Source organism: Abramis brama (assembly GCF_963993115.1).
Source record: "Abramis brama genome assembly, chromosome: 20".
NCBI lineage: Eukaryota > Metazoa > Chordata > Actinopteri > Cypriniformes > Leuciscidae > Abramis > Abramis brama.
The window spans coordinates 11074548-11218726 of NC_139982.1; the positions used below are offsets into that span (position 1 = coordinate 11074548).

The 144179-nt window shown below is 40.7% G+C and overlaps 8 protein-coding genes across 12 annotated transcripts; 4 read left to right on the forward strand and 4 right to left on the reverse strand.

The window, feature by feature from the left end:
- Positions 1-2328: 2328 nt before the first annotated feature.
- On the forward strand, positions 2329-8657 carry snx20 (sorting nexin 20). Of its 2 annotated transcripts, none has more exons than XM_084094464.1 (4): positions 2329-2476; positions 3531-3657; positions 3767-3918; positions 6336-8657. In XM_084094464.1, the coding sequence occupies exons 2-4, from the start codon at positions 3555-3557 to the stop codon at positions 7002-7004; spliced, it is 924 nt and encodes a 307-aa protein (XP_083950590.1). In that variant the 5' UTR covers positions 2329-2476; positions 3531-3554; the 3' UTR covers positions 7005-8657. The 2 variants fall into 2 exon arrangements, with proteins under 2 accessions (XP_083950590.1, XP_083950589.1); XM_084094463.1 differs by having other exon boundaries at positions 2336-2476; positions 3764-3918.
- Positions 8658-10784: 2127 nt separating this feature from the next.
- Positions 10785-13703, forward strand: mphosph6 (M-phase phosphoprotein 6). Its single transcript, XM_084094465.1, has 5 exons — positions 10785-10989; positions 11208-11320; positions 12763-12853; positions 13132-13241; positions 13337-13703. Exons 1-5 carry the CDS (start codon positions 10939-10941, stop codon positions 13476-13478), a joined length of 507 nt encoding a protein of 168 aa, XP_083950591.1. The 5' UTR covers positions 10785-10938; the 3' UTR covers positions 13479-13703.
- A 6199-nt stretch (positions 13704-19902) lies between these two features.
- LOC311071417 (solute carrier organic anion transporter family member 1C1-like) lies at positions 19903-30966 on the forward strand (the record flags this gene model as incomplete). The annotated part of the gene is made up of 14 exons (XM_084095822.1): positions 19903-20010; positions 20188-20329; positions 20530-20662; positions 21078-21184; positions 21279-21431; positions 21518-21616; positions 28554-28757; positions 29144-29308; positions 29396-29591; positions 29747-29912; positions 30013-30197; positions 30325-30389; positions 30535-30652; positions 30727-30966. 14 exons carry the CDS (start codon positions 19903-19905, stop codon positions 30896-30898), a joined length of 2013 nt encoding a protein of 670 aa, XP_083951948.1. The 3' UTR covers positions 30899-30966.
- A 1809-nt stretch (positions 30967-32775) lies between these two features.
- Positions 32776-55526, reverse strand: hsd17b2 (hydroxysteroid (17-beta) dehydrogenase 2). The gene is made up of 5 exons (XM_084094944.1): positions 55169-55526; positions 54329-54541; positions 37528-37713; positions 36642-36779; positions 32776-33449 (listed from the first exon to the last, which is right to left on the reverse strand). Exons 1-5 carry the CDS (start codon positions 55431-55433, stop codon positions 33109-33111), a joined length of 1143 nt encoding a protein of 380 aa, XP_083951070.1. The 5' UTR covers positions 55434-55526; the 3' UTR covers positions 32776-33108.
- Positions 45649-51122, reverse strand: LOC311070855 (uncharacterized protein). Its single transcript, XM_084094945.1, has 2 exons — positions 49167-51122; positions 45649-45870 (listed from the first exon to the last, which is right to left on the reverse strand). Exons 1-2 carry the CDS (start codon positions 50289-50291, stop codon positions 45868-45870), a joined length of 1128 nt encoding a protein of 375 aa, XP_083951071.1. The 5' UTR covers positions 50292-51122; the 3' UTR covers positions 45649-45867.
- A 1524-nt stretch (positions 55527-57050) lies between the features above and the next one.
- Positions 57051-74224, reverse strand: gpia (glucose-6-phosphate isomerase a). Its single transcript, XM_084095285.1, has 18 exons — positions 73930-74224; positions 70145-70235; positions 69374-69442; positions 68252-68371; positions 67920-68003; positions 67516-67662; positions 67311-67382; positions 67186-67230; positions 67038-67091; positions 66831-66891; positions 66013-66056; positions 63780-63932; positions 63560-63689; positions 63381-63457; positions 63119-63247; positions 58063-58138; positions 57893-57959; positions 57051-57465 (listed from the first exon to the last, which is right to left on the reverse strand). Exons 1-18 carry the CDS (start codon positions 74046-74048, stop codon positions 57342-57344), a joined length of 1662 nt encoding a protein of 553 aa, XP_083951411.1. The 5' UTR covers positions 74049-74224; the 3' UTR covers positions 57051-57341.
- Positions 74225-77023: 2799 nt separating this feature from the next.
- Positions 77024-93564, reverse strand: lsm14aa (LSM14A mRNA processing body assembly factor a). 4 transcript variants are annotated; one of them, XM_084095448.1, is made up of 11 exons: positions 93304-93557; positions 92072-92235; positions 89841-89982; positions 89023-89136; positions 85128-85304; positions 83503-83583; positions 82622-82801; positions 80998-81160; positions 80865-80903; positions 80540-80765; positions 77024-79191 (listed from the first exon to the last, which is right to left on the reverse strand). In XM_084095448.1, the coding sequence occupies exons 1-11, from the start codon at positions 93422-93424 to the stop codon at positions 79168-79170; spliced, it is 1431 nt and encodes a 476-aa protein (XP_083951574.1). In that variant the 5' UTR covers positions 93425-93557; the 3' UTR covers positions 77024-79167. The 4 variants fall into 4 exon arrangements, with proteins under 4 accessions (XP_083951574.1, XP_083951576.1, XP_083951575.1 ...); XM_084095450.1 differs by lacking the exon at positions 89023-89136 and having other exon boundaries at positions 93304-93564; XM_084095449.1 differs by lacking the exon at positions 83503-83583.
- A 24132-nt stretch (positions 93565-117696) lies between these two features.
- LOC311071515 (NACHT, LRR and PYD domains-containing protein 3-like) lies at positions 117697-141966 on the forward strand. The gene is made up of 16 exons (XM_084095893.1): positions 117697-117834; positions 118356-118486; positions 118709-118816; positions 118916-119032; positions 121838-121954; positions 122583-122678; positions 122774-122845; positions 125494-125531; positions 125640-127434; positions 127949-128122; positions 128405-128578; positions 138735-138908; positions 139063-139236; positions 139333-139506; positions 139912-140085; positions 140245-141966. Exons 2-16 carry the CDS (start codon positions 118443-118445, stop codon positions 140363-140365), a joined length of 3552 nt encoding a protein of 1183 aa, XP_083952019.1. The 5' UTR covers positions 117697-117834; positions 118356-118442; the 3' UTR covers positions 140366-141966.
- The last annotated feature ends 2213 nt before the right edge of the window (positions 141967-144179 follow it).

Below are 144179 nucleotides of genomic sequence, written 5' to 3' on the forward strand. Positions count from 1 at the left end.
AAAGCTATACATCATCCTCCTGTCATTTTTTGAAGCCAAATATTAATCAGTTTTCCTGGCATGAACTGTGTGACCTAAAATGGTCCAGCTATGATATTTTCTGTGACCTGCGCCAGCTGGACCGATATACACATATTTATTTTCAGGGACATATATGTCCATGCCTGAAGCAGACAGCACATGTTAATGCAACAAAGCATCAAAATTCATTAATGCTGTGAAGAAAAATCGTATCAGCGTGACACATTGGCATATAGTCATGTATATCAGCTCAGATCATAAATTAGCTGCACATTCATTTAACCTTGAAGAGACTTTTAAGTGTGTTTGTTTGCCCATGCACTCGGACTGCATATCTAATTGAATTTTTAGTGAACAATAGCTAAGTTTAAGCCAAAAAGAAGTTTATTATAAATAAATAATAATTCAGTATAATGAAACTATTGTTTAAGTGTCTCAATACTTGTATGAAAACTGTACATTTCAAATGACACGTCTGATTAGCATCCCATCTCCAGTGAACCTCTGAGAGCCACAATGACGCAGTTTAACTTCTCCCAGCTGGACCGCGCTGATCCCAGGCCACCCCGGACGAACAAAACACGACTTATGCTGCGAACAATACAATATGTATGTATCAAAACTAATAAATAGATACCAAGGCTCAGCCTGGCACGTCAGACACAATGGGGTGTATTAAAATAACTGGCTTGATGTCATTGTTCTCCAGCAGTGTGGGGTTTATGTGTTTATGCCTGTATGAATGAGACGGGCTGGAGATCACAGAGCTGTCCTTGTCCCATACAGTGATGAGCCTTTCAGACGCCCGTCCAGCCTCACAATCTGCCCTGTATCGCACACACTCGTCGAGACACAACCCTGATCTGAGGGAAAACAACCTTTCAAAAACATCCATCACGCAAACCCAAAATACAGTACGTGGCTTTCTGGAAACTAAAGTCACGCTTAACAACAATAACACACAATCCTACAAGAGTGTGTCTTCGAAATAATCTCACTTTTTGGTGATGTTTGGTAGATGTGTGTGCAGATTTAAGGCCAGTTCACACCAAGCACAATCGCTATAACAATAAAGTTTTAAAAATCATTTTAACTCTAAAGATGTTCACACCAATAACGATAACTGTAACGGTAATTATTTGTTAGTGTCCACACCAAAGACAGTGACTGTCTGTTCATTCGAACTGTTATACGTTTTGTTAGATAAAATGTGGTTGTTTTTCACAGTCATCACAGGGAATAATACGGCATATGCAAATGAGCCCCGCCTCCACTCACTCACTCAGCTCAGAGATCCACTGGTTGACGATCACACGTTGATCTGATTGGTTACAAGGTAGTTTGTGACGTCAGAAACACCAGCGATTTCAAAGCGTGTTTTTGAGACTGTCTTTGGTTCACTGCAGTTTTAAGGAGGAAATACTCAGCAATGCTGTCGACTTATGAATTTAAGGCAAACCATGTGCAAAATAATATTTAAAACACCACATAGACATATAAACAACATTAAAAACTTGATTTTCATCACAGGGGGACTTTAACATTATGTGTACCACTCAATGCACAAAATTGATACACATCATCCAAAAAAGTGTATTTATGAGTCAAACCGCTTCAAAAATAACCTTTGACCACAAATGCAAATTCTTTTGTTTCTAAATAGTATGTATTCATTTTTTGAATTAGCTTTTATTTTAAAGTATATTTAGTTTTAGTAATTTTGTCATTTGTATTTTTTTCCAACATCTAATTTTTTTTTAATCTTTATTTCTGCTGTAGTTTTGGTAATTTTAGTACTTCACCTTCAAACTTATTTTATTCCAGCCATGAGGCAACATTTTGTTGAAAGTAAAGTTTTTCATCTGTTTTTATTTTTATCTTAAATGTGCTTTATTTCAATTTGTAACAAGTTGTAATAGTTTTAGACACAGTTAGCAGAAACACCACTCTTGCATGAAAAGTATTTTAGTAGGAAATGGCTTTTAAATCCATAATGTTAACTTGCACTTGCTAATTTATATGCATTCTGTGAATAACATAGACCATCACCGTCCAGAACAGCCTGCCATTTACTTGACCATAGTTTAACTGAACAGCACCATCTATTGGACAAATACATAATACATACAAAGATCCACTCACTGGTTGCTCTGCTGGTGGTGTAACAGTGTGGGAAAGATGTAACATTAGGTTCCTTATTTAAATGTTACCAGACACATATCGGTCACTAGACTTCTGCACGGCTGAGTGTAGATTAACTGCATGAACACCAATGATAATGTGTTCAACACTGAAAAATGACACTCCCTCTTTCAGGTTTCACTTCCTCAAGAAAAAGGTTCAGCTTCATTCTTTTACATGAACAACAGAAAGAGAAAACATGAAAATGATCACTTCTGGAAACACAACAAAGCACTTTTAGCGTTAGCTGATTACTGGAACTCTGTTTGCACAGGTGGGTCAATATTTTCTCTTTATTTTCAGTGTTTTGTGCTGTAGATGATAAACCACATGACCAGAGCAATGTCAGATTCTCAATCGGTACATGTTCTGTAACCTGCACAACATCAGTGTTCTCAGCACGTGTGTGAGCCGTGAGGTTTATTAATAGGTGTATTTCCTGGGGAAGTGTGCCTTTACTTCCTCTGCATGCATGGGATATACATCTGATGTTGTGTCATTTTGGGATCCGATAACTTGTACTTTTTTTTTCATTACAATTTTTCTTCCATCAGAAAGAACCACTATAGAAGCTTTCGTGCATGTGTACGTGCAAAGCATCATGAATTGTTTTCCTTTATTCAGTTTTGTACGCTATTGTAAAATCTGCTAGTCTGCAGTGGTAAAGTCGGAAGGAGAAGTAACACACTTTCTACAGGAAATACTCAGTTCCACAATCATTCTTTTTTTCTTTTTTTTTTGCCTTACAAGAAGAGATTGGATGCTAAGATATGTCAATGGGGTAAGTTGAGCCACCACTGGACCTAGAGAGTTATGGATAAGTTTAGTTATGTAATCATTTCATAATTAAAGGTTCATCATTTAAAGCCACAACTGACAGTGATTGAGAGGGCCATACAGTAAAATTAAAAGTAGGCCTATTTATAATGCTAAAAAATGTTTTGCATATCAAAGTCAATTTGAAGACAGTACCAGATGAGTTAAAGTGTGATCCTGTAATATATATACAGTATACTGTAAAAAGGGTACTGCCTTAAATTTTAAGTACAATCAACATGGATGATTAAGTCATTTCAACTTAAACTACATTAAACTGACTGAGTAATTGAGTTGAATCTTATGTGTGTGTGTGTGTGTATATATATATATATATATATATATATATATATATATATATATATATGACAATGATTCATAAATTAAAATTTTTCATCATCCAAAAACCTTGTAGAGGTCAGAAATGGATCTGCCTCATCTTCCATGCTTATGTAATGTGAAATGATGACTCGATGTGAGTTGTGGTAATAACCTGTTAAATTCCTTTGCAGAAAGCTAAATTAGAGCACATTGTTATGGAGGAAGAACTAGAACCACATGACACCATGACAGCGACTGCTAAAGAAACAGTTTCGTCAGAGCAATCCTCACCACAGCAGGAGCCATTCTTCAATAAGGGTCAGTTTGAGTCGATCTGTGTTCAGTAACTGTGAGATAATGAGAGCAGCATCTGAGTGTGTGTGTTGTGGCATCAGAGCTGTGTTGATTTCATGTGTCCTGGCAGCAGAAGAGGCTGATGTGGGCTTCAGCGCCTCCTGTCTGACCACAGCAGAACTGCAGCAACACTGGAGAGCCGTGAAGCAGGAGTTCAGGAGCGTCAAGCTGCTCTTCGACATCCCCAGCGCCCGCATCAGAGAGCAGCCCGTCTCCAAACACGTGGTATATCAACGCTTATAATAACTATAAAATTAAATCGAACTTTAGTAGCTATTTTTGTAATTCCGACTTCATAATTTCCTTATTTTATATATAGCCTATATATTTTTATCGTAATGTAATAGCTTGCTCTGCTGCTTAAACGACTTTCTTTTTTGTCTGACGTCAGCAAGACCTCGTATTTTTAATGCTCCTCTTTTCCACGTTTCACTTAATAATCAAAGAAAGTGCTGCATTTTACATCCAAATTCATTTGTTTTGGAAAAAGGATGGTCAATATGAAAGCATTTCCGCCACAGAATAAAAAAAACAAAAACAAAAAACCTCTCGCAATTTCGACTTTTTTCCTGCAATTGCTGAATCTCACAATTCTTAGAAAAAAAGTCAGATTTGTGAGATATAAACTCTCAGTTTCGAGTTATAAAGTCAGAACTGAGTGACTATGAAAACATGGTCCTGGACTCAAGACTCAAGTCCGGTCCCAAGTGCTACAACACTGCCTTATGCCCAGTGGTGTAGTCTAGTTTTTTGTAGTGAGTATACTCTAATATAGCCCCCCCCGCCGCCGCCTACTCACCCATCCCAGAGCGTCACCCCATAAGCACCACCACACTCACTAATGCATACAGTATGCATCGACATGTAATTGAGAGCATTATGAAATACTAAGTGTTATCAACATGTCAATTTATTATAAGCAACACAAGACTTTAACAGCCAATGACATTTACAGCTGGGGAGACTGGACTGATTTTCTACTGTTTAGTGTTAATCACCATCTAACTCAGTCAGTTAAGAGCTACCTTTAGCCTTAGATGTTATATGAATATGGTCCCTGAAGCACAGGTTTTATCAGTTGACAATTTTCAACAAATTTTTTTTAAAAACATTATAGGCACAAATACAAATTTACTTTTAGAAATGGTGTTTTTGAAAAAAAAATTATTTTAAAATACCTTTTACTGTGCAATTTCTTTCTAATTAATTTGAGTTAGACCGAACTTTTATTTTGGTGGGTTGTAGACATTTGAGTTTCTGTGTGTTTTAATAAACTATTATTATTATTATTATTATTATTATTAGGCCTGTTGTATACTCTGTGCAATAGTAATATATTTCTGTTATAATTTCTTCAAGTTATACAGAACTTTTATTTTGACAGGTTGTCGTAAAGACATTTCAGTTTCTATGTGTATATGAAACGAATGAATGGCGATAGTTTTATCAAATGAAATGGTGAAATTCTCATCAAGTGACTCTCATAGCAGCTCTGCGATGAAATGCACATGTGTAGCTTACATCATGTCTCAATACAGTGAAACGCTGAAAACACCACGAGCGAGAGTCACGCGTGTGTGTGTGTAGTGGAGCACACACTGAGCGCTCATTCCCAGAGACGCGTAGAACAATTGCAGTCTCTTTTAGCTTTAATATTCATAGACACTAGTCCAAATCGAGATTTTATTCATTGTACAGCAGCTACTTTTGATTTATTCATTCAAAAATAGCCAAATTCCGTGACGTTCTGCTTTATATAGCACGTTCCATTTGTGACTGGATTCCGCGATTCGATCCGTCGCTTCGCAAACACAGATGGGATGAATTTATGAATGAAAGTGTGAAAGTTCTGACACAAAACGAAGTTGATACGTATCCTCACGCTTTTTTTAAGTGGGTATACGCAAATCCTTGGCCTTTTCTAGTGGGTATACGGCGTATACCTGCGTATCACGTAGACTACACCACTGCTTATGCCTGATACAGACTGTGCGATTGCAGCAATCCTATTAGATCATTACAAATCACACTGGGCTCTAATAAACTTGGGTGCGACATGTATGTATACTGTATGATGATGACACCTATTGAATCGTAGGCTATGACACAAGATAGTATAGAATAAATAAAACGTCACAAGCATGTGCTAGTGGTAAACAAATAGAGCAAGATGAATCGCACTTTAGCAAATGTGTTTTTTATGTGCGCTGAAAAAAGAGAATATGGTGCTGTCATGGTTCGGGAAAAAAGACTAACTTGGCAAGCCAATTTTGCAAATGGAGCTTCGGGAAAGTAGTTTTAAGCTTTAGCGCTGTGTCATGTTGATCAATACGCCATTTCATGTTGCATTTTGATTGCCTAGTAGCAGCAAACACACTGTGACATCATGCTAAATTTATGACACTGTCAGAAAATCATTGCAGACTATCTTTGGTCTTTGAACCTCTCTCACTGTACGACATAGAGCCAGTGTTCAGGAGCCACAGCCACAGAAATCACCACGACTGGTCATCTTTCATCTGGGACAGCCCAGAATCGTACAATGTGTATCAGGCATAAGGATCCAAAAATGTTTAGCTGTACATGTCTTTACAACCAGCAATGCTGTAGGTCTACGTTCACGGCTGATTTCTGTCCTTCAGGTGTACCAGATTGTGGTGATCCGCTCGGGAAGCTACGACTGTGAGCGTGTGGCCATCGAGAGGCGCTACTCGGACTTCCTCCACCTTCACCAGGAGCTCCTGCTGGACTTCAGTGAGGAAATGGAGGACATCGTGATGCCCAGGAAGAAAATGACGGGCAACTTCTCCGAGGAGAACATCGCAGAGCGGCGTGTGGCCCTCAGAGACTATCTCGCTCAGCTCTACTCCCTCCGGATTGTCCGGAAATCCCATGCGTTCCAGGCGTTCTTCACTCATCAGGAACTGAAAGCTGCATATAACCTCCTGCGCGGGGGCCGCTTTTCCCGAGCGCTCGAGGACCTCCAGGCGGCGCTAATACTTCAGGAGAAGATGTCTTCTCACAACCCTACTTTGGTGGTACCAACCTTGTGCGCGATACTGGTGTGCCAACGGGATCTAGAGGACTTGGACGCAGCATTTCAGACTGGCAGAAGAGCTCTTCCCACAGTGAGGCGCTACGAGCTCCGGCAGTATCACGGGCCCCTGCTGGAGGCTCTCGTTGATTTGGGCTACAGTCTTGAGTTGCCTGTGGCCCAGTTACAGGACGAGCTGACCAGAGTTCGAGACGTCCCACACGGACAGGCGTCACTGGTGTCCCTTAAAGAACTGGTGGTGCAAGAGTTTGTATAATCAGTGACAGCTGGAACTTAGTTGTGTTTATACTATACTATTAAACTATCCTTGTATCTCTGTAAAGCCGCTTTGGAACAATCTACATTGTTAAAAGCGCTATATAAATGAAGATGACTTGACTTTATAAACATTATTTGAACAAATCGCCTAATGAGTGTAAAGTCCCACAGACTTACATTGTAGGAAAGACTTGAGCCATATCCAGAGACCAGAATTTCATAGATACTTGGGGTGGGCTCTCTTGACTCGGGCCAGAAAGCAACAACCAAGATCACACTAGCAACCATCGAGCAATGCCCAAGCACCCACACAGAACACCCTAGCAACTGCATAGCAACAATGCGCTTTCTGTGTGCATACATGTTTTTACATTGTATTTAAGGTAACACTTTATTTTACAGTGTCCTTGTTATGTACTTACCATAGTAATAACTATAAATTATGCATAATTACATGCTATTAACCCTCAACCAAATCCTAATCCTACCCTAACCCTATAGTAAGTACATGTTGTTGCTTAATATTACTCAGTACTTAAATATATAATTACATTGTAACAATGACACCTTAAAATAAAGTGTAACCGCACTTAAATACCTGCATATAATTACATATGTAATTAATTTCTGTAATTACATCTATAATTACACTATTGACCCTCCCTTACACCTTTACCCACCCACAAGCCTACATACCACTAAACAGCACAGGTGTTTTTCAATACAACATCAACACAATAAGTACATTGTACTTATTTTTGATGCGAGTACATAGTAGTTAAAGACACCTAATATAAAGTGTGACTGCCCATATTTGAATTATTTCATATTTAAGTTTCTCTGCAAACCTTTTCCATTTATCTTGGATGACGGAGAAAATGAAAAGTCTGTGGTTTACTTTCACAAGTTAGTCTGAATTGCTTTGACCAATTGTGAACATTTCAATCCAGTGTTGTTATTGTTAACTAAAACTATTATAATTCATTTTCGCTAATTGAAATAAAGCTGAATTAAATTAAAATATACATATTAGACATTTTTTTTTTTTTTTTGAAAATTCTAAATGTTGCCAATGCAACTAACTGAAATAAAATAAGTGTAACTTAAAGCTACAATATGTAATTTTTCGTCGCCAGAGGTCGCATTCTCAAAACAATAACCAAGGCGAAGCTTGATGACGCTGTGAAGGAGAGTGGAGCGATGGGAGATGTTGTTTTCACCATCCAGAGATTTATGGTATATTTCGTATAATTTACGAATCATGTTCACGAATGAGGTAATAAATTCGTTTTTTTATTACCTATTCGTTTGATCACACTATTTTATGTCATCGTAATGAATTAGCTGCAAGGAACATGAAATGTAATGCTATATGAGCCTGTTACATATATGTGACTCTTTGTCAAATGATTTTGTGGGTTAATGCTGCAGTTTTACATGTTTAAAACAATCATACTAAAAGTAAATTTGAACGAAACCACAGTATTTGCAAGTAATGGTTAAATATTTTTGTGCAACACTGTAGCCTATTTAATTTCACTGCCATAGACTTGATACAAAGTGTTACTGAAGTACAAACAAAGTGCAATATAACTGTATCTGTAGAATATATATTTGCTTACCTGTCTATTAAAACACATGCGAGAGCAGAGTCTCTGTCAAGTCCAAGTTTGTTGCGAAGCTCTCTCCATCCTGAAAACACCACGCCGATGTTGATCCTTGCCTCACTTTATATACGTTAACGTTTTTTTCTTTTGGATTTTCTGCAATCGCAATCAATAATCGTGAACTGACTATTCAACAGATAATCAAATCACTCATCATGACTGAACGACACAACAGCGATGTGTGAGATACTATCATAGATCCTCATTAGCGGCTTACACATAGCAGCCCATTGAAATGCCCGCTAATGAGGAATCTATGTACATATATATATATATGGTTTCTACAAGCGGAAACCGAGGACAGCGCAGATATATGACGTCATTGATAGGCGACAATGACGAGGGACAATTATTTAAAACTAAAATGTCTCTGGATTTACAAATCCTTGGGAACTTTTGGGATAATGTAAGTACACAACTGCATGAAATATATCACACTGTGAAAGTGTTTTTTGAATATTTTATTTTGTTACGTACATATTGTACCTTTAATTACTGGGAAAAAAAACTAACTGAAAAATTAAAACTGAAATTAAAAAATAAAATATTGCAAAAATTATAACTAAAATTGAAATGAAAACTGAAAATAGCTATAAATATCAAAATATTAATAAATACTATAATAGTATATAAATAACACTAACATTACACTGTTTCAAGCTGATTTTGACCTCTCATATAGAAACGTTAAACCACAATAGGATAATTCTTAAAAAAACATATATTTTTTTAATAAATTCATTTGTTTTTGTATTTGATATATGTATACACTAACAACAACTCACACTGAGTGATTCACTCTGTATATGATTCTTGCTTTGGGAAAAAGAAGTCCTGGTGTAAAAATGCCGGACGGGCCCCCAAATAATCATTTGGACGTCAATATTAAAATGCGAATATGTTTTTGTGAGTCTTTCATGGAAGCATCAGATACTATGCTTGAGCACAATAACTAGTCTTATCTACTACTTACCGTAATTGTCATAAAGCTTTGAGAAGAGTCAAACAAACTTAATATAAAAAAAATACAGGTGTGCAAACAATATTTATCATTTTGTGACAGCATCTTTCACTTTAATCATTTAAATGAAATACTTCATACTGTCCCAGAACAACAAATATTATGCATATGTGACCATCTTACTTATTTCATCTCATTAAACTCCAGAAAGCAGTTTCTTTCTGATGCATGTGCATGTCACATGATTGGGGCGATCCCTTTACAGTCAGATATTTGCACCTCCCTCCTATCCAGACACCCTGGGGTCCGCTGGTCCCATTGTCCTTCTCCTCCAGGGCTTCTGTCACTCTGTGATGGAGGTTTTCCTATAAAAAACAGAATATTAATAAGGCTTAGATACACACAATATAATTGCCACATGTACCAACGTATTCAAGGTACCCAAAGGTACTTTAAAGAACACCATGGTATTACTACAGTACATCTCAAAAACATGGTGGCACTATGGTATTTTTTGATAGTGAGGTATATAAATAAAACAGCCCTGTGGTAAAAGTGGTAATGAGAAAAACGTCCTTAAACAGCCATTTTTATATCAGTATATTCATATTTGTATATATTATGATAGCTAGTTACGCAAAAAATACACTTATATCACTATAAATACAAAAATAATAGCTGAAATAATATAATTGATGCCTCTCTTTATGGAAACCCCACATTGCAACTATGTTGTTGTACAGAGCTTTATATGTCAACATTTAACGTTAACTGAACAACTGTGTTACACAAAGGCGATTTGTAAGCAAAAACGACGACTGTTTAACTTACCAAAACCGCATCAATAAATCCTCACTGTGGTGAAATATACAAGAATGTGTTTAGTGATACATTTTTAAAAGTAAAATCATGTGTTGCCAACTTGCCAAATAGCATTACTGGGGATAGAGCTCCTCAGACATGCGTAATCAATACATTCATATAAATTATGTCTAGTAAATATTTTTTAACTACATCTATTACAAATAATTGAGCTATTATTGAATTAAGAACGTTATTTTACTATTAGATCTGTATTACAAATCATTTAATAGCAAATGTTGTCGGTCGATCTGTGCTGCTGTGCGACTAATCGAGTCTGGCACGTTTTGCGACAGCGCGTGCGCAGACTTCATGCGGACTAGTATTTATTTTAGCGTCTTGTGCCGCATACAGTCATGATGCCCATGTAATACATAAATCAAAGAAAAACACTTTACGTCAATTCATTCACATTAAAACGTGCAGTTTAGCTCTTGTCTGAAATGGCGAACGATGGTGCAGCGAAACTGTCTAAAAATCTCCTGCGAATGAAGGTAAGAAGCCGTGACTCGCAGACATCAGAATCAGCTCTAATATATGATATCCAGAAAACAGAGTTATTCAGTGATGGGCATTTGATTGAACTTGTAATAAGATGTCTTCATGTTAAAGTTCGGTTTTGTTTTGAGTCTCGTGGCGTTGGTGAACGCAGTCACGTGGTCCAATGTGAACTTTTGTGTGTGTGTGTGTGTGTGTGTGTGTGTGCGTGTAGTTCATGCAGAGAGGCTTAGATGCAGAGGTGAAGAAGCAGCTGGATGAGGAGGAGAAGAGGATCATCAGTGATGATCACTGGTTCCTGGACCTTCCTGAGCTCAAGGCCAAAGAGTGAGACCTGACTGACATCTCTCATACATCTCACTCATACACTGACATCTCTCATACATCTCACTCATACACTGACCTCTCACTCATACACTGACCTCTCACTCATACACTGACCTCTCACTCATACACTGACCTCTCACTCATACACGGACCTCTCACTCATACACTGACCTCTCACTCATACACTGACCTCTCACTCATACACGGACCTCAGAAAAATATTTACACTCTTAAAGGGATAGTTCACCCCAAAAATTAAAATTTTGTCATCACTTACTCACCATCAAGTTGTTCTAAACGTGCATTAGTTTATTTCTTCTGCTGAACACAAAATATTATATTTTGAAGGAAGTCTGTAACCAAGTCAAGTCACCTTTATTTATATAGCGCTTTTTACAATACAGATTGTATCAAAGCAGCTTCACAGTGATAATATGAAAATAATACAACAAAGTTTGTTTCTAGAAGAAAATTGCGTCATCGTCCACCTTAAGTAAGGCAGATCAATAATATTGTTGAATATTAAATTCAAACTTCCATAGTATTGTTTTGTTTTGTTTTGTTTCCTACTATGAAGTCATGGCCACCATCAACTGTCTGGTTACCAAACATTCAGCAAAACATCATCTTTTGTGTTCAGCAGAAGAAAGAAACTCATTCAGGTTTGGAACAACATTTCCAAACATTTGGAACAACAGCATTTTCATTTTTGGGTGAACTATACCTTTAAGTCACATGAATGTCATTGTGTTACATAACAAATATCTATGAAAGCCCATTTGTGCCACATGAGAAAAGAAAAAACTCTATGCTTTGGTAAGTCATAATTATGAGAGTAAAAGTCAATATTATGAGATGCTAAGTCTTAGTTACGAGTTAAAAAATCGAAAGTTGTGACACAAGGTTATAATTATGATGTAAAAAGCCATGATTATCACAAGTTGAATTGTCATTATTATGACTTATTTTTATTATAATTTTTACTCAATATTTTTTCTTGTGTAGTGGAAATGGGCTTTCATAAACCAAGCCAAAATTAAGTTAGTGAAGATTTCTCTGTTCAAAATAAAGGCTACTTGTGTATGTGAGTGGAATATGTTGATAATTAATGTGATGAACTGCACCTGTGGTCACTATGTGAAGTTGAGAAGAACTGCCTTCATGTACAGTGAAAATCACCAAAGCATTCGCTGATAAAGAGTCTTTGCAAAAATGGCCTGTAGAAAAAACTTAGTTCTGAGAAAAACTTTGTAGATTACAAGGATTTTTTTTTGCGATGCACAATGACATTGTTAAATGAGACCAAAGCAACCAAATATCTTGTCCTACATATTTGATGTGTCATGCGTGATTTATTAAACTCTGCCTCTGAAATTGAATGAATCATATAATCGAGCTCTGTATCAGAATAAAAAATAACTAGCCACTTTTATTCTGACCAGAAACCACATCGTGGAGGAGAGAAGTTTCGTTCCCTGTGAGGATTTGGTTTATGGCAGGATGTCATTCAAAGGCTTCAATCCTGACGTTGAGGTACAAGTTTTGAAAACTTTTATAGACGTGCGAGTCCACAAGTTTCCTTCCATTTGCATCTTTCTAAATTGATGATAAACTCATTTATTTCATGTTGTATGCAAAAAATCTTGAATTTTTAACCGATAAATGTCTCAAATTTGGTTGTATTTGATTATCATCCAGGAATCTGAAATATGTATTCATTGTATCTATGTGATAATGTATGTAAAAAAAAATAATCTTATCTTAATTACATTGAACGTTCTTCATTTACCATGAAACTGAATCTTTTGTAGAAATTAATGTTGCTAATGAACGCACACAAAGAGGAGGAGGAGGATGAAGAGGAGGACGAGACTCTGAGCAGAATGGAGACCGATATCACAGACGAAGAGATGGCTAGGAGGTGCGAGAGGAAACATCTCAACCTGATGTCATACAGGAGATGTCTGTAATATTCAGAGCAGATTCAGATGTTGATTTATTTATTTTTTCTTTCAGATATGAAAGTTTGGTTGGGAGCATGAGAAAAAAGTTTGCCAAGAAACGAGATCGCTCCGCTATTGCTAAGACAGAAGAGGACGTCAACTGCAATGTTGCTGATTATCAACCTAAAAGAGCCTTCATGAAGCCTCAGGACTGAGACATTTTGTAAATGTTTTTTTAATTCAATGGACATTTTTAAAGATCTTCTTTTTTTTAAAAAAAAAAAAACCTATTTAGTGACAACAAATGCATTGTTAAAAGAGAATTTTTTTTATTTTTATGGAAAAGGTAGTAGTGTACAGATTTGTTTGAACATCCTAAGACGTGATTTATACATTTTTTCACAATTAAATGTACCATCCTAAAAGTTGTAAAAGCCTGACCTGGATGTGATGACCAGTTCTTTAAGCATTGCTGAGATCTCTGGTGCTGCCCTTAATAGTAGAAAATAACCATTAAGATGCAGTCACATTTGTGAAATTTTGGGGGAAAAAGGTCTATTTTCGAGTCACCTTTATTTATATTGTGCTTTTTACAATACAGATTGTTTCAAAGCAGCTTTACAGAGATAACAGGAAAATAATGCAACAAAGTTTGTTTCTGCTGGACAGCAGATCTAGAAGACCCATAGGACCCATGGCCCATAGGTGGCGCTATAGCACAAAAAAAATCATGTTTTTGCTTAAATCTCCTTAACCCTTTGACAAAATGTATATCTCCAATTTAATTTCCGATATGCAAATTTTTCCGCCATTTTGAATTTTGTCCAAAACCTACTTTTGTGAACTAGTAGAGTTTTTTTTTTTGGCCAATCGGAACCAAACCAGTGCAGAAATGTTCTCTGGAGTCTGAATATCAATATTTATCGAAAAAATAGTTGAAATTTCGATTCACGGTCACAAAGGGTCGCCAAAACGTTCGAAGTAGGCGGAGCCAGTTTTACTAAAATGGTTATAACTCGTGAAAGAAATGAGAGATTTTCACTAAACTTGGTACACGTGTATGAGTTCAATCTGGGGTCACAGTAAAAAAATCGCGACGATTGAACACTAGGTGGCGCTATAACATGAAAAAAACATGAAAAGGGCTATAACCACCTGACTGTTAGTCCGATTGACTTGAAAATTGAAAACATGGCCGCCATTGGCCAATGAAGTTGAGCACCTATTAGACAAGGTTAACGGAGGCCGATCGGAACGAAACTCGATGGGCATGTTCAACTCATGGCCCTAGAGATCTGTAAGAATTTTGAAAGAAATCGGCCACTAGTTGGCGCTAACAACTTTTATGGCTCTGTAATCACGTGGTGTTACACTCATCCACACAATATGCATATTTGATAGATCTGCTCATGCTGAACAACTTTGCCTCTAGAACCACTAATGTCAATCAAACCGTTCATTAAATATTTACGAATATGTTAAAAACCTACTTTTGCATTTTTCGCATGGCTATAATAGGGTCATATAGAAAATGGGCGTGGGAAAATGCACTCAAAAGCCTATAAATCCTAAACGAAAACTCAGAACTTCACAAAAATTGATGCGCATATGTGTCATAACATGCTAAAGAAGCATGGAAAATTTTATGGAGATCAGACCAAAGGTGGCGCTATAACTGTTAAAACGCTTTAAAACCATATATTTCCTATAGTAAATTGCCATCTTTTCCATCTATGATCATATAATTTTCATATAATAATGTTCAAAACCAATGCAGTACAATTCTCTGGACTCTCTAGATCAATAATTATCAGAAAAAGTTGAACTTCTTCATTTGGATGGCTATAATAGGGTCACATCAAAATGTAGCCTTGACCAATGTCCCCGAAAGCCTCCAGATCTTCTTAAAAACAAGTCAGAACATGATATGACTCTTAATAAGCATGAAAAATTTCAGACAGATCGGACAAAATTTGCCTCTATAACAGTTAAAAAGGTGAAAATGATATAACATGGCATATTAAGCCAAGAAGTGGTATTTTACTGCCCCCTGCTGTCATTTCATTAAACTACTCCCTAATATTGTTATATAATTCATATTTAGACTTTATGAAATCATTATTTTAACATTTACAATCACGTTTTGTCAAAACTCATCTATTGGAGTATTACTGTTGACAACTGTGTCACTGAGAAATGGAAATGGAAAACGAAAGTAAAACGGCATTTAAGCCACGCCCCCGAATACAAATTCACTCATAACTCGAAAACGGAAAGTCCTTGCGCGCTCAAATTTTGATGGTAAGGACCTCTCCAGGCTCTTGATTGAAACGTGTCGTCGCCAGAGGCGGACAGAGTACACAGCTTCATTACTTGAGTAAAAGTACAGATACCCCATGCTAAATTTTACTCAAGTACAAGTAAAAGTACTACAGTCAGATGTCTACTTAAGTAAAAGTATTAAAGTACTTGTTTTTAAAAGTACTTGAGTATCAAGAGTACAAGAGTACATTTTCTAAATATTGCATTACTACTGCCACAGTGCTTACATTGGTAAACACAGCAAACACTTGAAGCGAAAACTATCATCAACTTGTTCAGAAAATTGAAATAGTCTGGATGGTAGGAGAAGACTCATGAATATTCATTAGGGAAGTCATCCCTGATTGGTCTGATGACCTACCCCTAACCCCACCCCTAAACCTACCCGTCACTGGGGTTAAGACCAATCAGGGATGACTTCCCTAATGAATATTCATGAGTCTTCCCCTACCATCCTGGGCTGCGTCTTCATCCATTGTTTCGTCCATGGTTTCGTCTCTTATCTAAATCTGACCATGGAGTTGACTTTGGTGGAAAGCTGAAGGTGATTGCTGATAGGCTGTCCCAATCAGTGGCGTCTGCACAATCCAATCACATTTGAGAGGGAAACAACAAATTGAGGGTTTCCGAGATGTTTCTTTTTTCCTTTTTTATTTTATTTTTTATTTTTAGAAGAAGTAACGGGTACTCACAGTTATGGATAGAAATGTAGTGGAGTAAAGAGTACAATATTTGCCTCTCAAATGTACTTGAGTAAAGTCATGAGTACTCCCCAAAAATGATACTCGAGTAAAGTACAGATCCCTCAAAAGTACTGTACTCAAGTAAATGTACTCCGTTACTGTCCGGCTCTGGTCGTTGCGGGCCTCGGGAGCGTGCCCCCCGCGGATCGCTAGTCGGCGGGACCCCCGATTTTGAACGGCCGTAACTCCCGACCCAGACCACCCCGAACCTTGTGTGAGAGCTCGTTGGAAAGAGCCCGTCCTTGGCTAGCTTCGATTCAAATGTGGTGTAATTTGCCCTGGGCATTCCAGAGATAAAAGCCCCAAAAGATATGCATTTGAACGGTCATAACTCCCGGCCCCAATCGCCCAAAAACACCTTGATGGTCTCATTCAACAGGGCTCCTCAAGCACTATCTATGCTCTGAGTTTTAGAATTTTTCGCCTTCTGGTTCCCGAGATATAAGTGAAAAACCACATTCCCATTCATTAATTCATTCAATCACTTCAACTGTAAGATGGAAGCTGTAATACCACTGTCCACTAGAGGGAGCAGCAGGATTGCACATGACCTTTTCATTAGTCTTCAGTATTGGGAAACAAACAAATGCTTTAAAAAGCAATCTTTTTTTCTTTCTTTTTTTTTTCTTTCTTTTTTTATATTATTAGATCACAAAGGAATTCCTATAGACCAATAAATACATTTTCTCAATAACATATCCCAAAACATTAAAAACTGTGTGTGTGTGTGTGTGTGTGTGTGTGTGTGTGTGTGTGTGTGTGTGTGTGTGTGTGTGTGTGTGTGTGTGTAAGCATGCATTATTGACTTAACATGGAAAAACTGGTTTGCTTTAGTGCAGAAAACTGGTGAAAATCATGAGGTTTAAAGTGAAAGTGAGCCAATAAGTGGTCTTCTACTGCCCTCTGCTGGCCATTCTACTGATTAATGAAGTCTTTTCACATGTGCTCACATTCATATTTAGACTCTAAAAATCACTTATATAACAATAACTATTATAACACAATCATATTTTGTCAGTGTTTATCACTTCATTTGCACTGACACTTCACATAATTGCTAGTAATGTGGTAAATCATGGTAAATCACACTAGAAACATGGTAAATCATAGTAAATAATACTAGAATGTGGTGTATCAAGGTAAATCATGCTAGAATCCTGGCAAATCATTCTAGAACATGGTATATCATGGTAAATCATGCTAGAACATGGTAAATCATGGTAAACTATGCTAGAACAGGGTAAATCATGGTAAACCATGATAAATCATGATAAACTATGGTAAATCATGTTAGAATGTGGTATATCATGGTAAATCATGCTAGAACAGGGTAAATCATGGTAAACTATGATAAATCATGCTAAACAATGCTAAACCATGCTAGAATCACAGTAAACGATGGTAAATCATACTAGAATGTAGTATATCATGGTAAATCATGCTAGAATATGGTAAATCAAGGTAAACTTAGATAAAATCATGGTAAACTATGTAAATCATGCTAGAATCATAGTAAATAATACTAAAATATGGTAAATTGTTGTGGGAGGGGCCTATTTTACTAAAATGGCTATAACTCAAGAAGTAAATGAGATATCTTCACCAAACTCAGTACACATGTGTATGGGTTCAATTTGAGGTCACAGTAAACAAGTTTATGGAGATTAGACCATAGGTGGCGCTATAACTGTTAAAAAGCTTTAAAACCATATATTTCCCCTTGGTAAACTGCCTGTATTGGCTGTAAATGGTCTTTTCCATCTGTTATGTCAGTGGTTACATGCTTGCTAAATAAATCTTAATAACTTTTGATGCTTTTGTGCTTAAATGCCTTAAAGGCCTTAACTGCTTGAACCCCGATAAATGCTGCTTGTTACTTTTATATCTGTCTAAAGTAAATTGTCTTTCTGTAAATATATGGTGTTTTATATGTTTTGCCATATAAATACTCATAAAAAGACAAGAATAATGTCTAAATTAAAGTCATACTTTTTCAGACAAAAAGTGCAGACAAAAACGTTGTCAAAACGATCCCCATTCACACAGATCCACGAAAACGATTAGTAATGCTGTATTATTCATGCCATGCCTGTAGTTGGCGATGTCCCTTTGTAAAGAAACACTATGCTCCCATAGATAGAACATGTATTACGCATGCGCATGATGTCACTGTTTTCAAAAGTTTGCATTTTCAGACCCCCAAAATGCCAATGTTGTGTAAATGAACAGCCAAAACGTATAAAACGTTTTCTATTTTTAGTTTAAAACGGTGTCGTGTAAACGGCCTCTAACTTGGTTCACATTCTATCTGGTAGTATATAAATTGGTAGCATATTTAAACATTCCATTTGAGCACATTTTTTATTTTATTTTTTCCCTTAAGAATGCATTTTGTAACTTTTTTGGACCAGAAATTCCTTTTTGAATTTAAATAAAAGTAAACCCTCTCACTGACCAATATTGCATCCTAACAGTAACGCAGCATAAATGTATTCAAGATGCATTTATTACATTGTTATTACTCAGTATAAAGAATGTAAAGTGTCTCAGAAGTACATTTCGATGCATCTCAAAAACCTATTTTTGCAACACATATATAGACATTTAGTCAATTTCAGTTTGGTGAAAAGTGTTGAATTTTTGCTCTTTCAAAAAGGCTTCAACATGTAAACTTGTTAAAAACCTACTGTATGTGTCACACGGGGTCTGGAGAAGATGAAGACAGACGACATGATTATAAAATATCAACAAGGTTTATTAAACTAGAAGGCAGCAGGCATAGCAGTGTGCACTAACACAAATAATAACCGACAACTGAAGAGTGAACAAGGAAGAATTTAAATACACAGTGGTGACAAACTAAATGAGCAGCTGAGATGAGTGGTTAGTGTCCATGGAAACAGATGAGTGGTGGGAAACAAAGACAAAGAACATGTGACTGATGAAAACAAACTAGATGTCCATGAAAACTAAAACAAACTGAACATAACTGTAACAGCATGTAAATGTGATAGTTTTTGATTGAGCTACAATTGGGTTAAAGGAACACTCAGTGCAAGTTAAAGGTTAATAAAACTGTCTAATGAATTGTAGGTGTGAATATAAAAGACACTTTCAGAGATCCCGCTTTGGGCATACTTCAACTGCATATTCAGCTTCTTCCTCTCTAAGACACATATAGACATGTGAGTGTTTCAAAAGTGTAAATGAATAATATATTTTAATATTTGCATTTGATTAAAATGCATTTTGCCTTGGATCATCTCTGACATGATAGAAGTGGATGGATAGCCTACACATTTTTATATTTAAAAGAAACTGTAACATCAGGATCGAACGTATGACGTTAAGCAATGGTTCTCAACTGTATTTTTTTGTCTATTTTTTAAGAAAGGTAAAATAGTTTAGCCTGTCAACATTTTATTATTAGAATTTTATTTTATCTGTTTCAATAATGTTATTTTGTATTTTATTAATATTTTTATACTTATAATTGTTTTTTTTTGTTTTTTGTTTTCATTTTTCCACATACGAACACAACTTTGTTTACCTCTTCACTAAACCATTGTTCACCATGACAGAGGAGGGCAGCCCAGAGGGGTTCTTTGAGTCCAGACCAATGGAGTATTCAGACAGTAATAAGAAAACATCTCAGGCCAAATGCTGCTCCCCAAGCCTAAAGGCAAGAGACATTGTCTTTGACCATATACGTTTAACCGAGCAACAAGTGTAGAACCACTATTAGCTGATTATCTGTTTTAATAGTGGTGTATAATAGCTGTTATACTTTTGACAAAAAAAAAAAAAAAAAAGTGAAATCTTCTGCCTTAATCTTTTTTCTACCCTTGTGACCGGAAAGATCTTTATTGGTGTACTTGCCTTCTGTTATTTCTCCAAATCCATGACGGGGGCTTACACCACAAGCACCATCACTCAGATTGAGAGGCGGTTTGAGATCCCAAGTTCTACTGTTGGTATCATCAATGGCAGTTTTGAAATGGGTAAGTTGAGATGTGTCGAGCTGCACTGAGAAATGAGGGCCGAGGTTCACCCATTAGATGAGTACTTATAGCAGTGAGTCACACCACTAAGGCTGTAATGTGACTGAATTTCTGTTCATACTTTAAAAATGGGACAGTTGATTGTTTGTATGCTATGAAACAACAAATAACTTGTTGAATAAAGTCACATTTGCTTGCAGGTAATCTGTTGGTCATCACTGTGGTAAGTTACTTTGGCGCTAAGTTTCATAGGCCCAAGATCATTGGAGCAGGGGTCCTGTTGATGGGTATAGGGACACTGATAATGGCTTTACCTCACTTCATTATGGACCGGTGAGTAACGTTCATGGGTCAATGACAAATGAGGGTGTCTGATGAAGAAAAGTCCCTAGAATTTTACTCTTTGTATTCATGTTTAGTTTCATATGATTTTAGAACACTTTTATAACATTTTCATGAAAAGTTCAAATTTAATGACTCAACAAATTTGTATAAAGTCCAAGCATTAAGTAAAATGTTCCTTATCTGATATTTTAAGAGATTTGTTGATTATAAAAGATGTGTTTTCAAGTCATTGTATCTGTCAATTATTTTAATGTAATACTGAATAAATTAATTGTTGGCCATCACATAATTAGTATATTCATACTAAAATATTTAATAAAGATCCACCTCATAACGATAAGTATTCTTCAAGATCTGTATTTTAAATGCATTTACTATTTATGTGTCTGTTTGTTTCTGACAGGTACAAGTATGATACAGCTGCCGCCCACACTAATGATGCTGATAATTTCACAATGAGATCCACATGCTCATCTGACACCCAGAATACTGTTCAACAGCTTGTGTCCGGTAATGCATGGTTATATGTGGAAAAGCATGTGAGATATTTTAATTGTAAATTGCAGTAAAATACCCAACAGAGCACTCTATATGGGTTGAATAGGATGCCAAAAAGGGGAAGAGGAAAGCTCGCCCACATGGGTGATTGTGCTGTTGGGAAACATTATTCGTGGCATTGGGGAAGCCAGCATCGACCCTTTGGGAATGTCTTTCATAGATGATAATGCACACCCAGAAAACTCTGTTTTTTACATTGGTGAGAAAATTATTCTGTTTGTGTTTTTTTTTTTTTTTCTCAAACTGAAGTACCCTTGTCCCTTAGTCCATTTTTTTTTTCTGTAGGTTGCCTGCACACACTCAAAGTCATCGGGTCAATTTTCGGTTACTCGCTTGGATCTCTGTGTGCTATTATTTACGTGGACATTGGCTCAATAAGTAGAGGTGAGTTAAAATTGTTATAACTTAGAAGTCACTAACAAGAAAGTACCAAAAGGAAGTGCAGTATTACTCAGTTTGTTTTGATCTGTACCATGGTAGCACTGCCTCTTTGAAGTACCTTGAGGTACCATGACAAATACCATGGTACTGTATATGAATATGGTAATGGTCCAGGGTGGGGTCAGAGGGTCGGTAGGGTCTCAAGCTGGAAAACGTCTCGGTTAAGTATGTAACCCTCGTTCCCTGAGTAGGGAACGGAGATGTTACGTCAGTGACGACGAATGGGGTTTCGCTTAGAAAGCCTATCATCTTCGAGTATATAAAACGAGCCAATGGCAATGAAATGCCATGGGTCTGCGGAATTTGCATAGCATAACTCCGCCCCACCCTGTGGGTATATAAGGAAGTACGCCGGCAACATGCAGATATGTCTTCGCTGAGGAGCCGCGTTCCAGCGGTACAGCGGAAGTGGCAGGGAGACGTAACGTCTCCATTCCCTACTCAGGGAACGAGGGTTACATACGAGACGTTCCCTTTCATGGTCACTACGAGATACATCAGGGACGACGAATGGGGTTCCCAGTCTAATCACGCCACCTCTCGGCTGTCTTCCAGTGCCCTGCGTAAGTCTGAGCTCCTTGTCGTGAGACTGGCACGGACGAAGGAGTCCTACTTAACACAGGAATACCAAGGTACACTGGGAAGCATATCTCAATGGAAATATGCAATTATGCCCAGCCCGAAGGGGGGACTTGGAATACACATATGACCCCGAGGGGCTGCATATGGAGTATCACTGGGGTGTCCAGACACAGGTTAAATATTTCAACCCCAGGGGTGGCAAGGTGGCTTGCCGAGGGAAAGACACATGCTCAGAGAGGCTTACAGTGGAAATACACATGTGGGGGTCACCCAGAGGGGGAACCATGCACATGGAGGCACCTAGCCAAGTGCAAAAGCTGCCGGTGGCATAACTCTGGCGTTGATGTTGACAGTGCTGGAGGAGACTCAGGGCTTATTAGGCTCACCTGAGGAGAATATCGCACATATCCCATCCGTGGAGAGGAATGGCGAGCAAGCGAAGACACCTGAGCAGAATCTAGTACCGGCTGGTTGAAGCGAGTACATGAGAAGAAACTGGCTCCACTCGGAGATTGTAGAATCTCGCGAATGTGTTAGGTGTCGCCCAGCCTGCAGCTCTGCAGATGTCTGTTAGCGAGGCGCCATGTGCTAGAGCCCAAGAGGAAGCCACACTCCGGGTGGAGTGGGCCGTCACACCAAGGGGGCACGGTTGACCTTGCTGCTGGTATGCCAAAGCAATGGCGTCCACTATCCAGTGAGACAACCTTTGCTTGGAGAGAGCCTTTCCCTTCAGCTTCCCACCATGACAGACAAAGAGCTGGTCTGAGGTCCTGAAACACTGCGTTCTGTCTACGTAAGCGCGGAGGGTGCGTACTGGACAGAGCAGTGCCAAGGCTGGGTCTGCCTCCTCCAAGGGCAGCGCTTGCAGGTTCACCACCTGATCTCGAAAGGGAGTGGTGGGATCCTTGGGCACATATCCAGGCTGGGGTCTCAGGATCACGTGAGAGTTAGCCGGCCCGAATTCCAGGCATGCTTGGTCAACTGAAAATGCCTGCAGGTCCCCTACCCTCTTGATGGAGGCCAATGCAACCAGGAGCGCTGTCTTCATTGACAGGAACTTAAGCTCCACTGATTGTAGAGGCTCAAAGGGAGCACTCTGCAGGGCAGTTAGTACCACTGAGAGGTCCCAAGAGGGTACCAGAGGAGGGCGAGGAGGATTCAGTCTCCTCGCCCCTCTCAGGAACCTGATGATCAGGTCGTGCTTTCCAACGGACTTACCTTCAACTGCGTCATGATGTGCGGCAATGGCGGCAACATACACTTTCAGGGTGGAGGGAGACAGCCTTCGCTCCAACCCTTCTTGCAGGAAGGAAAGCACGACACTGATAGGGCATTTCGTGGGGTCTTGTTGTTTAGAAGAACACCAGTTGACGAAGAGGTTCCACTTCAACGCATAGGCATGTCTCGTGGACGATGCTCTAGCGAAAGTGATGGTAGCCACCACCGCTGGTGGTAGGGTACTCAAACCTGCCTCGTCCCGTCCAGGAGCCACACGTGGAGGCTCCAAAGATCAGGACGAGGGTGCCAAAGGGTGCCCCGTCCCTGAGAAAGCAGGTTCTTCCTCAGAGGGATTGGCCAGGGAGGTGCTGTCGCGAGGAGTACTAGTTCTGGGAACCAGGTGCGGTTGTGCCAATATGGGGCAACCAAAATGACCTCCTCGTCCTCCCTTGATTTTGCGCAAGGTCTGCGCAAGAAGGCTCACTGGGGGAAACGCATACTTGCGGAGGCCCCGCGGCCAGCTGTGCGCCAGTGCATCCGTGCCGAGCGTGCCCTCGGTCAGGGAATAAAACAGGTTGCAGTGGGACAAGTCGTGGGAGGCAAACAGATCTACCTGTGCATCCCCGAACTGATCCCAAATCAGCTGAACTGTCTGGGGATGGAGTCTCCATTCTCCAGGGAGAGGCCGAAGCCGAGACAGCTCGTCGGCCGCACGGTTCAGGTCTCCCGGGATATAAATGGCTCGAAGTGACCTCAGATGCTTCTGACTCCATATGAGGAGGTGGCGGGCGAGTTGTGACATACGGCGGGAGCGCAGACCACCTTGTCGGTTGATGTACGCTACTGTCGCGGTATTGTCTGATCGGACTAGTACGTGCTGACCCCTGAGCAATGCACGGAAGCGGTGCAGGGCGAGACGTACAGCCAGCAACTCGAGGCAATTGACATGCCAAAGGCGCTGGGGTCCTGTCCAGGAGCCCGCAGCCGTATGTCCATTGCACATGGCGCCCCAGCCCGTGGTGAAGGCATCTGTTGATACAACAACATGCCTGGAAACTCGTTCTAAGGGCACACCCGTAGAAAACTGAGGTTCGTCCACAGGGTGAAGGTCTGACGGCAGGTCGGAGTCACTGGGACTCGGAGCGTGCCGTGTTGCCATGCCCACCTCGGGACTCGATCGCGAAGCCAAAGCTGAAGCTGTCTCATATGAAGCAATCCGAGTGGCGTTACTGCGCTGCGGATGCCATATGCCCCAGGAGCCTCTGAAATAGTTTCAGTGAAACCATACTCTTTCCCTCGAACTGACGAGAGGCAAGTCAGCAGTGACTGCGCGTGTTCGCTCGTAAGCTGCGCGCACATGGCGACCGAGTCGATTTCCATACCGAGAAAAGAGATCCTCTGCACGGGGCAGAGTTTGTTCTTCTCCCAGTTGCCCCGAAGGCCCAGACGAGCTAGGTACCGGAGCACTAGGTCCCTGTGTTCGCAAACCTGGTCTCGAGAGTGAGCTAGGATCAGCCAGTCGTCGAGATAGTTCAGGATGCGAACCCTGTGTTCCCGTAGAGGAACAAGGGCTGCCTCGAAGACCTTCGTGAAGACGCGAGGAGACAGGGCTAGCTCAAAAGGGAGAACCGCGTACTGGTATGCCTGCCCCTCAAAAGCAAACCGTAGGAACGGTCTGTGTCAAGGAAGAATGGAGACATGGAAGTAGGCGTCCTTCAGGTCGATCGCTGCAAACCAATCCTGCGGACGCACGCATTCGAAAATGCGTTTGGCCGTGAGCATCTTGAACGGCATTCTGTGAAGGGAGCGGTTCAAGACGCGCAGGTCCAGGATTGGTCGTAACCCACCGGATTTCTTCGGTACAATGAAGTAGGGGCTGTAGAACCCGGACTTCATTTCGGCTGGAGGGACAGTCTCGATCGCACCCGCTCTCATGACAGGGGCATTGCCACCGACCATAGTGAAGCGGACTCCCCTGAAGCGGGGAGGAGACCGCGTGAACTGAATCGTGTAGCCGAGCCTGGTGGTCCTCGCGACCCAGCGGGACAGTCTGGGAAGCTCTAGCCAGGCTCCCAAGAACTGTTCCAGCGGGGTCATGCGGACCACAGACGTACCCTCGGTGGTGCAGCGAGGCAGAATGACCGGCCCAGGCGTGGGTGGCATAGTGGCCCGGTGCGGGGGCACAGTCATTAGCCGCTTCCTGCCAGAGGAGGCCAGGGGAGGACCAGCGTCCCACGGGGCGTGCTCTGGCAGGGGTCTGGCGACAGAGGGGGACAAGAGTGGTGAGGCTCGTGAGCGGCGCGCACTGTCATCCGAGAACTCTGTGTGCTCAGAGATGGGTGTGTCAGTTCTTTCTTTAACCGAAATAGGTTGCTGCCCGTCGTTGGATTCGGGAAACCAAGGATTCTCCCCCGGCCCTCCACCGGGGGAAGGAGCGGCCCTGCTACCGTCTCCTGGAAAGAACTGGATGCCATCTCTGAGCAGCCCGTCTCAGGAGTGCCGCTTTGCCTGGCGTTTAGCGGGGCGTGGGGCGGGAGAGGGCTGTGGCGCCTTCCTGCGGCTTCCTCCACGACGCGGCCCGGATGAAGGCTGCTGCTGGGGCCGTGCGGGAGGGGCGGGAGCCGCGGGAGGGCGCCCTCGGCGGCGAGCAGACTGAGGCACCTGTGCCGATGGCTGGGTGGAGGCAGCAGCGGGCCGTTGGGGCAGGACATGTTTTAAAGCCTCAGTCTGCTTCTGAGCAGTCGAGAACTGCTGGGCAAAGTCCTCGACTGCACCGCCGAAGAAGCCAGCCTGGGATATGGTGGTGTCGAGGAAACGGGTTCGCTCGGCCTCCCGCATATCGGCCAGGTTGAGCCACAGGTGTCGCTCCTGGACCACACATGTGGACATCACCTGACCCAGGGAGCGTGCGGTCACCTTCGTCGCACGGAGAGCAAGCTCGGTGGCTGCACGCAGCTCATCAAAGAGCCCTGGGTCAGTCCTCCCCTCGTGCATGTCCCTGAGCATCTGGGCCTGTTAGACCTGCAGAGTGGCCATGGCATGCAGTGAGGAGGCTGCCAGCCCCGCACAAGGGTGGAGGAGAACCTACAGGCCTTGGAGGGGTGCTTAGGCTCACCGCAGGAAGAAGCACTCTGCGGACATAGTTGCATGGCAACAGAGCGTTCAACCTGGGGAACCCCAGTGTACCCTTTGGCAGCCGCCTGATCGAGAGGAGGCAAGGCGGAGGAGGTCGCCGAGCGGGGTGGCTTCCAGGACCTCGTGACCTCCTCACGTCCGGGAAGAATGGCATTGGGGTTGCACACTGACGGGGATAAGCGGCCGCACCCAAAAACCAATCGTCCAGCCGCGAGTGCACTGGACCGGGTGGCGGAGACCACTCGAGGCCAATGGCCGCGGCTGCCCGGGAAAGCATGGCCGTCAGCTCGGGATCAGACTCGGACAATGCTGGCACAACCAAAGGCAGCACAGCCGAATTCTCACTTCCCGAGGACTCACGCCCACCTTGTGATACAGCTATCGACATCTCATCATCATCTGGAGCACCTGAAAGAGACCCGCGGCACGCCAACAGACTGTACCACGGGCTCAATCGGAGCGCTCTCGGGTTGCACTGTGCTAGAGGGGGGTGTAGAGCGTGGAATAGTCGGTGCTTTGTTCCACACCGTAACCCTCAGTTCACCCTGGCCGCCAGCCGAAGTACCAGCTCTTGCAGAGCTCGTAGATCGGGGTGCGGATGAGGGGATTCTCCCTCGAACGAGGTCATTGAGTCTCGAACGCAATAGCGCGATGGTCATGTTCCCGCAATGGGTGTCCCTGTCTCCTCATCCACAAACGCTGCCTTAGCGTGGTCAACGCCCAGACACGCAAGACAGCGATTGTACCCAACAGAATCAGATATGACGTGACCGCAACCGGAAGTGCACGGGCGAGGCATCTTTAAAAAGACGTGCCGCGTGCAATGCTCTTTTGTGAAAGGAGATTCTCCGCAAAGTGTTGAAGCGACCAGGGAGATGAACACACAAACACAGGCAAATCACTGCACAGATAAGCAGGGAATGTGCACTCGCTGGAACTCGCTGTCACACCAACACCTGGAGAGAGGCTCGTCTCGAAGAGAAATAGAGATGAACTCAGAATTGGCTGTGGAGTGAAGTGAATGAACTTGGCTCTGAAGCGAAAACATATCTGCATGTTGCCGGCGTACTTCCTTATATACCCACAGGGTGGGGCGGAGTTACGCTATGCAAATTCCGCAGACCCATGGCATTTCATTGCCATTGGCTCATTTTATATACTCGAAGATGATAGGCTTTCTAAGCGAAACCCCATTCGTTGTCACTGACGTAACTCGTAGTGACCACGAAAGGGAACAGGGGACTACCACAGAAGCACTGTCAGAGTAGAAGACCACCATGGCAGAACAGTTGAACACGAGATGAGGTGCAAGAGTGAGACGAGGTGCGAGACGAGGTGCAAGAGTGAACTCTGACCCGATGCTTGACGTATTGACGAACGCAGAAGCACAGAGGATAGAGCAAAACAAAACACAGGTCATGAATTGGAAGTCTAGGAGCTTGAGTTTGTTGCCCAGCCCTATTTGTTTGAACCACGAGAGGTGTCTATTCTCACCTAAGCTTACAATACTCCTACATCCTACGTCATGCGTCAGGTCAGAGTTCACTCTTCAGCCGGAACTAGACTCGTGGACTGTTGTTACCGGAAGCTAGAGATTATAGTTTATAAAGAAGAAAGTCATAAACACCTAGGATGGCTTGAGGTTGAGTTAGTAAATTATAAGATAATTTAAATTTTTGGGCGTACTAACAAATATTAAGAATATTTGGTCATGTCAAAGACGAGGAGAACCAGACAAAACAATGAAACCCACCATAGGTAACCAGCCGTGTGGGTGGTGCCACAGGGATCACCACTGTTTCAGGGAACATTTTTGTCAGCACACTGATAGGTGTGATAGAATATATGGAGTGGGCGAATAGTGAAATGAGGTGGTGAGCACGGTGGAGGTTTTAATATATATTCACATAAATTGTTTATTTGTATATTTTCTTCTCATTATCAGAGAGTGTGACCATCACCCCTCAGGACTCTCGCTGGGTTGGGGCCTGGTGGTTGGGTTATGTGGTTTCTGGGCTGTTGACTCTGCTTGCTGCTTTGCCTCTCTGGTTCCTGCCAAGAGCTTTACCTGAAAACCCCCAAACCTATGAGCTAGACAACCCCTCAAAACAACATAAACACACACCCAGCATTACAGAGATAGCTAAAGGTATGGTAACCTTACAGAGTGCACGTGTGTGTGTGTGTGTGTTCGTGTGTGTTCGTGTGTGTGTGTGTGTGTGTGTGTGTGTGTGTGTGTGTGTGTGTGTGTGTTTGTGTTTGTGTTTGTGTGTGTGTGTGTGTGTCATTATGGAGCTTGACACTGTCAGTTTCTTTTAATTATAAATATTGAAAAGGTGGCCAGGAGATCCTCCAGACAATCAATGTGAACAGATCACCGTAATACAGGTTTGGAAAAATATAAGTTTGCAGGAAACTAATGGAGCTTATTATTATAAATTATAACGTGTTATTTTGGTCTACTATGACAATGTAAAAATAAATAAATAAGTAAAAGAGAATGTTCTCAAAAATGCCTATTTGCTTGTTTTCTAGATTTTGGGCCGTCTCTGAAGCGTCTGCTCACCAACAAGATCTATCTCCTGTACCTGGTTTCCAATGTAGTGGCATTCAATGCCTTTGTCATAGTCAGAACATATACGCCAAAGTATTTGGAACAACAGTTTGGACAAAGTGCATCCAAGACCAACTTACTCATAGGTGACATCTGCCATGATTGCGAGATGTCCATGTTTTTTGTTTTTTTTACTGGCTGTTTAAACTGAGTGTGCTTATATATTTCTGTAGGAGTGATATCTATTCCGCCAGCGGCTCTGGGTATGTTCCTGAGTGGGTGGATAATGAAGAGGTTTAAACTGGATCTGCTGGGATCTGCAAGAATGTCGTTTTTCACTGCAATTGCTGCATTGTTTCTCACCATACCTTGCTTTGCTCTTAGCTGTGAAAATACAGATATCGCTGGGGTCACGGTGCCCTATCAAGGGTACTTTCATCTCTAGTCATACTCTTTGTATACATCTTATTGCATCATGGAAACTATACATTATCCATCAATTGAATCTATCCTTAATGAACTGCTTGCCCTATCTAGGGTCAAATAAATATGAAATATAATATAATCAGTTGTTTATGTGGCAGATCTGTAGAAGTTCAGAATATAAGCAGTGACGTACTCACTTCTTGCAATGCCGACTGTGGGTGTCCTGACTTCCAATGGGATCCAGTGTGTGGACAGAATGGAGTGACCTACATCTCTCCTTGTCACGCAGGCTGCAGTTCCAGTCATGGCACAGGACAGAATATGGTGAACAACTATCTTAAACTCTTGACCTCAAATTCATTATTACATGTGTTTGAGTGTCTTTTCTTTCTTTCTTTTTTTTTCATTTGCATGTCTTTGTCAGACATTCCACCACTGTACATGTGTCCAGAGCTGGGGAATGAGTGCTGGGAACTCCTCTGCAGTGCTTGGACGGTGTTCACGAGAGAACAGATGTACTTTAATGTTCTACATCTATCTGGCGCTGCAGTCTTTTGCCTTCTTTGTGTACTGTCTGGGCACTGTTCCCTTCTTCATCATCTCATTGAGGTTCTGTTTAATTACTTTACAACATATCTTGCAGTGATTAATCACAACTTTGTTTTATTCCACAATGGTATATATACCATATTTATATGGATGAAATTTGTATTAAATGTTGTATATATCCTTGCAGAATTGTGGATCCTGAGCTGAAGTCTCTCTCAATGGGCATGCTACTGTTAGTTTTAAGAGTTTTGGGTAAGTTCACATTTGGAGTGCCTAATTGTGTAATGTTTTGGTTTACTTAGAAGAAGTGTCCCAATAATTTAAATTAAATTACAGATGTTATTCACATTAAGGTCTGGCACAGCATTGTTTTTAATGTAATTTCACTCTTTTAAAGGTGGTATTCCTGCTCCCATTTACTTTGGGGCTCTTATTGACTCTACCTGTCTGAAATGGGGTCACAAGAAATGTGGTGGAAGAGGCACTTGCAGAATGTATGCCACTGAGACTTTTAGGTGAGCAAATCTGGCAGGAGTATTCTATGTAGCCCCAACTGATGCATGCTAAAATGTAATGTGACCCTCATTAGGTTCCTGTTTCTGGGACTGGTCAACTGTCTCCGGCTGTTAGGATATATCCTGTTATGGGTGGCCATCACACAGATTAACAGGAAAGTACAGAATGATAAACGGTTGTCCAAGGACAAAGAACTGCAGGTGACTGTGTTGTATGGTCCAGGACAGAACAATACTCTAAAATAATGTTCTGCATTATTAGGGGTTCAAGCACGAAGACCTTCTTTGCTTTCAATTATGAAATTATTCAAATAAAAACATTCAAATGATCTTACCTGGACTTACTTTTAAAGATTAGTAATAAAACATTTTCTCTTGACAACAGGGAAAGCTAGTATGTTTGCTTAGCATACCGTCAAAAACTACAATTTATGAGTTTAATATCATGTTTTGATATTATTTTTGATATAAAATCAAAATGACTTGAAATTACTTCTGTGGTTTCATGTGTGAGAATATATTATTTTATTAAATTCTATAATACAGGCTATGTTGATTAGCATTGCATTAATGGGTTAGTTCACCCAAAAATAAAAATTAGCCCATGATTTACTCACACATAATTAATATAAATGTCCTGGCTCCTCCAAGTTTTATGATGGCAGTGAATGGCTGGAAAAATTTAAAAACTCAAAAAAGTGCATCCATTCATGATAAAAAAAAATACTCCACATTGCTCCAGTGGGTTAATAAAGGCCTTCGGAAGCGAAGCCATGGATTTTTGAAAAATACCCATATTTATAACTTTATAATCTAAAATAACTAGCTTCCGTCAGACGATCGTACGCATACTAAGCAAATTGACTTGCAAAAGTAACCTGTGACACATGTATGATGTAGAATGTTGGAGTATCGTAAGCTTAGACGCCTCTCGTGGTTTAAACAAATAGGGCTGTGCACTTTTTTGGGCTTCAAATTTTCTCTAGCCATTCACTGCCATTATAAAGCTTGGAAGAGCCAGGACATTTTTTTAATATAACTCTGATTGTATTCATCTGAAAGAAGAATGTCATATACACCTAGGATGGCTTGAGGGTGAATAAATCAGGGGCTAATTTTCCTTTTTTGGTGAACTATCCCTTTAAAGACATACATCATTCTTATGAAAATACCTAAGATATCGCTATCATGTGTTTGTCTTCAGTCAAATGTCTCTATTTGCATGTTATTATATCCATATTGGCATTTCCTGAAACGTCATAAGTGAATCACTTCTATGAATCTCACTTGTGGACTTTCTGCACGAGGTATGAATCAGTGTGTACTGGGCTTCCAGTATGAATGAAACAGAATTGACATGAGAGTGTTTAGCGCTCCATATCGCTATAATCTCCCCATTTTGGGTAAAAATAGAAAAATAATACTAAAGTACTTTGTAACGTAGTTACTTGAGTAGTTTTTAAGCAAACTACTTATTTACTCTTACTTGAGTCATATTATTTTTCAGTACTTCTACTTGTACTCAAGTAAATTATTACTTAAGTAGCAATACTTTTACTTAAGTACAATTATTTAGTACTCTTTCCACCACTGTAAATTTGACTGCACTCCACACTAGACTTCGACCACTGATGGTGTAGTATTTGCTTGTAGGGGTGTAACGATGCCCTCATGTCACGATTTGATACATGTCACGATACTGAACTCCCGATACGATATTATTGCGATACTCCAAGACATATGATAAAAGATTAACAAAAAATGTACTGTTGATTAAAATGCTAAATTTGATGTTACACTGTGTGTGTAAATCAGGGTTCACCAATCTCGGTCCTGGAGGGCCGCTGTCCTGCAGAGTTTAGCTCCAACCCCAATTAAACACACCTGAACCAGCTAATCAAGGTCTCACTAGGCATACTAGAAACTTTCAAACAGGTGTGTTGGAGCTGGTTGGAGCTAAACTCTGCAGGACAGCGGCCCTCCAGGACCGAGATTGGTGAACCCTGGTGTAAATGAATAGGCTTGGACTTGGTGCTGAAACCCAATGCAAAGGACAATAGAAACACCGGAATAAAAATATTCAGGATTCTGAAGCTGAAAATAGAATTATTTCAGATGAATATGCTTGCACTCTGTCACTGACTAGATATATTTAAAATAATGTAGGCCACATTTTACTGGTAACAGAAGATATTTGGCATTATCAGGACCCACAAATATTCCCCTATTGCATTATTTTAGTAGTTTAATGTAGTACTGACACAAAAATGCTAAAAAACTTTTTTCATTTTTTCAAAATTTTCATTTTGGGTGAACTATCCACGATACATGTTGTATTGCGATATATTGTTACACCCCTATTTGCTTGCCTAAGTCCTTTACACAAATGAGGTCAGAAAGTCACTGTATGTAAATGTGAAGTGGGAAATTCACTTGTATCAGCAAACAGAATCAGTTCAAGAACCCCCAAGTTGTGCTGGTTGGGCATCACCAGTCATAAAGAGTGGTGAGAGGATCCAGTCGGACAGTGAGGTGGGACAGTGTCTATAGAGTAAGGGAAGAGCCCGCGCTGCGGCTCCTGGGTAATAGAAGTGTTTGGGTCTCGGGGACAGTATTGCATGCTTCAAATCCTCCAGAAACGGGCCTGTGTCTGATCTTGATGCTGAAGACATGTTGGCCAGCCGCTGCTGCATTGAGCGGATGTATTCTTCTCCGTAAGACGTCATCACTTCCTGAGACAAACCACTGAGGATGTCCTCCTGGACACTATTCCAATGCTCTCTGCTGCCGAAAATATCTGGGAAATGAGTTGATGAAAGTAGTTATTAAAGTAGTTCACTTCAGAATTAAAATTTTCTGACAATTTACTCTCCCCACATCATCCAAGAAGTTCATGTCTTTCTTTCTTCGGTCGAAAATAAATTAAGATTTTTGAGGAAAATATTCCAGGATATTTCTCCATATAGTGTCTTCAATGGGGTCCAACGGGTTGAAGGTCCGAATGCGAGTTTCAGTGCAGCTTCAAAGTCTCGACGCGATCCCAGCCGAGGAATAAGAGTCTTATCTAGCCAAACCATAGGCCATTTTATAACAAAAATAAAATGTATATACTTTTTAACCACAAATGCTCGTCTTGCACTAGTTTTGTGATGCGACACACATTACGTAATCACGTTGAAAGGTCTCGCGTGTTCCGGTTAAAAAATATAGGGTAGAGCGTAAAGAGTACCTGAAAACTATACTTGAGTAAAAGTACAGATACTTGCAGCGAAAATGACTCCATTACAAGTTGATAAGAGACTTATTCCTCGGCTGGGATCGTGTCGAGACTTTGAAGCTGCACTGAAACTCACATTTGGACATTTAACCCGTTGAACCCCATTGAAGACACTATATGGAGAAATATCCTGGAATATTTTCCTCAAAAATCTTAATTTATTTTCGACCGAAGAAAGAAAGACATGAACTTCTTGGATGATGTGGGGAGAGTAAATTATCAGAAAATTTTAATTCTGAAGTGAACTAGTACTTTAAAACTGCTTACAAAACCTGTCAATGTAAGTGGGTCAAATTTCACCCCAAAATGAAAAGAACTATCGATTTTTATATGCATTAAAATTCCCCAGGAAAAAAAGTAGCATTGAATGTGAATAAATACTGACAGAAGTTTAATTTATGGGTGAACTATAAAAGTCCCTTAAGTCCTCTGAGTGGTGTACACTTAAATGAGATTTTTTTTTTTTTTTTTTTTTTTTGCAAGGAAGATAACTATAACTACATTTTTAATAATCGTTCTGATTTTATGATAATAAGGAAGTCCACATGTCCGTCTGCTCTCTAATCGCTCTCGCGGTACTTTGATGTCATTCACTGATCGGTCTGTGCAGTGCCAGTTCAAGTCAAACAAGCCTACAGTGAGCCGATCAGCAGTAGGGGGCATGTCCACTCATGATGGAGGAGGTGAGAGGGTGAGCCAATCAGCAATAATGATTTAAAAAAAAAAAAATTGCAAGGAAGATAACTATAACTACCTTTTAATAATCGTTCTAATTTTACGATAATAAGGAAGTCCACACCACAGCTATAACAATAACGACACAGGGGAACGATATTGTTGGAATAACTTTTGGAATGATTTGTTTTTTCCAACTGATGAACAATAAAAACATTTTTACAGCCAACTTTATAGAGCATGACCATTTAAAGGTGCAGTATGGACACATTTTGTTTTAATCGGAATTAATTAATCCAAACGTAGTTTACATGAACGCCAAATAAAGTGATCAGGTTGATGTGCTTGTTTATATGTCACAAGCTTAATATTGGAATTCATTTTTGACATTTTTGCAGTAGGGGGCGTGCCACTCATGATGGGGAGGGGAGAGAATGAGCCAATCAGCAGTAGGGGGCGTGTCACTCATGATGGGGAGGGGAGAGAATGAGCCAATCAGCAGTAGGGGGCGTGTCACTCATGCTGGGAGAGGAGAGACAAGGCTTGTTCGAGTTGAACTGGCGCTGCACAGGCCGATCGGTTTATAATATCAAAGTACCCTGAGAGCAATTTTAAAAGAATACAGAGCCGTCTGCTCTCTAATTGCTCTCGCGGTTCTTTGATGTCATTCACTGATCGGTCTGTGCAGTGCCAGTTCAAGTCGAACAAGCCTACAGTGAGCCGATCAGCAGTAGGGGGCGTGTCATTCATGATGGGGAGGGGAGAGAATGAGCCAATTAGCAGTAGGGGGTGTGTCCACTCATGATGGGGAGGAGAGAGAGTGAGCCGATCAGCAGTAGGGGGCGTGCCATTCATAATGGGGAGGGGAGAGAATGAGCCAATCAGCAGTAGGGGGTGTGTCCACTCATGATGGGGGAGGAGAGAGAGTGAGCCGATCAGCAGTAGGAGGTGTGTCCACTCATGATGGGGGAGGAGAGTGAGCCAATCAGCAGTAGGGGGCGTGTCACTCATGATAGGGGAGGAGAGAGAGTGAGCCAATCAGCAGTAGGGGGCGTGTCCACTCATAATGGGGGAGGAGAGAGAGTGACCCAATCAGCAGTAGGGGGGGTGTCCATTCATGATGGGGAGGAGAGAGAGTGAGCCAATCAGCAGTAGGGGGGGTGTCCATTCATGATGGGGAGGAGAGAGAGTGAGCCAATCAGCAGTAGGGGGCGTGTCACTCGTGATGGGGAGGAGAAAGAGTGAGCAAGAGGGAGATTTGAAGAAAGACTGTAGAAAGAGAGATGGCTGAGAGACATTACAAAAGAGAAAAGCTCAGAGGAATATGACTGGAAGAAGAAGGGTTATGATCAGGAAAGAACTTTAGGACCCACGCTATTATTAGCAAAGCTTTCCAGCGCTAGAGAGACATAAGCGGGAAGGCTTAAAAACAGACGCAGAGGTTTCGTTGTTTCTGCTCCATATGTGAGTAACATTGGTTTTGATGTTTCACTGAACCAATGATGTTGTAGTAATATTAGATCTAGTAACAGGACAGTTTTGAGTATCATTGTTTGTCTGGAGCTGCTGTGCTGCTGGTGACTTACAACAAACTCTTTCTTGTAGATACTCTTGTGTACTGGATGTTCATTTTTTGATCTTCCTTTTTGTTCATTCATCATCTTCACTTCATTTTGCGTGAAGCATTATTTTGCTAATATAGTTATCTTTATAGTTATTGTTCATGGTGTGAATGGGCCACGAACAATAACTTTAACATTAGCTATAATTCTTCAAGAATAGTGAAGTCCACCACGGCTATAACGATACTGACACAGTGTAACAATATGGTTGGAATTCTGATGAACGATATAAAACACTGCCAGCCTATCAGAATCCAGTTGACTCCAGCTTAAGCATTTGATTTGAAGCAACAGATGACGTAAATATCATTCATAATTAACAGAATATGATTGATCGTTGATGTGGACGTTAATATAGTTCTCGTTATAGACTTTGTAGTTATGGTTCCTGGTGTGAACGGGCCTTAATTCTCACTTGTTTTGAAAGCTCCAGGTTGAATGATGATGACTCTGACTCCCCAGCGGTAGAGTTCTTGTCTAATCGCTCCATTGTACACGATCATCGCTGCCTTAGATGCCCCGTAGCCTGCAAACCCAGGAAGTGGAACTTCGCCTGAAAGAAACCAATGATGTGATTGATTTCAAAGCTTATTGGTGTTTTGACACCTTTAATTGGTTTAGACTAGGGCCTGTTCCTGGAGATCTACCTTTCAGTAAAAAGTTCAGCTCCAACCCTGATCAAACACAACTAAGGCCTAGTCCACACAGACACGGGTATTTTTAAAACCAGAGTTTTTCCTCCTGCGTTTAAAAAAAAAATCCCGTCCACACATGCTCGGTTTAAAAGAAATCTCCGCCTACATGAAAACACAAAAACACGCTATCACGCGCTGTCAAGAGCATGCCACACCAGTAGGCGGCGATCGTAAAGCAACGTTGGCCAATCAGAAGCCTGAATGAGAAGCAAAAACCCCGGTTTTACTGTCTACACGACAACACTGCAACCGGCGTTTCTGAAAATCCTCACCCTGGCAGGGGTTTTTCAAAAATGTTCGGTTTCAGTGACCTGATACTGCGTTTCCGTGTGGACGAACGGCCGAACCGCGTAAAAAAAGTCACGGTTATAAAAATACCTGTGTCCGTGTGGACAAGGCCTAAAGCAGCTAATGAAGATCTCCAGGAGCACTTGATAATTACACACAGGTGTGATGGATCAGGGTAGGATCTGGACTCTGCAGTTAGGTAGATCTCCAGGAACAGGATTTGGCAGCCCTGGTTTAGGCTAAATGTTTTGTCAGAAAATGTTGAATAGCGAGTTATTCAGTATTGCAAAAACCTTGCATGCTTATGAAACCGTTTACCTGCCAAACTGGATATGCTGATTATTCTTCCTTTTGATTGTCGTATCAGTGGCAGAAAGACTTGCGTTATCTCCACACTACCAATGAAATTCACATCTATGTGTCTTTTATACATTTTAATCGGCTGAATTTCTCCATCGCACACGTATCCCAGCACTCCTGCGTTGTTCACTAGTGCCCAGAGTCCTGCCCACAAGAAATGAGAAACACAAAATAATAATGCACTTGTCTCTATACATACTGTGTACTAAACTTTAAACAGTAACAACAGTTGGTAAAACTATTTGCTACTATGCTAGGGTGATGTCAGAGGTTGCCAGGGCATTGCTATGTGGTTGCTAACTTGAGTGGTTTGTTGCTATGCGGATATTTTGGGTGGTTGCTTTGCAACTTCTAAGGCTTTGAGATCTACTATGTGGTTTCTAAGGTGTTCTGTGGGGTTGCTATGCAGTCATTATGATATTTTAGGTGTTATTAGATTGTTGTTAAGTGGTTACCAGTGATCTAGGTTGTTGCTAAGTGGTTGCTATAGGGCAGGGGTGTCCAAACTCAGTCCTGGAGGGCCACTGTCCTGCAGAGTTTAGCTCTAGCCTGCCTCAACACACCCACCTGGAAGTTTCTAGAATGCCTAGTAAGACCTTGATTATTTGGTTCAGGTGTGTTTAATTGGGGTTGGAGCTAAACTCTGCAGGACAGTGCACAGTGGCCCTTCAGGAGCAGGATTGGACATCCCTGCTATATGGTGTTCTGGGTAGTTTCTAGAATGTAGCAAAGTGGTTGTTCTGGGTAGTTAGGATGCTGCTAAAAAGTTGCTTGGGTGTTCTTTGTGGTTGCTATATGGTTGGGACGACCTCTGCTGTTGGTTTTGGGAATTGCTGTTTGGTACCTTTGCCCACTACTTAACTCAATTGGCAGTCAATTGGAAACACCTGTGACCGTGCCTCAGCCGCTTCTTAAAGAGATCACCAACTGAGCTTCTGCAGTTAGGGCCTGCATTTCAACATTGTTTTACACTTTCAACCATGCATCTTGCTTTACACACTGATGTTGCTGATGGATACAGAAACACTGTTATTTCCTTTAATTGTTTTCATTCTATTATTTAGTGTTGCCTTATTTTTGTAATTAAATAAACATTACTTTTGAGCCTATAATTTGGTTTACGTGTGTCCCTTGTTTTTGTTGCTGTGTGGTTGCTATGCAGTTTTTAAGATGTTGTGGGTGGCTGCTATGCAGTTAATATGATATTCCAGGTGTTTTTATGATGTTAAGAGGTTACTAGGGTGTTTTGGGTGTTTTGGGTGATTGCTAGGATGTTGCATAGGGTTTTATGTGCCAATGCTATGCTGTTGCTTGAGTGTTCTGAGGTTACTATAGTTATTAGGAAAATGCTAAGTGGGTTCTGGGTAGTTACTATGTGGTTTCTATGGTGTTCTTGATTGTTTCTAAAATGTTGCTAAATGGTTACTAAGGTGTTCTAGTTGGTTGCTATGCCATTGGAAAGTGGTTGCTAGGGTGTTCTGAGTAGCTGCTATATGATAGCTATAGTGTTCAGGATAGTTGGATATTGCCTGAATGTTTGCTAAGTAGTCAGCTGCCAAGTTAGTGTTCTGGCTAGTTGTGTGGTTGTTAGAAAGTTCTAGATGGTTGATAGGATGTTGCTAAGTGGTTGCTGGGTGTTCCAGGTGGTTGTTATGCTGTTGCTAAGGTGTTCTTTAGGATTTATTTAGGATGTTTTGACTTCTGACTGGTTGCTATGTAGTTTCTAGGGCAGGGCTGGGCAACACTGGCCCTCGAGGTCCACTTTCCTGCAGAGTTTTGCTCCAACACTGATCAAACTTACCTGCCTGTAGCTTTCTAGTAAGAAGATATTGATTAGCTTGTTCAGGTGTGTTTGATTATAGGTAGAGCTAATGCTGTGTTCCATTAACCTCGGAGGAGGGATGTAAGAGCTGGGAATGACGTCACACCCGAGTCGACCGCGTTCCAGTACACAGGTTAGAAAACTAATATGGACGCATCCAGGCAAGCCTTTGTTGTGCTTGCTCTTTAGGAATACAAACACATAAAAAAAGCGGAATTTTGCACAGACATTGCCTAAGTATCATGTCCAAAGATAGAGGTTGGATAGTACTGAGTTTGAAACACAGACAAACAGAAGAGCTAATAAACAATATATTACTACTGTTTCACTACGGTTGATGCTCTGAGAAGCCATATTGGATTCTGAAGTCGGGGTTGTTGAAGTTTCCTCCAGTTTCCTAGTCGCAACATCGACTTGAGGAGGTATTCCAGTTTAAAGTTCTTACAGGGGACTAGGACTTTCCCACATCCGAGGACAAATGGAACGCACTATAAACTCAGGAAAATGGATCTTGAGGGCCAGTGCCCGACTGCATAAAGCACCTAAAGTTTTTCCCTTAAGGATGAGACTTAAAGCGTGATTTCCCCTCAGCTAAGGGAATGAAAGGGCATTTAATCCCTTAAAGGGATAGTTCGCCCAAAAATGATATTTAACCCACAGGGTTCCCATGGGGTCTTAAAAAGTCAAAAATTCTGAACTTCAAATTTAAGGCCTTAAAAAGTCTTAAAAACGGCCAGATTTTCATCCGCGGTCTTAAATTTCATTTAGTCAGGTCTTAAAAAGGGTTTACCCTCGTTTATTTCCAGAAACGCTGGCCGCAGAAAGTTATTACAAAGTAGCAAAAAAGTATCGAGTTGTAGCCTACAAAGCGGAGCTCTAGTGCAGGGTCTCCAACACGTCGCTCGCGGCCTTATTGGAGGTCGCAGTGCCAAGAGGTCGTTCACATATCGCGTCTTTTGCGCGCTCAAGTTCGTTCAAATGTAGGCGCGCGGTAAGCGTGCTCATAATAGAAGCAACGCGCTCGTTTTTTCCAGGCGCTGTCTGAAAGTTCAGTCAACAGGAATGATGGGGGTGCACCCAAACACTACGGGTGGTGTTCTCTTCTCCGTAAATAAATCTTGTAGCAGAGCTACAGCAAGCGTTTTTCGGTGGTGGGAAATCCATTAGCCACTAAAACTTTTTTGTCATTGTGGAGACTCAGGGCATGGGTGCATAGCAACGACAGACGCCACGGGAAAATCGGACCTAATTTTACTATTAATAATAAAAGATAAGCTAAAGTGTATTGTAAATGTCAGTAATTTATCTTTTTGGACTCATTCTTTTTATAAAAAAAATATATAAAGTCTGAAATATGTGAGGTTTATCTTTTTATAAAACCTTTTTTGTCAAACCTTTATTTTAACTTGTACATGTTAGTATATAACATGCAAGACACAAATATTCATTTTTAATGGAAATTTATTTGTTATTTGCTGGTTTTCGACATAAAACATGGTGAATTGATTTCATTGTGTATTATTTGTACTTTTTGAACAGGATTCTGTGATAACCATGATCATTTTTGTCACTATAATCATGAAATTAAATGTTCATGCCATTTCATCTCTAGTCATGATCAACTATGATCAACTAAAATCAACTAATTATGTGTTTTTTACAGTATAATATGCAAAGTACAATTTTCTATAAAAAAAATATTTGATTCTGTTCTTTTCTCTGGCACGCGTTGTTGGGTGTGGAAGGTTACTAATGTGATTTATCTGTAAATTAAATTAATGCTTTTTCAATTACTGAATTCATTGAAATAAAATTAATTCTTTGATTTGAATATTTATTTGGTAATGCGTCGTGTAGGTCTTAAATTTCAATCTTTATGGTCTTAAAATGTCTTAAAAAGGTCTTAAATTTGACTTACTGAAACCTGCAAGAACCCTGAACCCATGATTACTCACCCTCAAGCCGTTCGAGATGCATATGTCAATCTTTTTTCAGACGAACACATTTTCAGTTATTTTAGAAAATGTCTTAGATCTTTCAGTGGTTATAATGTGAAGCTATGGGGTCCACATCGTTCAAGTCCCAAAATGTGCATGCATCCTTCTCAAAAGTAATCCATCCGGCTCCAGGGGGATAAACGAAGGCCTTCTGAGGGTAATCTGTGCGGTTTTGTCATAAAAATATACGTATTTAAAACTTTATAAACGAAAATAACTGGCTTCCGGTGGCGGTCGACGTGCGTTCACGGAGATGGATGCTGGCGTATGACGTAGGACGTAGCGTAGGAAGCGTCGTGACGTAGAATGAACGTAGAGTTTTGTTTTGCTCTGCTCTCTGGCTGCGCTGTCACGTTCGTTCTACGTCACGACGCTTCCTACGCTACGTCCTACGTCATACGCCAGCATTTGATTATTTTAGGTTATTTTTTGCAACACCCTTAAAGGGATACTTCACCTCTGGAAAGATGAATGTGTATTTAAAATAGGTCATTTATGTAGAAGAAATGTGAAGAAATTTTTTTTAATTTGGAGCTTTCTAGACTGAGAAAAGCCAGAAAATTTATTTTTGGCTTATGTGGATGAAAGACAACAACTCCCAGAATGCACTTGCTTCGCTGCCCTAGGAGGCCACGCCTACCGGTAAGAGAGCGCAGTTGAAAACAAGGTTAGGCTACCAGTGAGTCTCCGTGACGAGTCTGCCTGGGATTTCGGGATCGCCCAAAATGTCCGGGATTCGGCTTTTGCGTTCTACAGTCGCCATTCATTGTTTACTGTGGCGAGCAGGACGAGGCTGACGGCCGCGGGAGAACGGCGTGAGGCCGGTGGCGTCATTACTGAGACGCGCCGGTCTCGCAACGGAGGTGCGGGAATTTTCTTAGCAATGTTAAAACGCACATCAACCGATCACTTGTTTAGCGTTCATGTAAACACTACATTCAGATTCACCGATCGGAATGAATTCAGTTAGATTGAAACAAGAGGTGTGCATGTAAACAATGAATGGCGACCTCAGAAAGCAAAAGCCGAATCCCGGACATTTTGAACGATCTCGCCCGCCGGACAAGTCCGGGAAAAGGAGGATGGTAACCCCTACTTACTCAGCTTTCTCCTACTTACTCAGCTTTCTCCTACTTACTCGGCTTTCTCCTACTACTCAGCTTTCTCCTACTATTCAGCTACTCCACAGAACAAGAGCCTGCTAGCTTAGCTTCCAAAGAAAGACGGCGGACTGTGTGTACATTCTGTGAGTGAGATCCCACCCTCTATGGGCGGGTTGAAAATATGCGGAACAACGCCTTCTACTGGCTGTAGTCTTTAGCCTCTGGCCAGAAAATCCTCCGATGACGCAAAATGACGATTTTTGCGTCATCGGAGGATTTTTTCCAGACAAAAAATACATAAATCTCTCCTCTCAGGGGGATATGAGGGTGGAAAGCATGGTAATTCGAAAATACTACAGGTTTTCTACTAATACAAAGCTTAATGCTAAATCCTGAAGTATCCCTTTAAGATTAAGGGAAACCTAAGGGCGTTCTTAAGGGAAAATTACACTTAAGGTGCATGGGCACAGAGCTGCCCACCCCTTTCTAGGGTATTCTGAATAGTTGTTATGTGGTGGCTGTGATGTTCTAGGTCAGGGTTACTCAACTCCGGCCCTCAAGGTTCACGTTCCTGCAGAGATTAGCTCCAAACCTGATCAAACTTACCTGCCTGAAACTTTCTAGTAATCCTGAAGACCTTGCTTCGATTGGTCAGGTGCAAATGTGCCACACACGTCCTGAAACGTGAATCCAAAGCATTTTAATCGGCTGCAGTATATGCCCACCCTCTCTGTGTGGTCGAATGAGACACACAAACCAAACTAAAAATTCGTTATGTTATGATTGTCAGCTGTGATTGAGTCTGCGGGAGTATGTGCGGGATCTTGATACCGCGGCTCTACTACTGCACAGACTCGGCCTCTGAACGGCTTAATCGGCAATGACCGTTAGGCAATATCGGAGCGGTTCTCAATAGCAAGCTAGCTTTTAAAGCATAAGATCCCACCCTCCCTTCAGAGCGTCTCCAAAGCCAAGCCTCCTCCAAAACACACGAACACACACAGCCAGAGCAGATTCAGCAAAGCGAAATAAGAGACGGCGTTAAATTACGTTATGTCTCAAAGCACATAACATTACAATAATGAACGTAAACAACTTAAATAACTCTTACTTGTGCCACCTGACTGCTGCAGATTCGTTTCGGCATTGATAGTGTTGCCATTGAAACGCATAAATCCTAGTCTGAACAGCTCAGAGTAGAACGTCATGGGTTGCCGTCTCTAAATGACGGTTATGAGATGCGTGAAAGCAGCATAAGCTCATTGTTTTGGTTCAGGAGGAACTGTCACTGCTGTTTGTTTGTGACTGACGTCTGTTTAACTCAGCATAGTCTTACTCTCGCGCTGATGACGTGTGATGTCTGCGTGAGCAAGTGTGCGGAGGGATGGAAATACATATGTTGACAGGCAGGTAAGACATCCAATCATTACATTCGGACCGAATGCAATGATTGGACGCATATTTTTTTGGTCCTGAGACTTCCACAGACAATATATGTATGCACTTTAATATTTAGTCCACTTCTGTTATTGACCCCACAGTTGCTTCTCAGATATGTTTCCAAGCGTCGGAGACAGGAAAAGGATCTCTCACATGACACAGATGTCACAAGAAGTGTCAGGGATATCAAGATGAGTTTGTGCAAGTCCATAAACGCATCTTTAATTCAGAAGTGTTTTTAATCGAGTGTCCTTGTTTTGTTTTTCTTTCAAGCAAACGCCGGACTTGGTGCATTTCTGCGTTTAAATTTTCTTCAGTGATGCCATAAAACTGTGCTATGGGTAATAGACACTTCTTGTCTAAGAATGACTTGTGTTGTGGGCTGAGAGCTGAGGCCCCCATCATCACATCGTCGGCATCTTTAGAGAAGCGTCTCGTCAATTCACTGACCAGTCTGTCAATAACTTGATAAAAGCAGTCGGTGCGCAGATCATCATCAGAGTTGTGAGCGCGGTGTATAGGAGGCCTCAACGATAAAGTCCTTCAGTCGCTGGCTTTGTTGTCGGGCTTCTCTCCTTTGTGGTGGTATGCTCCCCGATGCTAGGCCAACCTTGGCACACAGTTCATTTGCACGGTTTCGTATTTCGCTCCAATATTCCTCAGAGCGTTTTTCAGATAGTGCTGTGACGACAGATTGGATCAGATCACTTGCTGATGAGATGTCCAGATTGGGTGACTGCAGCAGGTCTGAAGCAAATTTGGTGACCCGGAAAATGTCCTCAAATAAAATGAGGCGCAAACAAACTGTTGGTCGATAAGCCCCTGCATTGCCCTGGCATCTGTTTTTTGCCTCGCATTTGTTTGTACTCGAATATCCTGCAAAGTGGCCAGAATGGCAGGGAGTGATTTTTTAATTGCCCACAATGCAGAGTGCTGACATGCCCAACGTGTTTCACTAAGTTTCTTCAACTCGACTGGCTGTTCAGATGGTTCAAGCTCCTTCTGTTTTTTCTTGAAAATGTAATGGACCACTTAACCAGAAAAAAAATTGTAGAGCATTTGTACAATCTCGAAAATCTCAGCAGCAGACTGGATATTCCGTACACAGTCCACTAGAACAAGATTAAGTCTATGTATGTATTTAATACACTGTAGAAGTGAATCCGCATCCAATCCATCAGCTGGCGTAAAGTTTAAAAACTCCTCCATAACATTCCCGGCATGCAGGTAGCGGACTACTACCAAAATCTGTTCTTTTTTGCTTATGTCTTTACTCTCGTCAACAATTAAGGCAAAATAAACAGCATCCTCCAATTCATCACTGATCTGTTTTCTTACCATATCAGCCATAATAGCGATGATCTCATTTTGCACTTCGTGGTGAGTATATTTTGCATTTGACGGATTTTCAGTCATCTTTTTAGCAACAGTTTGGTCAAACATGCTGATGACATTGAGGAGTTCGACAAAGTTTCCCCTGTTCGCTGAGTGCTCATCCTCTCTGTAGCCACGCTGAGCAATGCCTTGACATGCCGTATAGTGCAAACTCTCCACCACAGCCTTCATATAGTGCCGATTTTCTTCGACCACTTTAGAATGTCCCTTATCAATAAAGTTCAGTATTTTTGAGCCATCTTGCATCCTCTGTTTAAATTCACACTGTGATGAGGTTCAGTTCTTTATAGTTAGGGAAGGAAGAAGACAAGGGGTCGGCGTTGACTGGGACTCTCGTTTATTCACTCAAGTTGAAAACATAAACAAAAAGGTGCGCACATAGCGCGTTCACCGTGCAACAGCACAGCACAAACACAGTCAATAATTCAGAATATAAATCGTCAGCTTTTCTCTCGGTCGGCAGCAGCACACGAGGTCCCAGTCCCTCTCTCTCTCTCTCACTCTCTCCCGGTCGGGTTTATATCCGGTCTCTCCACGCCAATTACTGAAATCAGACACAGGTGTTCATCATCTGCACTTGACCTACTTACTCACCGCTCGCTTCCTTCCTCTCTCTCCCGCTACAGACTCCGCAGAACCACGCCCCCCTCGCCACATACCCCCACCGCCCGACTCAGGCCGGGGAGCCATCCGGCCTGCAGCCTCCCCCCCCTCCTCCTGGAGAGGAAGTCGGCCACAGCCATCTGTGCACCCGGCCTGTGGATCACCTGAAACTTAAAGGGTTGTAAAGCCAGATACCAACGGGTGATCCGCGCGTTGGTATCTTTCATGCGGTGGAGCCATTGCAGGGGAGCGTGGTCCGAACAGAGGGTGAACTCCCGCCCCGGGAGATAATACCGGAGGGTGAGAACGGCCCACCTGATGGCCAAACACTCCTTTTCTATGGTGCTGTACATCGTCTCTCTCTTCGAGAGCTTCCGACTGATGTACAGCACCGGCCGCTCTTCACCCTCCACCTCCTGGGACAGGACGGCACCCAACCCCCTGTCCGACGCATCTGTCTGTAGCATAAAAGGGAGAGAAAAGTTAGGAGCATGTAAGAGCGGTCCGCCACACAGAGCAGCCTTTATCTGGGTAAAAGCCTGCTGACACTGCTCGGACCACTGAACCGTATCTGGTGCTTCCTTTTTAGTTAGATCAGTCAGCGGGCTGGCGAGGTCCAAATAATTAGAAACAAACCGCCAGCCCCAGGAACTGCCTAACCTCCTTTTTGGTCTTGGGTCTTGGACACGTCGCAACTGCTGCAGTCTTATCAATTTAGGGACGCACCTGTCCATGACTCAAGTGGAAACCCAGATATCTGACTTCCACCCGCCCAATTGCACACTTCTTCGGATTGGCCGTGAGCCCAGCCCTTCTCAGCGTCTTCAGTACAGCGCGCAAATGCTGCATATGTCGCTGCCAATCACCACTATAGATGATGAAATCATCCAGATAATCAGCAACATATGCAGCGTGCGGCCGGAGAATTCTGTCCATCACACGCTGAAAAGTCGCTGGAGCCCCGAACAACCCGAACGGAAGAGTAACAAATTGGTGTAATCCGAACGGCGTTGTGAAAGCTGTTTTTTCTTTGGTCATGGGAGACAAGGGGATCTGCCAATAACCCTTAGTTAAATCCAGTGTTGAATAAAAACGAGCAGTACCCAGCCGATCAAGCAATTCGTCAACTCGGGGCATTGGATATGCGTCGAATTTCGACACAGCATTCACCTTTCTGTAATCCACACAGAACCGTACTGAGCCGTCCGTTTTAGGAACTAAAACTATCGGGCTCGCCCAGTCACTGTTGGATTCTTCTATCACTCCCATCTCTAGCATTGCTTCTAATTCGCTCTGAACCACTTTTTTCTTGTGTTCAGGCAAGCGATATGGCCAACTGCGAATTACCACGCCCGGCTCGGTCTCAACATGGTGCTGAATGAGATTCGTTCGACCAGGCAGGGGCGAGAACACATCAGCAAATTCTGCTTGTATTGTTTTTACATCAGTGAGCTGGCAGGGTGAGAGGTGGTCTCCCCCAGGGGCCAGAGTGAGAGATTGGGACTTTGAACTCACTTCTGGACCGAGATCCTCCTCTCCGCTCACTACCATCGCCAGCATCACTGATTCTGCCTCAGACCATTTTTTTAGCAGGTTGAGGTGATATATTTAATGTGCTCCGCCCCTATCTGTTCGAGCTACCTCATAGTTGAGATCCCCAACTCGCCGTGTGACCTCAAAGGGTCCTTGCCACTTCGCGAGTAACTTTGAACTTGAAGTAGGGAGTAATACAAGCACTTTCTCTCCCGGTGCAAATTGGCGCAGTCTAGCCCCCCTGTTGTACAGCCGACTCTGTTTGTCCTGTGCCTGTAACAAATTCTCCATAGATAGCCGCCCCAACGTGTGGAGTTTTGTTCTCAGATCCAGGACATACTGAATTTCGTTTTTACTATTAGAAGGTCCGTCCTCCCAAGTCTCTCTAAGGACATCCAACACCCCACGGGGCTGACGTCCATAGAGAAGCTCGAAGGGGGAAAACCCCGTGGAGGCTTGTGGGACCTCCCGTACAGCGAACAAGAGGGGTTCTAACCACTTATCCCAATTTTTGGCGTCTTCGTGTACGAACTTTCGAATCATGGTTTTTAACGTGCGGTTAAACCGTTCTACCAGTCCGTCTGTTTGTGGGTGATAGACGCTGGTTCGGATCGATTTAATGCCCAATAATTTGTAAAGTTCGCCAATAGTACGTGACATAAACGCCGTGCCTTGATCGGTGAGAATTTCTTTCGGAATTCCCACCCGGGAGATTAGTTGAAACAGTGCGCTCGCCACGCTTTTCGCGGAAATACTGCGGAGCGGCACTGCTTCAGGATACCGTGTTGCATAATCCACCAGGACTAAAGCAAAACGGTGTCCCCGCGCTGACCGTTCTAATGGCCCGATGAGGTCCATACCAATTCGTTCGAAGGGGACCTGCATTAATGGTAGGGGGCACAATGGTGCTTTTGGGTTGGCCGGTGGATTCACCAACTGACATTCACGACAAGACGCGCACCACCTGCGCACGTTCTCGTGAATGCCCGGCCAGAAAAATCGGGCCATGAGACGGTTAAGTGTAGCCGTTTGTCCTAAATGCCCGGCCATTGGATTACAATGAGCCGCCTGGAAAAGCATTTCCCGACGGCTTTTAGGAATCAATAACTGAGTTGTATCTTGTTTTGTCTGGGCGTCTTGGGTCACCCGATACAACTTATCTTTCAAAATTGCAAAATATGGATAGGAGAGCGGTTGTTCAGGGTGAAGAAGCTGACCGTCGATAGAGCGAACCTGATCAAATGCATTTTTCAGCGTTTCATCCTGGGACTGTTCCAGGGGAAAATCGTCATGCTCTGTGAGGATTGTTTGCTCTGGAGCACTCTGTTCCCCTGAGACAGACCCCAGAGGTTCCGGTTCAGCCTCTCCCAACTGAGCAACCGCTATTCTACTCTCATCTCTTTTCCCCCAAGAGGCATCCGCACATAAATACCCCAATAATTGATTAAACGCGGGCCAATTGGTCCCCAAAATTATCGGATGCCGGAGGTGCGGGTTAACTGCCACCTCTACACTATGCTTTTCTCCCCTAAATTGAATTTCCACAGGCAAAATAGGATAATTCACCACTTCCCCGTGCACACACCTCACCTTAACCATGCGGCTATTATCCAATGCCCTAGGTTGAATCAGGCTTTGATGTATGGAGGATTGGTTACATCCTGAATCCACCAAAGCCTGATAGGTACCCCCCTTGATACTCACTGGTATTTGGTACAGGCCAGCTTGATCGAGGGCAGCCTGTGGCGCGTCGGGGACCCGGATCATTGTCCCCACCTCCATCACTGGACACCGGTCGATGAAATGACCCGGATCCCCGCAACGCCAACAGGCCGGCCCAGACTTTACCGCCACCCTGGCGGCAGGAAGCGGGTCAAGTGATTGGCGTGGAGAGAGCGACGGAGCACTTTGGGTTGTGAACAGCCCAGGGGTCGAGCTCCCTCCCCTGGGAGGTGCCCTGGGCGCCACCGTTGGTTCCGTCGAAAAGCCCGTCCTCCACCTTGGTACTGGCTTCGGCTGGAACCCTCCACGCGTCCGGGGAAGTGGAATAGGCCTAGGAGAGAGAGAGCGAGAGGGGGGAGAGAGCGAGAGAGAGAGAGAAGCAGATGGAAGGGGTTCGCCGACCCCTGGGCACGCCACCATCTGGTCCTCCGCCAGCTGGATGGCCTGGTTCAGTGACGTTGGGCGGTGGCACTGGACCCACTGAGCAGTCTTCCTCGGCAGCCTAGCCACAAACTGCTCCAGTACCACACGATCGATGATTCCCTCGACGTCGCTTTGGTCGGCCATCAGCCATTTGCGGCAGGAGTCCCGGAGCTGCTGTGCCATGACGAAGGGTCGGCCGGACTCTTCCAGGGTCAGCGACCTGAACCTCTGTCGATGTTGTTCCGGAGTCCGACCGACCCGCTGGAGGATGGCACGCTTGAGGTCTTGGTAGACCAGGAGATTCTGGACTGGCAGTTGGTGTGCGGCTACCTGCGCCTCCCCGGACAGCAAAGGGATCAGCCGCATTGGCCAGTCCGTTTTGGGCCATCCCCGATCCTCCGCGGACCTCTCAAATAGATCCAGGAATGCCTCTGGATCATCTTGTGGACCCATTTTGTTGAGAGGCAGCGGTGATGACGTGTCTTTTGCTGGGGGGATGGCCCGAACCTCCCGGTCTACCCAGCTCCGGAACAGCTCGCGGTCTTCATGCTGGGATCGGAGGAGCGCCTCGAACCGCTTGTCTTGCTCCTCCTTGATCGCCAGCAGGTGTTGATGTTGTTCCTGGTGAAGACCGGCGAGCGACTGGATGATATCCGCAAATGGCGTGCCTGGCGGGGACTGCATGGCGGCGGCGTTCTTCTCCCTTCCCGGGTTTCGGCACCAGTGTGATGAGGTTCAGTTCTTTATAGTTAGGGAAGGAAGAAGACAAGGGGTCGGCGTTGACTGGGACTCTCGTTTATTCACTCAAGTTGAAAACATAAACAAAAAGGTGCGCACGTAGCGTGTTCACCGTGCAACAGCACAGCACAAACACAGTCAATAATTCAGAATATAAATCGTCAGCTTTTCTCTCGGTCGGCAGCAGCACACGAGGTCCCAGTCCCTCTCTCTCTCTCCCGGTCGGGTTTATATCCGGTCTCTCCACGCCAATTACTGAAATCAGACACAGGTGTTCATCATCTGCACTTGACCTACTTACTCACCGCTCGCTTCCTTCCTCTCTCTCCCGCTACAGACTCCGCAGAACCACGCCCCCCCTCGCCACACACACCATGCCTCCATTGAAAACTTAAAAATGCAGCACTAACATTATGTGCTTTAAAACTCTGCTGTGCTTTACGCCAGTTCTGGAATCCAGAAATTGTGAACGATGGCTCTAGACGGAAACCATGGCCAACCGCAGCTGCAAAATGTCTGCATGAAAAGCAAAATGCTGCATCCTTATCAACAGAATACTCCAGCCAGTCAAATTGGTCTGGAAGCTTCTTTGCTGGTTTCCAAACATCTGGGCTGGGTATTTACGGATAGGGCATCTTGGTCCTTCATCTGGTTTCTGGCTTAAATCCATAGGCCCGTTAACACTTGTCCTTGTGATGCTAATTTGAAATTTGGAACTTGCAGTTGGCTAGCTGCCGTCTCTGCATCCGCGGCAAACGCATCAGTGGACTGCTCCGTGTCAGACTCCGTGTCAGAGATGTTACAATTAACATCCGATTCTGAACCGTTGTCAACCTCGGGCTGAGGTAAATTTATGTTCTCATTTCCACTAACTAAATCAGAATTACGAGATCGCTTACTTGGCAGAAGGAATCGCTCCATCTTTTCTTAATAAAATTTGATTACATTATGAATGAAAAGCGCGGCAGCGTAGTTACAATTCACGTGACATGCCACGTCAGACGTTGCATATGAGTTACGCACGCGTAATGAGAAAAAAAAATTTCATTGTCTTAAATTATTTTCTTATTTATTAATTAGAATACTACGGAAGTGCGTGGTGAAGAAAAAAAACGTATCTCGTTATTTCGAGATAATATCTCGTTATTTCGACATAATGTGTGCGGCACGTGCAACAAGCAAGATGTGCATTTGTAAATCCAGTGCATCCAGTACATTGATTTTATTAATAAAATAGTGTTGACGTGTCACTGTGTCTTCTGTACAGTTCTGTCTCAGAAGATTACAGACTAGGCTACAGTTGATGTGTAGAGTTGTTGACGATCGCCATCTCCGTATGAACGCGCCTATAGAGAGAAATGCACACAATGGATTACAGAGAGTAGCCTATTTATTTTCGTTTTGAATTGTTTCATTTAAAGACATTTCAAGCTTTCTATAGATGGGCTATATTTCTCATGTCTGTGAGGCATACGCTGAGTTTCGGTTCATTTATGATGAGATGTGCTCCAGTTCACGAGCAATGCAAGTGACCGCGCCCGCGCCTCCATGTCATGATTATAGGGGACATTCTACCAGAAACGTACATTATCTGTCCTTGAATTGTTACAGGGAATAAAAAAGTATTTCATCCAAAAATTTCTAAAGCTGGCTCATAGTTGATTTCTGTGAGTTGTTCTGTAAAGGAATGTGTCATTCATTAGGTTCTCGGATATTTTTTTCCTTTATTAAAAACACTTTTTACAAATCCTGTCCTTGTCCTTGTCCTCAGCCAAATTGGAGCTACAGCTTTCATAGTTTTTTTATGCTAAACTGTTATTTAGGGGGGGAAAAAAACTCCATCAATAACAAGTTTAAGCTGTTATCATTCACATCAACTGATCAAAAACACGAAATTATATATAAATTCTACAAATACATTTTATTTTACAACTGTCCCCATGTTTTGGTCAGTCCTACATAAAACTCTACATAAAATGTGTGAAATACGCCTTTAAGGGTATCACTCAGAGGAAGTGACATAATTTGACCCAGATGAAGCTGACATTGATCAAGGCTGAATTCTGTCATTGAATTGTATGATTTTAAAGGGGACATATCATGCTAAATCCACTTTTTTAGCCCTTATATGCATTTTGTTGTATATTTGGAGTGTTTAGAAGTACAGAAAAGTTGAAATTATTCTCTTCAGGTGCTTCGTTGATATCTTTATATTCTGTTTTGGTCATATTTTTCAACCTGTTCCGATTTTTCTGTTCTCTATGACGTTTTTTGAACTATTACGTCACAGTATTTGCAGCGGAACTGCCAAATAAGGACATTGACTTCCGGCCCAACACTTCGAGCAATCCGCCATTTTTATTTCTCGCTGCAATTTTGTAGTCCAAGCTAAAGGATGCAGAAGTTACGAAGGGGTAAGTTAAAATGTTCGGTTGTTGGATGTAGTAACCCACACGCTTCATTACACCGTCTAATGTAGATGAACTGCCGCGCTTGTGAGCAGAGAGAGAGAGACCCGGTCGCGCGCGCGCACACTCTCTCTCTTCGGAGCCAGGCGAAAGTGTAAACAAGACTTCACCGTCTCCAAACTAGACGCTGTCTTGCTCTCTGTGATTGTGATTGTATGTGTATATGTATGTCTCAATAGATACAATTGACATGAATCAAAGAAAAACATATTGTACTATTTATCAAAATATACAATTACGACAAAGTATGTAGCAAATAGAGCTGAGAAAGTGGAGAACAGAGAAAACAGTGTTGAGGATACTTATTTATTGGGCAAGCTTGAAGATATGAGTTTTAAGTTGTTTTTTGAAGGTCCGGATGTTGTCGGTCGCACGAAGATTCGGGGGCAGCTTATTCCATAGCTTAGGGCCAACAACACTAAAAGCCCTACCGCCCACCGTAGAGAGTCTGACCCGGGGTACCACGAGTAGGTTTTCAGTGCTAGACCTAAGGGCCCGAGTTGGAACATATGGCTGTACCAAATCAACAAGGTATTTGGGTGCCGGGCCATGTAAGGCTTTATATACTAGGACTAATGTCTTCTATATTTGCTTCTTATTAATTAAATCCAGGCAATTGGTTGATGAAAAATTGATTAAAATTAAGATACAATTTATACAAACCGAAATTCACTTTAAAGAAAGGCTTTCTACAAACCAAAACTTAATGAAGTGGTCAAAATCATGTCTGTCGACCCACTCCATATATTGCATATACTTTTCATAATCAACATAGATGAAAAAAATAAATAATAATAATTACATTTAAAAAAAAAAAAAACCTAACAAATATGAAACTAAATGCGCTTATTTAATGGCTACAACACATACAGTAGGCCTACAGACTCTCTATTTGTACAAATTGCTGCACATTCATTTAATTCTGAATTTTGCACACATAAGTTGAGGCATTTTTTTTGTGCATAAAACATATCTGCAACATTTATCAAGTTCACGGATAATTGTGCATGCATGTATTAATCATTATGATACTAAAATCATAATAAAGTAGGCTACACTATGTACAAAAAATCAGATGAGCCCAGAATATGAACGCAACGCGTTTAATTACACATTATTAAGCATTTTCCTCCCATAGAAATCATTATAAGAATGCTTAATGTGGCTTAATGCAGATTAGATATGTCGAAATAACGAGATATGTCTAAATAACAACTTATTATGTCGAAATAACGACTTATTATTTCGAAATAACGACTTAATATCTCGAAATAGAAAGTTTTTTTTTTTTTGTTTGTTTCAGGGCTTCCATAGAACACAGCCTGAATATAAGTGATTCCAGAAATAATTTTTGGGGGTGCTATGGGGGTGCTTTGGTCTTTCTTGGGAGTGCTGAAGCACCTGCTAGCCGCTCCCTAGTGCCGCCCATGAGTATTAATAATGATTAAGAAATCATTAGAAAACACCAACAATAAGATCAGATGTCAACACCACATTTCCCAGTTCTGTTCTTACCTGCTTTTCCTGCTTGGTTCTTGATGGACTGATATGCCTGTGCGATCTGGCTGCTGTTGGTGATGTCTAACTGTAGGACGGTAAGGTTTGGAGATGCTGCTTTCTTTAGCTTCAAAGCTCCAGGACTGAGTTCATTCAGAACCCCTGCAAACACCCTCATCCCTGCACTGTCCAAAAACCTGGCCAGATCATGACCAAAACCCGAGTCACATCCTGTGCAACATACACAATCTCAATTCGTTACACATTCACACTTATAATATATCACGCCATATATTCCAATATTCCATGGCATTATGGGTAATAGTGGTTAGATGCCACATAGGCAATTCATGTTTGTTTATTATTCTAATCTATATGGAAACCAATCTGTGTTAAATGACAACAGTGAAGAATGCAACAAGAATGCAGCAGTGATTTATGGTTAACCATACTGAGTTCAAAGTGCACACACCGTATATAACAGTAATATAATCAGAATCTACATAATGAATAATGATCCAAAATTAAATCTAGATCCATTATGAGAATGAGATTTATTTTTTTATTTTACTGTATTGTTGTATTACGATAGTGGGAATTTGGGAGGAAATGTGTTTAATTGTCATAAAAACAATGTCAAAATGCAACAAAAAAAAAAACCCTTAATGGTCCTAGAAATAGGCTTCATTTCTTATTTCTAACATTTGATTTGATGGTGAATATATGATATATGATATGGTGTTCTTGTTCTTGAAAGACTTCATAAGATACACTACTCCACTATGCTGTGAATACATTAATACATGCTGACCTTCAGAATATATACAAATAAACAGAATTTAGGAGATGGTGTCTTACCTGTGATCAGTACCGCCTTGTCCAGGGTAGACAACATGACCTCTTCTCTCCCTACATAGTGGATCACACTACACAGCACACTCATAAGCCCCACTTTAAGAACACTTGAATGGACCCAACAGCTCAACATCACGCCGGAAACCACAAGCAGCGCCAACCACCTCACAGACCGGCCTTCAGCCACCCGCAGAAGCAGAAGCCCAACGCATATCATCATGAGTAGACCATATAGAAAGCCCAGGCAGTCTTCTACAACTCCCTCCATTTCTACACTAGAAGCAGCCAATGCTATCAGGAGATCTAGAAAGGCGCCTGTCAGATTACAACCTGTCTGTTGTGCTGAGCTGGTTTGATGAGTGTGTGAATCTTGTAAATCTTCAGGTTTATGCTTTATAGCACACAGAAATTGATCACGCCCCTTAACCAGTGCATTGCATGTGTTGGATATTTAGGCATGTCTAAACGTGATTCATCTCAAGAAACTTTCAAATAAATAAACAAATGTGCTTTTAACAACACGATTGAATGCATTTACTGATGAATTGCGAAATTGGCTCAAAGGTCTTCAGGCCTGACAATTTAAGGAAACAACCATCAAGCTTTAGTCTCCTGTTCATGTAATTCTAGATGAATTTTGCACACAAATACATAATTTTCCAGGTGAACAAAACAAAAACTAGAGTTTTGGTGATTTGGAAATGCGTTACTACTCCACTGAAGTAACCTGAGACTTAGTTTATACCTCAGCTCAGTATCTTTTGTCTGGAGCAACATTCCTGCGAAAATAGTCATGACTCTATTCATGATCTTTAGTCAGTTACTGCACATAGAATTACAGGTAAATTATTAGTTGCTAGCATTGTTCAATCAAAAATTCCTGCTCTAACCCAATTTCAAAATCTTGACCTTGATTTGACCTTAAAACGTCCACATTTATAAAAACGGTCTTTGACGTGGAAGAGTGCTTTGCGTGGCGTCAGGCTCCTACACTGTGAGCAGACTGTACGCTCTTTTGCTTGTGGCAGAGTCGGAGAACTGCAGTATTTGTAAATCAAAGCAATTCTTGCCACTCGCCGTTCTCGGGTAAAGGATTTGGATGTTGGCTGGTGCTCTTTTATTTTAATGCCATTAGGGGCGTTTACAAGACAGATCTGAAACCATTCAGCTGTGCACCATTTCACGATCATTTGCGATTGATAAAATTCACATCTGACTGGAAGAGAGAAAACATGCATACATTCGTTTTCTGAATCACACAAACTCGCATTTGATAAATTATCATAAGATCAAATGTAGGACTGTTTCTACACAACATTTTATAAGACCCCAGGACTAAAAAAAAAAGTCAAACCATCCTACTTGACAACATGCCAAGGTATAAAAAAAAATAATTAAATAAAAACCCACTCCTAAAAGCTAAGAATGCAAGCATGTTTTAGAGTGTAGTTTAATGTATACAGTAGCTGTAATGTTAGCAGGTTTGCTAATTCAGGGAGACATTTCTCTCACAAGATCTCAAGACATTGAGCTTTTTAAGTAATGTTTGATAAGTGTAAGGTTCCAGAACAAGGGCTGATGCCAGATTGGGCCAGATTGGCAGGGTAGGTGAAAAACTAAATGCATTTTACGCATTGTGTTGACGCAACATTACTAAATAATAGCAGTAAGTTACCTGATTTTCATGAAATGCAAATTAAATGTAGATCAACTTTCTTGCAACTAAAGAGAAATAAGAGGGAGTAGATGAATTCACTAAAACCGCTTACGAAAGCAATTCAATAGGTGCCGGATCTGGAACATGTGCAGGTCCATGTAAAGGACACTTCGCTGATCATCATCGAATACATTTTGCTGAACAAAGAGAACAAACTTCCAGGCAAAGTGACAAATAATACATTTATTGTGGTTTATTGGTCCAAAGGAGAACATGAATCCATCTAGCATGTGCAGTGCATACAGATACAGTCGTCTCATACTGGTCCACGGATACATGAATACAGTCAAATCTTACACAACACACACGAATCTCATGGCTTATAGATGACAGACATAAAGTGCTCATCCTCATAGTCTAGGCTTGCCGTCTGAACTATGCCAAGTGTCATAATTCACTAATCTCATTGGATGAGGGGGCCAGCAGAGGTGGGGTTAAAGCAGAGGAGTCAGGAAACATCTAAGAGCGGTTCTTCTTGAAGAAGCTGATGAGTCCATTGGTGGAGGAGTCGTGGGAACAGACCTCTGCGTCGTCCTGCAGCTCAGGCTCGATCTTCTTGGCCAGTTGCTTGCCGAGCTCCACACTGATGGGACAGATGAAATGTGTCATTCTCCATAAATGTACAGATGAATGAAACTTAACTTTTTCACACAATAAGTCTTTTTAAATAATTCACGGCATAAAGTTATAAATTGCTCCGCCTCTGAAGTGACTTTCCGAGCCCACTTCTTTGTTTGGCTCCATTCTGGTAGAGCGACAACATTTGACAAACCAATGGATTTCTTCCTGAAGGATAAAGTCCCATCCTACATTTTTCATAGTTGAACATGCCGTTTCACTCAGAAATACAATCACATTGTGGAAGTAAATTTGCTTGCAACGCTCTCTCGTTGACTTAAACAGCCACATTTTGTCAAAGCCCTTATTGGCTAATTTGTTGTTTCTATCAATTTTTATTAAATGAACTTGGCCCAAATTGATGTTGCAAAATACTTTTGCATTGGACTCACCCCCACTGATCATAGCTGTTGATATCCCACATCACACCTTGCACAAAGATCTTGTGTTCATACATGGCTGAAACACATGAACAAACACATCATATCACCCATGAGTGTAGGGTCTACAAAACACGCACGTTTACAAAAGGAAGTACTGGTATAACATGTTTGATACTCACCAACCAGCGCACCAAGCATGAAGGGTGAAAGTTTCTTAAAGATGATAGAGTTGCTTGGCTTGTTTCCTTGGAAAACCTACAAAAACCAATGTATAATTATACAAAAAAATATCGCATTTACTGGAGTAAAATCAAATTTTACTCTCCATTTCAGAGGCTTCAAAGAGTTAGGCTACATCCAAACATGCCTAATTCCCGACTATATAGTAGGCGAAAAAATATAAGAAAAGAGTAGTATGCCTGATGTCACAATTTCTCAAAACAGTAGGCAAAAAGTACTGAAGTGCGCATACAAAGGATACTTTATTGTCCCATAAGGTCATGGGAGAGGATTCGTAAATGTTGGGTAAGCGATGCAACTCACGTCATTGGTCACATGACCGTAAAGTAAGTACTTGTTCAAAAGAAGTACCAACGATTTTGGATGCAGCCTTAGTGGACAGGACAGTATGGAGCCACACTTATGGCAAGCCGTTTTAACTTTTATTAATTTCCAGGATATGAATTCTTGATATCAACAATTCAATTTTCACTAGTTCAAATTATAGTTATTGATATCAGGAATTAGATTTATACTAGTAACAATGGCAATTTTTGATAATCAACAATTACATTTTTACTAGTTAAAATTCTCATTCTAGATATCAAGAATTGAATTTAAACTAGTAAAAACTCTAATTCTTGATATCTGTAATTGTATTTTCACTAGTGAAATGTCACCATAGGCTGCCATTCAAATTCAATTGTTGATATCAAGAATTGATTTCTTACTAGTTGAAATTCCAAATACACATATCAGCTTTGTATTTCTTACTAGTAGAAATATAATTTGAAATCAATAATTACCGTACATTGTTACTAGTAGCAATTCAATTGTTGATATCAAGAATAGACATTTCAACTAGTAACAATTGAATTCTTGATATCAAAAATAAAAGTTTTTACTAGTATGAATTGTATTTCTGATATGTGAAATTGGAATTTCAACTAATAAGAAATCAATTCTTGATATCAACAACTGAATTTGAATGACAGCCTATGGTGACATTTCAGATATCAAGAATTATAGTTTTTACTAGTTGAAATTCAATTCTTTATATCTAGAATGAGCATTTTAACTAGTAAAAATGTAATTGTTGATATCAAAAATTGCCATTGTTACTAGTATAAATCTAATTCCTGATATCAATAACTATAATTTGAACTAGTGAAAATTTAATTATTGATATCAAGAATTCATATCCTGGAAATTAATAAAAAGTTAAAATGGCTTGCCATACACACTGCTGTTAACTGTCTGAAAAGTTATATTAGGTGTGTTTGAACAGGAAGAGTTCAAAAGTGTGTCCTGCTGGAGTGCTTCCAGGAACATGGTTGGCAAACACAAATTAAAGCAGTCTTGGCAAGCATTGTTTATTCAAATGAAAATCTACTGTATGCCCTTTGGACCATAACACACTTTTGGAACAGGGTTCCCACACCTTGGTTAACTTCAAATTCAAGGACCTTTCAAGGACTTTCCAGGTCCAATACCCTCAAACTCAAGGACTTAATGTGGGGACATATTTGTTATGTCCAACAACAAACGGTGAGGTACCATGGTAGTTTCATGCGTGCATGAACGTCATGGCAACGTACAACACAAAGTACCTCATGCGGGAAACACCAGGGTTTTTCCTGGCTCAAAGGAAAATAAAATCCTAATAATGTATTTTAATAATAAGATAATTAAATTTGTATTTTTTGTAGATCATCATATAGCCTAATGTGTTTCCCACATTATTTTTGTGGGTGGAGCTTGGTACCTCTAGGGGAGTCCGGTGGCATGCCCCCCCAGAAGAAAATTTTGTACATTTTAAAGATAAATTCATTAATCTGGTGCACTTTGAGTCACCCAAATCCACTGTTAAAAATAAATAATCCACCCGCAAACCGCCCATATTCTTTGATTTAGATATCTGCATCTGATCATCACATTACAATTATTCAAATTCTTAGTGTTAAGCATGGTAATATGGTAACATATCACACTGAAGTACGCTGATTTAAAATGAACATTTATTTAAAATAAAAGTTCTTCTTTTGGCAAAATTACATTTCCTTAATAGCCTAAACAGAGGCTTTACTCCCTTCAAACTTAAATTGTCAATGTTTCATTACATCACTGTTTGAAAACAATTCTTAAATTTGATCAATATATTCAATTAAAATAATAAGACACTAGGCTGTTACCAATCAAATTAAATAATTTACATTGAAAAATTATAACTGTATTAAATTAGATTATTTTAAATATTTTTGAATATACAAATAAGGAATGTTGAAAAGAATGATACTTTAAAACTAAACCGCCAGTAGGAGGCGGCAGGCGACCGTCTTAATGAGCGAGCAGGGGCGGCCTTAAGCATCTGGGGGCCCGTTTCAATAACTAATATGGGGCCCTGCCCACATAAAATGTAAACATGAGCAGAAAAAGCAAGGATTCTTGTTGGTTTGCATCGTATTATTTTATTACGCGCACTTTCAGCTTCATGAACAGGCACCACTGGCATATGTACGTTTCATTTCCTATTCAAATTATTTCCCTGCTCAAAAAAAACAACGTTTTAACCTTACGGAAAAAAGGCAAAGTATAAACACATAAACTACCGGTATTTATTTACTTCAGATCACCGTTCGCGGGGGCGGTAAACGTCGCCATGGTAACCGCGGCGCGACTCAAGTTCGACCAATCAGAGACGTCAGTGTTTTGCTTAGAATTATGGGTAGTGTAGTATTTCTCCAGAAGATCGCAAATAACAAGGTTGATTTTTATACTTTGTGGCTTTTATAGGAGCAGAAACTTTCGTTTCACAACCTCGTAGCTCGTGGTCAATCTAACTTGGATGGTTTAGGGGTGTCCAACCTTTTTTAGCTACTTTTTAAAAATGAAAGTGGCCGAGAGCTATATGCAATAATTAAATCTCTTAAATAATGTCTCATAACTCTCATATTAACAACTATGCTAACTGTTTTAGACCTAAACGAGTTATTGTAGGCCTATATATGTCACCCTTAATTGACATATAAAAAAAATTATTATACTGTACAAACACATAATTATTGTTGATTTTATAGTGCATCATAATAACTAGAGATAAAATGGTATGAAAATGTAATTTCATGATTATAGTGAACAAAATGAGCATGGTTATCACATAATCCTGTTCAAAAAGTACTAATACTACACAATAAAATCAATTCACCAAGTTTTATGTCGAAAACCAGCAAATAACAAATAAACTTACCATCAATATGCACTTTTTGTTTACATAAACATTAAAATAGTAACATTAAAAATGATGGCCAAATTTGAAAGGAGTGTCTTGCAACATGTTATCTACTAACGTACAAGTTCAAAAAAAGTTTTTATAAAAAGATAAACCTCGCATATTTCAGCCTTTAAATCATTTTTATAAAAAGAATGATTCAAAAAAGACAAAATACTGACATTTACACATAAGCTTATCTTTTATTATTAATAGTAAAATTCGGTCCGATTTTCCCGTGGCGTCTGTCGTTGCTATAGCCTACCATGCGCTCTCCACAACGACAGAGAAGTTTTAATAGCTAATGGATTTCCACCACCAAAAAACGCTTGCTGTAGCTCTGCTAGAAGAATTATTTACGGAGAAGAAAAAAACACCCGTAGTTTGGGTGCACCCCCATCCTTCATATTGACTCGTTGCGCCTGGAAAAAATGAGCGCGTCGCTTCAATTATTTGAAATAACGAACTTGAGCACGCAAAAGACGCGATATGTGAACGGCCCTTGGCGAGCTACCTCCAATCAGGCCACTACTCTCGGGAGCGACGTGTTGGAGACCAGTTATGTCTGAAAATAAATATCCTAGGGAGAAAATGAATGGGATTTTCCTGTTCTGTTGGGGGCCCCCTTGGAGGGCGGGGCCCGTTTCAATTGAAACGGGTGAAACATAGGTAAGGCCGCCTCTGTGAGCGAGTGATTGAGTCATTCATTCAAACGATTCGTTCAAACGGATGATTTATTCAGAATGAGGCAGTTTATGAATGGGTAATTGAATCTTTGACTCAACCGATTCGTTCAAAACACTGAATCATTCAGTAATGCAACAAGTGTTGCTGTGAGATGGTTCTGCTGTGATCTTTGGAACCATTTTCGCTGCTGAAACAGAACAAAAACAGTCATTGCGTCTAAAATGTAAGTGACTTAATTTTAACTATTTGTTTATTGATCTGTTATGAAATCAGTCTCGGTTTCAATCTTGATGGCATTCAGGAAAACAGCTCTCTGGTCGTGTGTAGCCTAGGCTATTGTTTCTTAACTATAATATGTTATAAATAACTGCGCGAGCCTCAACAGCGCAACTTTGTTACCGTCAGTACATTAGGTAGGCCTATATTATTATCAACTATAGGCTATCAATCGCCACTTACATTAAATGAAATAAAACAGAATCATCCTCACGTTTTCGGTGATTCCTTAGTTATTTTTTATTGTCGAGAGCCAGAGGCGGCACGAAATTTGACGGAGGCGGCCGCCTCATAATTCTCTATGCAGGAAAAACCCTGGTAACTAACGCGTAAATGCGCTTAACTAGTGTAAATCAAGCAAGCTAGTATGCATAGGCCATGAAGTGTTGGCGAAATAACACATTAGGGGAGCGGAGTGAATATGGAATTTTTTCCAGAAAACTTATTGCACAAAATAAATTCAAGCACTTTCAAGGACATGTCTCTATGTATGTTTATTTTCAAAAACTTTCCAGGGCCTTGAAAACATTTTTTTCAGATTCACAAACTTTCAAGGATTTCAAGGACCCGTGGGAACCCTGTTGGAAGCTCGTTTGTTACAGTGTGCCGCAGCTCCAGCACAGGTCTTCAACCTGTGCTCCTCTAGTAGGCTGGAGATAAACTTTGCAGGACAGTGGGTCTCCAGGAGCAAGGTTGAAGACCTCTGCTCTAAACATACTCTTTAGATACCGTCCAAAGAGTTATGCATCTATGGACACATGGTTTTCAAGTAAAGAATCACTCACTTTATGGGGCAAGAGTTCCTCCAGCGGATCCCCAGACATCCCAGCAGCCTGGAGCTCTTTCTTGGCCTCATCGGTGGTCTTTCCCCTCATCAGAGCCTCCGTCTGCGCCAGGAAGTTTGCCATCAGGATCTACCGGGTTCATAAAATGAAAGAGTGTGATGTAACGCTTAGACAAACACGGGCATCAGATGTTTTTTCATGTTATTTGAGCCAAAGGGAACCGGAAAACCAAGACTTAGAAACACATAGACCGTCTGCACACCTTATGATGCAGATTATCTCTGATAGGATGTTGACTCTGAGCAGGAATGAGGAAGTCAGCAGGAATCAAGCGAGTGCCTGCGGAGAGAAAGATATATCATGAGAAAAGCATCACAAATGGACATTAACATGTCAAGTAAACCAGGAACTAGTCTACGGGGGAGATTTAGGGTCACAGACCCTGGTGAATGAGCTGGTAGAAGGCGTGCTGCCCGTTGGTTCCCGGTTCTCCCCACACGATGGGTCCAGTGTGGTAATTCACACGAGTGCCAGACTTGGTGATGTACTTCCCGTTGGACTCCATATCTCCCTGAAAGATCATCAACAACTCAACAACGTGTCCTACTATCAGAAACAATGACATTCATGACATCATTTCCTGAAGCATCATCAGACCGACCTGTTGGAAGTAAGCAGCGAAGCGGTGCATGTACTGGTCATAGGGCAGCAGAGCATGTGTCTCGGCCTGGAAGAAGTTGACGTACCAGACGCCGAGCAGGGCAAGCAGGACCGGAGCGTTCTGCTCCAGAGGGGCCGAGCGGAAGTGGTTATCCTAGAAGGTAAATAGCACAGAGACGTTTCTCCCAGGAACACTTAAAGTGCCCCTGTTATACATTGTCAGATATTACATTTCATGTAGTGTGTAATATAACTGTATGTGAATGTAAAAGGTCTGTAAAGTTTGAAAGATCAAAGTGCAGATGAATGGAGTTAGTCTCCCAAAAGAAAGTGATGATTCTGAACTGCCTGAAACGAGTTTGTCAGTAATTCCAGTCTCACTTCCTGCATGAACCTACGTAGTTTTCTAACAAATTTGCATGATGCCCGCCTATGCTCTTCATTGGCTGCCAGTGAACATCTACTTTGACCCTCAAACACTGTAGTTGTTGCTCTGACTGAAAGAGTTTGGTTTGTGTTATCAAAGTCAAGACGACGAGACGATGCATTTTTCTATGGCGCCAAACCAAATCCACTTGTCATGAACTTGACAACTAACTTTATTTTATAAGGACAACACACATTAAAAAAACATTTCTGTAAATGTGCTAGTGTTAGCCAGCTGGCTTATTTTCAACTGTAGTCCTTTGGCAAGATGTTTTTGAAACCTTTAAAATAATAATAATAAAAACTAAAAAAAACTTGAATGACTTGTGCTGGAATTTATACAGTAAAACCAAGCAGCAACCTTCCGGTCTCTCTCTTGAATACAACACGGAAGTGACTTAAACTGCAATTCATCGCCGGGCCTCTAGAGACAGGCTCCAGAAGAGAGTCAATCCATAGACTTGCAATCCTTATTTTGCAACTTTACAGCAGATTTTTTTTTACAGCCTGGTGCAAAAGGTGGTTTTGGTCAATATAGCTAATTTTGCCCTTCATGACAACTGTGAAGGGGGTGAATTTTTTTTTTATAACTCATCCGTTTAAATTATTTTAAGCCTTAAAGTTCTGCATAATTAAGGGCGTGGCCACTTGAGCGACGTCACGTCACCTCAGATAATCCCGCCTTTTTGCCCACTTTTTGCCGCTCTTCAGAAACCTATGAGTGACATCACGGACACTACGTCCATATTTTTTACAGTCTATGGGTAAAACTGATGCATCATTACTGTTCCTATCACTGTGAGAACAAGCGCTGAGGAAGATCCGGAGCTGATATTCAGATATGATATTGGCCGTTTGGTTTACGACACGATCTGTAAACACAAGACCAATCACAACAGACTGGGCCATCCGACCAATCAGAGCAGAGTAGACCAATCACAACAGACTGGGACATCCGACCAATCAGAGCAGAGTAGACCAATCACAACAGACTGGGACATCCGACCAATCAGAGCAGAGTAGACCAATCACAACAGACTGGGACATCCGACCAATCAGAGCAGAGTAGACCAATCACAACAGACTGGGACATCCGACCAATCAGAGCAGAGTAGACCAATCACAACAGACTGGGCCATCCGACCAATCAGTGCAGAGTAGACCAATCACAACAGACTGGGCCATCCGACCAATAAAGAGCAGGCTCTCGAAAAGGAGGGGTTTAGAGAGACTGAATCCTTGATCAAACCGTTTCAGACACTGTGAGAAAAGAGCTGATTCTGCAATGTATATTATGAGAAAATTAAAGTGATTTTTGACCTTGGATGCATATAATCCTATTATAGGCCAGAGAAACAAGTGCGCAGCCATCTTTAGAATATTGTCTTTGAACTTCCGTTTTTGCGGTCGCTCTGTATATCTCTATAGCATCGCTGTCGAGGAGTAATTAGCTTTTGAAGTGGATTTACTTATTGTAAAGTTAACGAAAGGTTTTACGAGCATTGTAATGTTTAAAGCAGATGTCTTAAATGTCAGAAGATCGGGAATATTTTAAAACTTGCAGTTCATTCATAAATACGTACGATTGCTGAGGAAATACAAACCAGAAGACAAAAGACCACGAGCGCAGCGCTGAAAAGGGGCGGGGCTACATAAGGTCTATAGGAGACCTGCAAAACTAAATGAAGAACCTTCAGAACAGCACAAAAGGGGCACTTTAACTCTCAGATGCTCTGAGGTACACAGTGTGGAGTGTGCAGTGTAGAGTTATGTCTTCTTGTATACTGGCATTCTATAATTGTGCTTACCATCCAGTGAGCACCAGCTAGAAGTTGCTCAAAATTGTCGAAACCTACAAGATGACAATAAATAAAGTTACTGGAACATTTACAGAGACAAAAATGTAAACAATCTATTAGTGCAAGAAGCTGCACTAGAGGTCTTTCAAATTTGATTCAGGCAGAAGTTAGGCCAGAAACATACTCTACACAAGCACATAAACATGAACGTTTGACCAAAACGCAAAAGCGTGCTGCCCGTATATATATATACTTCTGGTGCATTCATACTTTAATGTGACATGGATAGCAAAACATTTTATTATTGGAACATAAACTATATCTGAGAAAATCTAAATATTTGGTGACAATTTTTCTCATTGCGAACACCAGAATGGAGTAATTAGTAATGCAAGTTAAAAGAAAAGTTTCAGTGTCAGAACTAGTTATTAACAAACCATAATTTTGGGAGTAGTTTTGATGAATCGCTCACAATAGAGCCAGGAACATGGATTAAGAAAGTAGACAGGGTCAATATTATGATTTAACGTTGACTTTAACCAGTTTAACTATGACAGTTATAGTGACAACACATATTTAACCAGTTTAACTATGACAGTAGTTGATCTGAAAGAACAAACTGACCACAGAAGAGTGGTTATGCTAATGTTATAGCGCCCCCTCTGGTGATGCAGAAAATGCAACACATACTTGAATTGCATTTTTTATTTTGTGTACAACACACCAACTAGCATCCAACTAGCAAAGCTATAAGTGGTTTTGTGTTCATATACACTTGCATACAGCATGTTTCAGGCCTTATGGGACTGTTCACACAGCAGACGTACCTATGTGCAGTGCGATGGACAAACCAATAGCCGACCACAGCGAGTAGCGTCCGCCAACCCACTAAAACATGAGCATTCAGCATCAGAAAACAGTCAATATGCCAATTCAAAAATATGGCAGAGTGTTTAAACATTACTAGCAAACATGCACTCAAGTCATTACATTCTCATGCAGTAATATATGCTTGGCAAGAAATCAATACTCACATCCCAAAACTCAAACATGTTGTTGGTGTCGATACCAAAGTCCTTGACTTTAGGCTGGCGAGGAAACAGGAAATGCATGCAAGTTTCTTACAGATAAATCAACTTTACTTTTAACACTGACACAACGGTGACATAATGCTGTACTTACTGCATTTGTGGAAAGAGCCACAAAATGTTTGGCCACAGCAGATTTCTGGAAATATACAAACACAGAATTAGACCAATGGAAACTTCCCATTTAGGACAGTTTCAGCGGTTTGTGAAGTTACTAACATCTATAGCGGTCTGGAGGAACCATTCTCTGGCCGTCTCAGCGTTAGTGATGGTCTCCTGGGTGGTGAATGTCTAAAGAGCAACACATATTAAGAAATTAACTTCAATTTGTTCACTTTGTATCACCAATTCTGCTGAACACGACAGTGCTGTACAAGACTGTCATTTACTGTTATTTCAGACTATAGTTTATGCCGGTTGTGACCTTGGAAGCGATGATGAAGAGGGTGGTCTCAGCGTTAAGCTGCGCGAGGGTCTTGGCCATGTGCGTCCCGTCAATGTTAGAGACGAACCAGACACTGGGTCCTCCTTTAGAGTACGGCTTCAGAGCTTCAGTCACCATCAGAGGACCCTGAACAAACAAACATGATTCCACACATTATATTGTTTATGATTACCAGACATGACTCAATGAGGCCTAGCCACTGGTTTAACAGAGAGAACATCTAACAAACATGTCTGCAATTTCAATCCAGAATCACAGGCTACACTCCATATGATAGCGTAACTTAACTATTATGGACAGATTTATTAAACTGCCCATCTAAGAGATAACCAAATCTCCATGTAAACATCCACTGGCTCTCGGGAAACTCATGGTAAACTCACCAAGTCAGAACCTCCAATGCCGATGTTCACTACATCAGTGATGGCTTTACCACTGAAGCCTTTCCACTCGCCACTGCGCACTTTCTGAAAATAATACACACATACACAATGACAATATTCAGGAGTTTTCAGCTGTCTTTGAAATGAATAATCATATTATATATATATATATATATATATATATATATATATATACACACACATATATATATATATGCGTGTGTGTGCACATTATTTATATTTATATATATATATTTGTATTTATTTATTCACTATGCATGCATGCATGCATACATACATACATGTTGTTGTTTACATGCAGGTTTACTCACATGGCAGAAGCTCTTCATCTGCTCCAGGACTCGGTTCACCTCCGGCATCACGTCTTTACCGTCCACCATGACGGGAGTGTTGGAACGGTTCCTCAGCGCGGTGTGGAGAACAGCACGACCCTACAAACAAACACACACAACTCAGCTTTAACAAACACACAATAGCAACGGTAACACATGAAGGAGATTTTATGCATGTTTATGACAACTGTCATTTTTTAATGCAAATATGACACTGTTTATAACAACTTGACATAAATCAATACATCATAACCTGTCATAAATATGTCATAAACATGACATAGCAGATTAATGATCAATTATCAATAATTAATTATCAAACTTGATAAACTACTTAATGTCATTAAATGACAAATTCAATTTGTACCACTGTAGTTGTAATAAAAAAATATTCATGACAGTTTATAATGGCCTCAAAACAGCCAATGTCAAAACCAACCACATGACAGTTTAATGTAATGTTAACCCATAAAGCTAAGTGGTTTCTTAAGTTTGATAATTAATCTGCTATGTCATGTTTATGACATATTTATGACAATTTATGTTGTCTTGGTAATCTCAAGTCGTCATTACCAAGACACTGACAGGTTATGATGTATTGGTTTATGTCAAGTTGTCATAAAGACGTCTCAAACAATGTCATATTTGCATTAAAAATGTCATAATTGAGCGAATGACACTTTATGACAGTTGTCATAAACATGCATAAAACCTGACATGCGTCATGTCATGATTATGAAGGTGTCATGTCAGTCTTATGCACACCCCTTCAAGTGTTACCGTAGCAACTATGCTCCCTTTGTAAATTGACATTAGTTTCTTGTTGCTGTTTCTTGTCAGTTATGTCTTTCTGAGGTGTTAATTGATATATAATTTATTTACCATAAGGCACAAAAGAGACAAAACATGCTGCAGTTTCAGAACAGCCAGTGAGATAAAGAGGAAAATTAGGGTTTTAACAACTTTCTGCTATGTGTCAATAGAAATTGAGACCCTATAAAATCAACATACAGGAGCAAATCATAGAAGTGCATCACAACTGGTCATTTCAAACCAAAACTGCTCAGTCTCAGTTAAATGTTTTTATTGAGATATTATCACCTCAGTGAAGTTGATCTTTTCTCCTGCAAACATCCTCTCTCTGGCGGCTTCAACGCCCACTGATCGTGCCTAATCATGATGAGACAGGGAAAGAGAACGGTTGAGGTGACTCATGACTTGTGCAAACTTACATACAAACAACCATAAAAACACCAATTGTGTATTGTGTCCTGCTGTGATTACTACGAGAAATCTGCAGTATCAGAGTGATTCAGTTTCGCAGTTGCTACTCTGATTGGCTGAAGAGGAAGTACAGAATCAGGTTAAAGTATACTTCCATTACAGCACAAAGTTTACTTCAGGTTTGACATGAACACTTGCATCATGTCCACACCGGACACGACAGCTGCGACAAAATCAGAAATACTTTAAAGTTTATAGTTTAAAAGAGTGCAAAGTCATTTTATCGCATATAACTTCTGAAGAGAAAGGCTGAATCTTTCTAGAGCGCATGTGTTCAGGCACGCTATCAAATGAAGTATACTTTTAAAGGTTATGCATTTCACTGTAATGTGTCCCGCTGACCAGTTCACTTCATACACAATCTATTTTCAGCAGCTTTTAGGACACATGTATTAAACCAATTAACATCTGGAGATGGACACACTCGAGGGCTTTAAAGAGCCTTAGCTAAAGTCTAAAGAGAGATTACAGTAACAGCTCAGATACTGCACAGCTTTTTAATAGCAACACCCTCTGCGATGACTTTGTGAAAATGCAGAGTGAAGAGGGTATTTGGGTCGATTGTGATGTGAAGACTGTAAACTGTACCATGTCGAAGAGCATTTTCAGGACTTCTTCACTGATGAGGTTCTTGGAGTAATCCAGCAGAAGGTCTCCATCATCTGTTGTCAGCTTCAGACTGCGCACAAGACGAGATCACACACGCAGTTAGGATATACAAAAGCTGGATCATTATTTGTTTAATTTTGCTTCACGCACAACATGGATAATGCAGAAACATCATTCAAGCCTGGTATACATTCGGGCAGCAGGATCTTAGTGGTGTTTAGACTGGGACAGTGAAATAAACAGATGAGGAAAGCTAAATGAGCCATTTGAGAAAATGTATTCGTCCCGGCAGCCACACAGCACTCTTATATTAAACAGCGACTCTCAAAGTGCAGCATGCCACATGACTCTGGATATGTAATTATACTAAAAAAAAAAAAAAAAATCATTTTTTCCCTCCCACCACAATATATATTCCTGATCTATCTCTTAACAAAACTGAATTATTGCAAACATAGTTTTGTCCAAAATACCACAGTGGTTTTCCACAGAAGCTTTCAAAATGTACTTTTGTCGGTGTTCATTCAGCTCCAGCACACACAGCTCAAACATCAATGCTGTTACATGAAACTGTAATATTGTATTTAAGATGTTTCTTTAAAATAAAAAAATAAAAAAATAACTAGCATTGTTAACAATAACTACTATCACTTTTTCCCGTAGGCTATTTAAATAAACAATATTGTTTACTTAAAATCATTTTATTATTGTCTGTTCATAGTTTTTTCCATTTTATTAATCCATGGGACAAGCAGTTTTGTATACGTGTTGACTTGTTTGCATCATTATGCAGTTGTAATCGAAATTATTCAACCCCCATTGCAAATCAGGTTTGTTGGCAAAATGTACAGACTTTCAGCTGTTTGCAATGAACAAATCAAACAAAAATTGAAATACCTCAACACAACAAATGTTTCAAGTGGTTTCCCCAAATTCACTTTAAAATTATTTAACCCCCTGAATAGAGTCCATCACAATGGCACAAATCTGCAAAACAGGTGTTGTCTTAAACACACCTGATGTAACTAATCAAGGGCTTCATTAGTTCAATAGTCACCAGGTGTGCTTGAGCTAGAACACATGAAATATCTGCACTGGCTAGGTTTGTTGAGCGGCACACGTTTGACTGCATGTTATAAATGTGACTCAAAAGTCAAAAGAATGGTCCAAAAGGTTAAGAGAAGATTTCATCGCCCTTCACAAACACAGAACAGGATACAGAAAGATAGCAAAAGGCACTAGATGTTCCTAGAGACACCGTTGGAAGCATAGTTCGCAAGTTCAAAGTTAAAGGAACAGTGGTTACACTACCTGGACGGGGCAGAAAAAGGAAGCTTTCGACGACTGAAACCAGATTTCTGAGAAGGCAGGTTCAGAAAAACCCTCGAGTGACTGCAAAAGACCTGCAGCAAGACCTGGTGGCAACAGGCTCTGAGGTTTCAGCTGCACATTAAGGAACCACTAAACGCATGCCAGAACTCCAAGACGTACCCCACTACTGACCCAAAAGCACAAGAAAAGTGCTCAAAATCATTTAAATAAGCCACAGAGGTTTTGGGATTCTGTTCTGTGGAGCAATGACACAAAACTGGAGCTTTTCGGCCCTCTGGATCAGCGGTAGCCTATGTCTGGGGGAAGAAGAATGAAGCATTTGCTGAAAGACTGTCTACAGTTCAGCATGATGATGGATCAGTGATGCTCTGCGGCTGCTTTACATCCTCGGGCACTGGAAACCTGCAGCGTGTGGAAGGCAAGATGGATTGATTAAAGTATCAGGAAATCCTAGAAGAAAACGTCATGCCGTCAGTGAGGAAGCTGAAGCTTGGACCTTCCAACGGGACAATGATCCCAAGCATACCTCATATTCCACCAAGGCTTGGTTTCAGAAGAAGACCTGGAAGATAAAGTGGCATCGCAGTCTCCTGACCTGAACCCCATATACAATCTTGGGTGAGATTTGAAGGCAGCGTTTGCAAAATGCAAACCCAAGAATATCACTGAACTGGAGGCCATTGCTCATGAGGAACGGGCTCAGATTCCTCAGAAACGCTGCCAGAAGCTGGTGTCTGGTTATACATCTCGTTTGCAGCAGGTCATAACAGCAAAAGGGTGTTTTAAGTACTAAAGATTCTTGCCATGAAGAGGTTGAATAATTTTGAGACTGCAGAAGTCATTAAAAGTTGCATTTTAAGTTGAATTTTGGGGAAACCGCTTGAAACATTTGAGTTATGTCAATTACTTTTGTTTGATTTGTTCACTGCAAACAGCTGAAAGTCTGTATATTTTGCCAATAAAACTGATTTGCAATGGGGGTTGAACAAAGGCTATAGATGTGTATATATATATATATATATATATATATGGAATCTTACATTAGTTCACTATAGGTTACCATACTCTATATTTTTGATTTATGGTAAGTGTTTGGGTCAAGGCTTTTAATGAGACTTATTTGTGTAATCAGGGTCTCAAAAAATTATCAAATTTGGTTTTCGGTTATCGGCTTTCAAATATAAAGAATTATAGTATCGGCCAAAATGTTCATATCAGTGCATCCCTACTAATTAACAGTTTTAATGCAGTAACAATAACTGATATTGCATAGCAGAGACTATGGCCATGGTATTTTTTGAATAAAGAGATTTTTTTAATTATACTTTTTATTTACTGATATTTTGTGCATTTACATGAAAAAGGTTATATAATTTGTGAGAAAATGAGAGTACGCCATGATTTGACCTTATTACGTCAGCAAAGCGTGACGCGCAAATTCGTGCTCATCTTCATCATCAGAACGGTCTAAGTTCAGTACATGGATTAATATCAGTAATAAATCTAAAATAGTTTAATATTCAATCGCAACACGCACTGATTCAGCCCTGCAGTGTGTGTGTGAGAGAGTGTGTGTGCAGGGAGTCACGTACTACATGCTACTATAGCGCCCTCTGTTGATCAACACCTATAAAACACTCTGCCCTGAGAATGAATGAATACTAATATAGACCTTTATGAATCAATACGTATGAAACTCTGAATTTAATCCATAATAGCTCAAAGTCTTATAGGAAAAGAGTATTGTGAACATGCAACAGAAGTATCGCAGTAGAGGATGTGAAACTACTTTACGAGATTGCATAAGCAGCGAAAGCACTAGAGAAATGCCTCGTGCATTTACAGAAATATAGTCATTCCAGAAACGAATACACGCTTCCACATAAGAGCCGTGTAACAAGTGCATGTACAGCTGAAACACACATGATCGAAGATCAATGACCTTGTTAACTTATGTGTGTGGCTGCTAACACGGCTAGGTTTATACTGATTTAAAGCACAGGTAAATAGTTAGGCCTAAGCATGCTATAATTGTATTAATATGAGAGTAAATGAAGGAAATAACGCAGGTGCCACAGCTCAGAGGGCGGACCCTGGAGCTCAGGACTATTGGCCTGATGTGGCAATAATAACCTTGCAACATCAACGTGGAAATCAAGGGTAACATGTAACGAACTCTCGTGATATGTGCACATATACACTAATATGTGCCCTGGTATTAGATCGCGAGAACATTAAGATGATATCTTACTAAAATAGTACATAAACTGTGTTATATAGGCTACAAGAGATTTGCTAATTTAGGCCTTCTAACCAAGATGATGCACGACACATGTGATGCTGGCAGACACGCTAGATGAGATGACACATCAGTGTGAACGTCTACCAGAGCTCGCGCGCGCATCGAGACGCGTTTGATGTGTGTGTTTCACCTGAACTTGTTGAATCTGTCAGGATCGGCCTCGAACATCTGCCTCATGTTGAGGTTTCCTGCGTTGGATTTGTACCATTGTTCCAGTTTGCGGTAGATCGGGTCGCTGTTGAGCCCCATGATGAAAAGATCCCGCTGTTTTTTCGGTCCAAAGATGCTAAAGTGAAATACAACCGTTCAAACACTCGTTCAGTGTACAGAGGCGTGAGGAGGAAGTCCAATGACAAATGCTGAGAGCCCCGCCCACTGTGACACTGACACACCCACAGTGACGACAGCGGATCCTACGTAGCCCCGCCCACTGCGACACGCCCACCGTGACGACAGCGGATCCTGCGTAGCCCCGCCCACTATGACACTGGCTGTGGTGGTGAGATGGTTATGTAATGCAGACAGACAGTATTTATTTAATTACACACTTTTTTGATACTGTGTGTGATGGTAGTAGGGTCATTCCTGGGATTCGCTAATACTTCAACTTTTTTTTTTTTTTTTACTACATTTAATTATTTTTCACAATACCCCACATCATTAGGCACATATCAAAGCTCCATCAAATCATATTTTCCAACCTCTGGCATTTAAATACATTTTATTATTTTCAGGTTTTATTTTAGAATTAAACCTTTTATTCTCAGCCCCGTAACGGACAACTTGTAAATAATTTCAAAAGGATTTTTCACGAAACTTGCTATAAAACAAACATATCAACTTGCTTGTGCATGACAGTTTAATAAATGTAACTAACATTCATGATAATTTTGGTATTTTTATGGGACTGAAGTTAAATATAGGCAGATTGTGTGTCTGTTGTCCCTTTATAAAAAAATAAATATAAAAAAATCAATGAAGATGTTTAACTAAAAGCATAATTGTATTGTGTTAGTCCTTCACATGTCAGGTAATCAGTAAATGCCTTCATCTGTACTCGTCTTCCCTGTTCCCCAATAATAGGCTATTAATGTGAGAAGGCTGAGAGTAGTGTGACGGGGTTGAAGACTATTTATCTCCTTGCACATTTATTTATGTATTTATGCAGGAATATGTGAATTTATCTGCATACATATTTATTGTTTTTGCAGGTTTCATGCTAGAAAAGGTTGGCATGAAACTATAGAAATGTTTTCCACTAAGTTTAAGTGTTTTTAAAAATGTTTTCTTTTTTATTATTACATCAGTGTACATTTTCTGGTTTGTCACCACAAGATGGAACCAGTCACAAAGTTTTGTGTAACTGGACTTGTAAGAATGCCAGCTTGTGTAACATTATTATTCTGTAAGTGCACAGCATTCTGACAGACTAGCCAATGTGAAAAAGTGCACTCAATTTTATTTAATGTGCACTTGTGTTCTTGAAATATTAAAGGTATATATATATATTTTTTTACTTTACTTGAAGATGATATGATAAAAGGCAATGTATCTGTAAAGAGGGAATATAACTGAACGTTACTAAAATAACAAACGGAAAAAAAAGACTTAAAAAAAAAACTTGGAAAAGACGAAAACAAAATGATATGGAAGCGTATTGCATTCACTTGAGGAAAAATAATCTACTCTGTTTTTCTGAATTAACAAGTTAATTATCTCAGAATTACGAGATAATTTTTCATGAATAAAAAGTTTTTGCTCTGTTTTTCTGAATTAATGACTTAATTATCTCGTAATTCTGAGATAATTAAGTCATTAATTCAGAAAAACAGAGCAAAAACTTTTTATTCATGAAAAATTATCTCGTAATTCTGAGATAATTAACTCGTTAATTCAGAAAAACAGAGTAGATTATTTTTCCTCAAGTGAATGCAATACGCTTCCGTAAAATGACAAAAAAATAAAATGAAAAATATAAAAATAATTCAAGATGTTCAAAACACTTAAAGGAGCCGTATGTAAGATTGTGGCCAAAACTGGTACTGCAATCACTTTCAAATTAGTGTAGAGCGGTGTATCCCCTCCCCCTCCCCCCTGACTTGAGGTTGCCAGATAGGCTGCAGGATCCAGCAGGAACGTAGGCTGCTATGTAGCTGTGGTAACTAGAGCTGAGCTGGCAACCCGGCTGCCGAAACACTACTGACTTCGTGATTGGTAGATAGGTGGAGGGTGGAGCATCAGGCCAAAACACAAGATAACAACATCAACATCAGTTGAGGGCTGCAACTTCACTTTTTAAATGACAATATCCTGGCCGTACTACTGTTGTCAGTGATATAAGTATTTGAAATGAACATGATTTCTTAATGTCTATCAGGGCCATTTTATGATTAATTGAAATACATTTCTTACATACAGATCCTTTAAGTATATTATTAAAGATGTACTTTGTAATGTCAAATTAACAGTTGTATAGAAGTGTTATTAAACATTCAGAATAAATAAAAAATGCTTGAAATAAATGTTATCTGAAATGATATATATATATATATATATATATATATATATATATATATATAAACATACACTTTATTTAGCTAGTTGGCAAGGCAACATTTCTTATTTGGTTTAGATTAACTTGAACTAAAATAGCTAAAACTAAAATAAACAATACAACAAAAAAAAAACCTATAGAGCCCCGATAAGGACAAGATTATATATTTTGATGCTTTTACTTTCTCAAGATTTGTGCTCCCGAGAAACTTCTGCTCGCTACTAACAAAAAGTAAAATGAAAAATATAAAAATAAACCAATTCAAAATTTTAAAGACTAAAAGAGTCCTAACATATGCTTCTAAAATAAGTTTTAAAGTACATTTTAAATGGTTTTAATTGTTGTGTAAATGTTGTGGGTTATTTGATATAACATTTAAAGTTAACATTTTAAATGCACTAAATTAATTGCAACTTCATTACAAATGTAATCACAAACATTACAAACTATGGTGTTGTTAGTTTACGTCAGTATACTTTAAACATGCTTCAAATACAACTGAAGTATTTCTATTCAACTCCCTGCATTTCCCTCGCCTACCGTTTCCACTTGAAATGAACATGCAATAAAGTGTCTTACATCACCACATTCAAACTATTTCCATAATAAGTAGCCGTTTTTAAAATAAGCAAAAGTATGGAGCGTAAAGAAGCAAACAAATCACACAACAGATATTAAACAGTTTATTCTTGCATCTAGTAAAAACCTCTTTACATGTGATATGAACAGACGCCATGCTGAGTTCAAGAGGAGAGTGTGTGTCGACCCTGATGGAAGGAGTGTGTTCATCAAGACATTTCCAGAAGAGTATTTGCCTCAAGCATTGCCTCAGATTAGCGGCCTGTGACAAGACCTGCATGCAGCAACTTCCCGTTTACACACGAGTGTTACTGTCCCGACACTGAACACACACACACACACACCAGGGATTTACACGAGTGTGAAACTGTAATACACAGTCACTAAAGGGGGGAAACAGAATTAACTGACTAATACTAGCTGAATCCTTTTAACCATTAACGTTCCTAATTATTGAAATTAAAATTATTGGAATTTTAGGACATGGACATGTTTCTGGGTAAAGGTGACCCTTGTTTGTGTGTTCATATTGATCAATTAAACATGTTTAGCTGCATTACTAAACCCTCCATCATGTCCTTGTGCTTTAGATGATTTACTCGTGCCAAACTCAAATCAAAAGTGTATTACTGGAGCCAAGCGTCTATTCTCTGAACTCAAGAGCTTGAAAAGTGCAAGATGATATTTCACACACGATCCAAAATTCAAAGTGTTTTGGGTCTTACAGACTTTAATATATAATCTGAAAACAAAATTTATTTCATCAACTTGCCCAAATATCCCAACAATTTAAACAAACATTTAACAAGACTGAACATTTTAGCAGTGATGTCATAACCATACGCCACACAGCCAGATCTGAAGAGAACGCATCATCAAAACTGGCCAATTAAAATATCAAATCTTCCAACTTTAGTGACAGAAATCCATAAAACTGCGAGGATAAGGTAAAGATGTCAGGGGCCAAACAAAGCAAATCAGGAAATGAAATAGTGACATCTCGAGTGCTCTACAGGTGTGGATATGACATCACGACGCGCACGTCAGGTGAAGGGCGAGGTTACGTGTCACTATGACATCATGCTAGTGCAGTCAGTGATTATAAACGCACAGTAGCTGAACAAGGAGAGATGGGAGAAGCATTAATACTACACAACATTCTGGCTTTCAGCGACACACGAGTGAATAACGTCTCCAGTAATCGTAAAGACTCGCCGCGAGCTCTAGGCTCAGGGTGGATATGTGGGTTTCACGGCGTGAAGGATATACGTCTCGATGCTGAACGACGGGCGTGTAACTGTTAGTGGTGATGGTGACTGCAGCATAGAGGTTAGTAGCATTATTCTCTAAGTAAAGATGGGAATCAGGAAACGTCTGCTACAAAAGTGCTACTTCCTGCAAAGTGAACCTCGAATATAAAGCCGCATCATATCGCAGAGTCACTTCGCATTGTTTGACCATATCGTGTCGTTTTAGTTTCAATCGTGGCATTTCATACTCGAAAAGTAATTGTTTCCCTCAAAGGCAGCATTTCTGTGTTTTTTTTTATTATTTTATTTTATCTAAAATGTCTTTTAGTGAAATTCTATCAATACTGACACTCGCCTCGAAGTGCAAATCCCGAACGGCTCGAGGAATATCACTCTAAACTATAGACCTCTTACAGGGGATAAATATATCCAGACAAATCCAAGTCCAATTGTACCACGTTTGTAAATATCTAATAAAAAAAAAATCCCTACTTGCTACAGGAACGGTGACGTTGGGGATTGAAGGATGAAATCGCATTAGAAAAATATGGTAATATATAACTTAGCTCCAGGCGGTCTATTCTGAGGACACTAAGATACTTTATAGCAAAACAAGTCAAAAATAAAGCTCATTCAGTGATGAGAATCATCAATGCGTTATTATAGATGATCCGTATAGCTGTAAGCAGCAGGACATCAAATTCAGGTTGAGCATGGAAGGTCAACAACAACAGAAAGTCCCTCAGAAGACAGAATACATTTGAATCCATCTGGAAATATTATTCTCAAATTAACAATTCGGAAAAATTGCATTTGTTCCACTCCTCAGGAAGAAATAAGAGTAGATGTTTGATTAATATCCAGGTTTCAAGCAGTCGAACCCCAGTGCTGGTGACAGATTTACAACACGTACGTGATCTCCTCGTTCTGACCCAAACGCACAGTTCCCACACAGATCAGGTCTTCTGGAGCCCTCGTGTCGGCACTACGCCGCGATCTTGTTGTCCTTCTAGAGAAACGAATGAAGAGAGAAAAACAGTGACTTGTTATTCATAATTCAGTTAAAACTACAAACCAACAGTCATAAAAGTTTTTTTTTCTATATTTAACACCTGATTCTAACAATTAACATTAAATATCACAAATAAACACATAAGACGGTTGTACACTCAATAGAGGCTAGCTAATCTACAACCAACTGTTGGCTAATAGCACTGATATTTCCCATATATTTACGAATCTATGGGTTCAATATGCGTCACATGACTAAACATGCGTCATCGTTTTCAAATGCCTGTTTTCAGTCCACACTACAACACAAAAACAGCGATTTCGAATTTAATGTTTTCTAAAAGCTTGGTTTTTATTAATAAAATCGCTGTCTCAGTGTGAGAGATGCAAACGACACCGCATTAGTGTGAACAAGGCCTCAGTGAATACTCTCTATCACCGATTCTGCTGATTCTGACGTTAAGTTTGGGTTTTAAGGAGAAACGACAGCGCACCGCTGTGAAGGGAAGGAAGTTGCGCTAGAATCGTGGCTAGCTTTTAATAGTTTTACCTCAAATATATTCTTTTTTTATACCATGGTCTGGGTGAATACTCGATTCTGATTGGCTGCAGGGTGTCCATTAAAAAGTGATAGAGGACACCTAGTAAAGGAGTTCTGGTGAAACTGACTGTTTACCGTTCGAAATTAATAAATGAATTAATGCGCTGGCTACATCAGCTGTGAGTAACCATAGCAACAGGCAGTAAACTGAAGGGTTCTACGAGCTGAGCGAATATCTCCGGTTGCTAAATAAACCGTCAGGCGTAACCAGGGAAACCAAGTTATTGTTTGTAAAAACTTTAGATTTCGATTGTAAAACTAATTTAAATATAAACTAATGTTTTAAAAATGTGTTATTTGGCAAGTGACCATGGTATAAGCGGGTTAATGCCCTTCGAGGTGTCCATTGTCAGGTATTAATGGATGCGCACGTCCGCTGTGCGTCGGACGGTTGAGCAGGGGCTGAGGTGTTGTGCCATCTCTCTCTTCTGGATTGCGAACAGCAAAAATGCATCAGACAAATGGTTTAATATGATCGCATACAGAAACGGCTGGCAAGACAGCGTCTGTATAGCAATAATAAACACCGGTAACGTCAGAGCTTCTCGATACAGCGGTCTTTCATGATTCAGCCCCGGGCCGTTTAATACCCAGTTTCTGTGCGCATTCCTACCTGCTTTTTTATGTTAGATATACATTTTAAAAAAAGGGCCAACAATTTGTGCCCTACTAGAGGAAAGTGCCAAATATTGTAGAAGTGCATTTATGTCAACTATTGATCTTTATCACAGGAATGATTTATTACCCGGTACTCAAAATCAGCGAACTCTCTTCCTCCTTGACTGCCTCTGTATGCCCCTCTGAAGCCACTTCCACCAGGGTACGACCCGAACGAGCCCCGACTGAACCCACGGCCCCGGCCCCCCCTGAAGCCCATGCCTCCGCGACCTCTGAACCCTCCACGGCCCCGTCGCAACGGGATGCCAAACGTCTCCGCGTTCATCCTCCGCTCCTCCGCCCAGGTATTCCTCCTGAAATGAAAACAAGCTCAAATACACTTGACGAAGTTTCTACACAAACTGAGGCTTCCTTCCTCTGCCATACAGCCGTTTGTCTTCTGTTGGACTTACCGGGGGAAACCGGACCCTCCAGACCTCTCGGCTGCCTTCCTGTTTAAGATCAGGCACAAGCATTTCACAGTCAGATCATGGTTGTTGCATCATGTACCAAAAGTGAGATTCTCCACATGGAGGCTCATCTGACCTTGTATCGTCGCAGGAGATGTTGTCGAAAAAGGACTTGGTTTTATCGTAGTAGCAGTTTGATCCGAGAGGAACTTCCTCCTCGGCGTGTCCTTCACTGTTCTGAGTGTCGACTCCCGATTCAGCCTTGTCCTCGCCATTCAAAGCTTTTTCAGGCTTCTCATCTGAACAAACATACACCGTTAATATAAAGAGACATAAACCTGCATATTTGTTAGACTACAGCATGAGATTTTATTTTCTTTCTTTTTTCTTTCCTCTCCTTTGTAAAAAGGTGTGCTTAATTGTATTGAATGTGCACTTGTAGTGTAGTGTACTTCAGATCTTACAAGTATGAAAAAGCACTGTACTTGTACTATTATATTAATGAAATAAAAGGCCACTTAAAGATAGAGATGCACCGATTGATCGGCTGGTGACCGAAATTGGCCGATTTTCACGTGATCAGCCATGACTGGCGACTGGCCGGTCAGTCTGACATATGCCGATTTTATGCCGGTCAAATGCACTCGGGCGCCGCATGATTAACATCACGCAACATCAGCATCACCTCGTGAATTACAGCCGTTTCACACCGCAAATGTCAGCGTCGCGTGAGCAGCGCGTTGTTTTTTTCGTTGTGCATGTTAATCAATGAGTGCATTCACACCGGCAGCAGAAGCAGCTCGTGAGCATCAAGCAGGAGCGTCGCGTGAGCAGCGGTGAAGCGCGGGTTTCGGCGCCGAGTCTATTTTTGCTGCTGCTCACGCTCAAAGTGAAAGCACACTTTTGATGGACAAACTAAAAATGATTTTACACAAAAAGTGCTCAAAATGCACAGAATAAGTATGTCTGGTGTGTTTTAACAAGAACTGGAGTATGTCAGAAAAGAAAACGAAGACTCAAATATTTGTAGAAGATTTACCCATTTAAACTAGTTTTCATTATTCAGTTTTGGTTGCAAGTATGGTTATGATTATAAAAATAAATAAAGTAGCCAGAAATTATAGAAATATCTTTATACTGCAAGGCTCTATATATATATATATATATATATATATATATATATATATATATATATATATATATATATATATGTGTGTGTATTTCCCACACCAGGAGTAATTTATATAGTTCTATTTTATAGCGATTATCTGTTAAAAAAATTATCTATGTTCTATGCAAAATGTTCTATTAAAGAAAAGATAGAAAATAAATATTTGTGTGTGCTGTAAAGTGGTTAAAAAAAATGAAATCGGAATCGGCAGGTCAAATGCAATGAAAAATCGGAATCGGCCTAGAAAATTGTAATCGGTGCATCTCTACTTAAAGAGACACTTTCATGTTTCACATGAAAAAAAGTGCACTTTGTATTGTCAAATTAGACTATTTTCTTCAAAATTTATTTAACTGACATTTTTGGAGTGCTTTAGAGTACACTTATTTGGATGCATTGACTAACATACTACAGTACACTTGAACCATATTTAAAACTGTAGACATTTTTTTAATAACAAATAAAGTACTTAAGTTCAGCTAACTGCATTTAACAGATTTAAACTAATACACTTTCCTTAACATTCTTTTAAAAGCACATTTATTTCTATAATAAAGCTGAACTGGCACATTTAGGGGTCAGTTTGTACCTTTCAGCTTGAGTTTGCTCTGGAACTCCTTGTCAATCTCGTCTTTGTTGAACTGAGCATTGGCGCTCTCAAAGTCAAAGTCTTTCTCGAACTTCATAGGTCCTTCTCTGCGCACAGGGAAGCGGCCTCGACCCCGATGACCTCCAGCGCGCCCGCGGCGAGCAGCAGGATGGCCATCAGCTGAAAACACACAAACACTGGGTTATTGCTCTGCAAAACACAATATGTCATGAATACATTCTTAATGTGGGCCATATATGAAGTAGAAAATAAGATTGCAAAAAAAGGATCCATTCTAAGCATGCTATGTGACGTTCAGTGGCTAGAAATATAAGAAAGTCTATTAGCACCTCATAGAGGCCTTGACAGACATTAGTTACATTTAGATGGTGGTGTAGAGAAAAATGCAGAAGTTGTCGAGGTAAATCAATGAAAGTATCACTGCAAGTAAACAAACACAGCTTGTGTGAACACAGCGACACAAGCATCATAAGGACACAAAGCCCTTTCCACACACAGCAGCGCAAACACACTTTCTACCGTGTCTAGGGTGTAGAAACCCCTTAAACCAGCTGTGTGTTAAGCCGTCTGCTTAAACATTTAAAGGTATAATGACGGGTAAAAACAGCGTTTTGAGTGAATCTCATGAAAACACTCAGGCCAGCAAAGCGAGTAAATAATGCATTATTTGCTTAATGTACTTTATGCATTTTTTTCTCCCTTTTGATTTTGGGGCTGCATGAGATTCACCCTTTCACAAGTTCCTATAAATGAAGAAAGCTTGCTAAAAAGCCATAGTACATGGACAGATGTGAAACAGACGGGCGAAGCTCTGATAGGAATCATGCAGTTTCAGCATCTTTCAGCAGATGTGTTATAACCTGCGAGCCGTTTAGTAGCGTCCCCGTTTCCTCCTTTGGACTGACTGGACTCTGGTTGGCTTGGTTTCGGGACATCGGCACCTGGGAGAGTATAGCTCTTCAGGACTATGACACATTAAGCTTTACCAAATCCCTGTAGCAGAACCTGTTTTAACACTAGCGTTGCTCAAACGGTGTCATATATCTCTATTATACAGATTTTTTCTTCAGAAACACTAATAAAAAGCCTGTACTTCCTGGAAAATTATAGGCTATCCAGAATCCATCAAGTTTGTCAAGTAACTAACAGCCTGAGTCAAAGGCTGTGTTAAACTAGACTAGCACTTTGGGGCATCTGAGGCCCAAACGTTATTGCAGTACTACAGGCCGATCACACCAAGAACGATAACAATACAGATAATTATAAGGAGAACTATATTAGCGTCCACACCAGCAGACGATATCGTTTTGTCGTCTGCCGCTTTAAAAGCTCAAGCTCTGTAAAGTTGAGTGGATTCTGATTGGCTGTCAATGTTTATATCATTCATCAACTGGAGATAAATGTTCTGAAAATGAACAATATATGGACTCTTTTATACATTTTATATTTAGAATGATTTTTAGAACTATATCTATCGTTCATTTTATAGTTATCATTCTTGGTGTGAACAGACCTCAAGGGCCTAACGTTCTCAAAGTGAAAACAACAACAGTTTGGCTAGACTGGCATGACGAATTAAATTACCTTTGATGTTAAAACATGTTCTCTAAACTAGGAGTAAAGGGCCATTCACACCCAGAACGATAACTAACTATATTTGCGTCCACACCAGCGAACGATAACGGTCTGTTTATTCTAAGCTTGCGCGCTGCTGTTTCAAAGTGTGTTCAACTTCATTGAACATGTTTTTGCTGTTCTTGTTGCATTTACACGGCTTTAACCAGCAGATGTCCTATGTTTTGAGTGAAGCTAGTGTAATCAATCTAATAAACTAACAGTGAATTTAGCTGACGTAGTCAATATAGTGGAATAAAGACAATCTAGTCTTTTTCACCGCAACTTCAAAGGAAGCAAGACAATGTTGTCGATGGAGCGCTGGATATCGGAGGTAATACTTCTCACCATTTATTCAGAAGGTATGAACGATTGTTTTCCACATCCATTTTCTTGAAAAGGGGCTTAACTTGACAAACAGTGGTAGGTTTTTCTGGACCATGGATTCTAATTGGCTGTCAGGGTTTTATCGGAAAAAGAAATTCCGAAAAGTGATCCAACGATATCGTTTCTCTATATCATTTTAGCTGTGGTGTGAACACAGCTATTCTTTAATATTGAGAATAATTTTTAGAACTATATCTTTATCGTTACCTTTATCGCCCTTGGTGTGAACGGGTCTCAAATACGTTTCACTACTGCTACGTGTCAGATTAAGTCTGGGGTGGGAATCCCCAAGTCGACACTTCCCACTTTCGACTTGATTGTGTTGGTCAATCACACGATACGGTCATGTGTACAGGCCACAAGAGGGCGCCATGACTCATTACATGTTCTGTAGGGCATTTCACAAATCAATGGGGACGAATTCTTTGTTGACCATTTGGAAATGTGGTAACGCTGAACTACAATAGCCAAAATGTTGCCTCACCCCTCATCTGCTCTGCGAGGTCCAAAGGCATCTGGGTATTGGTGGAGGCGGCACGAGTTGAGACCGGGCTCTTGCGGCCCAATGCCGTGAGAGCAGTGGTGACCGCAGGTGCTGATGGGGCAGAAGGCTCCACTGGGGGGCTTTTTCGGAGAGCGTCCAGAGCCGGACTGCTGTGACCTGCATTACAGAAATGGCAAAAGTTAGGAGACATAAGATAAAGTGACAAAACCTGACAGTTCACAGCCAAAAATGTTAAGAACCGCAGCCACCCTGGCCAGGAAATCAGTGCTGGTTAGAAGACAAAATCTGGTGAATTGTGTTAATGGAATAATTTGATTAAAAACAGAGATCATAATCCAGTCACACACACTCTATTAATATTAATAGGAGAAATCTTAAATCAGCATTTCAAGAGACACGTACACACAGCAGAAGGGCTGCACGATACTGGGAAAATATGTGATATGCGATATTGTTGTTGAGTATTGCGATAACGATATTTCTTGCGATATTCCCTAGAGAAATGCTATTTTTATCAAGTTTTTTTATTATCATTTATATATGTAATGATCATACTAAAATAAACAGGTAGGCTAATAGATATTCTTCTGATCTTCAGAAGAATATCTCAGTTTTTTCATAAGGAGTTAACGTTACACATGCAACACTTTGATTAATGGTTGTCTGTGAGACTCTGTTATTGTTACTTGGCATTTCGTTAGCAGTTTTGGTAGATTTGGGCTTACACTTTTTGAAGTCTTCATATAGCTCACTGAGGTTGCGTTCAAGATGACTGTGGAGATTAGTTTCCTCTCGATGTGGCCAAAAATTTTCGGCACGACTTAGTGACACCATCACTTATGTTCACATATCGCGTTTTTGCGCGTGCAAATTCGTTATTTCAAATGCAGGCGTGCTCAAAATGGAAGCACATTTTTCCAGGCCGCTATGCTGCGACGAGATGAGAACATCTTAATTTTTCAGAACTCCGCAAGCTCACGCAGGTCATGGTTGCATAGCAACGACAGAAGCAAGCGCTTGTGGAAAGAAGATAGCGGCGCGGCCGCGCTTTCCATGCATTTTAGACGCAATATGTGAACGGCCCCTTACACAGTACCTGCATTTATGTCACGTTTTCTCTATTGAAGCCAAAATATTGCCATATTTCAGACGTACAGTCCTCTTTAGGCACAGGTTCTTCGCTGTTGTCATTTTCCTCGCTTGTCTCTACTCCCGCCATTAGTTTTTATTTTCCACTCTCTGCCACTAGGTTTCCCTTTGGGCCCGATCTAGCCAATAGCATAATAGCAGCTACTGGGGAGGCAGGTATAAAGATAGTAAGGACCCATTTGATTGGTCGAATTTGGATAAACAACCTATGCATGCATCACACAAATGCTTGGCACATAAAATAAATGCAATTTATCGCACCTCTCTGCGATATGGATATTGCATATACTATTATCGCGATAACGATAATTTTTCGATATATTGTGCAGTCCTACACAGCAGCTAAATAAAGTTATTGCAGAGAGCTTAATCCAGTTTGGTACACACAGAGTTCAGGAGCGACACCAGAAAGTGTTAGGTCATAACCCCACTTATATCAAGTGTGTAGTCTCTGCACAGAATCGAACTGAAGAAATAGTTATTGCAGTTGAGTCACCCACAAATTTTTAAATTTGGCTTTTGACCTACAGGAACTACAAAGGCCATCAAGTCATATAGGTTAGCATCGCCACACAAACATGGTGGAAGCGGCTTCCTAGTGCACCGGTAGCTCAGATGGCGAGGCCATTCAGGCCAGGGAACATCACAGGAAACCCAAGCACTGGAAGCAGAGTCTTAGCATATTACACTTCTAGCAGCAGGGACAATCTAGCCCAGTGGTGGCCAACTCAGGTCCACTCTCCTGCAGAGTTTAACTCCAACCCTGATCAAAAACCCTCATTTTAAAGTAATCCAGAAGACTTTAGTTAGACTCTTCAGGTATGTTTGATTAGGGAGGGAGATAAACTCTGCAGGAGCTCGAGGACCACAGTTGCCCGTCTCTAATCCAGCTCAACGATGCAAGACAGTCTAAGCAGAAGACCTGGGAAAGTATGGTGGAAAGTAGGACCTTCAAGGATGCTGGGCAAGGTGGGCCCTCCTTAAAAGGAAGATAAAAATTACTCCATGATGCTGGATCCCATTTTGAATCTTTTCTGCTGAGGGTGGTCTGTAATCCCTGGAGAACTTACACAGGTGATTGCGAAAGGTCGTACCGTGTAAGATCTTGGTCGAGTGACCTCAACGACACACATCCTGTCGGGCTGCAAGACATCAGGGACCCAGGGAAAGAACGGGTGTTGCCATGATGAAGTGCTATCAGTGCTCACAGGCATCTTGGAACAGGAAAGGACCAAACACCCAGTCAGGGTATAGCAGGCATGCAATTTCTTTAAGGAATAAGACAAACTCATCCTAATTTCACACCAAGGTCAAATGTGTTACACTATTGCCAAGGGAGTGGACATGGACCTAGGTGGAAGGTCTCAGTTCAACCCTGGAACCAGACAGATATATGGAGCCAAGAGGGAAAGAAAATTATCCTGTTGGAGTTGCCAGAACCCTGGGAAAAGGGTTGCCAGGAGGCATCAGAGAGAAAAGCAAGTACAAGGAGCTGGATGACTGGTGTGGTTGTTACCAATAGGGAGTTCCCCATCCAATCAATGTGGAGGCTAGCAGGGCTGGGGGGGTTGAGAAGTGTGTGGCAGCACATAGTTTGGGGAATCACCAGGAAAAAAATCGACTTATGGAACTGGAAAGATGGGAGCTAAGAGCCAGAAGATAATTTGAAAAGTGGCGGGAAAAGGCTTCCTGTTGATAAAAACCCTCTAAGCACAAAAATCATGCAATGACATACTTGACCATACTTGGCACGTCAGTCAGAGCTGAGCGTGTTTTCATCAGCTGAAAACAGTGTCAACAGAAAGCGCTCAGCACTCACTGCAGATCAAGCTGACCATCTGGTGTTTTTGACAAACTATGTAGATGTGTAGTGAGTATGTTATGTAGTGGATTGTTTCTGAAAGCCAGTTTGCTATTTTGTGTTTATGTAGTACATTACGCTGTCTGTTGAGATGCGTTTGCTCATGTTATTGATGCACTTACAGAGTTTTATGAACTATTATAACCTAATATTCCTTGCATGCACATTAAGGAAATTATATTGTATTGTAAGAACAATCGTTTCAAAAGTTAATGCACTTTAAAAAGTGAATGTCACTTCATTTCAATAAAAGATGTGATGCTTGATTTGGTTTATATTTGTTTATTGCTCTCGCTTGCATCCTCGTGTGGGCATAGGAGACAATACAGTTCTTTTTCCCTCTAACATTAAGTATTGCCTTTAGACTTCGAATATAATTAGAAATTTGCCAATATTTCAGAAATTTGAATTTAGCTTTTCAGCCATTTTGACAGCACTAATTTCTTGTTTACATTACATCAACTCCTGTGTTCTGTTCACACATAATTCACTCCCCCATTTAAATGTGATTATTCTGTGTGATATAAAACCAAAGGTTTGCAGCGTGGACGTTGCCCATAAGTTATGGTAGTCAGAAAACGATTTAGACCTCTTAGTTTTTCCTCTACATGCAGGTGCTTTAAAACTGCCTCAGAGAGTGAGAAATGAAACTGTTACATACGAAACTTTCAAAAGACAAAAGAGACAACGGACACAAAAGACCACCAAACGGTTGGGATCTTGCCGAGATCTAAACACAAGGCTTTATTTTACACTGACCTCTTGTTAGTAACATTTTGATTTCATTTGACGGTTAGATAAACCCAAATCATTTGGTTTATAAACCTTAAATAGTTTGTTTTCGGTCCCCAGGGAATGGTTTACCTTCTGCTACGAAAGCACACAGAGTGTCTCTGTTGAAAGCAGAGGCAATAGCATTGCTCTGAGGCAGTGCTGCGGTCATGCCAGTGTCACTAACAAAACATCCCACTGAACTTCCTGTGAGGAAAGGAGAAGCAGGCACACACATCAGAGGTGCCACAGGATCATCAGACATGGACTCAATTATCCTGTCACTTCCGCTCAGCACCTTGTAGAAAATTATTGGATGTCTTGAAGTATTTTGCAGCTGTAGGCTATGTTATAAAAATATGCCTCTCAGTAGGAGTGTAACAATATATTGAAATACAAAAATGCAACATGTATCGTTTATAGTGATAATATGTATTGCGTTTAATTCACCCCAAAATAAAATTGTGTGAGGAAAAAATTCAAGTTTTCAGAGTTTTAGTGTCAGTACTACATTCAACTATTATATAATGTATAATAAAGCAATGGGGGAATATTTGTGGGTTCTGATAATGCCAAATGTCTGATGTTACCAGTAAAAAGTGGCCTACATTATTTTAAATATATCTATCTGTATTTTCAGCTTCAGAATCATGAATATTTTTATTCTGGTGTCTCTATTGTCCTGTGCATTGGGTTTCCAGCACTTAATCAAAGCCTATTCATTTACACACCCACAATGTAATACCAAATTTGGCCATTTTAATCAAGTACATTTTTTGTTGACTTTTATCACAGGTCTTGGAGTCTCGCAATAATATTGTATCGAATAGTGACATGAGGGTATCGTTACACCCCTCCTCAGTTTAGTTTGAGCTGAAACATCTCCAGTAGAGCTGTGAAAGGACACTTACCGACACCAACCGTCCCGAACTGTGGCGAGACCAGTGGGGCAGGGTTGAACTGAGGGTACGCTGGGACCTGTGGACGGCTGAACAGCCCGTAGGAGTTTCCTGACTGGAAAGATGATGGTGGGGCAGAAGATCCCAGAGAGGACTAACAGAAGGAGAAGAATAAAGCATAATGAGGTCAACTGGTCAAGAATTACGAACAATGATACGTTGTTTCATTACGTATAATGAAACAAATCTCAAATATTTAAATTCTTAGTACAGGTTCTCGCTAGTTTCGGCATATGAAAGCGGAGCTGCCTAACTAGACAGAACTTTTCGGTATCGTAAGCTCTTTACAGGTGGAACTAGTTTTGGGGGGTTGGGTTGAATTGTCACACACGTTTAAATTGTGTTCCACGTGTATGTAACTTAATTCTGTTTTCCCCCTCACACAACCTCAAAAATGTACGTTCTCAGCTAGTCTCAGTCATCTTCTAAAAAAAAACCCTCTTCCTGACATGAATGCTTTTAACTGTAGATATTGTATTGTCACGTTTCTCATTTGTTTTGACTTTTGTTATGCTTCGTGGTGTACAAGTGGTGCTCACTACTAGGGGTGTGAACCTACACTGGTCTCACGGTTCGGTTCGATTACGATTATCATGTCATCGATTTAGTTCAATTCGACATCACGAGGCACTGCATCCTCAATTTTCAATTTTACTTCTCATGTATACAATTTCTGTCAATAAATACAAGCAGTCAGATATATGACCTGGACCTTTAATTTTACCTGCTCAAAGAAAACACTTCTTGAATGTATCAAACAAAACTCAAGTCTGGGCACAGAAGACAACAGGAGCTTTTAGAACACACAGTAAATACTAAAAGTGATGGCAGTCATTCATCCACGACACGAGACCGTAGCTCTGCCCGGCGCTAACAGCTCGGGGTGACAATGGCTGACGTGGTTTCTCAAGTTAGTGGTATTACCCCCTGCCTGTTTTATTTATGCGTGACATGATTTACACATAGCGCGTGTCTTCTCCAAGTCGTGCTTACGAGGTTGTTCATAAAAGCCGAAATGTGCCCAGATGTAGGCTTTAAAGTAGTTGGAGCATCTTTAATTACTCGCACTTGCGTCTCGCCGCCCTCTGCCATTGTATGCTACCGCAACAAAGACAAATGATGTCAGAAAAGCGTCAGTACATTATAATCGGTTATGGTCTATTACTGAACCGATACCGAATCGTCCTCGTCTGCATCGCGATGCATCGTAGAATTGATTCATTTCGACACCCCTACTCACTACAGAGCAAACTGACATCCAACTCCTCGTCTCTGGACGTAATGGGTAGAGCTTGACCTAGTCCAGATACAACTACAACATCCCGAGAGTCATGCTCCACACATTGGCTCTTGTTTGTTATGGATTTAGACATTTTTTGGTAAACCTTTTGCAAAAATAACAGGCATCCAATCCAATGTTAAAAGAAAATCTAATTATTTAAACAAATTAACATTCAGTTTAAATAATTTTATGCAATTAATACACCCATGTGTATCCACATGACCTACTGTAACACCCAAATCCAGACAACTGATTTACTAGATATTACAGAAATCTAGGGTTGCCCCTTAACAGTAGACCAAACATTAGTCGACGAGAAGAGGCTTAGTTGACCAAGTGGTGTGGTGAAGTCACGCAGTCCACAGCGGACATGTGGTAATTAGTCTGGCAGGAAATCTAAGGAATTATGAATAGCAACCGTATAAATGCAGCTGAAGAGATTAATCACACATTTGTGTTGTGTTTTATTTTATTTACGGTTTCTCTTATTTATTTACAAGGATTTAATTATATTTGAATACTTATTTTCCTCACACCTGTAGTGATGCTTCTTGTTTAATCTTATGCGGTTTTATGGCATATATTTTTACAAACACTTCGCATCCTCCTGGTTCCTGCACTCACACAACTGCGTCCTGCTTCTTCGGCTGATAGAAGACAGTTAATGACAGTTTAACAGAGTACCAGACAAAATCTGTAAAATTGGTTTAGGACCGGATCTGGTAAAAAAGACTGGATCCACATTCTTGGCTTTCCTGAAGTATTGGAAGGATCTAACAGTAGATTAGAGAAAAGCTCACTAGACTTTGGCCTATATGCGCCAAAAACACATTATTTGTGTGTCAAGCATCTTATAAACCTTAATTTTTTCATTTGCTACTGAGAGCATTCTTGTGTGTACCTGAACAATGGCGGGGTCCTGAGGCAGAGAGCATGTCGGTTTGGGAGGTTCACACACTGTCAGGTCTTTGATGTCACTTCCTCTGAATATGATGTACTCAAATGTCTCATCTCTGGGTGCGATGGGACGGTCCGTGGGTCGGTCCTCCGTGCCAAAGGAGCGCACTGCAACAAGAATTAAGAGAGCCAGACATGAGTTTTTAATGAGCTTTCATCCGAGTAATTCGTAATAAATTAGTCTTCTCTGGGGTTTGACTCTAATCTTCTTAAAATTGGAGAGCTTTTGCTCGGTAAGTAATCCGGTTGTTAAGTTTGACGTCACAGCTTCAAAACAACAAAATGGTGCTAATATACACTCACAGTTTGCTTTAGTACTACCAAAAATCACAATATTAACATTCATCTTCATATCAAAGTTGGCCAGCCAGTGATTCATCTTTTTGGAACTGTTATAATAATGTCTGGGAGTTTTTAAAGTTGAGCTTAAATGTGTGCTATATTAATAGCATCAATTAAAGGACGTTGAGATAGCATTATCATTTCAATCACAGAAAAGACTGGCAATAAATCATTAGAGATCCCTGAATGCAGTAGTTTTATCTATGAATGCCAGGTATAAATGTTGAGCATTTATCATTTACCGTGGCGTCCATGATAGTTTCATCCAAAATATCACAGTGACTATAATTAACACCATAAAACTGTGGTAACTTTGTATTAGCAACCAAGCATGAAAAAAACCTAGACTGATTAACTTAGACCGCTTACACTGTTTGACTGGGGAAAGATGTTACAGTAGCAACGATAACTACAGTAACTGTGGTATTTTGGCATAAACTCTGGTTAACACGGTAACGTTACATTTGTAAGAGAGAGAATGCATGACTTCGATGTAACAGCTGGATAGAGGGAGTGAATCCTACATTAAACACACTAACGTTAACATGCTAAAATCCTAGCGAACAGACAGATTTTGTTTTTTTGAACACGACAAACGCGTTTATTTTGCAGTTACTACGGCAGGTGAATATGATGCAGAAACCCCTGAAACACGCGTATAAAGCCCGAGACTGCCGCACGAGGCTCCAGTGCTCAACACCGCTGTCTGTTTAGGGAGCTCACTACATGTTGAGACGCAGCCTCGATGCTAAATACAACGCGTAACGTTACCCTCGCAATACTAGGCGTAACGCGAACTAAAGAGTCTTTTTGTGTGTGAAGAGTGTTTCTGACCTTTGGCGAGCGCGACGGTTGAGTTCTCGGTGTCGATGGTGTAGAGAATGCCCTCATAACGGATCTCCGCCTTACTGATCAGACTGATCTTACTGCCGATATACGGCGTGCCGCCGCTCATCGTCACACGATCACTTCAACTAAACTGAGAGAGTTTTGGTAAATGTTTATCTGCAATTCACAAGCATAAACAAACTGGTGCTACTGCGTGAGTGTGTTTGCTAATATAATATGGCCGCCTGCATTTTCAGGCCATCAGGCGGAAATGACGTTGAACCGCCTACAATTTCGTCTACGTCAGGGTTTCCCAACTTTAAATGTTGGGAATGTTTTTTTTTTTCTTCAAGGATTTAAAAAAATGTTAGAAATGTATTGGAACCCAAACAGTTAACCTGAATTCATTAAATTAAAATATTAATGAAAGGTTATATTATCATTATACCTTGGGTCGACTGAGTTTATTAGTGAAAAATGTTCTATAGTTATACTGGACGAGTTGTTTCTTTCTTTACTTATTTAATTATTATGATTTATATATCTTTTTTTCATCATTATTTAATTATTTAGTTTGTTCATTATCTTTATTTATTTTTATTTATCTATTTACATTTATCTTTTTTTATTGTTATTTATTTATTTATTTATTTATTTATTTACCAAGCTACCAGTTTTGGTCTATAATAGTTCTGTCCTAGTTTTTAAATGTGTTACTTAGATCCAGTGGTGCGTGCTCACACACACACAAACACTCCATAGACTTAATGGTTTTTATACTGTACAAACTGTATATTCTATCTCCTTACACTAACCCTACCCCTAACCCTACCCATCACAGAAAACTTTCTGCATTTTTACATTTCCAAAAAAAATCATTCTGTATGATTTATAAGCTTGCCCATGGGGACCTCTATTTAGGTCCCCACTGTGGCATGAGTCCCCATGAGTCTGTGTGCATTCAGGTTAAAGTCCCCACCGGGATAGAAAAACAGGTACACACATCACACACACACACACACACACACACACACACACACACACACACACACACAAAAAAAAATATATATATATATAGATATGATATGATATGATATGATATGATATGATATGATATGATATGACATGATATGATATAATATGATTCAAGGAATGACATAAAATTTAGCCAATCGCCCCCAACGCTATACTGAGCTTGAAAATAAACCCAACCAGTCTCGCTGGTAAAGTTGTCATGGATCATGATGATTGTGTAACCTCTGAACAGAGAAGAGTTGAAGCACTTTACAAAGAGTTACAAACGCCTATGCTTCAGAAGAAAGCCAGCATTAGGAATGATCAAAGATAAGCTGCAAGCTGTCAATTCAGTGAATGAGTTCTGCACTCACTGGCTAAAACTCAATGAAGCAATAGCATGTATGGAATTCAAACTTTTATTTTGCAGTGGTGAGCCACCATCACATACTAACACCATCGATTAACTGAGGTTGACGATTTTCTCAATTCAGAACATTATATCAATGACAATATAAGCAAAACAATTGCTCTTTTATGCAAGTACTAAGATCATTCTTAAAGGTGCATTGTGTAATATTTAGGATGATCTGTTGACAGAAATGCAATATCATATACATAACTATGTTTTCAGTGGTGTATAAAGATCTTACTGAACATTATGCTTTTATTACCTTAGAATGAGCCATTTCTATCTACATACATTGAAATGCTGCGACATGTTTTTACAGTGGCCCTAAACGGACAAGCGCGTTTCGTCACTATGTTGTTCTTCATGCAAAGAAGCTAGCTAAAGTCAGCGAATAAAACACTGACACAATGATGAACAAGTAACAATAATATTCACAACAACATAAGGTTTTACTGAATAATCAAGTAAATATAATTTCTTAATTTATCTTTGTAAAGAAACCTCATTGCTTAACTGGCTACTCTCTGCTGTCTCAGACGACGACATCTATTCCTGTCGGCCACCGTAACTTCTGTTGGTTTGCAATTCACAACCTCACCACTAGATGCCGCAAAAATTACACAGTGCACCTTTAAGAGAGGCATGGAAGCTATGAAAAAATAGACAACAGCCTATTTTTAAATAAAATAATTAACAAATGAATAGGCAAGGCAAGTCTTGGAAAGTGAGACAGTGAATTTACACACATATTTAGACATGAGTGTGTGATACCAGGTCCTTGGATGCTGGCTGGTGTCTTACCGAAAGCCATCAGAGGCCGACGGTTGGTGATAACTCCACTCCATTAACGGGTCGGAGGGATTGATGGAAGCCATCAGAGGCAGAGGGTGTTGGAATAAGTTGCTACTAGTGTGTCTTGTGAACCAAAGCTCTCTGACTCCTTCATTCAGACAGGGGAGCCCCGAATTTAGTGATTCATGTAGTCAGAAATAGTATTTTAGTCTTTAGTTAAAAACTATTGTTATTTTTATTTCTTATGCATGTTAATTTGATTTCTTATGCATATGTTATTATGATTATTTTATGATTATTTTAATTCCTTTTATGTAAAGCACTTTGAATTACCATTGTGTATGAAATGTGCTATATAAATAAACTTGCATAAATAATGCATTCGGAGGGCACTGCAAAACATTTTTCTTAAAAATAAACTTAAAAGTTAATTACATAAAATTTGAGCACCACAACTTTTAAGTCTTCCAAAATCACTCAAAGTGGAAGATTAAATCTTCGAAAGGAATGGGGCATGGGGCGATAACTCTGAATAATGTGTGGTTAATTTTCTGTACGCACAAATCCACCAAAGCAATATTAACTTTGTAAACAACCCTCAAAGTCCTGGTTTCTTTCTGCTTGTCGCTTCACTACAAACTAAAATGACTTTCGCGTAAGATCACAATAGTATTTCAGGCACACCTTGCTTATCCGTCAAATTGGCCATAGTGCTCTGGGCAGTTGAGGGTCCACTATAAGCACCTCTGTGTTTGGTTAGAAGTTATCTGTGTCTGTTTGCCATTTCTCTCAGATTTGCAATGCCGGCAGTAGTAAAAAAAGTAGTTTTTTAGATACTGGGACCAGAATCTGTCAGCAAGTACTTGACAGGCCCTCCAGCGCCACCGACTGAGTAGATTGGAATCATCGTAAATGGTTTGTGGCAATGAAGGATCTAGCCGTCCCATCAAAGAGGAGATTTTGGGTAATTGGGTCTGGGTCAGCCACACCAGAGGAGACATAAACCAGGGGCTTAGAATTCAGGATTCCCTTGATTTTAAAGGGGGTGTGAAATGCTATTTCATGCATACTGAGTTTTTTACACTGTTAAAGAGTTGGATTCCCATGCTAAACATGGACAAAGTTTCAAAAATTAAATTGTACGTTTGAAGGAGTATTTCTGTTCCAAAAATGCTCCTTCCGGTTTGTCACAAGTTTCGGAAAGTTTTTTTCGAGTATGGGCATGTGTGACGTCAGATGTAGCGGAATTTCCTTATACGGGTCCTAAGGGCACTTCTCCGCGGGCGCGCGCGCACTCGTAGACCAGAGAGAGAAGAGAGCGAAAGCAGTACGCCCATCAAAGCGCTATGCTCGGCTTTAGGGAAGTCAATGTCACCAAAGAAGTGGGTTTTTGGTTGCCAGGGCAAGACAACCCTGCACAGATTCCCAAAGAACCCAGCGTTAAGAGACCAGTGGATGGAGTTTGTTTTTCCAGAGCATCAACGGAGGTTGTGCAAGACTGTTTGTTCCCTGCATTTCGACGATGATTGTTTTATAAACAAAGCCCAGATCGACGGATTTGCAGATCGTCTAATGCTTAAGGATCGAGCAGTCACAATGATAAAGGTTCGCGGTCGTGCGTTGGAACCGGGCGGTGAGTAAAACTGTTGAACAAATGTCTCTGTGTCTGTGTTGTTAGCTCGGTGCGTTAGCACAGCTTTAGCTCCGCCCACACGGCCCGCCTTCAGCCGCTCGTTTTTTTCCGGAAAGACTCGGTACAGCCTATCTTTCTTTTATAAATATAATTGTAACGAGGTTCAACAGTTATGGGAAGAAGGAGGCGGGAACCGGCGAACATTCAACATTTTAATGATAAAAATAAACCAAATACAAAATGAAAGTAAAAGCCAGCAGCCCCTCACGGACGACTGCTGGCCACACAAAACAGAAACAAAACACAAAATAAAATCAGGCCTGTCCTCTCTCGCTCTTCACTGTCGTCGCTCCTCCTTTATGCTTCCGCTCCTCCGTGAGAGAATCGAGACCGGTGCGTCTCGCAGGAGTCGCTCATCAGAGTAATCACGCCACCGGCCTCATGCCGCTCTCTCACGGCCCTCGGCCTCGTCCTGCTCGCCACAATAATAAAACTAAAGAATTTTTGGAGATATGAAGGATGCAATACTACTCTATAGGTACTCAAGATTAACAGGAGACTGAGTGAAAATGAGCATTTCACCCCCCCCTTTAATGAGGATGGTGTTGAGCATTTCCTCAGTCACAGTTTGGGCATTGAGGGTGGCATTTAAGGCTATCTTTATGGAGTGTATTTCCCTTTCCCAGGCACCTCCAAAGTGCGGTGCATTAGGGGGGTTGAAGATGAACTTGATCTGGTGCTCAGCCAGGTGAGTTTGCAATGAAGGGTGCATGGCTTTGAAAGTGTTGTGGAGTTCTTGCTCACCTCCTTTGAAATTAGTCCCTTGGTAGCCCCTGCAAGAAATGAACCTCCTCAGGGCCATTAGAAAGGAGTCTTTGTCTAGACTGGTCAAGACTTCAGTGTGTACTGCTCTTGTAGTTAAACATTTATAAATAGGATCCCCCATCTCTTTTTTTTTGTGACAACTTATTTTGACTAAGAAGAGTCCAAAGCAGTCCACTCCAGTAGAGAAGAATGCAGGGCACTGCAAACGTAGGTGGGCAGGAGGTAGATCTGCCATCCGGGGAAGGACTGGGTGGGCTCACCATCTCTGACACACCAGACAGGCACGTTGCTCTTTCTGAAGAGCTTCACGGCCCCGAAGTATCCAGTACTTATGCCGTAATTCCCCCAAAAGTTGTTCAGAATCAGGGTGCTTTAAGTTATTGTCAACATGCCAAATGAGCATCCTAGTCACTGGGTGCTTTGGATCCAGAAAATTGGATGAACCATTTCTGGTTCCAGCAGGTTGCATCTACGTAGTCTTCCACCAACACTAACAATGTGCACTTCTTTATCAAGTTCAGGTGCCACCAGTAAGGCAGTAAGGCACTGGGTCTCCTTGGGAAAACCCTCTCTTTGAGCAGCTCTTAGGATCTCAAATTCTAGGTGTCTGTGACAGTGTTGAGGCAAGAAAGAAGTTAACTTAGTTCTTCTGAATCTGGGAACCGTTGGGCTATTTGGCCAACGTTTAGATGAGAGCCAAAGAAAGGAAGGTCCTTTGGTCCATCGATTTTTACCTCCCAGCTCCAGTAGGGTCTTTCCCCTTGTGATGTAATCAGGTGGGTTGTTCAAGGAGTCAACATAATGCCAGTCTCTGTAATTAGTCAGCTCCTAGATCTCAGCAACTCGTGTCCCTACGAATACCTTGAAGTGGCAGGAATCAGACTGTAGCCAGTTAAGAACAGTCGTTGAGTCTGTCCACAGGATAACTTGGGCGATGTTCACTGTTATTTCCCTCTGCAACATTTGGGCAAGTTAAGCACCAGTGAAAGCAGCACACAGCTCCAGCCTGGGCATTGAAAGTAGTTTATTGTGAGTTTGCTCTCCCATGCTTTCCAAGCTTCAAGGATATCACAAGGGAGCAGTGGGTCATCCCATTCTCTCTTATTATTCCACAACAGCTGAACAAGAATCTTGGCCCTTGTGGTACACACTAGGAAGGTTGTCTCCCTGCAAATCACGCCACAGGAAGAGTAGTCTGTCCCTAGACATACCTTTGATGTCACTGCTGACAGCTGTATAATGTTCTCTGAATCGCAGAAGGATGCCTAGCAGGGAAGAGCTCAAATTGGGATCAGGCAGGAGCAGTTCATTCAAATTGTTTCCTTGATGAGTGTCACTAGCACGTAAGCTGCAGATTCCCATCATACCACTCACTAACCCGATTTCTGTCAATGCACTCAACGGACAAGAACTACCTGTCATTTCATTCACTACTGATTCATTGACACTCATAACCTCAGGCAACCACACAGAAGAGCTGTCATTTCTACTCCTGGACTCTCCTCATGCTCCGGTGGTCCTCGGTCATCCCTGGCTTACCCAGCACAATCCCAGGGTTGACTGGGGCCACAATTCTGTGTCTGCGTGGAGCACTAAGTGTTATGCGTCTTGTTTAATGTCTGCTTGTTCTTCGGTGTCTAGTTCTGTTTTGCAGGAGGAGTCGGTGAATTTGTCTAACGTGCCCGCGGAGTACCTCGACCTGAAGGAAGTGTGGCTTTCTACTAGAAATATTCCGCTCCGCTCCGTCTCTAATAAACTTGCTCCTAAATTCATTGGCCCATTCACTGTCACCAAGATCATTAGTCCGGTGACAGTCCGCCTCAAACTTCCTCCAGCGTACAGGAGAATTCATCCCGCCTTTCATGTCTCCAAATTAAAGCCTGTTTTTCGTTCTCATCTTAATCCGCCAGTCCCGGTTCCTCCACCGCCGCGACTCGTAGATGGGGAACCTACATATTCGGTAAAACGTATTCTGGACTCGAGAAGGAGGGGACGCGGATTTCAGTATCTGGTGGACTGGGAAGGTTACGGTCCTGAGGAGAGAAGTTGGGTTCCTGCTAGAGACATTCTGGATCACTCCCTTATTGATGATTACAATCAACAGGTAGGTCCTCCTGGGAGCGCCAGGGGGTGCTCCTAGGGGGAGGGGTAATGTCACGGTTCATGAATTCACTGACTCCTTCTCGCGCTGTGTTTGTGTTGTGTGTGTGTGTGTGTGTGGGCGTGGTCGCTGATCAGCCGCTGATTGTCATCAGCGCCAGCTGATTCTGATCAGCGATCTCTATTTAAGCTCATGGTCTTTCGTCTTGTGTTTGTCAGATCGTTGTGGGATTTTCCCTTGTGTAGTGAGTCTTCGTTTGGTGTTCCTGATTCCCGGTGTGGTGTTCCTGTCAAGTTCGTTCTGCCTGTCGTCTTCTGTGGATCCTGTTTCGTCTCTTCACTCTGCGGACTCGTTTGCTGTTCCCGTCAACTTCTTCAAGGATACCATCTCACCTGTTTACACCACGGGATCCGGGTTGCCCATCTGCCATCCTGCGCTACCAGGGACCATCTACTGTGTGTCTTATATCTCTGACTACGTGTTCATTCAATAAACCTTATTCTTGCATTTGCATCTTCTGTCCTTATTTTACGTGACAATGAGTAAAGGAACATTTGAACACAATATTGTTTTTCTCATTGTGAGTCACCATATGATGCAGGAAGAACCATGACTCCCATGAGTCCCACAATTCTTGACTCACTTTTGTGTTGTATCCTGCCTGTTCAAGTTTCTGGATTTCTGAGCTGTATGCTGTGGCACTGTCTGGATCCCAGAGGAGGTGCTTTTCTAAACTCCTTAGGTTGACAAGGACTGAAGTTAGTGAGGCAGACAAAGTAGGCATGGACTGCACCCTTAGTAAAGATGTGGCATGTCGCTGTACTCCATTTATGTTCACTAGAACTGTCGTTGTCTGCAAGAGTTCCAATGCAGTCTGACCCTGTCAAGACCTGGACACCTGCTTCTCATTCTTGTATGGCAAGATGTCGAACTGCCAAAGCCTTTCCAAATTGTGATGTAGCTCAGCTGATGTTGCAATGAACAAGCATGTTTGGGTTCTACTTTGCAGTGGTAAGCCCTTAGTAGGGCCTTGAAGTGTCCAGCCAAGTCTTGTCTTAACTTCCACAGAACCCCCAGATGTTCCTAACCTTACTGGCTGGATTGGGGTTATTAAGTGTGGAAAGTCTGATCCAATAAGAAGAAGGGGTTGGGCACATTTGATCCCTGGCAAGGGCCATTTTCTCAGGTATCTGTATTTGGCGTGCAATCGTTCCACTGTGTATTTGTGCTCCACTAGACCCAACTGAGCTGCAGTGAAAGGTCCCCCAATCTTATAAATTCTCTCAGGTTGGCTGGCTGGGGAGATAGTGAAGACACAGGTGAACCTTGTATCACTCAAAGGTCTTGTCGCACTGTTCTTAGTGTAAGGCTCTCTGAGGGACACTGGAGTTTTAACTTTAATGCTGCCTCCTGGAGGAGAATGGTTTGCCCAGATCCATCATCTAGGATTGCATAAGTTTTCAGGGTATGACTGCCATTACGCAGGAGAACTTTACTGACCTTGAGAAGGACTTGATTGCATCCAGTCTTTCTATCTGGATAAAGGATGTCAGTGGAGGAATTCACAAGTCTACAAATTGTTTCAGCACTTGGTTTCTGCCCTTTGGACTGCTCTCCTGTTTTGGTGTTTACATCATGATGAGCATTCAGATGCTTGCCTTTGCAGGTGCTACAGCTGACTCGTAGATGACACTGTGCTGCTTGGTGGCTGCGGCCACATCTCCAACAGCGACCGTTGTTTATTACCTACTGTAAATACTAGTTTGGGTAGAGCCCTAGAGTACAGTCATTGGCCAGTCCATTGGCCTGTACAGAGAGTTAGTGTAAGAGTCAGCAATTAAAATGGCTTCTTCAAATTTGAGATGGTCCAGCAGAATTTGGTACTTGAACCTCTCAGTTGCATCAGGGGGGAGGATATTCTTTGTTATTCGGTAATTCTCTGGGGTCATCACACGTGAAGTCTGGGATTGAAGACTTGGGACCCCTATACCATCTCTCCATGTGGTTCTGCACCAGTGAAGTTGTAGTGAGGTAACAATGGAGGGGCAGCAGTATTTATAGGGTTAGGTCATCATCTGGCTGTTGGGGGAGCATATGCTGAGGCTGAGGGCATTCCTTCCATGCCTTTTATGCTCCAGTTGGTGGGAATAGAGAGCTGGGAAAGAGGCGTCATCTCGGTGGATCTTTCATTATATCTCCCACTATCTTGAAAATGTTGACTGGGTTGGTCAAATACAACTGGATGTGGAAGATCCACCTTTGATGTTGGCTTGAGAAGCCTTAACCTCGAGCCAGGACTTGAACGCGGGATTTTTTGGAGTTTCGATCGTAATTTATACGAAACTGTAACCCTGATCAGTTAGGAAAGATATAGCACACTAAGTCAGAACAGTCTGAAGGTCTTCTGCAAGGCAGCCATGTTGTGTCAGGCTTTGGGTAGATTAAAGTAGCGAGGACTCATGTGTAGAACAATGGGTCTTTATTAAGTATAAAATTAAAACAAAAACAAACAAAAACTAACCCAAGGGGGATGACTTGACTTGACTTGACTTGAACATAGAAGGGTAAACATACGACGACGAGTCAGTACAGGATTCTTCTTCTTCTTCTCTTGATTAATGGCGGAGTGCAAACAACTTTTAGATGCATACCGCCACCTAGGACTAGGAGTGTGTAACATCATGCTATTTTAATTGTTTTCATATTCTACCCATCAACCCTGTGTCTTTAAGAAATTTAAAAAGTGCCGTTCTGGTGATTCTTATCCCTTCTCCCTCTCCTTCTGTTCCCAGTATCCCCATTAGATTCCACTCCCACCCTGCTTCCTGAACCCCACCTTGAAACACCTGTCTTTCCACCTCATATAATATACAGTGCAATATGAAATGTTCAGCATTTTCTTTAACCCCACAGTTTTCACTATTCCTTTTCCCCATTAAAAACAAGGTGCCATTCAATCCTGTGTGGTCCACTCTCAGTCTTGTCATTATAATTTCCTCCCGCCTAGTCCTTTCCTTATAATTTTTAATACTGACAGATTTTTGTATTTTATGATATCCCCTTTTATTTCGTGTTTTCTTCCCACCATTTCTGCCATATTTCCATACCTTTCTTTCTAATCACTGATTTTCCTTTTCCTTTTCCAAGTGGAATTGGAACTGTTTTTCCTGCTGTAATGCACCTTTTGCTGGTTTATCTGCACTCTCATTCCCTTTCACTCCCTTATGTGCTGGCACCCAACACAACTGAACGTCTATGCCACCCCGATGTAATCTTAGCAAACTGTGATGAAGTTCTATTAGTAGGTCTTCTCTGACAGATTCCATTGACTGTATGCTTTTTATGACTAATGAGCTAATGAGTCTGTGCATAATACCACCCTATCAGGTCTTACCTCTTCAACCCACTGTAATGCAATGATGACTGCCACGATTTCTGCTGTATATATAGATAACTGGTCAGATAATCTTTTGGAAATTTATTTATTTATAATATTTATTTTGAACTCCCACACATTCCTGTTTGCTCTTGGATCCATCTGTATAAATTTTTAGATAATTATAGTAACTGTTCCTTATATAAATACTTGTCTTATTTCCCACTTCCTCCATTCTCCATTCTCTTTTCTTTTCCAGGATACTAAAATCTGCTTTTACCTCTGGGAAAAACCATGGTGGAATATTACTAACTGGGGTGGGTGTGGTGAAATCTAAGGCTTTTATTCCATATTCCTTTACTCTTTTTCCCCGGTCCATCCAAACCCATGCCCCTGATACTTGGAATACTCCCAACAATCCTGTATGGTCTCCTTAGTAGGGTTCTCTTTCCCACTTCCTTTTAATCGGATCCAATAATCTAGCGCAAGTTTTTCTCTTCCTAACTTCAGAGGTGACTCCCCTGTTTCTATAAGTATTGCGTTAGTGGGTGTTGACTTAATAGCTCCAATGCATAAACGTAATGCTCTGTACTGTAATGTGTCCATTTTTTCCAATGATGTTTTTGCTGCTGCACCATCAATTATACAACCATAATCTATTTATGACCTCATGCATGCTCTATAGATGTCAATTAGTGATATTTTATCTGCACCCCAATCATATCCAGCCACAGCTCTCAGTAGGTTGATAACTTTTTTGCATTTAGTTTCTAAGTGCTTTATGTGTGTTTTCCATGTATATTTACTATCAAACCATAAACCCAGGTACTTAAATTAATTTGCTTTCTCCATTGGTTGCTGATATAATGCTAACTTTCCAACCAGACACTTGCGTTTGTTCGTGAACATCATGTAAGAGGATTTGTTTGTGGATATCTTAAACCCCCACTCATATGACCACTTTTCTACTTTCTCTACTGCTTTCCTTATGTTCTCTAACACGTATGCCACATTCCTTCCTCTCATCCATATGGCCCCATCATCTGCATATAGCACTAATTTGATGTGTTCATCTAAATTTGAAAACATGTCATTTATCATAATGTTAAACAATACAGGGCTGATTGCACTCAGTGGGAGACCATTGTTTACAAGCATTCCTGTAAAATATGCCGTAAAACGCCTAAAAAGGCATACCCAAAATAAATTGGATGCTGTTCTTGAACCATTTGGAGTATATGCATGGTTTTGGTCTCTTTTGAAAGGGGACACTTTGAGGTTTGTTCCTAAACAGTCAGAATAACTGTAAGTTTTAATGGTATTGAGTAATAGAACTTTGTACCATCCTCCCTCTTAAGCTTCACATCCTTATTCTCTCTGAGTGCAAGTTCTTTCTGCTGCTTATGAATATCTGTAAGGTGATCACCACTGTACACTGCCCTACCCAACACCGCAGCCTTTTCTTTGTCAGTCACTACCACCTTTTCACCATCAATCAAAGCTGGAACTTTAACATCTTTCCTTTTCCCACTCATTATCTTAAACATTGACCATATATCCCCTAACTCTACCCCTATGGTGGAACAGAACTCTCTCCAGTTTCTCTTTTTAGTATATTTAATTGTCCTACGTGCCACTGCCGTTTTCTTTTGATATTCCATAATATTCTCTTGTGACAGATTCTTCTTCAATGTTCTCAATGCCTTGTTTCGCTCTTTTACAGCTCTGATACATTCCTCATTCCACCAAGGAACCACTTTCTTCCTACCCTTTGTTGTTCTTTTTGGAATACTCAAAATTGCTGCATTTAAAATGTGTTCAGTAATTTGCTTTGCGCATTATGCGCACTATGCTCTCCTCCACAGTTTCTCCTTATGGAGGATCCCTTTACCACTCTACAGATAAAGCATTGTCGGGAAAATTCGGTTCGTGTATCTACCCCGAAGTGATACAATTCTGTATCAAAATGTTAAGGCCAGACAAGTAGTTTTTTAAGGCTTGGTTTAGGGAATTACAAACCTGCACACATCTATCTATAAATTACAGAAACGTCTGTCTGTCTGTGTGTGTGTCTGTGTGTGTGTATGTCTGTTAACCACATATCTCTCGAACCGTTAGTCCGATGGATTTGAAATTTGACAGGTGTCTTGCCACGGGAACGAGTAAGTGCAGTGCCAAGTTTGACGTTGTTTGGGTGAGAAATGCTAAAGATATCGTTAAATATATCATTTTTAAAAGGTTGTGGTTTAAAAATAAACATTCTGAAGCCCCAAGAAGGTTGTGGTTTAAAAATAAACATTCTGACAATCAGTCAGCTACACTGTTTACTTCTGGATATTATAGTTTGGTTCCAAAACGTGATAAATCCATTTTGATTAATTTGGAGGTGTAAAACCGTGTTTTCTTTACCAAGAAACCAACAATTACTAAAAACACACACGAAAACTGATTTTGCACGGGCACTTTGCACTGCTCCCTGAATCGACACGCTTATTCATTTGTGGATGTAAACTGAATCTATATGTCAGCTATGCTGTTTACTTCTGAATATTATGTTTCATTCTGGTGCGCTTAATGTTATCACTACTGTGTAATACTAGCCTATGCTATTCACCAACTAAACATATCCTATTCAATGCGTTCACAGTCTCTTTCACGGGCATCATTTGTAGTAGCCTATTCACAAACTGTTTGCTCAAGCATAGCGTTTTCTCTGAGTTCACTGTGTGCTTTCTACCATGCACAAATAAAAATGTCACTGAACTTTTGCTGTGCAATTGTAACAATGAGCATTAAATCACACCAAACCAACAATTACTAAAAACACACACAAAAACTGATTTTGCACGGGTATTTTGCACTAGTCTATCTATAAATTACAGGAACGTCTGTCTGTCTGTCTGTCTGTCTGTGTGTCTGTCTGTATGTCTGTCTGTGTGTGTGTCTGTTAACCGCATATCTCTCGAACCGTTAGTCCGATGGATTTCAAACTTGACAGGTGTCTCGCTACGGGCATGAGTAAGTGCAGTGCCAAGTTTGACGTTGTTTGGATGAGAAATGCTAAAGATATCGTTAAATATATCATTTTTAAAAGGTTGTGGTATACATAAACACTCAGTCAGCTACACTGTTTACTTCTGAATATTATAGTTTATTCACAGCCATCATTTGTAGTAACCTAGCCTGCTCCCTGAATTCAATGCGTTCACAGTCTCTTTCACGGGCACCAAACCAACAATTACTAAAAACACACACAAAAACTGATTTTGCACGGGCATTTTGCACTAGTATATACAAATGCGCATACCAATAGACTGAACTCGTAATACACATGTGCATGCCATCAGCATTCTCACAGGTTTCACGTTTAAAGTCTGTGTAGATTTTCCTGTTAAAACGGTGTTGTGTTAGCGGCCCCTAAGTTAATAACTAATGATCGTTGCGACCGAAGTGAATCAATCAAATTAACTTTAGCTGGAAAATAACTTTATTCAAGAACTGCTATAAAGCCAAAACAATCTCTGTTACTTTAAACTATCCTTGTATCTCTGTAAAGCCGCTTTGGAACAATCTACATTGTTAAAAGTGCTATATAAATGAAGATGACTTGACTTGACTTGACAGTTACAGCATTAATCTTTGCATCTTTTTCACATTTACCATACTCATGCTGACCTCCACATCTAGCACACCTTAGCTTTCCTTTGCACTTCTGTGCTGTGTGCCCCATTATTTGGCTTTTATAGCATCTGAGAGGTTTAGGATCACGCTGTAATTCATGTATCCCATTTGTACAGACTTCGGGAGGGTTCTCTCGAATTGCACTACCATAGATAACGTTTCTTTTAATGATCCATCTCGTTTAGTTTTTAGCCATGTAGCCTCAACTATTTTGCCTCCCTGAATCTCTTTTTTGACATCTTCCACTGACATACTCAATGGAACTCCTGAGATAACTCCTCTCAACTTTGCCATTGCTCCTGGGATGTGAGCTTTTATCCTTTCCCCTTGAAGTGAGGACATACTAAGAATCTACTAGAATCTATAGATCAACAATAATTTATTGTTGTTGTTTGTTGATTGCATGTCTCAGTATTCTTTTATTATTCATAAACCTTGCTAATTTAATTTATTTCTCTCAAAGCCCTTTTCATTCTTGTAGATCTGGATATCATCCAATCCATTTCATCCTCATCTGAACTATTTGACATGACGTTACATTCACAGTACAGTTTATGCAGATCCTTGCCTGGTGGTTCGTGAAGCTAGCAGAACGTTGTTTACTGAAGACACAGTTCCACTTCCGGCCGCCTCCGTCACAGAATGTGTAATGTATATTATGAGAAAAAGAAAGTGTTTTTTGACCTTTGATGCATGTAAACCTGTTGTAGGAGACCTCCAACACAAAATTAGGAACCTTTAAAATAGCATAATAGGGGTACTTTAAAGTTGACTAGTCTGTGCAACCCCTACTATTTACAAGGGCTATCATAACTAACGCGTTTATTTTGTGATACATTATTTTTCAAATATTTATGAAACATTTTTCCATCATCTTTTGGCTAGCGTTACATTATGATCACACTCTCATTCATGCAAATGCTTTTAAACCATTCAAGCGCAAGAAGGCACAAAAGAGAACTAAGTGCGGTACTGACACGCGTCTGTGAATCTCCTGTCTGTGTGACACACACGACTTGTGCGCACAGAACCTATAGGGTGGCAGGGGAAGGCAGGACGTGTTCCAGGTTTCTGGTGAAGTGCACTCTTGGTCCAAAACCATGGGATGTAATCCCTGACATCCTACGCAAGCCGAGGAAGCTACGGAGAAGCCTACAGGCTACAAGTCTGTGTTTATATTAACAACCGGTGGTGCAACAACATCAAGATCCACGATAAGGTTTGCACACCTGACATTTAAATGCTGACTCTTTCGCTTCACCCCTACTGCCTCCCTCTGGAATTTCCCACGGTGGTTGTCAGCTGTGTTTATTTCCTGCCTGGCATTAATACCAACACGGCAGCTGGGCTAGCAGCCCAGAATGTTCATGCTATGTTGAGCAAATATCCTGACGCTCCGGTGTTTTATATGTGGATTATATCATCCTTTAAACGGTATGTAGATTCCCACACAGGGAAGGAAAATGAGTTAGATTTGTGTTATGGGAGCATATAAACAATGCTTACTCGAGTGCATCCCCTATTAGGCTCCGCGGACCACAACATCACCTTCTTGCTTCTGCAATATAGACAAATGCTGAAGAGGGAAAAAACAGCCACTCACAGCATCACCCAGTGGTCAGAGGACGCAACTGCGCAACTCCATGCACAGACAGTATTTTTGATGGCGAACTTGATATAAAAACTGAGACAATAACTGACTACATCAAGTTTTGTATGACAACCACTATTCTAGTCAAAACTGTAAGAAAATATCCCAACTCCAGACCACGGATGACCCACCAAATAAAACTCAAATTCAAGAAGAAACAACAAGCATTTAATCGCAAGGACTGTCTTTCACTAGGAGACATTAACCGTTCTGTGAAAAATCAAATCAAAAAGGTAAAACTTGCATACAAGAACAAATTAGAACAGGATTTCAGAAGCATGAACACCAGACAGGCCTTTCAGAAAGTGAAAACACTTACTGGAATCACTTCGAAAGCCATCACTCCTACACCTACTGACCCCAACTCGTTCACCAAAGACCTGAACAATTTTGATGTCAGGAACTCATCCTGCACACATGCCAAAAACTCTCCACCCCTCACTGCCCTCTCTCCATCAATGGTCAGTCAATTGTCGACAGTTTCAGGTACTTTGGAATTATTGTCAGGGTTTTAGACTTATGTTTGGCCACTAGAGACCCCCATTGCGTCTCTTGTTGGTTTTCAGTCTCTGTCATTATGTCTTACTGTTGTCACCTGTGCCTTGTTCCCTGTTTGTGTATTTAAGTCACCCTTCTCCTGAGTACTTTGCTCAGGAATACAGGACTAATTAAAAGAATTTAGGTGATGTTTTGATTTATTTTATTATTATTATTTATTTATATATTTATTTTAAAATATATATATATATATATATTTTTTTGTTGTTGTTGTTGTTTGTTTTTTTTAGAATTGGAAAGGTTAGAATCCAGTACCACAACCCAGTCCAGCAGGTGGCGGTAATGCACTATTAAAGTTAGTTGCCAACCGCCATAAAAATTGAAAGAAGAAGAAGAAGAAGTACTTTGCTCAGTGTTTCCAGTGCCATGACCTATGCTGCGTTCCAGTCCACTTTTAGACACGCACTTGCAAACTTCCCTAAGCACTTCCCCTCAAGGGAATCCCCGCCGCCATTTTGAAGTGCGTTCCACTTCGTGAAGTGGACGAGGGAAGTTTAGATGGACAGACCCTCGTTCCCTCGATTTTGACCGAGGGAGCGAGTCTACTTCATATGTACACTTCAGGCACCTATATGTCCCACAATGCAGTACGATTGTGACGTCACCACATGTCTCGTCTAATCACCACCACAACAAACAACTCTATGATATATTAATTCAATTTTTTTTAAACAACCCAATTGAAAACAACCCAAACACCATATATATATTTGGATGCTGCATTAAACAAATTCTTAAAGGGAAAACAAATGTAAATAATAAATCAACTCCACAGCTGATTCCAAGTGATCAAGGGCTTAGGACGATCCAATTCAGCCCATTGCAGTTTCCGCCAGTAGTGGGCACTCGCAATGACGTACATCCGAGTGAACGAGACGGAGGGAAGTTAGCAAGTGAAAGGCATGACAATTTTGGACTGGAACGCAGCACATGTTTAGGTCATTCTCTTTCTGTGCCTCTTTTGGACTTCTTTGTGTACCTGGTATGGTTCCTTTGTTTTATTGACTTTTGCTCTTTGAAATTTTTGAAGTACTCACAGATCTTCTTTGTGAACTTTTTTCAAATTCCTTCTGGATTTACTTTGTAGACTTTTGGGATTTACTTTTTGGAACTGTTGTCAAACTATTTTTGGAAAAAAAATTTTTTTCGAGTTTACTTTTTGGATTTATCCTAGGAAAGTTTGGACATTCCTTTTCATCAAATACAAGATTTGAAGACATTTCCCTGGAACTGTCATCTGGTTTTCTGCATTTGACTGTTCAAGTTGTCACATTAGTCCTAACCCTATTTGGATAATAGGGTTAACCAACCCTAACCCTACAACTATTTTGGATAATAAATTGAGTTTTGATCATCACATCACAGACATCCATAGACGCTGCCAACAAAGACTATTTGTCATATGTAAATTCAAGGTTCTTTCAGTCAAACCACACCTCCTGTTTCTTTTGTACCGTAGTATCAATGAACCCATCCTCCTGTTCTGTGCCACCTGCTTTTTCATGCTCTCTCTCACCAATAGAAACAAGCTTCTTAAAATCACTAAGATTTCCTCAAAAATAATTGGTGTTCCCAGCCAGGTGAAAAACACCTTTCACCAGGGCACTCCCAACTTGTCGGCTCTCACTGACACTGCTACCACTCGTAGAGCAAACACCATAATACAAAATCCCAGCCACCCTCTCAACTCATGTTTCACCCTTCTTCCCTGAGGCTTGAGATACAGCTACCCCATAAAAATAGTGTATTCATGTGTAAAATATGTGTATTTTTTGCAGTATGTGCATATTATGCATGCTGATTGTTGCTCCTGTACAGTCTTTGAAAACAAATTTCCTCTATGGAGGACAATAAAGAATGAATCTGAATATGGGAAAGCCGCTTCAGACAGCGCACGAGTACCGCATTGAGTTATCTTTCGCTTTTGAACGGACAGAAACACACACAATTATGCCAAAATGCCTGTATAGTCGAGTATCCTCGTAAACAGTATTAAATGAGTTAAATTAAGTCTTAAATGAGTTAAATGAAGTCCTAAATGAATGGAAAGAGTTATGAGAAAATGGGATGCATGTCAGATCTCAGATGCGGCAGGTCTTAAAGTGACAGCAGTCTAATAACTGTCAATAATGGTAATCAAAGAACAAAAGAAAAAGAGAAAATCACTCACTGCTTTTGACTGAATAACTTTTGTAGCTTTAATATGTATTAATATATATTTAATTTATAATTTATGCAGTGAAGACTGTGAAGTGTTTGATAACTTTTATTCATTTCTGTATATTTCCTTCCTGTAAGACCTACCTGAAAATCTTAAAGCACTGTTTTACAGGGTCAAAAACAATGAAAACAATAACTTTTTGTGAATTTTGGCAGGGCAAGTAAAAATCTGAAATGGTCTGACTGGGACAATAGAAAAAATCCTTATTGTTGAGCCCTGATATATTTAAGGGCACAGGTCAATTAGCCTGGATCCCAGCCGAACTTAGCCCCGCCCACAACATTTGAGGTTGCGAAGTTCGGTCTGGACTTGATCCGTTTAGGAGCAACTATGCTCAAACCAGAGCTGTTCGGACCAATCAAATTGTCAGGGTGGGCTTTATACGATGATGGACAGATGATTAACAGGAATGTAATCATCCACATCACCAAAGAGCGCTTGGGTTGCGATAAGATTTGTTTGCTGTATTGTCGAGTTCTAATCCTAAATGGAGAACTTGTTCACATATGCATTTACCTTTACTATTTCTCTCAAAAATGATGATCGTGTTGGTAAGTACTCCGTGTATCCTTAAATTATTTTTACAACACCGGCAAAGATCGTTTACACTTCTTCTTCTATCTTCTTCTTCTACTTCTTCCAGCATGCGTGCAGTTGAGTTCTGTTGACTACTATGCATCGCTCAACATACGTCACTTGCTCTGATTGGTTGTAGGTGGGTGTAGGTCTAAAAAAAGAAGACAAATGCCACTACTGTGGAAAGTTAGGACATTTGGAGAAACAGTGTAGGAAGAAGTTGCAAAATAATAAAAGAAATAGAATGCATAATTCTGCTCCTTCTCAGCCTGCCTACAACCCTGACGTAGTTCCGCCAATGTCCACTGAAACTTTAGGACAGCTCGCTCAGGCTCTTCTAAGAGCATAAAAAGAACAGGAAAAAAACTAATTGTTGGGGCTGTGAGTAGCTACCTTTCCCCTGTAATCCATCATAATGACAAAAGAATTTTTGTGAAAGGTAGCATACAAGAGAGAGAGATTGATTTTTTGCTTGATACAGGTGTAACAGTAATGGAGTTAAGTCAGACTGTAAATGTAAAATGCCCTCACGCAGTGTCCGCACTAATGAATCAAGCAAAAGTCACTTCTGTCACTTCCTCTCATTGGGGAAATTGGTTAACTACTCTCACAGCCCCGAACATTGTTTTACAGCGTGCACCAGTCACGAACCCCTCAACATGTATGATGTCTGCAATGACTGAAGTTGTGTTAGAGGATGAAGGCGAAATGACTCATGATTGTGTTACGCTTACATACGCAGCGACAAGTGAAATAGCAGAAACTCCCATAGAGAATGCAGAATTTGAGTTGTTTGTTGATGGTTCAGCTCAAGTAATTGAAGGGAACAGACGAGCAGGTTATGCAGTAACGTCCACCACTGAGGTGGTAGCTTCAGGTCGTCTTCCAGATAATTTTTCAGCTCAGGCTGCAGAACTGGTAGCTTTAACTAGAGCATGCACACTAGCTTCAGGATCAGTTGCAAATATCTACACAGATTCCAGATATGCTTTTGGGGTTATTCATGATTTTGGCGTCATTTGGCAAAGCAGACAGTTTCTAACTTCTGCTGGATCCCCCATTAAGCATGTTGAATTAGTGAAAGATCTTATGTTTGCCATGAAACTTCCAAAGAAATTAGCGGTGATCAAAGTGAAAGCACATCTCACAACTAACACTACAGAAGCTAAAGGTAATGCTCTTGCAGATGTAGCAGCTAAACAGGCTTGTTCCTATGTAACTGTACAAGTGTGTTCAGGTAGTACAGCACAGAAGACAATTCTGCCTCCTGAATCTATCATTGATTTGTACAAAGCAGCTGCAGTATTGTGTCAGGGAAGAAAAACCTGGACTCATATTTCACACTGTAAAGTTGTTCCTCCACCTACAGGGATAGGATAGGACACGGACCAGTGAGGAGCCCAGGGAAGAACCGAAAGCAACAGGCTTCGGGGGCCAATCCTGCGGTGAAGATTCCCTTATAGGCCCTTCCCAACCACTAGTCCATCCTCACCTCACTGTTCCTTTTAGGTGTCTCATGAATTAAGAAATAGGGAAAGAAGGAACAACAATAGCAGAATCAGATTGAACAGAGGATACAACCCTAATGTTTGCAGTCTTTACAACGAATACTGCTCTTTTGCCGTTGTTCTCTTTTGTTTTTCTTTCTTAACTCTGTGCAGATACCACTTGACGGTTATCCTGAGAACCATATGCACTGACCTACACACCTGTATATGAAGACCCAACCTCCAGGAAACAACTAGACCAACTGCAGAGACTACAACCAACACAGAAGAAAAATACACAACGCAGAGACACACCTACGGGAACTTCAGTCATCCAGCAACATGATCAAGATGGCCTTAATACTAACCATCATGGACATAGCGCAAAGTTTAGCACTTGTGTTCAAACGTGGTGGTCGAGAACTCTTGGAGCCTTAATCCCATCGTATGGTGTCATGCAGGCTCTCGATCAAGTCAGAAGCCTGTCGGATTCTGTACAGAAATTGGCCAACGATACGGCTTTGGCCCTGGGTAACATCACAGCCACTCTAGCTTCACACAAGATAATGATTTTACAGAACCGAGTGGCCTTGGATTACATTCTTGCAACGCAAGGGGGAGCCTGCACCATTATCGGCCCTGAGTGCTGCACCGGGTTAATGGATCCAACTGAGAACTTGAACAAAATCCAACAAGACATTCTTGATCTTTCAACAAAAGTACACCAAATGACTGAAGACAATTCTTCATGGTTCGGAAACTTGATTGGTAAACCCTGGCTGTGGATTAACCTCTTCCACTCTGATTGCCCGTGGGCGGGCAAAAGAGCTACGTCATTATATTTAAACTTATTTTTTTTATGTTTCTGGAGATACTATCACCCCATATATAGTATAATTTTAAATCTTAAAATCTCATCTTTACACAGGATATAATGATATTTGTGTATATGGAACACAAATAATTAATATAAAGCTTTAAAAAACAATCAAAATGGCGATGCAGAAATGTAAACATGAATATATATTTTTTACGTATCTCACGAAACGGAAAAATATATATTAAAAGAAAGCTCTCATTCTCAGAAATGTGACTGTGTAGTTTGTTTTATTGTTTTAACGTCATAGTTCACATTATCTCCAAAAGAATCGGGCAGTAAAATATGATTTCTGTGAAAAAACAAAGACAAACGTCTCATTTCTACTTCGATTACAGGTGATCTAAGCTAAAATCAGCCACAAACACTATATCATCTTTTACCTTAGGATGTTTTCTTTCAAATGAGCCCATTTGTACTTTTCTGTGAGCTCCTCTTGGTAAATAATCCACTGTTATGTCGCGGATGTCCAGAACACAAAATGCAATAGCAATAGCAATTCTGCTGTTGTTTCTCCTACTGGCGTTCTACGTATGCGTCCACAGTATCAAGTGTTTCATTCCTCAAATGACTCGCGCCTCGCACAAAAAAATATCTGGTCCAACCATAAAAGAATATTACCCGTAAGGACTTCACGGACCCTAATTGCATGTTATGTTTCTGTGTCAGTATGCAATTACAGATGAACAACACAGAACATGCTACAGTATGTGCCTGTAACTTTTTCAAGTTACAAGAATTAATTTTTAAGTGTCTAAATTTGTATTTTGTGAGAGTTTTTAAGAACTCTCAAAGGGGCAAATGTTGTATTACAAATTTATTAAAATGTTTAATTTAGGTTTACATTGAATTTAGCATGTTAAGGTTAGGTATTATCAGAGTTTTCTAGCAAAAGACTCCGGTCAGTCCTGTTTTACTGAAACTCTTAATCGCTCTTGGAGCTTGTGTTTTAGCAAGAGAGTCCTGCCAGTCCTGCACTCGGGTCTCAGCATTTGAATAGATATGCTGGGTGGATTAGGATGGGCAGCACTCTCAGTCTAAAACAGGTTCCTAAACCTGTCTCATCACAAAGTTTTGGTATCTGCCCCTAAATGTATAAAACTGTATGAGAACGTCCACTTAGTCAGACTTTTGAAGAACTGCAGCCACGTCAACGCGAAGTCCTCAATAAAGAATAACTTCTTCAATGTGATCCCAAAAGTCTCCTGGTCTTCGATTCTGAGTTTACAACAAGGTCTATCCAATTGAGTGCAGAGGCATTTTCTTTCCTGGTTCGGTTGAAACACGCCCCATAATCACAGCCCAATGGAGCAGTACCAGACTCACATTCTGACTAGAATCTGAGTATGACGACATCAGGCTACAGGTCAATGCGACATTTATTATAATGGGCTAATGTGAAGATTGTTTTAAGTTCACTTAAATTAAAAGTTGTTATATTTTTTATACAACAAAAAATGCCAATCACGTATTTGAAAATGCCAATCCTCAACCTTCTTGTCTCAGAGCAGTACGTGACAGAAGAATTTGCCACTATGGATCCAGCAGTACGTTTCATCCGCCTTCGTCAAGGAACTCGTTCGCTCGAGGACCACATTCAGGACACCGTGACCCCACAGCCAAGATGGCCACCGCCGTTCCAGAGCCCTCAGACAAGATGGCCGCCATTCCAGCGCCCTTGGACAAGATGGCAGCCTCTATGCCTGTGCCTATGCCGGTGTCTTCAAACATGATGGCCGCCTCTACGCCTGTGTCTATGCCTGTGTCTTCGGACAAGATGGCAGTCTCTATGCCTGTGTCTTCCGACAAGATGGCAGCCTCTACGCCTGTGTCTTCGGACAAGATGACCGACTCTATGCCTGTGTCTATGCCGGTGTCTTCAAACATGATGGCCGCCTCTACGCCTGTGTCTATGCCTGTGTCTTCGGACAAGATGGCAGTCTCTATGCCTGTGTCTTCGGACAAGATGACCGACTCTATGCCTGTGTCTATGCCGGTGTCTTCAAACATGATGGCCGCCTCTACGCCTGTGTCTATGCCTGTGTCTTCGGACAAGATGGCAGCCTCTACGCCTGTGTCTTCAGACAAGATGGCAGCCTCCGCCCTGGCCCCCCTGAACCATCAGCGACTGCTCCGCCCTGGCCCCCCTGAACCATCAGCTACTGCTCCGCCCTGGCTCCCCTGAACCATCAGCTACTGCTCCGCCCTGGCCCCCTGAACCATCAGCGACTGCTCCGCCCTGGCCCCCCTGAACCATCAGCTACTGCTCCGCCCTGGCCCCCCTGAACCATCAGCTACTGCTCCGCCCTGGCCCCCTGAACCATCAGCTACTGCTCCGCCCTGGCTCCCCTGAACCATCAGCGACTGCTCCGCCCTGTCCCCCTGAACCATAAGCTACTGCTCCGCCCTGGCTCCCCTGAACCATCAGCTACTGCTCCACCCTGGCCCCCCTGAACCATCAGCGACTGCTCCGCCCTGTCCCCCTGAACCATAAGCTACTGCTCCGCCCTGGCTCCCCTGAACCATCAGCTACTGCTCCGCCCTGGCCCCCTGCACTACCACTTCCTCCAGTCTTTCCCCCTCTCCACGGACCTGGAGACGTTTTGTTTTGTGTTTTCATAATTTTTATAAAAATGATTTTATTAACACTAAAAACCTTAAATATAAACATTTTTATTCTAGCTTCCAAGGCAACATTTCTAATTTTCATTTAAGTTTAAGGTTTGCATATAATATTTATATTTTATTTCAGCGTAACTTCAGTTACTGAAAACAATTTTTTTAAATAGTTTCAGTTTTAGTTAATAGTAACACTGCTGCTGATGACTGGATCCTTTATGTCTTGTGTGTGTACATGATTTTAAACATTTTTCTAATGGTTTTACTTTTATTTTGTATTTTTAAATGAAGTTTACATAAAGGTTTCTTACATTCTGACAGTCCAATTTAATAGCAATGTTAAAATCAATCCAGTGCAGCATGTTTTGTGGTATATTGCACATTTTGGCCCATACACTGTCATTTATAGGTAGTATAGGCATATCAGTCTTGTGTTCCAAGAAGGAAGTTCATACAAGTTCAAAAGAGGCATGAGAGCGAGTTGATTTTTCATTGCTAATGCTTTAATTGTGGGCTGTACCTTTAAGAGAAACTTTTGTTCATCATGGTTCATGAGGTGAAATGTAGTAGAGCTGCATTCCATTTTATATAACAAGAAAGGTGACAAGAAAAATAATACTCACAGTTGGAAAGCAGAGAAATGGGCTAAGACCCCGAAGACGGGGAACTAAAATGTTTGTATTTTCATAAGTAAGCAGAAATCCGTATTGTGAGGTGAGTAATAAAATATGATTACAATTTTAACATTTATGCAATTTATATAACATACTGTAGCAACATGCAGTTATAAGTATCATGGCTCTTAAAACAGACAGACCTGTGTGTGTTCAGGGTAATGATTATCTATATACTATATTATGCATTTTTTGTATACAATTAAAGATACTTTAACACTGTTACATTATGTCTTTCACATGTGCAACAAAGGTAAACATTAAAATATAAGAGTTTTAAGTTGTTTCAGAAAAGAAATACTCATATTATGCATACTTATCTTTCAATTAGTTATCACTACAAATGCTACTTTAGAACATTTTACATCTCTTATATATATATATATATATATACATATATTGTATATATAATGAAACATAAATACATTTTCTAAACAATGTCTGATTTTACAAACGCTAAACCCAAAACTCATTTCATTGTGGGAACAAATATGTGTCATGTGAAAACAAGAATTCTATCACTTGTAGTTTCTCTTTAAGTAGTGATTTACATCAGTGTAGTCTGTCTGTTGTCGCAGGCTGAAGGATGTTTAACTGATGCCTGTATGTTGATCTAGACTAGTCGTGACTAGTCAGTCCAACAGTAAAATGAGTGGAGACAGAGGGCCTGTGGTTGAACTGGATGTTTTGAGGTTTGAGTTGTTTCATGTTTATTCATCTGATTATATCTGCATTTGATTCAAAACATCATAAATATAAAACATATCATAAAACTCAGACAGACCTGTGTGTGTTCAGGGTAATGATTATCTATATAGGCTACTATATTATGCATTTTTGTAAATTTTTGTATACAATTAAAGATACTTAAACACTGTTACACTGTTAAACCAGCTCTGGATTTGTTTTTAAAGCTTGAAAAAGCCAAATAAACCTGCTTCACTTGGACCAAGTCATGTGTCACTGCGAAACGAGTCTTTGTCTCGTCTGTTAACACTGAAGGAGAAAACCGCTCAACACCGGTGAGCTCATAGACCCCATCTCTGATAAGCTTGTGGAAACTGCCTCAAACAAGTATTACATTTTTTTTTTTTTTTCATTAAAACATTTCTTCATTTTAGGTTGATTAATCGTGAGGACTCTGACTTCTCTTTGCCCAGCGGTTTGTCAATGAAAAGTGAGCAGTCGATAAAACATCCTTTAAAATTCAGTGGAGAACCAATCCATCCAGAACTGAAGTATGTTAGCAATGTGTTAAACAATTCTAATTATAATAATTCTAAATGTAACAGCTTTTGATGCATTTCTATATTAGTTTTCAGACCAGAGCATGTACTCGCTCGCACAGCAAATTGTGTTAGTGAAGAGTTTTCCCTCACAAGAAACCTGATGGCCTACATATAGGCTACACAGCTGACTATAATATTACAGATTGCTTATGATGCACAGAAATTGATATGTTTCTTCAAAATGTTGAAATAATTGAACATTATCAACAAATATGAATAATGTTGCATAATTAAAGGAATACACAAACCCATTTGATTTTTTTTCTTCTGCAAAACACCAAAGGAGACATTTTGAGGAATGTTTGCTCTGGTCAATACAACAAAAGTAGACAGGAAGAGGAAGTTGACAATTAGATTTACACCAATTTTTTTTTGCTATGATTTCCACGCATGCACCTCAGACTGCACGATTTTCAAAGTAGTCGGGTCACTGTTCTTTTCACACTGCGTGACTATCTGAGGTAACATTCAGTTGCTGGTGTGTTCACACTGCACGATGCATCGGCGACAGGAGGTTTCACACTGCATGACTTTCAGGAGGAAGAATCGCCGACAACTTCTGTCTGGTCCGCAAACTACGTTTCACAACCAAACACACGCAAGAAGTGATAAGGAAATAGCGCAAAATCCTGCATGCGTAAGACCGCAGTTCTCGCGCGAGACTGAAATTGTTATTAAAAATGATAGCCTGCAAGAAGCTTGCGATCCAAATTGTCTGTGCACTGATTTGCAGCGAAAAGGAGAAAAAGAAAAACATATTATGCATGAAGAAATGGCTGGGAAGGAGCAAGGACTGTGTGTTCTGCAAAGAGAGTTGGGGGTAAATAAATAATTTTGCAATGTGCTGCTGTTGCTGCTGGTCAAGCAAATGTTTGTGCTTTGTTTCTGTTTAATATAATTGTAAATATATCTATTAAAATACTGATATTGTGGCCTATAACTCCTCCCCGAACTCCCCGCTGCTCTGTATCTTGCTCTCTCATTGGCTGTCGGTCATCGCCGATGTAGTTTTCAGTCAGAACACTTTCACACAGCAGGATTTTGAATCGCCGACAGGTCCAGATAGCCTATTTAGCATGCCAAATATCTCACGGGCGTCGGCGACTCGTCGGTGATTCTCTCAGATCGCGTCTTTGCTCATTCACACTGCGTGATTGTCACTCGCGTGAACGAGCACCGATTTTCCTGTGATTTCGGGCATTTGTCGGCGATTTCTCAAAACCTGACAATTTGGATCGCAAGCTTCTTGCAGGCTATCATTTTTAATAACAATTTCAGTCTCGCGCGAGAACTGCGGTCTTACGCACGCAGGATTTTGCGCTATTTCCTTATCACTTCTTGCATGTGTTTGGTTGTGAAACGTAGTTTGCGGACCAGACAGAAGTTGTCGGCGATTCTTCCTCCTGAAAGTCATGCAGTGTGAAACCTCCTGTCACCGATGCATCGTATCCTTATCACATATGAATTCATACACCAATTTAAAAAAAAAGAGTCAAATAGTTATAAATTGGCATGATAGTGTTGAGCGCCATAAAACTGCCATAAATATCTTCAGAAGCCATAATGACTGTGAGAGGACAACACAATTTCATGGCACTTCATTTTGGTAGTACGTTTTGGCGAATTGGTAGTAATTCATACAAACTCACCAACCTTAATCTCAATCTCACCTTAATTCACCCAAAAATGAAAATTAGCCCATGATTTATATAGGTGTATATGACATTCTTCTTTCAGACGAATACAATCAGAGTTATATTATTAAATGTCCTGGCTCTTCCAAGCTTTATAATGGCAGTGAATGGTTGAATAAATTCAAAGCCCATAAAGTGCATCCATCCATGATAAAAAATGCGCTTGTGTACGAAAATACCCATATTTAAAATGTTAAACTATAATCACCCGCTCCCGACAGACGGCCGTACGCATCGATTTACGGTGGAAGACTAACCCCTGACCCGACGCACAGCGTAATGATGAACGCGGAAGCTCAGAGGAAACGGGTTACTCTTGTGGCGGAGGTCGACTTGCGTAGTATGAGTATGGTCGTCTGGTGTAAGCTAGTTATTTTACATTATAAAGTTATAAATATGTTTTTTTTTTTTTTTTTTTTGCGAAAACCCATGGCTTCGCTTCAGAAGGCCTTTATTAACCCCCGGAGCTGTGTGGAGTATTTTTATAATGGATGGATGCACTTTTTGGGGTTTAATTTTTTTTTTCAGCCATTCACTCTCATTATGAAGCTTGGAAGAGGACATTTTTTAAAATAACTCAAATTGTATTCGTCTGAAAGAAGAATGTCAAATACACCTAGGATGACTTGAGGGTGAGTAAATCATGGGGTTAATTTTCATTTTTGGGTGAACTATCCCTTTAAACAACCTTTAACGTACACATAATGAGGCTATTTATCATAACCAGTGTAAGATTGTGCTTGTTTACACAATACATAAGGCTCAATGCTTACACTTTTCAGAAGCATTATGGCTTATAGTTTCTGAATATCAAAAGTGGTTCATTTCCTCTCATTACAAAGTTTCACACAAAGTAATGCATACAAATATGTTAATAATAATGTATACATGAGATCATTTCAGTAGCCTAATTAAAGCTGCTTTATTTTACATGGAGTGGGTCGCCTCATGCATGAAGTCATGTTTAGATCATATGATGAGCTCAATACTAATTACTCTATCACTGTAAACCCGGTTACGGGATACTTTTGCTTCTGACTAAGTCATTTCTTCATTACAGGCAGATTCATCGCACGGACTCTGACTTTTCTTTGCCAAGCGGTTTATCAATGAAAAGTGGGCAGTCAATGGATGATCCTAACAACTTCAGCAGAGAACCAATCCACACAGAACTGAAGTATGTGTAAACAGACATCACTGAATAGAATAAGTGGCCCAAACATTGTCAATCGTTTTTGCACGTATAGCGACTGAAGGCTAATGGACAAAATTATAATGTGCTCGTTTTGCTTAATTATTGTCACGCTTAGTCCAAGGGAAGACGGTAGATGAGGAATAACAATATAAATGTTCTTTATTAATCCAAGAGATGAAACATCAGCGTAACGTGTGCAAAACACACAAACAAAACCAATGAGGGAGATGAGGTGAGGAACTTAAATACACAATGGTAATGAACATAATGACAAACAGCAGTGATGATTGATTAGTGTTCATGGAAATTGATGGGTGGCGGGAAACTTGAACAACTGAAACATATGACTGAAGACAAACAAACTAAAAGTCCATAAAAGCGAAATTAACTGAACATAAACGTGACAATTATGACCTTTAACTGACCTTTTTACTGGACCTGGCCTTGGCTATTTTACGGGTTGAGTTGTTTTTTAATTTAATATTATATGCACTGCATTCATCCAACAGAAATGTACAACACAGACTAAAGTGTTAGCACTGAACTTCGTTCATTCATTCATTCATTCATTCATTCATTCATGTATTCATTCATTCTTTTGTTTATGGAGTTTGAACAAGCCAAAAGAACACGCTGAACCGAGTCAAGTGTCTCTCGGGAATCAATCTTCCCCGTTATACTTTAAGAAGGAAATCCCTGAACACAAGTGAGACCCTTATTCTAATAAACATGTGAATACTGCCTCAAACATGAATTATGTTATAAGATTTTAACCTCCATTAAATAATTTCTTCACTGTAGGATGATTCATCATAAGCAGTCAATGGATGATCCTAACAACTTCAGAAGAGAACCGATCCTCACAGAACTGACGTATGTGTTAATGTGAAGCAATGTGTTAAACAATTATAAACCATTTAGTGTGTTGAAGTAAACACAAATTCTTATGGTGCATTTTAAAGGAACATTCCACCGTTTTTTGAAATAGGGCTTATTCACCTTCTTTCCTACATTTAGATAGGTGGGCAAATGCATTTTTGTCTCAGTGCATGCACTGTTTTAGTTTGACAGGGTCAGCGCTAGCTTAGCTTAGCTTAATGAATGGAATCCTTTGTTGCCAGCTAGCATGTCCTGAGTAAAAGTGATAAAAAAAACAAAAAAAAACACCTAATTACTTCTTGTGGCCTGCGTATTCACAACGAGTACAAATAGCGATGCAGATTAACACTAGGCGATTTCCTAGGCAGATATTGACTTGGGACTATATTAGGGGGAAGCACAGGCGAAGCTCTGCTACTTGGGCGCAGAGATATCACGCAGCACATGAAATCCCACGACTTCCGTCAACATACCTGGCGTGAATAGTAGCTGGCTATTTTTCCTACAGTACATGAATGGCAATGAACATGGCTAATTTTGTGAGAGACGAAGAGGGTGACTTCTCAGACAGTCAAGAGCCAGAGCCAGAACCATACCTGAGTTTTCAGAAGATGAGCTGCGTGCTTTGGAAATAGAATGACAGGAGGAGGAGGTTGCGATCGCTCAAGGAGGTTGCGATCGCTGAAATAGTGTCTGTGCTGTGGAGAGTGGGACAAGTTTCTGCCATCGATGACCAGGCTCAGCGCGTCAGATCAAGATGAGCGTGCCCGCAGTTGTCACAGCTACCGAGGATTTCACGGCGTTGATCCATCCTGCAGTAAATTTTACTCTATTTTTTTTTCCCGGTGTGATAAAGTGAACTGGAAAAAAAGCCCCACGCCGAATGGACCAAATGGACAACTGTCCACAGAGTAAGTGATTATTTTAAACATGACGCATGTATAGATCGACCCATATTATACCTGTATTCACATTCACATATTATACCACATATTCACATTTCATGTGTTGCGTGATATCTCTGCGCCAAAGTAGCAGTGCTTCGCCTAAGCAGCAGTGCTTTGCCTGTGCCTTCCCCCTAATATAGTCCCAAGTCAATATCTGCCTAGGAAATCGCCTAGTGTTAATCTGCATCGCTATTTGTACTCGTTGTGAATACACAGGCCACAAGAAGTAATTAGGTGTTTTTTTTTTTGTTTGTTTTTTTTTAATCACTTTTACTCAGGCCATGCTAGCTGGCAACAAAGGATTCCATTCATTGTGCTAAGCTAAGCTAGCGCCGACCCTGTCAAACTAAAACAACGCATGCACTGAGACAAAAATGCATTTGCCCACCTATCTAAATGTGGGAAAGAAGGTGAATAAGCCCTATTTCAAAAAACGGTGGAGTGTTCCTTTAAAGCATATATTCATATTAGTCTTCAGAAAAGATTGTCTGCTTCACTCACATGGCAAAAGAGAAGAGTTGGGCCTCAAAGTTTGACATCAGTTTAAAGAGATTGTTCACCCAAAATTACAAACAGTTACACACCTTCATATAGTACCATGTTGGTCCATAAGACTCTTATGCTATATTATATTGTAAGTACAGTCTTGTGTAGAGCAGACCCATATTTAAGTTGTTTTTCACTGAAAAACCTTCACCACAGTTCCTAGTGTGCAGGAAGCAGTGGTGTTGATTGGACTAATTTGAAATAACATACAGGTGTACAGTAGCTTGGAAATCCAGACCTATATCTGAAAGATTAATGGTCTGGCATCGACTAATGAAAATCGGCCAACTCGAGGGGCGGCACCAAGCATGCATTTGAAAATCTCACTGCATGCAATTGGATAACACTACGACCAATCACAACAAGACCCATACGCTTAGCTACCAGCGGAGCTAACTGGTAGATCAGGCTCTTGCCGTATCCGGTCGGCAAAACAGCAAAAACACCCTTCTTGCAAAGGAACGATTTGAGCGCCGTCTTCTGTTCCTCTTTTAGATAAAAAGCCAAGTCTAACTCGTTCATTGTAGCGGCCAAAGCCGTTTCAAACAGCTGGTGTTCATCGATAGCCATCTTGCAATGTTTACTAATGACTTCGACGTCACAGCGCTGTCGTCATCTCGCCTCTGGCCCGCCTATATCAGATAACCCGATGTGATTGTTGCAGCTCAGATACAAGGGCATATTTAATGAGCATCATTACTCGACACCAGAGTAACTCGCTGAGCAAATTCAACTTGTGCTCTCGCGAGAACTCTGGATTTCCAGGGTAGGTATTCAACAGATGATGCAAAATATATATTTTTTTGTGTGTATTATTTTTTATTGAGGTATAGTGTGTAATTTAGTGATTGTGAATAAAGCTCCTTTGCAATGTTATTGTGAACTGAAAATGTTTAGTTGTATGTAATTTATGCTGTTAGGTGTCAGTATAAATCCAAGATGTCTGCCAGTGCAACATAAACACAAAACACGTACTGTGCAACATTAAGCTGGAATATGAGCAACATTAGAAGAATTACACACTTCACATTTAATATAAAGTTATTTAACATTATCAACAACTAAAACATGGCAACATTAAACATCATGATGATTTTTTTTTATTGCATTTACATTATTGCATTGCATATTTATTTTATTTTCTTTCAGAACTCAGCAGAAGGAATTAAGGTCAAATGTTCTAAATGGTATTCATTTCAGTGGTTTTATATGAATCTTTAAATCTAGATTTTTAAATATTTAAATGATTTAGTCATTTTTTTTATTCTAACTACATCTTATGTCAAACTTCACAGAGGATCTCATCTGGACATGTAAGATTAAGAGGATGTTGAGGAACAGGTGTCAGTGCATTTTCGAGGGGATTGAAGAGCACAGCAGCCCCTCTCTGCTTGACAACGTCTACACAGAGCTCTATATCACTGATGTTGGAAGCAGTGAGCACAGCAGGGAACATGAAATCAGACAGATCGAGATGGTATCTAAACATCCAGCCACAATAGATGCACCAATCAAGGCTAATGATATCTTTAAAGCTTTTCCCGGATCTACTAAACAAATCCTAACTGTGCTAACCAAAGGAATCGCTGGCATTGGGAAAACAGTGTCTGTGAAAAAGTTCACACTGGACTGGGTTGAGGAGAGAGCCAACCAGGATGTCCAGATGATATTTCCACTTCCTTTTCGTGAAATGAATGGATTTAAAGAAAGGAAAATTAGTCTGATACACATTCTTCAGCGCTTCTTCAATCTAAAAATAGACGCAGAAGTGTTACATTCAGACAAATACAAGATAGTCTTCATCTTTGATGGACTTGATGAATGTCGGTTTCCTCTGGATTTTCAAAACAACAGGAGTTGCTCCAGTGTGACAGAATCAGTCTCAATCGGTGTCCTACTGACAAACCTCATCTGCAAGAACTTGCTTCCTTCTGCTTTGGTCTGGATAACTTCACGACCAGCTGCAACAGGTCAAATACCACCTGACTTCATTGACCGAGTAACCGAGGTACGAGGTTTCAATGACTCCCATAAAGAAGAGTACTTCATCAAAAAAATAGGTGATCCAGACCTGTCCTCCAGAATAATCTCACACTTGAAGTCTTCAAAGATCCTTCACATCATGTGCCACATCCCAGTGTTCTGCTGGATATCAGCTACAGTTCTTGAAAAGATGTTTCGGGATTCTGATGGTGGTGAAATTCCCAGGACCCTGACACAAATGTACGCACACTTCCTAATTTTCCAGATCAAGCAAGGGAGTCACAAATACGATGAGATTTCCGAAGAAGGTTTGAAGTTGGATAACAAGACCACATTGTTGCTTGGAAAGCTGGCTTTTAAACAACTTGAAAAGGGTAATTTATTGTTCTATGAGGAAGATTTGAAGGAATGTGGCATTGAACTCAATGTTGCATCTGTGTATTCAGGGGTTTGCACCCAAATTTTTAGAGAAGAGGCAGGACTGCTTCAAGAGAGGGTCTTCAGTTTCGTACACGCAAGTATGCAGGAGTTTTTGGCAGCATTGTATGCCTTCCTTGTGTTTGTCAACAAGCAGCGAAATGTCCTCAGTCAGACGACAAATGCTAAAATCATAAGTACTTTAAAAAAACTATCAGTGCATGAATTTCTGAAGTGTGCTGTGGATAAGGCTTTAGCAAGTGACAATGGACATTTGGACCTTTTTCTTCGCTTCTTGTTGGGACTGTCACTTGAGTCCAATCAGACTCTTCTTCAGGAGCTGCGGTTGGAGGTGCTGAGCGATGCTGAAAGCAACATGAAAACACTTCAATACATCAAGGAAAAAATCAGGGACCACCCTTCAGCAGAGAAGGCAATCAGTCTTTTCCATTGCCTGAGTGAACTGAAAGATGATTCTCTGGTTGAGGAAGTGCAGGAATTCATAAATTCACAGGGTTTTTGTGGTGGAAAGCTGTCTCCTTCATGTTTTTCTGCTTTGGCTTACATATTGCTGACATCTGCAGAAGAACTGGATGTTTTTGACTTGGCAAAGTTCATTCATCCAAGCATGACCTCGAATGAGGGAGTGTTGAGACTGTTGCCAGTAATCAAAGCATCTCGATCAGTTCTGTAGGTATCTCACTCTACTCAAGTATGCAAACACAGATGTGTACACTTGTCTAGCATTCCAAGCATGCAGTCCTGTTGTACATATTTAACATGCTTTCTTGTATTACTGCGTTGATAACAACCTCAGTATTAGGTTGTGATAAAATGACCTTAAAGGGATTAAACTGTATGTACTATTATTCATATAGCTAATTGTAAATATGTCAACTAATTTAATTAACTTGCACAGGAAGATTCTCTTCAATTATCCCTTTGCCATGACAGTTGACTTCCAAAAGAAAACTCTAGCAACTCTTGCAGCAAAGCTGAGAATACATTGCATATTTGTAAGGTTATGAGTTGTATTTGGACACATTTTAGAATGCAGTAGCATGTAAAAGTACTCATGTAACTTGATACATTCACATACCTTTGCAGATCAAGTTTTAGGACTTAGATGAGATAAACAGTTAAGTGTTTCTTGTAATGTAATTTCAGATATAGTTGGTGAATCTTTTGAATCTTTTCCCTTCAGATTGAGGTGTTGTAATGTGACAGAGAAAAGCTGTGCCGGCCTGGCCTCTGTTCTTAGTTCAAGTCTCTCATGTCTAAGAGAGCTGGATTTGAGTTCTAACAATCTTCAGGATTCAGGAATAAACCAACTTGCTGCTGGATTGGGGGATCTTCAGTGTAAACTAGACAGACTGAGGTAGGAAGTAGATTCAAACTCATGGAATAGGATGTTGAAGAGATTTACAATGGCATAAATTGCAAACTGCTTGCTAATTGCTAAATTACAAACTACAAGTCATTGCATTGAGTCTCAAAAACTGTTGATGTGCTGTGGTATGAAAATAAAATGATCATTGATGGGTTTTTACTCAGAAGGAACATCAAAAGTCTCCATTTGTCCTCCATTTTATCACATTGCTGTCTAGGAGAAACAACTAACATATTTAATTTGTGATTTTTTTCTTTCTTGCTGTTACAGACTTTTCAATTGTAACATTGGTAAAGACGGCTGTGCCTCTTTGGCCTCAGCTTTGAGATCAAACCCGTCTTACTTAATTGAACTTGATTTGACACACAACAATCCACAAGATACAAGTGTGAAAATGCTTTCTGATGTGCTGACAGATACAAGCTGTAAACTGGAAACATTAAGGTAAGTTCTAATATGTAATAAGAGGGCACTAATTTATATATAACTATTGCTTCCTATTGGGTACAATAGCAGTGGCAAATGTTTTACTCACTTTAAAAACAGTCTAGGTTTCGTACACTGAGGCGTCGAGATTGTGGAAGAAACCGGTCTACTATCGAGTTCACAGTGCACAAACATCACACTATTCCTCAATAGTTGGCCACAAAGAGCACGGGTATGGGACGATGCCTAAGGTGGAAGAGATGCTAGCTAGCTATCTCTCACCACAGTCTGCATCGTCCCTAAAGGCCCTGACATTGCCCACCAAGCCAGTCAGAACAACTTCGGCTTTGAAATTAACACCCGCCAACCCGTCAAATGTGGTAAAAATCAACTGTGGCGGGTAACGCTGTCAGATCACTAGCCAATTTGGCAGCTTACTTATTATGTTTACTCACTTTGCTGGGGAAGTTCTTGTAAGCCAAATCTGTGCAGATTTAGCACAAATGTTCAACCCGTGAGTCATCATGATATATTAATTACAGCGTATTGCGCAGAATCTGTGTAAATCTGGCTTACTTGAACATACACGTCACTACACAACAAATGCCGGCGCGCTTGTTCATTTGCAGTGAAGCAATGGCGAACATTATAAAGCATTTGGTGAGCAGAAAATACAAAATTACTTTACAACATCCAAAATTTTTGATGTTTTTTGTACTGTATTGATCTGTCAACCTAAAATACATTTTTGGTGATGAGGATGAAAGAGGAAGGGAGGAGATTTTGTTTAAATAAGAAATTAATATATGAATTCCAACCCCCAAATTATACATAATTATATAATCAAATTATATATAATAATTATACAATCAAATTATATATAATTATATAAAAATTAGCTATATATTAGCTATATTAGCTATAAATTAGCTATATATATATACACTCACCTAAAGGATTATTAGGAACACCATACTAATACTGTGTTTGACCCCCTTTCGCCTTCAGAACTGCCTTAATTCTACGTGGCATTGATTCAACAAGGTGCTCAAAGCATTCTTTAGAAATGTTGGCCCATATTGATAGGATAGCATCTTGCAGTTGATGGAGATTTGTGGGATGCACATCCAGGGCACGAAGCTCCCGTTCCACCACATCCCAAAGATGCTCTATTGGGTTGAGATCTGGTGACTGTGGGGGCCATTTTAGTACAGTGAACTCATTGTCATGTTCAAGAAACCAATTTGAAATGATTCGAGCTTTGTGACATGGTGCATTATCCTGCTGGAAGTAGCCATCAGAGGATGGGTACATGGTGGTCATAAAGGGATGGACATGGTCAGAAACAATGCTCAGGTAGGCCGTGGCATTTAAACGATGCCCAATTGGCACTAAGGGGCCTAAAGTGTGCCAAGAAAACGAGTGGTTATTTCAGTCAAAGTTGCTCTTCTATCAGCTTGAATCAGTCGGCCCATTCTCCTCTGACCTCTAGCATCAACAAGGCATTTTCGCCACAGGACTGCCGCATACTGGATGTTTTTCCCTTTTCACACTATTCTTTGTAAACCCTAGAAATGGTTGTGCGTGAAAATCCCAGTAACTGAGCAGATTGTGAAATACTCAGACCGGCCTGGCACCAACATCCATGCCACGCTCAAAATTGCTTAAATCACCTTTCTTTTCCATTCTGACATTCAGTTTGGAGTTCAGGAGATTGTCTTGACCAGGACCACACCCCTAAATGCATTGAAGCAACTGCCATGTGATTGGTTGATTAGATAATAGCATTAATGAGAAATTGAACAGGTGTTCCTAATAATCCTTTAGGTGAGTGTATATATATGTATATATAAGCTGTGACATTGTTAATCTGGTTTAAAATTAAACTAATTTAGAGGTCTTTAGAATCGCGTGGAAAGACAGTATGTCACGTTATAAAAAGGCCCTAAAAGCGGCCAGGGCTGAGCACCTCCGCAAACTAATAGAAAATAACCAAAACAATCCTAGGTTTTTATTTAACACCGTGGCTAGACTAACAAATAAACAGACGTCACCCGAACAAAATATCCCGTTACAGTTTAGTAGTAATGATTTCATTAACTTCTTCACTGAGAAAATAGAAAACATCAGAACCACAATTGTAAACGTTCAATCCTCAATCGCGCCTTATAATTCAGCCTCAATTATCCCCCCGCAAGAACAATTACAGTGCTTTACAACTATAGAACAAAAAGAGTTAAATAAACTTATCACTTCATCTAAAACAACAACATGTTTATTAGATCCTATACCAACTAAACTACTGAAAGAAGTGTTACCTGTAGTGGAAGAGCCTCTCCTCAATATTATTAACTCATCTTTATCTTTAGGTCATGTTCCAAGAACATTTAAACTGGCAGTTATAAAACCTCTCATTAAGAAACCACAATTAGATCATAATAATCTAGCAAATTATAGACCCATTTCAAATCTTCCATTTATGTCTAAAATACTAGAAAAAGTTGTGTCCACTCAACTGGGATCTTTCTTGCAAGAAAATGATATCTATGAAAAGTTTCAGTCAGGATTCAGGCCGCATCATAGCACTGAAACTGCGCTCGTTAAAATCACAAATGATTTACTTTTAGCTTCTGACCAAGGCTGTATCTCAATACTAGTTTTACTTGATCTAAGTGCTGCGTTCGATACTATAGATCACACAATACTCTTAGATCGACTACAAAATTATACTGGTGTTCAAGGACAAGCATTAAGCTGGTTTAGATCATACTTATCTGACCGCTACCATTTTGTCTATTTAAATGGAGAAAAATCGATCATAACTCCAGTAAACTATGGAGTGCCGCAGGGATCTGTGTTAGGCCCTCTGTTATTCTCAATATATATGATGCCACTTGGAAATATTATAAGGAAACATGGAATTAGTTTCCATTGTTATGCTGATGACACTCAAATATATATTTCATCACGGCCGGATGAAAACGCTAAATTATCCAAATTGACAGAGTGTGTTAAAGATATAAAAGATTGGATGACGCGTAATTTTCTTTTATTAAATCCAGACAAGACAGAGGTAATACTTATCGGTTCAAAAAAACGCCCACAGAACCTCTCACAATACAACTTTAACATCGTAGGATGTCCTGTTACTTTATCCTCTACAGTAAAATACCTGGGTGTTATACTAGATTGTAACCTGTCTTTTGAAAATCATATTTCGTATGTTACAAAAACAGCCTTTTTCTACCTTAGAAACATTGCTAAGCTACGTAATATGCTATCAGTTTCTGATGCAGAAAAGTTAGTTCATGCATTCATGACCTCGAGACTAGATTACTGTAATGCTTTATTAGCCGGTTGTCCTGCATCCTCAATAAACAAGCTACAGTTAGTCCAAAATGCAGCCGCTAGAGTTCTTACTAGATCAAGAAAATATGATCATATAACACCGATTTTATCATCACTACATTGGCTACCTATAAAGTTCTGTATTAATTATAAGGTATTGCTACTGACTTATAAAGCCCTAAACGGTTTAGCTCCAGTCTATTTAACGGATCTTCTATCGCCCTATAATCCATCGCGCTCTTTAAGATCAATAAATTCGAGGCTTTTGGTCATACCTAGGATATCCAGATCAACCAAAGGAGGGAGAGCATTTTCACATTTGGCTCCGAAACTCTGGAATAGTCTTCCTGATACTGTTCGTTGCTCGGACTCGCTCTCCCAGTTTAAAACTAGATTAAAGACGCATCTTTTCGGCCAGGCATTCATATAATATTGTTAATCTTACAGTTCAAACTACAATCCGGCCTCTAGTCCATAAATGCCAGAGGAGAACTGGCCCCGACTGAGCCTGGGTTCTCCCAAGGTTTTTTTTTTCTCCATTAGGTCACCTGATGGAGTTTTAGGACACCATTAGGTCACTTGATGGAGTTTTTTTGGTTCCTTGCCACTGTTGCCTTTGACTTGCTCAGTTGGGGATATTTTGGGGATATTTAATTTTATTCTATCAATCAATAAATTCCACTAGAAACAAACCTTGTTGTATTATTTTATTTTAATTTAATACTGTGAAGCTGCTTTGATACAATCTGTATTGTGAAAAGCGCTATACAAATATACTTGATTTGATATTTCTTTTTGTATTCGAATTCGATCAGTATTCGAATTATAACGTGAGCTTCGGGGGGTACAGCTATTTCGACTGGTGACGTCACTCTAAATTTTATATAGGCTTACACACATGAGAACCACTAATTTATATGCGAAATTCCCTGAATATTAGTGCAGATTCCCTCTTGTTAAGACATTAAGAATGAAATTGCACAAAATTATATATCTTGACTGTAAACTGAAGCGCTGAGTCGCTCTGCTAAAATTCGCGCTCAACAGCTTCTGTGAACATAAGGCTTTATTCATTCGCCTACTTTGATTTGATTGGTCATCTCAAATATTCTGACATTGACGAGCAGTGACAGACCAATGAAGCTCAGATGAACACACACACACACACACACACACAATGAGGAAGCACACTGTACTTTATTGCTTAGCTGCGCACTGCATATGACTACACTAGTTTTAATACTAGTCTTATGGTTATATAACATGCTTGTCTTATCAGATTTTGTTGCCACTAGTCTGAGATATTGCTGTAAGGGTGCATGCTTCCCCTAACAAACTACACTATTTTTAATACTAGTCCTATGGTTATATAACATGCTTGTCGTATCAAATTTCATTGCCGCTAGTCTGAGCTATTGCTGTAGGGTATGCTTCCCCAGCCAAACTACACTAGTTCCCCTTCGTCAGCTCACTATTATGTATGTAATTGCTGACGAATGAAGACCGCAACCTCCTGGTGGAGAAATCCACGCCTCGCCTCCCGGGTGTGTAAGTTCTCGTCCGCTCTCACGGACAAGGCTTACTCAGCCATGGCGCTCCTGCAGGTCTACCAGGCCAAGGCGCTCAAGGAATTGCAAGAGGGTAGTTCCGACCCAGGGGTTATGCAGGAACTTCGTACAGCGACGGACCTCGCCCTCCAGGCGACGAAAGTCACTTCACGCTCCCTGGGTCGGGCAATGGCCACATTAGTGGTCCAGAAGCGACACCTGTGGCTGAACCTGGCGAACTTCGGCGACGCTGTGGAAAACTTTGGCGAGCTGTTTTCCACAGCACAGAAGCAGATGGAGGCTATTAAGCACATCCTGCCCCGACGACCAGCTGCCTCCTCCACCCAGTGGTCGGCAGCGCCTCCGCCTGCTCATCCCCGAGGGGGCACCCCCCTGCGGCTGCCTCCACTCCTGCTCAGCCTAAGCAGCAGCCTCCACCCAGGCAGCAGGTGGCCGGCCACAAGAGGAGTGCCCAGCCCTTCCAAGCGATGGAGGAAGTTGCTCTCCGGGATATAGTGTCCGTACCTCTCCCTCCCCTGGAGGAGGACCGGGTGGAGAATCTTTTGTTTTATTTTGTACCCTGTCGCTGTACCCACATTTTCATTAAAAGAGCGATTTCTTCCATCTCTGGGTCACAAGAGGGCGCAGTGAGCGACGCTCCCAATCCTTGCCACTCCTTTCCCCCTCTTCCATCGCCAGTGGGCAGCAGTGTGCGGTTCGGGGACGCCACCAAGCCTTCCTATGCACTCTCTTCCCCACCCTGGAACCAGGTAAGTGTGGCACAACACACTCGGACTCCGCTTCAGGCCGCCTCAGTGCCTCCCGATCCGAGTCCCTGTGTTCCACCTCGCTGCCTCACCCCAGGTACGTCTGTGGTCCCATTGGTCCCACTTGCACGGTGTCTGGGAGCCTGGCTAGCACTTCCCAGCCCGTCTCTCTGGCTCATCCCTACCATCAGACTCGGCTATGCGATTTAGTTCACCCGGCGCCCTCCCAAGTTTGCGGGCAGAGATCGATGTCCTACTGGCGAAGGACGCGATCGAGCCGGTTCCTCCAGCCGATATGAAGATGGTTCTACAGCCCATACTTCATTGTACCCAAGAAAAGCGGTGGGGTTATGGCCGATCTTGTTCAAGATGCTCACGCAGAAACACATTTTTGAATGCATCCGTCCCCAAGATTGGTTTGCAGCGATCGACCTGAAGGACACGTACTTTCATGTCTCGATTCTTTCTCGACACAGACCGTTCCTACGGTTTGCGTTCGAGGGACGGGCATATCAGTACAACCAGAGTAACAGCAGTAACGCAGCCTGGATTGCTTCATATGAGACCGCTTCAGCACTGGCTTCACGGCTGAGTCCCAAGATGGGCGTGGCAGAGCAGCACATACCGGATGCACATCATCCCGCACTGCCTCCAAATCTTCAACCCGTGGTCAGACCCTTCATTTCTACGGGCAGGTGTTCCCTTAGAACAAGTGTCCAGGCATGCTGTGGTCTTCACGGATGCCTCTGCCACCGGCTGGGGGGCCACGTACAATGGGCATGCAGTTTCAGGTCTGTGGACGGGGCCTCAACTGCATTGGCACATCAATTGCCTTGAGTTGCTCATGGTACGCCTTGCGCTGGGTCACCTCAAAGGGCTGCTGCATGGCAAGCACATACTGGTCTGTGCGGACAACACTGCGACCGTTGCGTACATCAACTGCCAAGGTGGTCTACGCTCCTGCCGCATGTCACAACTTGCCCCCCATCTCCTCCAATGGAGTCAGAAGCATCTGAGGTCGCTTCGTGCCATTCACATCCCTGGGGTGCTCTCACAACAGCCTACGCTTCCGGGAGAGTGGCGTCTCCATACCCAGGCGGTCCAGCTGATATGGAGCCGCACAGATAGATCTGTTTGCCTCTCTGGACTCGACCCATTGCCAGTTGTTTTACTCCTTGACCGACGGAACCCTCGGCACGGATGCACTGGCACACAGCTGGCCCCGGGGCCTGCGCAAGTATGTATTTCCCTCAGTGAGCCTTCTCGCACAGACAATGTGCAAAGTCAGGGAGGACGAGGAGCAGGTCTTGTTAGTTGCGCCGTGTTGGCCCAACCGGACCTGGTTCCCAGAACTCATGCTCCTCGCGACAGCACCTCCAGTTTTAGCAATAGTTCTGTGGTTATACTACATGCTTGTTGTATCAGATTTTGCTGCTGCTAGTCAACCATTTCTGTAGGGTGTATGCTTCCACTGCCAAACTACACTAGTTTTAGCAATAGTTCTGTCATTAAACAACATGCTTGTTGTACCAGTTTGTTGCCGCTAGTCTGAGCTATTGCTGTAGGGTGTATGCTTCCCCTGCCATACTACACTAGTTTTAGCAATAGTTCCGCATGTATACAGCATGCTTGTATCAGATTTTGCTGCCGCTAGCGGTGTAAGCTTCCCCAAATAGATCCCATACACTGTTAAATTGGCTAAAACAATACGCTTGTTGCAATGTGTCCTTGCTTGCTCCAGATGGGGTGATGCTTCCCCCATTAGATTGAATCTATAGCACTCAACATATGCCACTAACATCAGGATGTATTAACCATTCTATCAGCATCAGTTATGTTGAGGGTAGTGCGTAAAAAAAAGAAGAAGAAAAAAAGAAGGCCATCCAGAAAATTCGCTGTCAGTTTGTGTTGGGGGATATTGGCATATGGTTTTGTTTTGGGGGGTTATTGCTGCTCTCCCTGCTATCCATGGGTGTGCAGGGAGTTCTTGCCCAGAACAGAACCATACCGCAAATCCTAACTGTATGCTAATTGTCATTCGTATTTGATGATAGTGGTCCTGACAGAAATTAAGCATAACATCAGTTCTGGCAGATCACGTTAGTCAAGCTCGCATCAGCTGACTCTCAGCAGATCCACGTCTACCTATAGGAATACGACGCCTATTACTGTATACATATAAGCTCCTTCAGTATTATCAGCAGCTATCGCGTTCTCAGGAGCTAATTACCCTTCTCCATCTCCAGCTCCTCCTCTTGTCAGTCAGTATTTGGCCTTCTGAGTGCCCTTTGAATCAGAATAAATTCTTGAATTATGTTGTACTTTAAAATCTTGAATTAATGATATCTGCAATACATTAATGTTGCTTCTGTTCTGTTTACCCTAAGGGGGGTTATCGCTGCGCTCCTGCTCTTATCCATGCTAGGTTGCATGGATGCGCAGGGAGTTCTTGCCCAGAACAGAACCATACCGCCAATCCTAACTGTATGCTAATTGTCAATCGTATTTGACGATAGTGGTCCTAACAGAAATGTCCTCTCATCTCGTGCAGCAGAAGTAGAAGTGGTTCAGTCAAAACGCTACATCTGAACCTGCTTGAGAGGATAATATACGAGCTGTAAGTTTCCCGCTGACATGTTGCAAGCTTTATTTAACATCACAACACAATGACAAATTAAATCCTCTGATTCAGACACGCAAATTATTGTTTTGTCTTCACACAGGGGCATGACCTGATTTAGTAATAAAGTCATGTAAATGTGCTGCTGTTTACTTGTGTTGTCATGGTTACTGTTTTGCATGTAAATGGGAAAAACTGTTTATTTCAATAAGCTGATATTTGTGAGTTATAAGCTTACTGGTGTGCAGGTAAACGTGCTCAATGATAACTGCAAATCCACCTTTCGCTGCCTGGAGTCCAGTTGTTTCTATGAATTGCAGTGATCCATTTGCTTCTCTGTTGTGTAGCTTTTGGCAGTCTGTAAAAATATACCTCAGATTTCGTCAAATGTAGTTGTACAGTCAATCGCAAAGCTCCTTCTCGTTTTAGATGTGTTTTGTGTGTTTTTCGCTGCATTCACACTGAAAACCAATGCTTTTAGGAAAACCAATGCTTTTTGCCACTCAGTGGGCGTGACTGCAGTCACTCCGGCCGACAGTGACGTCACGCATATACCATGTTTGTATGATGCTGCTAGAATTATCTGTATTGTTAACCTATCAGAACCTGTAGGAATGACCTCAACTGATTATTCATAAAACTATAAGTAATAGTGTTTCTGTATCTTTAGTTAGTTTGAGGCTAGATCCTCTTATTCATTTTCTATGGCCTTTGGAAGTGTGGGGAACTTTGTCTTCAGTAAAATCTCTGCCAACCGATTGAACTTCAATTTCATTCGTCTTCATTGAGCACATTGGTCTCTTTATGTGGTCTAACTGTAATTCCCCTGCACTATAAAAGGATGCCAAGGGTCTGAAGGAAGATGGGCAGGCATGGCTGAATTGTGGCAATGGAACCGTCCGTGTTACATACATTACATTCATGGAACTGGGTTAAATGCAGGATCTAGATTTTCCCTTTCGAAGAGGAACTCAACATTGCGTCATGGAGTTAATGCTATGGGAACATTAATACCCACTCCGCAATACTGAACAAATGCCTGTGCTGTGAAACCAGCTAGGCCACAGGTGTCAAACTCAGTTCCTGGAGGGCCACAGCCCTACACAGTTTTGTTCCGACCCTGCTTCAACACACACACACCTGCAGTTTTCAAATAAGCCTTGATTAGCTGATCTGGTGTGTTTAATTAGGGTTGAAGCTAAACTCTGCAGGGCTGTGGCCCTCCAGGAACTGAGTTTGACACCCCTGAGCTAGGCTGTAGCCAAATGTTACTGAGATAATTATTCACAATGGTGACAATGTCCACCTTTATCCTTTGTCCTTCCATTGCCTGGTGTATGCCTCCTACATTCTCCTCTATTGTACAGTCCATTCATACATGACTACATGGGGAAACAAAATGCAACTTCCGCATTTATCGGAAGCGCTGAACAATGGGAAAGTGGGACTCTGCTAGCAGTCATGCCCATTCATCACTACCTGCTTTCCACTTCTGTAACAGCCTATATATAGTATGCTACGTACTCACAATATCAGAACAGCGATCAGGCAACTGATGAGGGAGTGAGGCGCAATAGCGATCATGCCCACTCACATCTTCAGTCCTGCCTATGAACACAGAGAGAGCATTTTGTTCTGACCTCCATATTGATGAGTATCCAGAGTGGTGTATCTCTTCATCTGTATCTCTGTAATACATTAATATCAACTCCACACTAAAAAGGGTAGCAGATGAGAAATTGGGCACAATAGCTATACCCCCTTTTCTTTCCGAACGCAGCGCATACTATGTGCATAGTCCTTAACAGCCCCTTACTAGTAGGCAGATGAAAAACAGCAGTCATGTCGTAAAGTCTACAAATATAAACTAGAGGCTTTTTTTTTTTTTTTAGGTTAGTAGGCTGTGAACTGACGAGAAAAAGCTGTTCTGCACTGGCCCAAGTACTTCAGTCCTCCTCTACAAGCCTGAAACATTTAGATTTAAGTTTGAACGACCTCCAGGACTCAGGAGTGGAACTGCTCTGTGTTGGCCTGAAGAACCCTTCCTGCAAGCTTGAGAAACTGAGGTATTACAATTAATCTAGTAGACTAATCAAGTAGATTAACACACAGCCCACAGGGCAAAAACATTGTGCTAACAATCTGATTCTGAGGAAATAATGTCACATGCTGTGTATCAAATGACACTAGTTCATGTGTGTTTGCCTTTAATATTTGCAGTCTATCAGACTGTAAAATTACAGCCAAAGGATGTTCTGCATTGTCATCTGCTTTAAAGTCAAACCCATCACACCTGAGAGAGCTGGATCTCAGCATTAATAACCTCACAGACTCAGGAGTAAGGGAACTGCTCACTGTGCTTGAAGACCCATGTGTTCGTCTAGAGAGATTATGGTAACAGGCCTCTAGATTCATGTGAACATCTCACAATTAACAAATGAAACTGTATGGATATTTAAAACTTTTTCATTGTTTTTATGCTTTTTTCAGGCTGAATAATTGCAGTCTAACACATGAAAGCTGTCAGATGGTGGGTTATGTAGACATATCCAAACACTCGAGTCTGAGAGAGCTGAACCTCAGTGCTAATGACCTGCTTGACTCAGGTTTAAAGCAGCTTTCAGTGGGAGTATGTCATCTTCTATCAGGACTGCAGTCACTGAGGTAATAAAGTTTTCTTTAACCCAATTGATTCTCCCATCATTTACCCACCCTTTGTAATGGTCTGGGTGTATGTTACTTTGAGACCCATGTTTGGGGATTCTCTAAGCTGCATTCGTAGGAAGAGTGAAGGAGGCGAAAATATGCTGCAGAAATCTGTTTTGTTTTGTGCTTGTTTTAAACAAAAATACAGTCATTAACAGTAACTTGTGTCATGTGGATCATTTACCACAATGCATTATAGGTTACACCTTGTTGTTGCTAGTGAACTGTTATTCTAATTTTCAAATTGAACAATGTGTTGAAAGGTAGATGGATCTATACTTTACACAGAACATTTGTCTGTTTTTACTTGATCAGAAAATGTGATTTAAAGTAATCTTGTTATAATTGCACAACCCTTTGCAGTGTTACATATTGTGGGCTTACGGCACAGGGATGTGCTGTTCTGGCATCAGCTCTCAGCTCTAACCAATCACAGCTAAAAGCACTGGATCTCAGAGGAAATAAACTGTCAGATTCAGGAGTTAAACTGCTCTCAGATCTGCTGGAGAATCCACACAGTAAACTAAAAAAACTGGAGTAAGTGTTTGAAACTTAGCATACAGACAGTATAATCCTTGTTCTATGCCATAAAACATCCCATGATAATTTATACATAAAAAAAAATAATACAAAAATGTTATTATTTAAATTATAAGACAAGATTGGATTGGCTGATTTTGTCTCTCCACCTCACAGATTCATGGATGGAACAACAATTCAGACACCAACGAATGTCCCTCACACACAAGATGTTCTCCTTGTAGATCCAACAAAATCAAGAGAACAAAAACAAAAAAACACATGCGTATGCTTTTAAGGAAATAATTTAGTGCTTTGAGTGAGTTGGACAAGTTTGCTCCCAGCTGTGTTACATCAAAGCAGTCAAACAGACTTGAAGAGCTATATGTTAGATCGTCGTTGTAAGCGTGACATCTGGGGCCAGTTGCATAAACATAGCCATTATATTAAGAATGTCTTAAGAACTATGGGTAATCAGTCTTACTTTTCAGTATAAAATTAGACCCATCTATGTTTTTATGTAACTGTCTTAAAAAAGTAATGAACAGTCTTAAAGTAAAAAAAAAAAAAAAAAAAAAAAAAAATTGACTTATAAGACTAGTCTAGCAACCGGCCCCAGGTCTCAGTGTCATTCATTATCTGAATTATTCAAATCAGCAAGGAAAGGACAATAGTATAGAAAAATAGTATAGAGCATCGGTATGGAAAATTCACCATGTGCGTGATATGGCATCACTGGACTGAATTACACTGTTCTTGAGCAGGAACAAAATGTTATAAGATGGTTGGAGATTAGGTTCAAGGGAAACTATGAGGACTAGCAGGTTTGATGAGCAGGACAGGTGTTTTAAGAGCTCCACATCAGATGCATCTTAAAGACTGATCTTTCAAACAAACACATTTTTGTATGAATTATTACTGTACATTTTGTAGTACATATGTTGTATATAGTCAGTTTTAAAGTATAAATTATTTTAAAGTTCAAATTCTAGCAAGAGTTTTGCTTATTATAGTGCGACAGCTGCTAAATATGTTGACTTGGCAAAATGTGAATGTTTATACAGTATTTACTGTAAACTACTACCTCTTCTGAGATCCTAAAATTCCAACTCTATCATTTATTTATCCATCTGTCCGTCTGGTAACCACCTAGCAACCAGCCACTATACCCTAGCAATCACCAGCTGTACAGATAAGCAGTTATAGTAAATTATACTTCAATGCAATTTCTATTGAAACAAGTATGTCATGTATTTAAATATAATTGGGTAAAACTTTACAATAAGGTTTCATTAGTTAACATAAGTTAACTACTTAAGTAAACATGTGAACAATACTTCTACAGTATTCATTAATCTAATGGTGTCGTTTTCAAAAACTTGCACTTTGAATCCAGTTTGCGTTTGCAGGCCCCCAAAAACCCGCTGTCCTGTAAATGAATGGCCATTTTAATTGGAAAGTGTCGTAAACGGCCCCTAAGTGCACTTGTTTTTTCACAAGGTTTTGTCAAGTCATCATCAAAGTTTGTCTTTGCATACATTCCTTTTGTAGTTGTATTATTAATTGTCATTGTGCCACACATTGATTTATTGATATTAATATCATCAAATAATAGTCATTGTAGAATGAAGCATTATCAGTATTTAGTTTACAAAATAATGAAACTAAGAATAATGATGTGAGTCTCCGAATGAACAGTAGAGGGCAGCACAGGATCTGTCGGAGGCTTGCTGCATGGAGTACACATTTTATTATCATATTCTTTATGTCAAGATATGTCAAACCTGCCTTTGTTTCTTCAAGCTGTAATGTTGCTCTTACATGTTTAAAAATGCAAATGTTGACATTTGTCTAATGAAGATACAAGAAAAGTAAGACTGGATTAAAGAATTGGAGTAAATACACAAAAAAATGACCCAGTATCATCAAGTCTTTAATTTTAATGTTTATTTATGAAATAAGAAAGGGGCATCATTCATTAATAGTCATTATAGTCATTACAGTGTGTCTTTTCTTCATTTAACATAAAAACATGTTGATATTCAGAGTTTCCCCAAACTTTCTCTGGTTAGTCATAGCAAACCATTCTCTACACAATACTTTATATCATGGAAACAATTATATATTTGGACTTTGGTCAAAATTTAGGCTTTTTTTGTTTGGAATATTGCATTTCCAGCTTTTGACAATACAGTATTTTTAAATAATTAAGTTACTTCATTGAAAAGTGCTACGATTTATTTATTTGTGAGTGCATTTAACGCCAAACTACACTGGTTTAACAGCACCTGCATGCGTCTCATTCACAAAACAAACCGCTTTGAACCTGGAATCACTGCACTAGGAGAGTGTTTAAAAAACAGGAATAAATTGAAAAATACAACAATATAATATAGTTAATTTGGCATAACAAATAAATGGTCTATTAAGGCAAACTTCATTTCTAAAACAAACAATCTACAAAAGTGTATTTCTTTTTAAAACACTGCTCATGCAAACATGATGCAGGCAATACTAAACTGTGAATTCATTATTAACAAAGGTAAACAATATCCGTGTCTATATGATTCGGAGACTTCTATTATCCCATCTAAATTCATGCTGTCCAGCCAGTGCTGTAAACCAAAGAAAAATAATAATAACTAACACAGGGTCTAACCCTTTGGGGTGCGTCATGAGCAGGTAAACTGGTCCTAACTAAGCAACACTGGCACCTATTCCCACTTTTACAAATAAGATTTGTCACACCTGAGATTAAACACACAATATCTGTTACTTGTAAACAATTCATTAGCCATGCAGTCAAATATAGAATTCTTTTTAAAACCAAGAAATGGACAAGAAGCTGTTCTATTGTTCATCTCAAGTCATTTAGCTAATTAGTAAATTTCTCATTCATGATTATCAAGCTTAAATTATAACATCAGTAAGTCATGGTCAATGTACAAATAATCTACAGAAGTGGTTCAATTTTATAATCATTTTAAATTGAAATTGAGCATAAATGTGGAAGAGTGCGGTTACAATTCCTGAATCCTGACCATATGGAAAAACATTCCCATCCCATACACAGTTAAAATTTGATGCATGTTTTCTGCATGATTTATATAGATAACACAGCATAGATGCAGTGCGAGTGGGTGTGAGTTTGAAGTTGACTTACTGTCATGTTAAATAAATGAAGTCGGAACTCTGTGCCTGTGTTTGAGTTATTTTTTCCTGGGGTTGCTGGGGTAAAGGCTGGTTAGTGTATTTTTCTTCCTGAAATATGAAGGGTATAGAGCAGAAGGAGCACATCTGAGCTCTTGATCTCGAGAGTCACGCTAAGTACGGTAAGTTGCTTTTTGTTTTCATTAAAGACAGTTTGACCAGGTGTTACTGAACATTGTTTGGTTGAGAACTGAACATTTTTATATAATTTTTTTTCTCTTGATGATCCATGTGATATTTTGAAGATAATTTTCTGCCATTTAATTGGGTCATTCTAGAATTGTGATCTCATTTCCAGCTCACACTCATGCACACGTAACATACAAGAGATTGAACGCGAATCAAGGCCCCGATAAACTCACGGCAAAGCTATTTTTCGTCCTTCGCTTAGAAGTAAAAAGAAGTTAGGAACACCCTTGCAGTGATATATGTTTAGTAAACATCCTGACCTGTCCACACTGCTGAGAGCAATGTTTAGATAAATATGTAAATATGTGCTGCGCACTTTCCTCTTGATTTAAGACTACAGACTAAACTACAGATCTGGCTATGTGAGACTATTGTTTGAATTTACCCCTTTTCTTTGCAAGACACATTGAGATTACAATCCAGAATGGCTTTCACAGCATTATCCTGAACATGGTAAGCATTCATGTCAATGAACGGAAGAGAGGCTCTCTGCCTCCCCCTAATGGTGGGTTCCTTAAGTAGGCAGCTCCCTCATATCTCGTGAAGTTGCAGCTGCCTCCCCAGAGGTTGGGACCCTAAGCAGGCGGCCCCTTAGGTTCCATTAATTAGGTAGATCCTTCATGGGTATTTAATGGTGTATCCTCACCCCTGAAGGGTTCTTTTTTAAGTAGGAAGCTCCTCAATACCTACAAGGCAGTAGCTTCCTCTCCCTA

Bases quoted from the DNA above. Each gene is read 5' to 3' on its own strand.
- snx20 (XM_084094463.1), top strand. From the start codon at position 3,555: ATGGAGGAAGAACTAGAACCACATGACACCATGACAGCGACTGCTAAA. The intron at 3,658-3,763 runs GTCAGTTTGAGT...GTGTCCTGGCAG, and splicing joins GGAGCCATTCTTCAATAAGG to CAGAAGAGGCTGATGTGGGC. The intron at 3,919-6,335 runs GTATATCAACGC...TCTGTCCTTCAG, and splicing joins AGCCCGTCTCCAAACACGTG to GTGTACCAGATTGTGGTGAT.
- mphosph6 (XM_084094465.1), top strand. From the start codon at position 10,939: ATGGCGAACGATGGTGCAGCGAAACTGTCTAAAAATCTCCTGCGAATG. The intron at 10,990-11,207 runs GTAAGAAGCCGT...GTGTGCGTGTAG, and splicing joins AAAATCTCCTGCGAATGAAG to TTCATGCAGAGAGGCTTAGA. The intron at 13,242-13,336 runs GTGCGAGAGGAA...TTTTTCTTTCAG, and splicing joins GACGAAGAGATGGCTAGGAG to ATATGAAAGTTTGGTTGGGA.
- LOC311070855 (XM_084094945.1), bottom strand. From the start codon at position 50,291: ATGCAGTCCCCGCCAGGCACGCCATTTGCGGATATCATCCAGTCGCTC.
- hsd17b2 (XM_084094944.1), bottom strand. From the start codon at position 55,433: ATGGAGGGAGTTGTAGAAGACTGCCTGGGCTTTCTATATGGTCTACTC. The intron at 37,714-54,328 runs GTAAGAACAGAA...TCTTGTGGGCAG, and splicing joins GAACCAAGCAGGAAAAGCAG to GACTCTGGGCACTAGTGAAC. The intron at 33,450-36,641 runs GTGAGAATTAAG...CTCATTTCCCAG, and splicing joins ACCTGGAGCTTTCAAAACAA to ATATTTTCGGCAGCAGAGAG.
- gpia (XM_084095285.1), bottom strand. From the start codon at position 74,048: ATGGGGCTCAACAGCGACCCGATCTACCGCAAACTGGAACAATGGTAC. The intron at 67,663-67,919 runs GTGAGTTTACCA...TTGTTTGTTCAG, and splicing joins GCATTGGAGGTTCTGACTTG to GGTCCTCTGATGGTGACTGA. The intron at 63,690-63,779 runs GTCGGTCTGATG...ATGATCTTTCAG, and splicing joins TCGCTGCTTACTTCCAACAG to GGAGATATGGAGTCCAACGG.
- lsm14aa (XM_084095448.1), bottom strand. From the start codon at position 93,424: ATGAGCGGCGGCACGCCGTATATCGGCAGTAAGATCAGTCTGATCAGT. The intron at 85,305-89,022 runs GTAAACCATTCC...TCTGTAATGCAG, and splicing joins GTGTGCTTTCGTAGCAGAAG to GTCACAGCAGTCCGGCTCTG. The intron at 83,584-85,127 runs GTGAGGCAACAT...ATACTCTCCCAG, and splicing joins CCTCGCAGAGCAGATGAGGG to GTGCCGATGTCCCGAAACCA.
- LOC311071515 (XM_084095893.1), top strand. From the start codon at position 118,443: ATGAGTGGAGACAGAGGGCCTGTGGTTGAACTGGATGTTTTGAG. The intron at 119,033-121,837 runs GTATGTTAGCAA...TCTTCATTACAG, and splicing joins CCAATCCATCCAGAACTGAA to GCAGATTCATCGCACGGACT. The intron at 127,435-127,948 runs GTAGGTATCTCA...TTTTCCCTTCAG, and splicing joins AAAGCATCTCGATCAGTTCT to ATTGAGGTGTTGTAATGTGA.